Source organism: Pithys albifrons, chromosome Z (assembly GCF_047495875.1).
Source record: "Pithys albifrons albifrons isolate INPA30051 chromosome Z, PitAlb_v1, whole genome shotgun sequence".
In the NCBI taxonomy this organism is placed as follows: domain Eukaryota; kingdom Metazoa; phylum Chordata; class Aves; order Passeriformes; family Thamnophilidae; genus Pithys; species Pithys albifrons.
The window spans coordinates 36,472,797-36,597,168 of record NC_092497.1 but is presented as its reverse complement, the minus strand read 5'-3'; the positions used below and the strand labels follow the sequence as shown (position 1 = coordinate 36,597,168).

At 38.5% G+C, this 124,372-nt stretch overlaps 1 protein-coding gene across 1 annotated transcript; it reads left to right on the top strand.

The window, feature by feature from the left end:
- Positions 1 to 2,800: 2,800 nt before the first annotated feature.
- DTWD2 (DTW domain containing 2) lies at positions 2,801 to 85,888 on the top strand. The gene is made up of 6 exons (XM_071580339.1): positions 2,801 to 2,956; positions 26,013 to 26,103; positions 32,134 to 32,228; positions 53,854 to 54,043; positions 79,825 to 79,953; positions 84,666 to 85,888. Exons 1-6 carry the CDS (start codon positions 2,841 to 2,843, stop codon positions 84,834 to 84,836), a joined length of 792 nt encoding a protein of 263 aa, XP_071436440.1. The 5' UTR covers positions 2,801 to 2,840; the 3' UTR covers positions 84,837 to 85,888.
- The last annotated feature ends 38,484 nt before the right edge of the window (positions 85,889 to 124,372 follow it).

Genomic DNA, 124,372 nt, shown 5'->3' with positions numbered 1-124,372 from the left:
ACAAGTATGGTGATGGACAGGAAGCATGAAGCAGAACTGGCCTGCATTCAACCTTTGTGAGCCACCATGAAAGCACGTTCTGTATGAGAACATAGCTTTTGAAAAAAAATTATCCAGCAGGTTTTCAAATTACTTGTGCTAATATTTGAAATCGAAAGTCAAACCAGGCAATAGAAACATGCCACTTGGAATTAAACTGGCACAGAAGGGATTGGAGGCACAGATTTCCGCAAAATTCAATGGACTTTCCATACTACATTAGTCTACAGCTAGTCACTAAACATGTCACTGTTCGTGATCTCCAAAAGGGAACAGTGCAGTACATCAAATGTATTAAATGCAAGTAAGAAGCTCCCAGTCAGCCCATCACTTAGGTCTGTAAAATTGCAAATAGCAAGTGCTGGTCCAAAGAGATGCTGTGAATTCCTCAGGTTTTAATCTGATGGTGGAAATGGTAATTTGGATTCAACTAGGCACATCAAATACTCAAGGTAATCATGCATCAAAAAGATATTGTGGATATAGATACTTATTAGCCTGCAAAAGATTATGAAGATCTGCCATAAAATCTATTTCACTTTTTGCCTCAAACTTCAGGCATTTCTCTTCTTAGACTTCTTCTGTTGCTTAAACAAGACTTTTGGCCTAAAAATAATCCTTCCAATCTTTTAAAGTGAGTATTTAGTGTCATATTTTTTGGCACGAGTGAAAAAAGTTGCTGTCCTGTTAAGCTTTGGAAGAACACACATATAGCAAACATTGTAAAAAAAAAAAAATAAAAAAAATTCTAAGGATGAGCTGGCTTTTAATCCTTTCTGCTGCTTTTGGTAGTCCAGAACAACAATATCCTAGCAAGAGGAACCCTCCATCCTCAAGCCTAGCTTTTTGTCATGGTCAGTTTATCCTAACCTGATCTTGTGCTTCCATTTTCCTTCAGTTTAAGCTGATTCACTTTGCACTTCCAATGTATGCATGCAGACAAAATCATTCTCTCTGCAGATCCTCTAGGTATTCCCTGTTACATGTACTCATTCAACAAAATTACTTCAGGCCATGTTATTGTTACATTTATTTTAGGCATCTCTCTGCAGGTAATTTTCTCTTCTGCATGGTCATCACTGTTTGCAATATTTGCAATGGTTTTCTTTCCTTTGAGCTGATGACTGAAGCTGATTATTCTTATCAGACCAAACAAAAACTCTGCACACTTGTGGAACGCTGTGAAGGCATTTACAGGCTGCTGTCACTAGCCTTGCATGTGGACTCTTCTCAGTAAGGTGGAAAGTGAGTGAACAAGGTCATCAAGACTCCTTCTCCTGTCCACTACAGTTGTGTTACTTCTAATAATCAGACTAAGATCCTTATAGGTTGTAACAACTCACCTTGTGATAGGCTTTCAGCTTAGTAACAAAGTTTCAGTCCTTTCTCCCCCTTCCCCTCCCCCCCCCCCCCGCCCCGCCACTAGTTCTGCCCTAAATCTGGTGGCCTATAGTACTAACAGTACATAACCTTCTTTTTCCTTATCTCCTTTTTCTATTATTATTATTATTATTATTATTATTATTATTATTATTATTATTATTATTATTATTTTAATTTGTGGTGTGTAAATATACAGCCAGCTTCAGGATCACTGGTCTCTAATTTATTTATTTTTTAGCTTGTGAGTAAAAGCATTCTAATGGCTACACAAAAAAAGAAATAATTTGTAGCTTGAGCTACAAATACAAAACTGTGGTACAAAAATACACAGTCTTAAAGCACAACCCTGTTAATTTTGTGCATGTATGTAATGTCAAAAGTCCTGAATTACATCAAATTTCTCTGAAGACTGCAAGTATGTAAGCACAATGCAGTTTATTTTGGATGCTGAACAGAAAAGAGGAAATAACAGAACTGGCCAACTCATCTGCAGTGGTTACTTTCAGGGGAGGATCTCTGGAGTGGAGATTTATTGGTTACTGTATTTCAGTAGTTTCTAACAGAAACTGCAACAACTTTGAATGTTATTGTGCTGTGCAATAGACTCCAATACCGTCAGCTGATAAACATCTCTACCTTGTCACAGTATAAAGTGTCACTTGCATTTAGCCACGTGCTGCAGGAACTGTCCCAGAGTCGTGAGAGCCCAAGGGAGGATAAAAGGGATTTACGGGAACTCCCAAACCCCTGCTCCGCAGCACTTCCAGTAAAATACGGATTAAAGCATTCAGATAAGAACTTAACCACCGTGGTTTTGTTGTTGTTGTTGGGTTTTTTTTGGTGGTTGTTGTTGTTGCTGTTGTTTTTTGTAAAAAGAAGGCTACTAAGACTTCAATCTCCACATCCAGCGGCACTACCACCGGGAGCTGGTTATCCGTGCTGGCAGATCCAGTTTTCTCGCTGTCTCTCGCCGGCGCCAATACCGTGCAGTGAGGGCAGGGCAGGGTAGGGAACCCCCGTGCCCGATCCCTGTGCCGGATCCCCGATCCCGGTGCCCCATCTCCGATCCCTGATCCCGGTGGCCCATCTTGGTGCCCAATTTCTGATGCCGGTGCCCGATCCCCGTTCCCTGTGCCCGATCCCCGAGCCTGATCCCCGAACCCGGTGCCCGATTCCCAGTCCCCGATCCCTGTGCCCGATCCCCGATCCCGGTGCCCGATCCCGACCAGGCCCCGGCGCGCGCCAACAGCGCCCCCTGCCGGCGGCGCGTCGTGCGCGGGTCCCGTCGGAGCCTCCCCATTGGACAGGGCTCCGCGCGCCCCCATTGGACAGGCCCTGGGCACTGGCGGTGCCGCCTTCCCTCCGTGTGCGCGGGGGGCGCGCGGCCCTGGCGCCCCCTGGCGGGGCGGCGCGCGGCCATGGCGGGAAGCGGTGGGCCGGGCCCGGGCCCGGGGGAGGACGCGGAGGGCGCGGAGGGGCTGTGGCAGCTGCCGGTGGAGCGCTGCGAGAGGCGGCCCGAGTGCGGGCGCTGCAGGTGACGCGGGCGCAGCGGGGCAGCGGAGCAGCAGCGAGGCCGGCGGGCGGCGCTGAGGCCGCGGGGCGGGCGCGAGTCGGGGCGCATAGGGGCCGGAGCCGTAGCCGCCCCCGGGGACACCCGCACGGAGCGGGTCGGGATCGGAGCCGGCGGAGTGTCGGGCTACTCTGTCCGCCCTGTCTGCCCTGCAGGGCGTGTGACATCGCACAGCCACAGAAGGGGCCGGGCTGGGGGCACCACACGGGGGTGAGCTGGGCCAGCCGCCCTGCTGCGACAGGGTCATCCCAGAGCACGTGGCACGGGACTGTGTCCAGATGGTCCTTGGATATCCCCGGTGAGGGAGAATCCACAACTTCCGTAATCTGTTCCAATGCACAGTAAAAAAGTTCTTTCTAATGTTCAGGTGGCGCTTCCTCTGTATCGGTTTCTGCTGGTTGCCTCTCGTCCTGAAGGGATCATGTGCTGATGCTGGCATGTAACAATAACATGACGTGAAGTAATTTTGTTATGGAGGGAATCCCCGAGCGTGGCAGGGAATACCTAGAGGCTCAGCAGAGAGAGGACTACACCTCTTCTCTGTACGCACACATCTGAACAGTAGAAGGTGAGGTGTCGCCCCAGTGCCAGCCAGTGAGGTGCGTGAGACTCCTGTGTGTCTGGGCAGTTCTTGGTGCTCTGTCTAAAGAAAATGAGCAACTAGCCTTATCTAACGATTTTAGCAGCTAATTTTGAAATCCATTCAAGCACAAGAAAATGGAGAGGTTAACACAACTTGTGAGCACAGGTATCTTTTTAAAGCAGGCAGTGACTTCCGGTCTTAAAACCTCACAAACTGATGTTATGTTTGTGTATATACATCTTTTTAGTAGAGTGAGTGGCAGGATGTTGGATGTTCCTGAGCTGAAATGCTTGTGCATAACTGCCAAAGAAAACATTACCAGCACCTATACTGATTTCATCTGTTTGTGTTCACTGGTGAAACAAGTAGATAGGCACATAATTTTGCTAACAATGTAGTTGTAGTGTCTTTCAAGTGTTAGAGTTCAGAAGTTTATTTTTGGTGAGGTTCCCGTATATAAGTTGTCATAAAATATACATACAATACAAGTCATAACATTTGTAAGTGGTCACTGTTGAAAAAAGTAGTCATAGACAGTAGTTGAAGCCCAAAGATGAAACTCAGCCACTCCCAGGAGACTTGCTTTTTGCTGCTCTCTTTTTCTGCAGTGCCTTTTAGCTCAGAGAACTTCTTGAAGTAAATGTGGTTGCCTCAGAAGACACAGTTTTGGTTTTTTTCCTGTGTGCATTTCTCCTTGAACCCATGTAAGGTTCTTGTACCAGCAACATCTGGCTGTCAGGAGGACTACCTCATGCCTACAAGCCCCAGGGATGAGGAATTATCTTTTGGTTTATTCTGGTTGTGACTTCTACCTTCCTCTTCTCCATGTCCTATAGAAGGTGTGAGCGAGCCAGCCAGAGATTTATGCCTTGGATTATGTGTTTCTGTTTATAGGACTCTTCCTCATGCTGTGGCTGCTTGGTTTCCTAGTAACCTTTTCATAAGGGACTTCTGGAAGTCTTGGAAATGAAAAACAGAATTTCCTTTAGTAGAAGCCATGCCAAGTCTTCTCCAATTTTGTAAGGATCTACTGACCATATTTTTAATTGTAGTTTCTGCTCATATTAACAGTTTTATTTGTTGAAGCTTTTAAGTTGTTTCCTTCTTGTCATTTCTCATCCCGACATGCCAAGGAACTGCTGACTGAGAGTTAACCCACTGTCAAACAGTGGGTTTGTTAAACAGCTTACTGAGCTGTTTAACTTTTGAGCTCTTTTAAAATACCAGTAAGGTACTGCTTGTTGCTGTTGGGTTTTTTGTCATCGTGTTTCACAGCTTCTACTCTAGGTCCTTCAATTTTGGGCCAATTCTACGGAAACCTACAGAAATGGTTTCCAGAATAGACATCTCTGTTTTCTTTCATAGCAAACCTGATGAAAGGTACTTACTCAGCTCCTCATTACGATATAGTATTAAAACATCAGCTTCTTTAAGAGCTATGAATGAATGACACATGCTATGAAGAGCGTGGGTACAAAGAGCACAGACATTGAAAGAAATGTAGAGGCAGAGAAACCAAGAAGGATAATAAGACTACAGAGCTGCTTACTTTTTTTTTTTTTAAACTAAAGTTTCGATGGGGTAACTGTGCAAGAATAAATTGTATCCTCAGTGTATTTTTGCAGTGTATCCTCTCCAACCTCTTCCACAGGAATGTATCTAAATTATGCTTTGCAATGAGCATGACCTTCTGTGGCATTACTGGAGTAGAAGTGCTGAGTAGAGTAAGGCTGTGACTTTGGGTATGTCAAGGGAAGAAATATTACCCTGTACATTGTCATGTTGGCTGGGACCAGGTATGTTTAATTGATTCACTTGATTTTCTGAACTCTAGATTTTTACTGTAAAACACCTTAATGAATATGTTTCATTAGTCCTGATGGTCTGAATTCACCACAAAAGCAGGGAAGAATGGTTCTCTTTATGATTATTCCTCATAGGAACTGACTTCAAGGTCTGACTGTTTTTTAAAATATGGCTAAACAGCTGATTGACAGTCAGTCAAGATATGAGATAGAAATGTGGGAGTACAGTAGATAAGTTTTCATTTTGGATAATGTGAGTAACTTGAGTGTCCTGATGGAACAGAATGTTTTTAAGTATTACATTTTTGAGACTTTCTGTTGCCAGTGGTGGTTGTGGAGAAAATACTATAATTTGCAATAGCTTTTGGTGGAGATTTTACATTTTGAAGGTGTTTGTATGTGTAAGTGCTGGTTTAAAAAAATGTAAAATGTAAGTGTAAAATGACACTGTTCATAATTGGTATTTGAAATGGCAAGCAGCTGATGCAAGTGAATTATGTGTGGTTTGACTTCATGCTGTTTTATCCTTGAGGCTACAGTTTAATACATACTCTGCCAAAACCAAAAGGTCAGTGGCAATAAACTTTTTATTGTTAACTTCTTAAGACTTTCATAGTGGATTTAAGTGTTCTACTTGCTTTCAGAAATTAAAGCCCTGCACTGAAACATTTAAATATGAGAATAAGCTTAATACAGAATTTCCAAGTTGCTGCTAGCTTGAAAACCAAAATGAGGCAGGCCCACAACTGAAGTCATGTAGGACAATTTGATTTTGTGGTGTGACACTGAGAGTAATATAAAATTTCAAAATTGTGTCACTCTGTGGGTCAGATTTCACTGCTCTCTATATATGGTATACAGTTAAGGAAAATGCCTTTTGGTAGTACAAGAACCATAAATCCACAATGACTTCTTGCCAAAGATCTTGACTGTGCATATATGGAATTTTATTGCAGTAGGAGAACTTCTGAGAAATGTTCTCAGGAGAAATTAAGATTTTTAAACTGTGACTGTCACTTATGATCTCAGGGGTTTCCTAGGTCTCTTGTAGGCCATCACAAAGCCCCACTGGATACAGTTCTTCTTTGCAGGACTGAGTTAGGTGGTACAGTTAAGATAACAAAAATTGGTGTTTTCTCATGTTCTCCTGTATTTGTATTTCAAGAGGAGGGAAAGAGAAGGAATAACATAAATACTTTAATAGAAATGCTCCCTTTTCCTCTATCTAAAATACTACAGATACTCTACTGAATCCGACTGCTGTGTGAGGGCTCTCAGTAGCATTGATAAATCATTAATACATGAGATGACACAGTGCTGCTTCCTAATTTGAGAAAAAATGTAATGTTCTTACATAAGTGTCATGTATGTGTTGATTCTGTTAAATCATATAAAGGCTGAGTCTGAAGCAATGTGGGCTTTTGTCAGCACAGTAAATAAATGCGGTTGCTTTATAGCACACTGGTATGGTATTTAGGTGCAAACATGAGTTTAAAAGTTGACTCAGATATCAGAGAAAGTGAAATAAGCGTGCATTAAGTCTTCTAGCAATGCCTCTTGTGAGAAAATAGCTTCATATTGTCTAATTTCCTTTATGTTCTTAGGAATTTTAGGCATTTATTTTCACTGCTATACATTTATTGCACTTTTTCACTCTTTCAAAGTATTTTAATCAATACTTGAGTGAAGTATTCATTTTTCATCAATGCTTTAATAAATACTTAAATAAGTATTGATTTTTAATCAAACTTTTGTAACTGAAACTAAATTTCCTCATGGTTCCTTGACTTATTACAGGTGACTTATATGTCTGTAGATATTTTTCTAAAAGGTTTCATGCATTTCCTATTCTGTTTGTATTGAAAAAAGGAAAAAAAATGCATATGGTTATGGGACAGCCATCAGATGAGTGAGTTTTATTATTCCATGTTCTTAAGTGGTGTATCAAAAGCAATTTTTAAAAAATGTGATTAGCACTTTTAAAGACTCCTAAATCAGAGCAATATTTTTTTCTGAATTTACTAATTTCCAGTATGGTTACATGCATATAGTGAGTTTACAACTGTATATGAGAACCTACATGTCAAAGTTACGTGGATAAATAAGGTGATTCTGCACAGTTTAGAAGGAGCTAAACTTGTGCATCACTGGCAGACAGAAAGGATAGGGTGGGTTAGATGAAGCAAAAATGAGATCCATTCACATCTTGAATTTGGCAGCAATTAAACCTAAGGTTATGTCAGTAATTAGTTTCCTTCATGGAGAAAGGTGGGCTCACTGTGTGGCTGGAAGGAATATTGCAGGATTTCTGGAGGGAGTGGCTATCTCGTAATTTGGTATTTAGTGTGTGTATTTAGAGCACTACTGTGAAGCAGAGTAAGTATCATCAAGTCCATGGGCATCTCAATTATTTGTGATTAGTGAAGAAGAGATGATGTGATGCTAGTAATACAGCTCTTTCTCCAAATGGTGGTGAAAGGAAAAGTGCTTCCATCTCGTACCTCACAGTCATGTTATTCCAGTTTATGTGTTTTCTCTTGCTGTGTGAAGAGGAATAGGCGTTATGTCCTTCCCATCAGGACATAATTGTCAATGACCACCCTCACAGTCTGACATACTCAGCTGTGACTGATGGAGACTCTACAACCACTCTATGAACCTCTTCCAGTGTTTGGCCAGTAAAAAAGTGTTTTCCTGTGTTTAGATGGAGTTAGATATTTCACTTGTACATGTTGACTCTTGCCCTGATAGCATGTGTTGTTGAGAAGAGTCTGGGTCCTTTAGCTTTGTTCCCTTCCATCAGCCATTTTTACACAGGGACAAGATCCTCCTGAGCCTTCTCTTTTGCAGCCCAAAGAGTCTGGGGTAGTTTTGGCTTTACGCCTCAGGCCTAAATTTAGCAGACCCAAAGGATATGACATAGATCAAAAGGGACAAGGATCACCTGACTTAAGCAACCAAAGAGGCATTTCATTTCATCTGACATTATCAAGAAGCATCAACAGGTATAAAAAGAGAGAGGGGAGGATACCCTTTCTCTCTGTGGTGGGCAGTTGGCATTTTGCCAGCTCAACTTAACAAAGAGTCTCAGCTCACAGCCTCTCCTTGTACAAGAAGTGCTCTGGTCCCTTAGTCCTCTTTGACTGCATGCTGGACATACTCAAGTTTGTCTTCTGGGAAGCCCAGGTTTGGACACAGCCCTCCAGTCATGGCCATAGTAGTGCTAAGTACAGAGGAAGGATCACCTGCCTTGACCTCCAGGCAGTGTTATTAAGTGCAGCCCACCTTTGTGGGGTGACCACCTTTGTGTCAAAAGCAAGAACACTTTGCTGGCTCATAATTAACTGTCATATGCCAGTTCTGTCCCTACAGAGCTGTTTTCCAGCCAGCCTTTTGGTTCCAAAGGGTGTATTGGTACCTGCAGTTGTTCTTCCTCACAGGCAGGACTTTACATTTGTCTTCATTGAAATTTCATGAAGTTCCTTCCAGCCCATTTCTCCATTTCTCCTGTCTGTCCTGCCAGAGGCCAGTATTCCCTGATAAGGTTCTTGTGGATGTTTCACATGGGAAAAGATTGAAAGTTTAGTAGCAGTTTAACAGCAGTGTACTGAAATTGCAACAGAGTCACAATATAGCAGTTGCAATCTGCAGAGAGTATTGGATCGTGATAGAAATGTGATTGCTGGTGTCTATATGCTAGCTATCAATGTGTATTGTGAGTTATGAGAAGGAGTGCATGGGTTGAATCCAGCTCAAGCCTATTGCTCTTTTCAGAACTCATTTGGCATTTGTTCAGCTTTTTTACTGTGCTGAGACACAGAAATGCTTTCTCCATGTTGCTCTAGCTGGGTCAGGGAGATTATAGGGGAGAAATCTCTCTTAGAGGAGACCATTTGCACAAACAGTTGACGCATGGAGCATCTTATCTAAAGGAAAGGTCCCACTTCAGTCCCCTTTGTGTTGAAATAAGTTCAGCTTCCTTTGTGATAGCAGTTGTGACTTCCTACATTGCTTCCATAACCTTCTTTTTGTGAAGGGTTCATTTATCATCAGTCAGAACTTGGATGGCAGCACAGCCATGTACTCTTCGCTGTCTGCTGTGCTCCTGCCAAGGGTGCACTCTGTCACAGCATCCAGGTCAGTAAGGAAGATGTTAAACAGTGTCTGTTCCTGGAATGCTCCACTAGCAACTTACCTCCAGCTGGACTTTGTCCCACTGGTCATGCCCTCAGCACCTGGCTGTTGATCCAGTTCTCCTCACTGCCAGTTTATCCAAGTGGTACTTGTTCTGCTTATCTTAGTAGGGTGTTATGGGAGGCTGAGACACTGTCAGAAGGATTGAATGACATGCACTGCTGCCCCTCACCCACCAAGGCAGTAACCTCACTGTAGTGGGCCATCAGGTTGGTCAAGTGTGACTTCCCCCTTGTAGATCCATTTGACTACTCTCAGTACCCTTTTTGCTTCCATGTGTTTGGAAGTGGTTTCCCTGAGGGTTTTCATTATTACTTTTCCAGGGACTGATGTGAGGCTGACTGCCCTGTTGTTTTCTGGCTCTTCTTGCAGATAGGAGTGACATTTGCTTTGTTTCAGACTTCATTAACCTCTCTTATTACCTGGAGATAATCAAAATTGGCCTCACAAATAGCATCTACCAACTCCCCTAACATGCATGAATGCTGCAAGAGGGATGAGGTTGAGCCCATCAACAATGGTGATAGCTTTGTAAGTAGCACAACTCCAGTCTGAGGGTAGAGGGAAGAGGGGAGTGCCTAGAAGGGAAAGACAGGGAAGAAGAATTATGTTTTTTAAAAGGTTTGTCTTCAGCTGTTGCTGTTAATATCAAACTAGGTAAATATTTATGTGTCTTGCAGTATAGCTGAAGGAATCTGAAATTATTTATCTCATAACAGATTTTTGGCCAATGGAACTGAATGTTATTTCTCATAACTTTTTAGTTTATTACTTTTCAAAAAAACCGGTGCATTTGCAATTCTATTGTAACCTTGTGTAAACCCAGTAATTGCATGCATGGGTTTTCCAGAGTGTCATCCTGACCTGGGGACAGAATTCCTGTAACTGGAATGAGTTTATGTAAAAGCTAATTTCCACACAGATTAACCTGATACAGTTTTTTTCACCTGTAGGTTGTATTTCTTTAAAAAATAACTAGAAGTATTTGACAAAGACTTTTCATCTTCTTACTGTGTATGTAAAATAAGCATTTATTCCTGACATTGCATGATTTTCGTATAAATAAGTTAATACCTAAGAGTAAAGCTGTAAATACATTTCCATTTTCATTAGCGTAGGTGTATAGGCAGCTGAGAAGGTAAGAGAGAGCTTTGTGTAGAGCAGGTGTCTGACTCTCCTCTGGGGCTTTGTTATAGCAAATGTGAACAGTGAGAGGGGCTCTGTTGCCATGACCGTATTCTTTTTGATACTTGCTTTATGCATTCTTAGCCAGCTTGGGGAAGTGTGTGTTCACATAGAGAGATCTGAAGTATTCATTTAGAAGGTGAGTTAAGTTCTTAAGCAAGAAGGTGCTGGTGGCCTGCCTGCCCCCAGGTTTGGAGTTGGTTGTACATCGCTGGCTAGCAGAGAATCCAGCCACAAGACCACAGAACAAATTACGGTTTATAGTTTTGAGTTTGAACACATTAAGAGAAAAACATTCCTGAGTAATTTTACAGGATGATAATGCAGAATTCTTGAACATGAAATGCTTATTTTTGCAGCAGCAAAATGTTATTTTACAAACTGTGGAAGTTTATTTCAGCATTAGGTGGTTATGTAACTTTTCCTGCCACAAGAAGTAACAATGTTTATGCAGTAATATGTCAGATCTCCTGAAGTGTGAAAAGCAAAGTACACAATCTGAAAATTTCTTCCATTCAAGAGTTACTTTTTTCCCTTTGTAGACCCTTATATGTGTTTTAAGTTTATAATTTATTTTCAACAGAAGATTCTCATGGGGCTTTGAGAAATGTTGAGTGTCTTGCAATTGTATTCTAAGATGCAGAATTTACCAACAGATTAAGCTGTAACTTGTTTGAAATTGGTGAACAAGATAGAGGTAATCAGTATCACATTTTAAGAAGAGAAGATAAAGGTAAGTAGAAAACTTGCCAAGCATTAGTTTTGAAATTTGGTGCCTTTTATAATCTTAACATGCTTTTCTTAATGCTGCTCTACATGACTGTTGATTGTGCATTGAATTCTGTGTCCTCTCTTGGTTAGAATTATAAGTACCAAGCTACACATCATTCAGTTTTGGTCTACATGTGGAAGTTATTGCATACACAGTTGTTTCTCATGCTGCTCTTTCTTTGTCCTGTGTTAGCAGTAATGAGAGGTGCCAGAAGTGTTGGTGAATTAAACATTTTGTGAGTTCAATGTTACTTATTTCTGCTGGGCTAAATTTCAAAGGCATTTATTAATTTCTTATTATATAGTGTTCAGATTAATGAGTAGAGACCTTTTTAGGTGATTTATTTTGTGCCTTAGCTGCTTTGTTTAGCATACATTTTGATCTGGCTTTAAAAAAAGGAAAAAGAATATGACTGGCCATATAGTTTTGACTAAGGACAATTATATGATAACAGGAGCACAACCAGAGACAAGAACTGCAGCAGAGAATAATTGTGTTAATTAAAGCTACTCCAGTACCTTTGATTGTCTTCTTTTCTGTAATTATACCAAGTGCAGCTTTACCTTGGAGGTGGTAGTGTATTTTAAGGGAAGCTGAAGAGGTCTGAGCACTGATCAAGCATTCTCAATCTAATCATAAAGAATACTAAAAATACCAATTGTTCCTTTACAAGAATTGCTGTTGATTTTTATAAACATAACACAAAGGAAAAACCTCAAAACCTCAAGAAAAGAACTTTACTTTTCATTCTGTGGGTGTTACAAATTTAGACAAAGCTGAAAACTGTTATCAATATGCCCAAATAAGTGTTGGTTCAAGTGCAGCAAATCCTGTTATTTTTTGTGTATTTTTTGAGGCTAGCATCTGATACTGGCATAGGTGAATTTCAACTGCAGTGGTATTTCCTTTCGAGAAGGGCCAAGTCTGATATATCTTAGAATTGTTTATGATGTAAAAGTACTGCAGAGCTTGTGTGAATATTCTGTGACTAATGTGGTCTTACTTCAGTTAGATTCTTTTCAGTTACACTGGCTTTTTTTCTTATTCTTTTGTATTTCTCTCAAAAAAATAAAAAGCAACAAAACCCCCAAGTTTTCCTGTCACTTCAGGTGCACCACTCAAGCCTCCTTCCCTTCTTGAAACTGAATGTCTAGAACTTCTTATGTTTATTTATTTTTGTTTTCTTTTTTTTCTGATTAACCTGAGAATTAATTACTGGTGTCATCTGGCTGTTTCCACCTGTTTTTTTGGTTGCCTTTCACTTAGGAATTTTAGTTTTTTTCCTTTGCTATTTCAGCTGTTGAAAGTGGTTGCTGGGGTTTTCTCTCTTCCTTTTAGTGACTGTATTTCATTCCACCATCTGATCTCCCATCCAGACTTATCCTTTGCAATGCTGCACCTGTGTGTCACTTTCTTATGTTTTAAAAGTCAAATAGTGTTCTGAGCACAGGATGCAGTTTTCATTTGGCACTTTTATAGTGATGCCGTGAATGACCCTTCCCCCCAAAAACAGGACTTCAAGCCACGTTAGTGTAGGGTAAGATAAAAAGTAAAGGTCCTTTAATAACACAGGGCCTACAGCCCACAGGAATAAAAGATGACATGCCTGTGCCTCAGTTCTTGTTTCCATGGCTTTTATAATAAGATCCCTCCAATCATTGCTTTACACATTTCTCAGTCCAGCCCCGGTCCCACCCCTGGACCAACCCCTGGAATTGCGTCTGGGGTCGTCAAGACCCTCTGTCTTCATCAACTCTTCTTCCTCAGGCACACAAAGGTCTCTTGGAGTTCATCGAGTTCTGGCTTTTGGGTCACTCTGACCTATGTTTATGTTTCATTCTGTAGGCCTTCTGATATCCTTCAGCTCTTTACCTTGGAAAGGAGTCTAAACAAGATTAATTAACTAAAGGAATTTGAGCTCCCTGTTCTGGGACAGGGGTAGTGATAGAAAGGCATTAAACTTAAACTGTTAGAAATATTAACCCTCTAAAAATCTACAACTACTGTGTTCCTAAAATCTACAAAATGTGAAAATCAGAACAAAAACTCCTTTGGCATCAATAGCTTTACCGGAGTCGTACTTTTCCTTTGCAAGCTCCACTGAAATGTTTTTCTTCAAAGTCTGTAATGCTTTTTCCTTGGAGTAAATAATCCAATTTCAGACTCCTGGATATGTCAGCCTTGTATTTGCCTGTGTTGTTACTGAAAGCATCTCCTTTGGCTTCCAAGATACAGTCCTCAGCTTTTTTTTTTTTTTTTTTTTTTTTGTAGGAAAGAAGGATTCTCAAAAAAGGGTGATCTGGATGTTCTTATGGTTTGTTTATGTGTATGGAACAACAGTTGTGGTCCACTTCAGTTTTATAATGTATGGAGCATGATTTTTCTGATAGTTCTGAAATGAATATTGCACTTAAACAATTTGGGAATAAGCAGGCCCTTTAATTTTTTTCCTCAGTGTTTATTAGGATTTGATTCAGAAACTTTAGAAACTCTCTTTGTTAGTGTTTATAAATTGATTTTGAGCCTGTAAAATCATTGGAGTTTGAATGTGTTTTGCTATCTTTTAACAGAAGTGCTTGCTAATTGTACCCTCTAATAAGGAATTTCTTAATTAAAATACCGAATGTGCTGATTTTTTTGAGAGCTATATTACATTTTCCATGGACATCTAAGTTCTTTTAAAAACCCTAATGTGTGAAAAAGCAGGCAGCTAATTCAGTGTATTAAATTGATTTTAAATGCCTTTTAGAATGTGTTATCTGCAAGTAGATGAAAAGAAAACCCATAATCTACAAGAAGCCTACTTATATGTATAGTCGCTTCATGCCTTACAAAACTAAAGCAGGGATCCGGGTGAATATGCACTTGTTTTAAACTGAAGTAGTTGTAAAGAGATCTAGGCACCAAAGTGTCTTAGAGCTTCAGTCTTTAGAACTGGCTTAGTGATATTTTTGATGTTTATAATGGTACAGGGGACATAATCTGTCAAACGCTGTTTAATTAATTATCCTTTAATATAATTCTGTAATGAGCCACTGCTTTGGTTTTGTATTCTGTTCATGTTTGCAAGGGAAGATTATGTAACTGTTCGGAGAGGGACTGGGAAGAAATTTAATAAGAGCACTATCAGAGGACTAATATGAAGTTATGTACCACTAAAACAAGTGGACATGGGGCACAGAAGGAATGCCCACCTTTTTGACAGACTTGTTAATGGATTTAACAAATCTAATCATGATGATGTGTTTTGGAGTAGGAATGGTTACGTTTGTCAGAATGGATAAAATTGCTAAGGGATTATTGCACAGTTTTCTGCAATATCCTGGTAGTCAAGCTGTGAAGATACAGACTAGATGAATGGGTCTATAAAACTGACAGAATGCTGCCTGAGCTGTTGACCTCAAAACAGTTCAAAGCAGAAGAGCTTCTCTTGGGAGTTTTTGCTGCACAGAAAGTAGTTGAAAATGCTCCTAGTAGTGCCCAGGTTTGAGGGGTGGAAGACTTGCACAGCCAGCAGGTGACAATCAGGTGGACGGAGCAGCTGCTGAACCGCTACAGGTTAGAGCTGCCCTTCAGAGAGACACTGACAGCTGTCTAGTCGTGAGGAACCTCAGGAAATTCAGCGCATTCAAGGCTCTGTGCCCAGGGCTGAAGGAGCTCAGGCAACACTTTCAGTGAGGGAACCACTCTGCAGGAAAGGCGGACTGAGGGGGGTCCAGCAGCATCCCCTCACGGGAGAACAGGTTCAGTGTATCCTGTCTGTTTCAACGAGAGTGTAGCTGTGTTCCAGTTTCCAAAAAACATATCCCGCTTCCTGAGAGTGGATAAATGCTAGAGCTTGTCACCTGGTGAGACTGTACTCATGCAAGGCTTAGATCAGGTTGCTCAAGGCCTTTGAAATTGTTCCTGCCTTGAGTCTGAAGCTGTCCAATTCTGAATTATTTTGTGAGTCTGTTTGTCTTTGTACTGCTGTGCTCTGCTTAAGTTAATGCCAGTGTCCTCTCAGACCAAGGAATGCTGTTTTCCTCAGTGCAAAGTCTTAACTGTTGTGATCCATCTTATACCTGTCAGTCTCTTAATGAGGTACTTGGGTGCAGTCTGACCTTGTTTTTATTAACTTTCACAAGCATACTTGCTAAATGTACTATGTTAGTTGTAAAACAGTGTTTCCAAGTTACACAAGAGAACTTCATCTATGCAATGTACTTTTAGCTTTCTTATTTAAAAGCAAGCATTATTGTAAGGTATTTTTCTCAAGACCTGCAGCCTGCAAAGTGCCTTGAGTGCCACAAATCAATATAGTTCTGAGGTTTGATGAGGTGACTGCTACATTCAGCATTTAAAAAGCACTTTTCTTAGTGGATTATCTACCTTAAAAACAGTGTCTTCCAGTATCCCCACAAAGTATTTTAGAATGGCTTAATGAAATTGATGCCTGGTTAAATAAGTTAAATAGTCTGTACTCAATAAAAATCAACAGGTTTTAACCAAATACAATAAATTTTAAATGTTAAATGGTGGGTGTACAGTTTTAAAATACATTATTGTATTCCTTTATCCAGGAAATTGATGCTTTTAGTAGTATTGGTGCAGCAGAAGTGCTGCTATTCAGAAAAAGGACACTAGAGTGTAGTGTAGCATTTATAATGCTTTCACAGCGAAGACGCAGCGTGAAGCCTTCCGAATAGGACAGTTTACAAACTCCTTTTTTTCATAGGGTTGAGTTATACTCAAGTTTTCCAAATGTATAAACACAACTCCATTCTTCTACCATATGTGGCAGAAGTTGATGGTACACTAGAATACTTTAATTGAGGATTCTATTTAATATTTAACAATTTTTCTAATACTGGTTATTCATCATATGAAGCTCAGCTAATGGCCTTTCTGCTTACATTTATTTGAAGATAAACTACAGGGAATCTTTCTTTTAAGAGGAGTATGTGCTCTTTAAAGAAGTTTTTTCTAATAGAAGGCTTTTACGTTAATGCTACTTACAATTTGGAATGAGCATTCTGTTGTGTATTCTGCTTTACCATAATAAATTATAGTAATGCCTTAATGTAACTCATTTTTGAAATGATATTTTATTTTTGAAAGGAACAAAGCTTAAATTCATAGCTGTAAGTGACAGCATATGGCATTATTGCATGTATTGTGAGACACAAGAACTTGCCTTGTCTTTTAGCTTCTGAAAGATGTCTGGGTACTGACCCTGCTTTCATTAAAAATCAATTGCAGAATTTACTTGACTTCATTTGGTGCAGAACTGACCTTTTTTTTCTTTTAATTCACTTATCTGCTTGCTTCAAACTGGAATTCAGACTTGTTATTAACAAATAAAGTATACATGTCAATAGGCTCTGCCTTTAAAGTACTATATTAAATAAGGTGAAGTTGCATAGGGAGATCTAAATTGCAAATTTTAAAAGGCCTATTGCTGTTGTGGAGATGGAAAGGCTTGCTTTATTGAAATTTGGACAGTGTTTTTAGAACAAGATAATGCTAGGCATGTAATTTAAATAAACTTAAAATCAGAACTAAAAAAATTACAAACTGGAACATGGAAATTTAGTGTTAGAAGGTTTTTTTTTTGCATAGATTCTTGCAGAGTTACCTTTATTGACAAGTGGTAATAATATTTTTTTAATCAAGAAACCGGTAATAACAAAACAATAATATAGGAAGCTTTTAGGAAATTGAACTTTAGATTTGTACCTGCATTTGCGTGGCTTCAGTTGCTGTTTGAACCCCTGAGTGCAACTGAAATGTACTGTCAGTGTCTCCTGCTAGCAGTGTCTTAATCCCTCAGCTTCTCAAGCTGCCTTTCCCCGCTCTCACTGCAGGGTTCACTGTGACTCTTTATTACACAGGTGTTGTTAAGAGCCTGCCTTCCCTCACCCCAAGGGACCAGACTGAGAAGGAGGGGGGAGAAGGGCTGGTTAGCCACAGTTTCTGAGTGTCTTCCATGGAGAGGCTCCTGGGGCAGGCATGCAAGGAGCGAGCAAGCCTACCAGACCCAAGAGGCCAATTCTGTATTGTTCAAAATTTTTCTTTTTGTTCTTTCTTGGATTGCTGCATTGCTCTCTCCCATGGGAAATTCTGAACTTTTCCAAAAGACATTTTGCTTGCAGAATTTTCCTGCTTTGTCTTTTCTTCTGATAGCCTCTAAATTTCTGAAACAGATTGGGAATTATAAAGCTGACAATGCGAGACTTCAGTTTAACTTCTTAATGTCTCAATGGCTCACTTTAAATGCCATTAGTGCTTCACGTTCTTCAACAAATTTAAAGCGCTGTTAACTGTCTGCCATCAGGCTTGTCGGGGTGCCAGGTATTTTGCCAGACTGTAGAGCCAAGATGCATGAAAATGTCAACAATCTCAGGCTCATTAGTTTTTGTCTTTCCTGGCCTCTCTGTAATGACTGCAGTGCTGCATAAGCTAAATGGTATTTTTTTTATTTGCTCCTATTAGTTACAGTGGAAAGCGCAGCCAACTTTAATGGAACAGTTGAAATAGTTGAAAGAATGTTCTCCTATTGATTTGTTAATTTAAGTTGTTTGCAAGGAAACCAGCCTGCCAAAGTCTGCTTACATGTAATAAGTTCTGAAGATTATATGGGGTGAATATTTTGTTCTTCTGTGTACCTTTTCTCTTTTAAAGCACTAGATATTTGTTGTTTTGAATATATTCTGTTTAGCATTGTAAAGTTTCCAGGATATGTTCCAGGCTAAAGAAATCCTCAAACTTGCTTGTTTGTCCTTTATTTATGATTTAACTTGTCAGGCAAAAAGGTTATTTGCCTTGGGAAATGGACACATGAGAACACTGCACAGTTAAAAAGCCTTTAATAAGGTCTATTCTGCCTTTATCCACATTTCTGAAATATATTGATTTGTTTAGGTCTGTTTACCTTCAGCATGAAAATACATCAAAGAACAGTCACTGAAGATTGCTTGCACTTGACACATTCACACAGAAGTTGTACTAATGAGTGTACTAATTTTGTTGGGTAACCTATTGCTTTCCGTTGTAGTGTCAGTCTCTAAAGGAAACATCCAAACTAATTTAAAATACTCCTAAATATAATTGCCTGTCACTGTAGTGCTATAAACTTCTCCATAAAAGCCACTTCAACCTGCAGTGGTAATTCTCTAAAGTAAAGCTATGTCTTCAATATGTGCTGCTGCTTCTGCTGCTACCAATATTACTGATGATGATGATAAAATCTGTTGCACTATTTACTTAGTGTTCCAAACCACTGTGAAAAATATGGTAATGTAAAATAGAAGGGAAGTTTTGAATGATGCATAAACTACCAAATACTTGCAAGGAAAGATTTTTTCCTTTACTAATTGCAGATATTTTTACAAATACACATTTTCTGAATATCTATCTATCTATCTATCTATCTATCTATCTATCTATCTATCTATCTATCTATCTATCTATCTATCTATCTATCAGAACTGCATTAACATGTATTTTTCCAAAAGATAGAAATGTTGTCTTTAATGAGAATTCAGAGCTTGTCATGGACTAAGTGACTGTTTCCATCTCTTACCTTTGGAAACTTTTTGTTCAGGGTTAGTCTTAAATCTAGGAAGAATGCAATCTTTGTAAGTAAGGCTTTTCAAATATTTTACCACAGTTACTTAAAACCAGACCAGCTGAACTTTGACTGAAAATCATTACAAACTGATCTTTGCTTGATGCTGAAAAAGAAATGAATTGTCATGGAAATCCATTTCCAGTGGCTGAATGTCAACAATAGAAAACTCCAAGCTGAAAATCACCAGTAACATGTCTTCTTTTAAGGCTTACATTGTAGATACTTCTTGTGATTCTGCTTTTTGAGATAGATTTGTCACTTTTTCCTTAGTAAAAGCTCAGGACATAATCCCTGAAAGGTATTGGGTTGCTTTGAAAGTAAATGTTAAAATGGGACCACATATAGTCTGTGCTCTTGTTTTGAACACTTATTTTGCCGAACTTTATTTTCTCCTGCTGAGTGTAGGAGCTGGGTAATGGTCTATTGCTTCTTTTTTTTTTATTTGATTTTTTGGTGGTGGTGGTTTTTTTGATTGGTTTTTTGGTGTGTTTTTGTTTTTTGTTTTCAGATCTGTGGCTCAGTGAAGTGTTTGTATTATTGCTCTCATGCTTAGTGTGCCAAGGAAGACTGAAAGACCTGAGTGCTGCTTGTGCCTGGCCTTGACAGCTTGTATTCTTTTAAATAGTGATTGTGCCAGTAAACCGTGCTCAGAACAAATGGGTCAAACCCACAGTTTTTGTGATGGAGAGCTGAGCAGTCAATAATAAGTGCTCGGGAATCAGCTCCTGTAGAGTGAATGATAGGGATAATGGTTCTGTCATTTTCTCAACTAAAAAGCATATCTTGGTGCTTTAATAATTTTTGATGATGGATGCCTTTTTTATTGCTGTGATTTTCTCCCTCCCTCCCCTCCGTTATGTGATACATGTTCATCTGTTCATGGAACAGATGTAAATAGGTGTTTCTCTTTGAACTTACTGTCTGCTGGAATTGCGTGATACCTCCATCAATTAACTATCTTATTGTTTGGGTTTTCTGAAGACCACTGCTCTGGGCAGAGTCCCAGGATTGTTTCAAATTTACCAGAAATCAGCAGTTTTCAAATTGATGGAGAAATCTTGATTGAATATGATGGAAAACATAATTGAGATTGTGGCCAGGAGGCCATAATGCTGAGAGTAGAGTAGAAATCAGAAAGAAGGGCAAGGGATGTATCTTCTTGCCATAGCAAGTAGGAGCAGAACTGCTGAGAGGTGGTGCCAAGGGACTCCAATTGCCAGGAAATAGTTTTGTGATCACTTAGCTGCTCATTAGTCGTGCATGCCTTGTTGGGAGGCAGTTAGATGTCTCTGCCTTCCTCTTCCCTTTCAGAACATCTTGCTGCACCTCTTCTGTACTTCCTCCCTAGAGTGTCTCTAACCTCTCCCATTGCTTCTCCATTTGGTGCATGACTTGCCCCTGATAGCTCCAGTGGAATAATAAGTTGGTTTAAAGGCAGTTTTTGTTTAAAAGTACTGTATTGCTTTGTGGATGCCTCTGTTGTATATCGTGCCTCTATAGTGTGACCAGGCTTGCTGGGTTGACGGTGCCTTGTGGCAAGAAGAACTGTTGCTTTGTTATGTCAGCTCTACAACTACCAGGAAAATCCCTTGGAAATGATCTTGTTGACTATAGTGGTAACCTGTATTTAATTGGTCAATTTTATGGTCATGTTGGTTTGGAAATTTGTGGTACTGCCTTGATTGTCTTCACATACAAAATGCTAAATGTAAACTGGCACATTTTAAGGAATTTAATCTATAGTGCTGCAATGGCTTTTCCTGGAACTAGAAAGAAAAATTGTGGACCCTGTAACAGAATACATTGCAGGTTTGAATTGTAAAAGAGTTGATGTTAAATTGAAAGAGAGTATGTTAAAATGAGATATTAAGAAGTAGATTTATATTAGATATTTAGGAAGAAATTCTTTGCTGTAAGAGTGGTAAGGCACTGGAACAGTTGTCACAGAGAAGCTGTGGATGACCCCATCCGTGGATGCATTCAAGGCCAGGATGGAGCTTTGAGCAACCTGATCTACAGGACGGTATCCTTGTCCATGGCAAGGGGTTTGGAATGAGGTGATCTTGAAAATCCCTTCCAACTCAGGCCCTTCTGCTGTTGATCCAGTCTGATAATGCCCTAAACTGTGTTTCTAGGAGGAGGCTTTTTGCTTCTGCCTGGCACTCAGGAGCAATGAAAGGAGGAAGCTGTATTGATACAATGTTACATAGAGTCCTGACATTGAAACTCTGTGCCTGTAGCTCATTAGCACAGTTCACATTCCCTGTGCCTTGGACAATGATCAGCAAAGTGCAGATACCAAATGAGTCCACAGTTCTCTCATGCTACCCTGAGAGCTGGGATAGAACTTCTTCCATAAATCAGAACAGCATTGGAGATTTCTGATCAGTTGGATTACTTCCTTTTGTGTGTGTGTGGCTTGGCTTCGCGAACGAAGATTTGGGAAGGGCTGTCCCCACGTCGGTGTGCCCTTCCAGCCTGAGCAGTGGATTTTAGGTGAGGCACAGCGTGTGCGGAACTGGCCCCACCGTTTAAGTCCTGAGGTTCATCTGCCACGGCCGAGTGAGCTTGGACAGTGACATTGAAGTCCTCAGGACTAGAACCTACAGCACCAGGCAATTCCCAGGAGGTCTCCCATCCAAGTAACTAATCCGGGGCTGACCCTGCTTAGCTTCCGAGATCTGACGGGATCGGATGTCAGGGAGGCATTTAACTGCCTTCTTCCTTTTGCATTAGATTGCTTAAAGCTGCTGTCCCTAACTGTGTTGAAAAGATGACAAAAGTTTTTGTGGAGGATAACTGTAAAATTTCTTTAAATAGTTACCTCTTTACACCTAAAGGCAGTTTCTTTGCAAAGTAGTTGATTCGTATTGTTGGGTAACATGGAAACAAGTTTTTTCCTATTATGTGTGATCTTCTCTTTGAACAGAAAATATTCACTGTGACTTGTATTAGGTGCTTCTCCATTTAAATGTGCTTTTTTACTCAAGGAACTGGGATATGTTCTGTTAAATTCACTGACTGAACCATGAACAAAATGAAAACAACAAAATGAAACAAACCCATCCACCTGTTTTATTTATAACTTCTTGAAGGAAGCAAAACTTGAGCCATATGCCTTCTTTTTTCCTTTGGCAGGAAGGTGGTGCTGTACAGAATACCAAGTGCAAAAGGAAGTGCTCTATTGATGGTTCTTGGTACTCTCTCCACCTGTGTTTCTAGTATTATGTTTTTATGTGACTGTTGCCTCTTTACGAATGTTGTAAGAATCTAAATTTACATTTTTATGCCTCATGATCAGTAAGTTCCAAAGTCTGTTGAAAGAGTCTGGAGAAAAGAACGGAAACTGGAACATGATGATGTCAGAATAATTCTTCTATGCCTGATTTTTCTCAGGAAATCATTGTTAAAACTAAGGCTTTAAAATTTGGCTTGAATGAAAAATTTTCAAAATAAGCCTAGAAGAGACCTTAACATTGATGATGGCACGAGAAATTACTCCTCGTATTTTTGACCTGGCTTCTCTAGCACTCAGAGTACAAACTAGAGTAGTGTCATAATAATGTTCCATGTTTAATTACTTCATCCTTTCCTAGTAACTCTTAACATCTCATCTGCATTTTTGAGAGCTGCCAGGCATTATACTGCTGTTTTCCCAGAATTTATCGTTAAGTTCATACTATTGAATGTTACATCATGTAAACCTTAGACCCTGTTTTTTTTTCCTAAATGTTAGGTTAGGATTTTTTCTTCCTAAATGCCTAACTTTGTTTATCTATGTTTAACTTAATCCATTCATTCATTTATGTTCCTTCTATAGCTGTAATGGTTAAAGTGGGAGATGCAAAATGTAATCCTAGTTTGTGTTTGTCCTCTAACATAAAATGAGCAAATACAACATTTGTTCTCAAATGTTATAAAATATATGGGCTTCTCTTTTTAAACTTCCCATACAGCTTTGTAAATTCCTGAATGTTATTTTAATGTATGTGTGATGGATTTGTGTCAGTATAAAACACATAGTAAAGCATTAGTATAAAGCAAACATATGGTAACTTTGCAGCTTTTCTCCAGTTTCTCCAGACTTCTCAGGTGGGCTTTGACCTTGAAACCCTTGGTGTTTTTACAAAAACAGTAGAGAAATCTAATTTACTTGAAACAGCCGTTTCTGTTTTGGCAGGCATGTATTTTTGAAAATATGGAGTCTGGGGCCTGACCTTGGCAATATGTGTTGGAACATGAGGATGTTGCTACAAGTGTTAGTAGTTTAAAAATACCAGCTTCTTCTTTATTTTAATATTGGCGTCATTGTTTCTAGAACATCGCTTTGGCACACTCAGCCTCCTAATGTGTTTCTGTAGAGATGTGTACAAGTCCTGAGCATAAAATTGTAATTTGGTTAGTCTTCCCTTACTCTGGTTTTAAATCCTTGAAGTAACTACTGGATTTTTTCTGACTGGGTTGTAAGACTACACTGGTTTGCATTCACAGAATGATGCCAGTTTTCAGAAGCCCTTTAGGCATCTAACAAGGTAGAACTTAATTCTGAAGCAAGTGGGGATGTATTTACAAGAAAATAGTAGAGACTTGGAAAGAGTTCCAAGTTTTACAGACTACTACATATTCGCTTGCAGAGTATCTCTGCCCAGAAACTAGTAATCACACTAAACCTGACACCACAGCACAGTCCACTATCCAGATTCTGTTCTCCTGGGAAGATAAATTAAATATTATTCCAAACATCATTAATTTAGACATGAATAAATATGAAAGCTATGAGAAGTCAGTGCATATGCATGGCTCTCTTTTGCATATGGAACACTTGGTATGACCTGGAATGATTTTTTTTTTCAGTCAAGCCACTGTAACAGATTACTCTGTCATAACTTCTTAAACTAGAAATGCTGTATTGAAAAAACAACTAAGAACCCAGTGGGTAGCTTTGAGCTGTACTGAAATTGCATACAGGTGAATAATACTGTAAAAATTACCCTACTTCAAATCCTAATCCCCACTCACAATCCTTAATATTCTGAACGCTGCTCTTCCTGCCTAGAGCTGATTGCTACTTTGATTTCCAGAAACAGGAGAAAACTGATGTTCACTGCTAAGTAAGTTTCTGGTGCTTCCCCTGCTCTTCTGTAAAATCAGATGTGTATGTAGGGCAAGAATGTAACAGAATCTTTAAACAAAAGAAAAAGATAAAAAGCATTTTCTGCCTAGGTGGCCTTTCTCAGAGCAAAGGCACTTTTGTGGTGGTGGAACAGAACTTCTTTTGTTCTGCAGTGCTTCCTGTCTGACAGATGTAGGCTGGTAATGTCAGCCTCATGTAGGAATAATGTTTTCTTTTTGTCTCGGCACAATAACCATTAGGTTCTGAAGTAAAATTACAGAAATGAGTCTTGTGCCCCCAGGATGGGGTTGTAAAAGTATGTATTAAACATAATTAGGAATCTAATTGGGTGCCTAAAGTTAAGTGATGTATATGCATATGTAAGTAATTAGATTATATTGGAAAGTATTTTATTTGTCCAGATCTGTGCTCTGCTCCCTAGATTATAGGCACAATTTATTCTGCTACTGGTTGAAAATGCTTGCTTTCCACGTAATTTCCTTATTTTTATTTTGTGTGAGGTTTGTTTTGTTTTTTTGGTTGGTTGATTGGTTGGTTGATTGGTTAGTTGTTTGGGTTTTTTTTTGCTTGCGTTTTTTTTTCTTCTTTTTATTGTGAGGTTAAGAAAGCTTAAAAAACTAGCTGTGAAAAATCCAAACCAGTGTGGAAAATACCAAAAGTGCATGTCAAGGGGAAACTTGAACCTGACTTATACCTAGTGAAATTTGTTACAGTTAAACAGCCTGAGGTCAGAAATCAATGGAAGTTATCTTTGTCTGCTTACAAGAGCTAATGAGCTGTGCAACTCATTGGATTGAAGTCACTAATTAACTGATTTGAAGCAGCCTTGTGTAGTAGATTTTCATGCCTTAATCTCTCCTCAGCAGAAAATGCCACGATCTGATGAACTTTAAAAGCTTCTCTTGTTAGTACAACCAGCTGTTGGGGAGAAACCAAGGAATCACACTTGGTATAAAATGGCGTTCCCAATTGATCTGATGATCAAAAAGAGGATGAACTTCTACTTAACAGTCAGGGTGCAGGCAGCAAACAGCCTCCACAGTATTTCCTACTTCCTGGTTGTTAACCAAACTGTTTTCAGAAATTTCTGTTTAAATTGCCTACACATGAGAAAATTTGGGGGAAAGGCAGTGGTACGGGACTGCAGAACAGCATACCAGATGTGGGAATGAGGTTGGTTTCAGTTCATTCGTGGTGAAAGTCCCTTGAATAGTCCACTGAATAGTAAAATTATCAAGTGCTTAATTCTAGGCCCAAAGCCTGGCCTTGCACAACAGAATGTGTCAAATTTTTGCAGATTTAGCAACAGGAAATGTTTGGATACTTCTAAAATGTTATATTTTAATCTATTATATCAATTATAAACATTGTCCTATTATAGCAGTATATCAAATTGTTGAAACCTACTTGTTAGGAAAGCAGTAACAGACTTCTCTGATATAGGTATGGATACTAGTAGGCTACTCATGTTAAACATGACAGAAGGATTCTTGGAGTCATTCAACCATAACCAACCCACAGGACACTGTTCTCAAAGTGCTGTTTCAATGAAAGCCTTCCTTCTTTATTTTTAGAAATGGAAGGAATTTCAAACAGAAAATCACATCGTGTTTAGTACAGTGCTGTAAGGGGAAGTTCTTAGTGTACTTCTTGGGATGCAGTGTGTATTTGTGTAATGTATTTACATCATCTTTCATAAATAGCTGATTGCTTTTGTTGTTCTTTCACTGTGTAGCCGCCCTCAGAAGGTGTGTCTGTGTCCATTCCTGCCCGTACATCCGTTAAAGGTCTCCACCTGCTTGTATATAATTCAGCATCCAGCAGAGGTGAGTAAGGCTGTGGTAATTGTTGGGAGTTCAACTGGAATCTTAATGCAGCACATGATAGGCAAGGGGAGACATCTGTGTCATTAACATCATTACCAGGCTTCCAACCCCAGCCATCAGCTAAGTACCACACAGCACTTGCTTACTTTCCCCTGTGCCAGCTGGGATGGGGAGAAGAATCAGGGAAAAAAGGGTAAAAACTCATGGGTTCTTACATAAGAACAGTTTACTAATTGAGACAAAGTAAAATATAATAGCATTAATAATACTAATGATAATAATAACAATTGCAGTAAAAAGCAGAGAGAGAGATAAAACCCAAGAAAGGCAAGTGATGCACAATACAATGCTCACACCCCACACACCGACCAATCAGCACATCCCTGGGCAGCAATTTTGTGGCTCCTGGCTATCCCCAGTTTATATACTGGGCATGACATTCGGAGGTATGAAATATCTCTTTGGCCAGTTCAAGTCATATGCCTTGGAGATGCTCTCTCAGAATTTCTCATGCACCTCCTCAGTGACAGAGGGCGAGACACTGAGAAGTCCTTGGCTTAGGGTAAGTGCTGCTTTACACACTAGTGTTTTAGTTGTTGCTATCAACCTGATTTCAAACCAAAGCACTGTACTAGCTACTGGGGATGACATGAATTCTATCCCAGCCAAAACCACTGCAGTCATATAATGATTTTTCCTTTTTAAATTTGATGACTGAGTGCCAGTTCAGCTGAGTTATTGTATTTTTGGTTCAGTTCTTCTGAATTATTGTGTCTTCTGAAATCACATCTTATTTCTGCAATTTCATGCATACAAGACATCTCATCTTATCTGAATAGTCCTACTAGAATCTGAAATCAACTTGCTTTGGTACAAATTGTAAAAATTAATTACATTATTTAACATTAAGTAATATTTTTGTTAAATAACATTAAATAACATAAAGGCACGGGGTGTGTTTCTTGGGGTGTCCTGTGCATGGCCAGGAGTTTGATGCTGATGGGTCCCTTCCAACTCAGCATATTTTAGTGTCTCACAGAGGTGCTTAAGGGCTGATCCAGGAAGAAATATGTTTTGATTGTAGCAGTGGTCTTTTATAGATATTAGTGATGTGTTGAAAATATGAATTAAACAATGCATCTTAGTGATGTCCTTAGCTACTTACCCAGTGGAAAACTATTAGCTTCAGAATAGTATATTTTGGTTTACCAAGTGGAGAATATATATTAATGTTTTTCTTGTCTGTTGACAGTGGACTATGGAGGTGGATTATAAGGGTTTTAGAAACTGGTGTGCAGCTACACAGATTTGGGTAGATGGTGGGCCTTCAAATTAGTTTGTGAAGTTCAGAAACCTGTACTGTTTACTTGACATTATACAGTAGCACAATCAACATACACAGTCTTTCCCTCAAGGAACTTAAGCAGAATGCAAAAAAGCAAGTTTAAAACGTCTTCTGTCACCAGGAAACAAAATGGAAGCCATAGCATATTTGGGCCCTAAGTGGGAAAACTGTAATTTTAATTGACTACTTGTAATAGGAATACTCTTGTTATTTTAAGAGTACTTGCATAAATGTTGACGTCACTTGCCAGGAAAAAGAGGTTTAAAAGAGTGCCAGAGTCTTAGAACTGGCACTTAAATGATGTTGAATTTCCTGTTCGTGGTGGAAGGTATTAGTAAATGGTGGCAGATTCTTTATTAGATTTCATATGCGATACCTGTGACAGTCTGAATGGCTATCTACAATTTTTATTAATCAGCAATCACAACAGTTGCCTGATACAGTGGGATGCAAATTTTCCATTAGTATGTATTACATAATGATAATTCACACCGTAAACAAGTATGGAGGACCATTATCTGACTATATGAGGCCACTTGGCTTATCAGAGATAAATCCAGTCAAATGGTAGGAAGCTGAGAATATCTTAAAATGGTCTTTGAAAGTGTTTTCTTAGATGATCACAGGTAATGCTTTTGATTCCATAACATCAGAGGCATACCTGACGAAAGGTAAATTCCCTTTGCTTGTAGCCACTCCTAGTCAAAACAACTGGTCTTGAAGGCAGATAAGCTTTCTGGACTGCATCTGATCCTTCAGTCTGCCATTTCAATATAGATACACTCTCAAGAGTCCATTTCAAAAATATCTTGTTGAACTAACCGGATACTGTATGTCAGTCCCACCTGTCATCCTTAATGTGCTTCGTTACTTACTGGCTTTGGAAGTCTGCAGTGCAGTGAAGCAAGCCAGCAAGTATGGTTAAATGTTGCTATTCTAATTTATGTTTAGGTAAGATAGTAATGTAAAAAGCAGGAGCAGCATTCCCTGTGCTCAGATTACTGTGACTAGGCCTCTACATTCATACTTTCCAGAGGCAATGCTGCCAGATAGACTTGTGCAGGTATCAGGTATCCTGAAAGAGAGAAGAATCTACTTACTGTAGGGCAGTGAATCACAAGTGAGGAATTATTTTCATAATAGGTACATATTTTTATTTGTGAAGGAATCCAAAGAGAATTTGGCATTCCATATCAAGGGGTAAATACTTGTTTGCAGATCACTATTACTGTACCATTGTTCATCAAGAGAGTAGTTTAAAAATGAAATATATAGGAACCCAGCATCAGGACTGATGCAAAGCTGAAGGACTTATTTGCCTAATCTAATTTGTTTTTCTTCTTGACATATAGATAAATGTGTATGTAAATATGTGTGTGTGTGTGTGTGTGTGTATGTAGAAGTAAATAAAATGATTTTGTTATTTTTCTTGTTTCATGCCTGCTCTTATGATCCATAGGACTGGTCAGTGGCATAGCTAGGTCTACAAACCCCTGCAGACTTTTGTCTTATTTTTGCCTTCCATCATTCTTGGAGTGGTTACCAGTACAGTGTAAGCCATTAATGTATTTTTCAAAACCTGAGCAATAGATATAAGTCAAGATAGAACTCTTAAAGCATAGCAGAGGGCATTTGTTTAAGTTGTTTTTGTTCCCTGCCTCCTTTCTTTCTGTGGGTGTGAGACTTTTCCATGTTAAGTGTCTGAGAATAAAATTTAAATTGTGTGTATTTAATGATTTTATATATTGATCTAATGCCAGTAATTAGCTTTGCCTTGCTCATTATAGTACTTCTGCTGTGTAGTATTCCTTATTGAACAGCAAGAATCAAATGTAAGGGAAAAAATTCTTGCTGTTTGTCCTAACCAGCCAGAAACAAAAATGGAGGAAATACATATCTCCTGGCTTTGATAAATATTTTTATTAGTTTGAACTGTCCCATTTATTGTGGATGGATAATGCTGTGGTAACCAAAATTACCACAAGATTCCAGAAAAGAAAGAGCACACACAAGCAAGTTCTTTTTAGTCTGGCTGGAGTGGAGTTAACTTTTCTTAAGGCAGCCCCCACTGTACCGTGGCAGCAGTTTGTACTACTGCTGAGCAGCGCTCACACAACATCAAGGCTGTCCCTCCAAAACTGCCACAGAGGCCAGCAGCCTGGGAGTGGGCAAGAGAGACTGGGAGGGGACATAGCCAGAAGAGCTGACCCAAGCTGATCAGAGGGATATTCCATACCATATGACACAGTGAAACCAGGGAGTGGGAGGGTGGAGAATGGCATCTGTTACTAAAGCATTTGTCTTCTCTGGGAACTGCTGTACGTGCTGAGGCCCTGCTTCCCAGAAAGTGGCTGGACGTGGCCTGCTGATGGGAAATGGAGAATAAAGTACTTTTATTTTCCTTTGCTTCCACCCGTGGCCTTTTCAACCCATGAGCTCATTTTCGTCTTATTTTCTCTCCCCTGTCCTGCTGAGGAGGAGTAACAGATCAGCTGGGTGGGCATCTGGGAGCCAGCAAAGGTCAGCACCCCACATAAGTCCTCCAGTCCTATTCCTGTTTATGTACTCAAATAGTCAAATAGCAAATAAGAGAAGAGTTACAAATCACTATTAGAACACTGAGAAAAACATTTTCAAACCAGTAAATGAAAAATTGCTGGTATGATGACAAACAGGTTATATATATTCTAGTTAAATACAAATTCTTTAATGAAGAAAATTATGAACAAATGAAACCTTTTTTAATGTTAGACTTAGCTGTTCTTAAGTTATTGTTCTCAATTCCTTTCATCTTTGCATTTTGTGTTTTATCTTCCTATAAGCATATATTGGTTTTAAATTGGAAAACTCCAATTTCTGTGTAAGTAAGAGAATGTATTTATTTGATATGAAAGGTAATTCTGAAGCTATTATAGGACATTGGAGGGAACAATTGAATAACTTCTCCTGACTGATGACAGCTCTTTTGGTTTTACTTACCAGAGACAAATAATTGATTTTCTTCCAGTTCCTTTATTGACATATTTTACATTCTTATGAAGAAGAGAGACTTCTCACTAGTGAATTGAATGTTATTTAATTATGATGAAATAAAGACAAATTACACTGTATCACTGTCAATGGCTTCTTCTGCTTTTCTGAGGTAGAAGAAATTGATGACAGTTTAAAGGATATTTGTCTCTTTGCTGGCACTTTTCTCCCAAGGTACTTTGGTCTTTATTTGTCCCTAGAAGACATTATACTGCTGCTGTCATGAGAAATATCCTATGTAGCAGGACAACTTATTCCTTCAACTCCATGATGTTTTATTTATAGAGGATCAGTAGATAAGGATCAGAAAAAGCAAAATTAATAAACATTTTAGGCAACAGTAATAAAAGTTTTCACAAAACTATTTTAGCAGCATTTTGGTAGCAAGACAATGTGAGAGTGTGGGCAGCTGCACATTGATACTGGTGGAAAGTAACATCTGTCCAGAGGAAGTTAATCAGAGCCTCACATCTTCACAAATACTGTGTTGCTGAGATACGGCTCTTAAATCAAAAGGCAGACCAAAACCCTCCTGGGTTTTCATTAATTAGGACCATAATTTAGGGACTGATGTTTGAATTTTCATTGTCTGAATCATGAGACTTTCAGGTTGAAAATATTGTAAGAACTCATTTCTTATACTGGTTTTAGGGCTTTCATATTCCTCACCTGACATCTAATGTCTTGCCTCCTGCTAAATTCAGCTAATAACTTTCCTCAGTTCATCTTATGATAAATAAAGTAACTGAAACTCTCATTCAATTTTTATGTTGGCTTGCTGTCTTCATTAAATGCAAGATAAAACTATGCTTCTACTTCCTTGATGGGAAAAGAAAAAAACTAACATCCCACAAACTGAAGTTCAGTTTGCTCTAATTCTTGTCTAGATGAGAAGTTTGTTCCCAGCTGTGTTAAATAAAGCACAGAAATAAATTGCTCTGTTTGAGGAGTGGATAGCTTTGCTTCAGCTGTTATTACTTCTCTCTTTCTCCGCTTTCTGAAGTCTTGCTTCCACACAGCTCTCTTTAATGTGCTTTGAGATCTGAAGAGCCCCTGCTCCTCACTCAGGCATGGTGGTCACCTTCCTCATCTGTGGCACAAACATATAGGCAAAGACCTGGTCAACACAACCTGAATGGCATGAGTTGGAGGATTGGTGGCAGTGTACGTGTCGTTATCCTGGTTACTGTGAAATGAAGTGACAACAGAGTGGATTTGTTTGCATTTCACACTGCCTGGCCTGATACATCCAGTGCCTTTATTTTTAGCATCTGTTTGTGGGAATTAAGTCCTCTGCTCATTTTGTGATATAGAGACATTAGCTTCCCAAACTGTTACATTAATGCTAATGCTGGTTTTTTTGCTGTATCTTTATTTTTCTGTTAAATTTTGTTACTATTTCTGATACTGCCAGGCTAGTTAAAATGTAAGCTGATGACCATAGGTTAGTTAAGACTAAGTTCAATACTCTCCATCAAAACAATACAATTTGAAGCATCAAGATTTCTTTTTCTTCTAGATTTTTTTTCTGCTATGTGTTAAGGTTTTTTTCTGTATCTGTAGTCAAAAGAATTTGATGGAAAATGGAAACTTAAACAATCCATAGAAGCCTTTCTTGATTTTATTCAAAAGTAACTTCCTTTTTTTTTTAACAGGAAAGTCGAGTGTTAAGGACGGTACCTTTGCTAGCAGCTTGTCTCCCTCCAGACAAATGTAAAATTTTGGTTGGTCGACGTTTTAGTGAAGACAGGTGAGCAGGATTGCCTGTGCAATTTCTGTTTCTGTGTAAACTATAGAGGCTTTTTTCAGTGTCTTTATTAACAGCCAAGAGTGTTCTTAATTTTTATTTCAAGTGTGCATGTTTACTTTTGATACAACCTTCTGATTTCCAAAGGTAGTCAGAAACATCTGATAATCTTCTGCTAGGTTGTAGTATTTACTGTCTCAGTTTTGTGTTCTTGAAAGTTTCAGGTTGTTACTCTCAAACTCTTACCTGTTTGCCTTTCTGTTCTCACCTGGTACTAGGTTTTTCTTGCTATTTTGTTTGGGTTTTTCTTTTATTTGGTTTCTCTGACTAACCCTTTGGTGTCACTGAAGTAAAATTGAGTTTAATCCTTGGAGAAAACTTTCTGTGGGATTCAGTGAACAAAAATATTGGAAGGTAATTCAGAATGACACTTCCACATGTTTGTGCTGCTTGTTTATTATTTAGAAAACATTAGAAATACATTGCTGTTCTTTTAATTTTCTATGATAATGACTGTAATAATTATCTAAAGTTCCAGACTACAGGGAAATTATACTGTGTTCCTGTTAAATGTGGAAATGAAGCAGCTTTTCAAACTGATATGCACAGGGTGAAATCAGGACTGTCTATACAGTCTGCTTCTAGTAAATCTCCTTCAATTTTTTTTTAGAAGTGGTGATTACAGTGTTAAAGCTTTTCCAAGTTTGAATTCAGGGATATTTCTTTAACCTAAAGGGTGCTTTTTAGGCCAAAACCACTTGTGGAACGCCTAAAAATTGTTTAAATAGATTCATAATTATGTAGTTCCTGTTAGGTATTTTTTGCCATAAAACATACTGAAGGTGGTAAAAGAAACAAAACTTTTCCTTGGGTAATTTGAATTTTGGTGATCTGTCTCACCCAGATGCAGGGCTAGGACTAATTCAGTGGTTGTCATGGCTCCACTTTAAGCATCTGCATTATACCTACTTTGTACTGTGGATGTGAGACTGCAGAAATTGGAAGTGCTCAGTCATTGAGTTTGTGCTCACCTTCTTGGGAAGAGGACAAATGAGAAGAGGAGATTATTATTATTTTCCAGCTTTGTAATGTGTTACTTTTACATTTTTTTCTTAGCTTATAAGTGTGTTCTATCAATGTTTTAATCAATATGCCTTTTTTGTAACAACAAAAGAACAGGCATCTGCAGATGGGTAGAAGCATCTCAGTGTTTACTGTAAATGGGAAGGGCTGTACTGGTCCATGCTCTTTGAGGGTGAAAATCTCTACTAGTGGGACTTTTAAAGTCTCGCAAATTGCAGTGGTTCAGCTTATGTTTTATGACATGTTAAACTAAACAGGACTTAAGTTTGTTTTCTGAATTTCTTGAAAGCCATGCTGTCGGTAAGTAATTTGGTAGCTGCTGTACAAATGGCTTAATCAACCTTGTCCCCTGTTGGAGCATGACTTCTGTCTATGTTACTTTGAAGCAATAAATTGTTAGTGAATGCTTGCTGATAACGTTTTAGGAGTATCATTGTTTTGAGCACATTAAGGCCGTACCTTTGCTATGTTTTTGACATCATCTGATACTGTTTATGTCCTTTGCTGTTTTCACCAGAAGTGTGTGGTTTGGAAGGGAATAAACCTGTATAACTCAAAATCTCTGCTTGTGCTGATCTGGGGATAATGTGGTGCACACATTCATTCTTTGCATATATGCAAGAGCCCTACCATGCAGCAGACCTGGGAAAATGATGCCTTGATCATTGCCCATACTTTTGTAAATTGCCCACATAGGATGGTAGTGGACATATTTGTATTATCACAGAATCCAGCCTCTCTTGGCAGCACCTCTGAAAGCTTAGAACACTTTGAGCCAGCTTTGTGAGCATAATTATCATTATGGATTTGAGTGGAAACTAAGCCATACACAGGAGCTGATTTTGTTTAAAGTCTCCCTCACAGCAGCTGCAGCAGTGGCATTCCAATTGGCAAACTGATGGTTGTGAATCTGTAGCTGTCAGAGGAGGTTGCTTTCATCTGGAAGTTTCATCTCAACTGGACAGCACTTTAGTCTTCAGTGCTCTTCTCTTGAAGAGGAAGGGAAGTTTGTTATCCAAGTATATCTTGGTTATTTTGCCTATGCTTTGTAATCAGCATCCAAAATGTATAAGGAATGCAGAGGGACTTTATGAAGAGGTCCTCACAGAATTGCATCCTTCAGAATCATGATTTGAATCAAAGTTTAGCATTTAGACCTTGTGATGTTTATGAAAGTAAGACTGAAAATATTAGTGGCTTTTTTTTTAACATGTTTGGGTAAAAGGCTAAATATAAAGCCCTTTTTTATCTTTTTTTTTTTTAATCATTTCCTCTGCTCAGTTCCTTCTTGGTACATATTTTCTTGTGGCTGAAAACTGATACACAAATTATATAGATTAAATTTACCTTATTCTTGATTGAGCTATATTGCAGAAAAGCTAAAGAATCAACTCTTGGAAGTCTTTCCAGAAGTTGATATCTTCAACATATAATAGACAAAGAAATGGTAAAGATGAGAAGAAAGTAATTTTTTAAGAGCTAATATGTAGTTTTTCCTTGTCGTGTTCATTCTTTCTGCAATCTATCAATTTAATTCTACTGAAAATATGCAGTGTTTGCATGGTGACTTGGCTTGTGAGATGGCATTTCTGAATTAAAAGACCAGTTGTGTTGGTTATCGGGTTTTTTTCCCCAAAGTACTCAAAAGACTGATTTTTTTTTTTTGTATTGATTACATTATTAGTATCAGATACTGGGATTAATCCTTGGTGTCCTAAAATGATTAAGCTAAACCTGAACATTTTGATATTTTTTGTTGTTGTTTCACCCCAGCCAGCCGCCAAGCCCCACATAGCAGCTCACTCGCTCCCGGATCAGTGGGATGCGGGAGAGGATCGAAAGGGTGAGAGCCAGAAAACTCATCAGTTGAGATAAAGGCAGTTTAATAGGGAAAGGAAAGGCCATGCACACAAGCAAAGAAAAAGAAAGAATTAATTCACTGGTTCCCACAGGCAGGCAGGTGTTCAGCCTCTGCAGGGGAGCAGGGCACCATTACATCTGATGATGATTTGGGAAGACAAACACCGTTACTCAAAATGTCTCTCTCTTCCTCCTTCTCCCCATTTTATATACTGAGCATGGTATCATATAGTCTGGAATATCCCTTTGGTCAGTTTGGGTCACCTGTCCCAGCAGCGTCTCCTCCCAACCTCCCAACTTCCTTGCAGTACAAAAAGCATAAAAAGGCCTTTGCTCTGTGTAAGCTCTGCCCAGCAATAACAAGAACATCTCTGTGTTATCAAACCTATGTTCAGCACAAATCCAAAACACAGCCCCATAGCAGCCACTGGGAAGGAAATTAATGCTACCCCAGCCAGAACCAGCACATACTTACAGAATGGTGATGTTGCAAAAACAGCACTTTTGTGACTTGTTAATACTTGCCTTTTTCTTTCCTTCCTTCACTGAAAATGGAATGTTATTGTTAATACACGTGAGCAGGGGTGGTTAATACAAAGGTTTGGGGAAGGAAGCGGGGTAGCTAGGGTATTTGTTGTCTCCGTTTTTCTGGGTAATTATTCTTTTCTGTATACAGAGTTAAGGTGTAATTTGTATAGCTGGATAGACACTGTTCAGTGTGGTTTTCTGGAACTGCAATTGCAGAAGCATTTACAATTGAAGGATATCTTTTTAGATTCTTTCTATAAAGAGATGAAACTTCAAAAAAGTGGAATGCAGCAGGGGAGGGATAAAAGTGTGCTAATGTCTTCTCCTAGCATTGTTCATAGGATCATATGTAACAATTGCAGTATATTTGAACAGTAGGTTTGCTATTGACTATGGAAATGTTTAGGCATAGTCTCATATTTGTATATAAAATATAATTTATTGGAATTGTGTTCTTTCTAGTCTACTAATAAAATTTTTTAGGCAACCAGTTTTGAATAATAATACTGTTCCATTCAACAGGAATTTTTAGCGCATACTGAAGAGAGATGACAACTACTAACATGTCAAAAATTTGTATTATTATATCATAGTTTTATAAACAACCTTGTTACTATTGCTTTTGAGTTTCATTTTATACTTTATGACACTTTGGGAGGAGTGGTTTTGCCTTTTTAATTTTATTTTTCTGAATAGGTAATTATTCTCAAACCTTCCCTCCTTGCAAATATTCACGTTTTGGTAATTCTGGATGTTTTGATAAAATTATGTACTCTAATCTGCACTGCTGTGTGGAACCAAGCTACACAAAGTACTGGATTCTGCACGTGGGTGAGGGCAGAGCTGGTTGTGTGCATAGACTTGAGAATGAGATGGTGGAAGGCAGTGCTCTGGTAAAGAACCTGGGGGTCCTGATCAAGGGCAACTTGAATATGAGTCAGCAGTGTCCTGACAGCCAGGAGGGCCAACTGTGTGCTGGGGGGCACCAGCCAAAGCATCGCCAGTCAGTCAAGGGAGTTGAAAGTCATTTACCTAAGGGTTGAACTCAGTGATCCTTGTGGGTCCCTTCCGACTCAGAATATTCTGTGACTCTGATTGTCCCAGTCTGCGGCCTCGCCTTGAGTACTGTGTGTGGTTTTTGGTGTCACAATACAAAAAAGACATTAAGCTGGTAGAGTGTCCAAGGGAGGGCAAAGAAGATGGTGAAGGGCTTTGAGGGGAAGCCATATGAGGAGAAGTTGAGGTCACTTGGTGTGTTCAGCCTGGAGAAGATGAGACTAGGGGAGACCTCATCATGGTCTTCAGCATCCTCATAAGGGGAGGCATAGGGAAAGCTACCAATCTCTTCACTCTTGTGACTAGTAACAGACTTGAAAATGGCATGAAGCTGAGTTAGAGGAGATCTAGGCTGGATATCGGGAGAAAGTTTTTCACCCAAATGGTGGTTGAGCACTGGAAGAGACTCCCCAAGAAGTGGTCACAGCACCAAGCCTGTCTGAGTTCAAGAAGCATTTGGACAAGGCTTCTCAGGCACATGGTGTGATTCTTGGGGTGTCCTGCACAGGAGTTGGACTTGATGGTCCGATGGGTCCTTTCCAACTCAAAATATCCTGGGAGTCTATGATATCTCAGTATACTTGTGAGCCCTGCTATAATTCAGTAGTTTAGGTCAGAAATAAGCTAGAGCTCTTGAAAAAAAATTTGTAACTTCACTTTTGAAGTAATAAAATGCAACCTATTTCTGTTGATTTTATAAATTGTTTTATGGTAATTATATACAGTAGGTATGATGCATCCTAGTGCTTGTTCACAAAGAAATTCTTACTGTATCAACTAAATGAGTCTTGACACCAAATAATTTAAGTCTATTTTGTCAGGTAGCTTTCTTCTAAGTTTTTTTTGTGCATACATCAGTGTCATTATGTTATTAAACTAAATTTGTACATTTTTTTCTCCTTAATCAACAATGACCAGATGACAGCAGAGATCATGAGCCTGTCACAGCTTCTGTTGGTTCTGTGGACAACAGTAATTACCCCTGTCTAACTGAACATGTGTTATTTTACATCTGAAACTGTGCTTTACCATATCAAATTTCAGATTCCTCAGTATACTATTGGATAACATTCTCTCTGGCTATTTTTTCTTTCAATACTACAGCCTTCAGCTTTACAGTCAGATCATAGCAATTCCTCTCTGCTTTGCCTTTCTCCTCATGCTTTTCCTCTGCCTCACTATGTGTGGAGCTTGGGGGATGTGGTTTAGTGGTGGACTGTCCAGTTGGACTTGATTGTCTTTGAGGTCCTCTCAAATGCAACCAATTCTATGATCCTGTTATTCTGTGGTCCTTCTAAAAGTGTTTCTATTCTTAAAGATCGTGCTTCACAGTGGTAAAAGAGAAAGGTTTGATATTATCGGCTTTCTGTTTTCAAACACTTCGTGCAGGGAAAGAAGTGTACAAGGGAATGTAGTGACCAGTGGCTGTGTGAGAACAATTTGGAGGTCTGAATTTGCCATGGCAAGATGATGCCCCTGGGCTTATTTCAGCAAGAGCTTCTTGAATTAGTGCCAAAATTTGCACTGATTTTTTTTCTTGAATTAGTGCTAAAATTTGCACTGAATTGGTTTTTTTCTATCTTCACACTGGTTGCTTGGTGTTAGTATTTTATTCTCTTTGTTTCTCTTGGAAATAATTTGCTGTGAGTACTTTATGTTAATAGGGAAATTATTTATATTAGTCCATTGCAGATAAGAAACAGGTGCATTACTTGCTTGAAGAACAACATGCAACTTTTTGAGAGAAACAGTAATGGATGTCATTTATGTTAAAGTAATGTAGCATTTCTAGATATAATAATTGCTGCTGCTATTTCAAATCTTTTTTACAACTACTTTATTTCCTGGGCTTCAGTTTCTAATTTGCTTGGGTATTTTGGCTGTACTTAGAAGTTTTGTTCTGAAGTCTCTTCTGTGTACAATTCTCTGCTTTGTGTTTTTGTTATACCTTGAGCTGGAATTAAGGCATAATATGACTATTTCCTACTTGGACTGTAAGTTTAGCAATTCCTTCTCCTCCTCCTGTTTCACTTGGGCTTAGGGCGTGTTTGGAGAATTTTTTCTCTACTAGATGGAGTGAAAGATTATTTTTGTTACTGGTGGTGACATTTAAGAATTCTTCATCAGTTTCCTGGCTTCTATTTCAATTCTGTTCCACTTCTCTTCAAAACAAACACTTGGAAGTACTGTCTTTTTAAAGTACATGTTGTAACATCCTAAATTACAGCAAGTAAGTTACAAATAAACCAATACAGATATTACAGAAAACAGGTTTAATTGATGTTTTACAGAACTAAAGGGGAAAGAAATCTTGTTATTGGAGTTAAAGTTTAAGATGTTTAGAAATGTTAATGAGTGGCTAGTTTATTTTACAAAAAAAGTAATCTAAGACTGATAAAAGGTCTCTAAAACTAGGTTAGAATTACTGCAGTTTCTCTGGATGCCTTTCTGTACAAGTCCTGCATGCTGCTTGAGAGAGGATTAGACTGGGTGTATTTGATACATCGACAAGAAGTGATTTAGCATATGATTACAGCTTCTCTAGGTATTGCCAAGCACTGCTAAGTATCTCTAGTTACTTGCTCAATGAAGCTGATGATTGATTATGTTCTTTTGTAGAAAGAATTATTATTTTTTGAAAGAAAATGGTATATTGATTTTCTTAATTATTTTTCCCATGCTAGATAAGCCACAAAGTGGTTTTGCTAAGCTTTATGTTGTATGAGCAGTAGGTAGGAAGAGGTTACTGAATGGAGTGTAAAGCAAAAAAAGGACCTTCGGTACAATGTGGAGACTTCTGTTTTAGTGTAGAAGAATCTGTTGTTGCATCATTTTTTTAAGTTTTACTGATTTTTTATGGCAGAGGAGTGAGAAGATGTTTGCTTTTCATTGAGAAAGACATTAAACATTAGAAGGCATTGGTACTGAGCCCAACTAACAAAGCAAAAACTTGCCAAGATAATAGCTCTGCTTTTTGTTCCTTAACAGGTCTTGACTTTTGCTTGCCATTGCATTAATTTCCAAAACTAATCTGCTAGTGTTAGCAAATATGACTGTGGACATACTGTTTAGAAGAATCAAGTTTGCATATGTTGCAGTTGGTTGAAAATCACTTTTCTAGAAAAAAAATTTACTATTACTTTGTTAGTACAGACAGGAAGTAGTTTTCCTTTTATTACTAGCTTACGTGCCTTAAGCATCGTATGTGAGAAAGGAGAAGTAAATTGAAATTGCAATAAGAGAAGACACAATAACAACAACGCATTATTACTTGTTATTCCTTTTTATTGTAGTTTATTAAATATTGCAGGCCAGCTCCACTTGTGACAGTAATGTCAAGCCCTAGGGTACCAGTACAAACTCACCTCTGTTTTATTTCCATGTTTATGCTGTAAAATCTAATGTTATTTGGAGGCAGTAGTAATGATGTTTTTTTACTGGGGAACTCAGTAGAGTTTTTGCTGGCAAAGTATTTTTATATAAATGTTTTCATAGAATAAAAAGGATTATTTAATAAACTGTAATTATGACCTTTTTTCCCAGTAAATGTTAAAACATTTATTTATAAAAGTACAAGTTTCAAAACCTTACTAATTTTGTTGTTATTTGCTCTTTCGACCAAGGATGATTCGTTTATACAACTGACTTGTTTAATTTAACAGTGAAGAAAAACATTCAAGAACTTATTAGAGACTAAATGTCATTTATCATTTAAAACATTTATCACAAAAAAGTAGAATGATAAAATGGTAGATAAAAAAGAGGTACTCCTCCTGGGTATCCCTTATGCTTCAGTCATGATCTTAAGGGCCTCTTTCTGAAAGTGGAAATGACAGAGGATTGTTGCCTGTGTTCTTATTAATTTTCTTATCTGATGGGAATTGCTATGTTATGGGAATTACGGCAATCAGCATTCCTACAGTCTCCCAGGAACGGCAGTATTGAGAGAGGCAAAGGAACCTCCTTATGACTAAGATGAAATAGTAAAAGTGATCACAAAACCTGAGAAGTTCCCATTAACCTGGTAGTTTTCCACAGATAATAAGTTGGGATCTGTTCTTTAACATTAGTATTTGCTACTAAGTGGCAGTGTCAAATTTTTAAAATTTTAATATTTGCCTTCCACACTGGCAAAGTTTAATACATCCCTGTTGAATTAAAACCACTTAGTTTGAGAGCAACCAAGTGTAGATCTGTAGTAAAAATGTTTTGATACAAAAACGGGATTATGAGATAAAATAGTGTTTAAATTACAGATCTCAGGAATATGGGTCCCTGAAAAAATTAAATGTTCCTTGTCATAAGTACGATCATGAGAATGTATAAATCTGCTATGAAAAAATCGTTGGCTATAATTGAGGCATGAATGAAACATCTGAATAGTTCTGCTGCAGCAGCGATTGTTGTCAGACTACAAGGGTTATAAAGGTGTGCAGTGCCTGCTGCATTCCAAAACTAAAGCTGAGCAGTGGTTAGTGTAAGAAGCAAGTATTTTAAGTATTTCTCTTAAGAATTTAAGTCAGTAGTTGCACCTTACAGCATATCTTTTAAATTCTATCATCTTCTTGAGCTTTACATTAGCTGTTGGTCACGGAAAGGTGGCTAACAGATGAGAAATTTTGTAGTGCTGTATTTATAGAAAGTGGTTGTCTTCAGACAAATCTTATTTTTCATTCTTGCAATAAAATCTAAGCTGGATTGAAGTGGATTGCTACATCATTTGTAAATGATACAAAATGTTTTCTCTTGAGAATTTCAGCATTTTCTAGAGTCTGCAAACTGATAATGAAAATACGGGAAATATCATGATGTCTGTACAGAGGATATATCTTCGGTGTAGTGTGTATAAGGCATATTCCTTAAATTACTTGAAATCGTTGTAGTTTAAGAATAAGATCAGGACCAACACTGGCCATTGATATTCATGCATATGTACTATAGAATGATAGAATACTAGAGTGGAAGGGGATCTCAAGGATCATCTGGTCCAGTCTTTCTTGACAAAAGCAGTCTAGACAAAATGACTCAGCACCTTGTTCAGCTAAATCTTAAGTGTCCAACACTGAGGAATCCACCACTCCCAGGGGAGATTATTCCAATGTCTGATTATTTTCATTTTTTCTCTTTTGTCCAGCTGGAATCTCTCCAGGTGTAACTTGTACCTATTATCCTTAATCTTTTCTGTGTGACTCCTTGTAAAAAGGGAACCTTCATCTTTTTTATATCCACCCTTTAAATACTGGAACACAGTCATTAGGTCTCCCCTAGGCCTTCTTGCTCAAGGCAGAACAAACCCAGTTCTCTCACCCTTTTTCCATCTGACAGGCTTCCTGCTTCTTTGTGTCCCTTCTCAGGATGCCTGTCCACATCTTTTTAGTATAGCTGGGACCAAAACTGAACACTGTATTCCAGGTGTAGCCTGACAAGTGCTGAGTAGAGTGAGATAATGACTTCTCCATCTCTCCTGTTGGTGTCCTTGTTGATACAGCCCAGGATCCCACTGGCTTTCCTCCCACAGCAGGACAGTTCACTCAGACTGAGCTTGTTGTCCACCAGGACCTCCAGGTCCCATTCCACAGAGCTGCTCCCCTGCTGGATAGATCCCAGCCCGTACTGCACTCATGGATTATGATTCCCTAAGTGCAAGACCTTACACTTGTTTTTCTTGAACTTCATAAGGTTCTTGTTAGACCACTCTTCCAGCCTGTCCATGTTTTACTGCAAGATGACACTCTTTTTCAAAGTGGTCACTTCCCCACTCAGTTTAGTACCATCAAACAGCTACCATGCGTCTTTGATGTATATATACATCAAGTCCTGCTCTGTGTAGCAGCATAGTTGGAGAAGTAGGGATAAAAAGATAATCAAGATGCCATAGTTACTCTCCTGCAAAAGTGAGATCAGCTGCAAGTAAGCCTGGTATTAATACCACATAGAGGAGTCTGCAGAATTCTCTGTGGATCTGTTTTAATATGTGAACTTAACTTATTACCATTATAAAGCCTAAGAGGTACTGTTCCTGTTTAGTTTGCTTTTTTATTGCTGCAGTTATTATTTCTTTTCTCTCTGGACATGGAGAATTAGTTATTTTCTTCCTCCCGTGGTTTTGAAGACTATTAACTAGGTTCCCTTTGGCTTTCTTTTACCTAAAACTTAGCACCTCAGTTTATTCAGTTTCTCTGTGTAGACCTTTATTCCTCTTGTTGTTCTTTTCAATGGACTTTCTGCAGACTTTTGGGGTTTTTTTTTGTTTGTTTGGTTGGTTGGTGGGTTTAGTTATTGGGGGGGGGGTTGGTTTTTTGCATAAGGAAAGAATACTGCATTTTAATTAAGCATAGAACTTTTTGAGGTGGTCTGTATTCTAATTTAGGAGCTGATTCGTACATTGATGCTGTTGGTGTTGCCGCATTGTTTCATTGAGAAGGTCAACTGTGAAATACAGTCTTTAAGGTTCTCATTATTGCTAATTTTATTTATTACTAGTTCTTTCTCTGGATTACAGATCAGTGTGATGGTTCTTGCAGTACTTGTTCAGTTTTATGCTATGCTTTTGTAACCATTCTTAGTGTCTGTTGTGTTTCTGTTCATGTTTGCTTATATTTTCTGTATTTCATATGGTTTATGACATCAGTGAAGTGTTCAGGATTTGGTAAAAATTCTCATTGTATTGGCTTGTATTTGTTTTTTTGTTTTGTTTTGTCCTTTCATACTTAGTATTGCCCACCAATTCTGTGAATAATTTTTGTTTTTAAAATTCTATTATCTTTGTTTAGAAAGCTTGTTAGAGAGTCTCTGCTAGTTTTTAGAAAAGAAAAATCCAAGTCATCTGATCTTCATACGCCTCTGCTTTAATATTTTGTTCCTTAGTTTTTACTTAGAGACCTACAGAGAAAAGAACAGATCTTGCTCTGCCATGCAGGCTTCAGAGAAAGTAAGGCTTCTTTTTCTCTGAGTGCATTTTTCAAGCAAGCTCTTTTTCTTTTAAACATACAGCACATACAATTTCAAGTCCCTTTAATTCCCACCAAGTGTCACTTCCATCACTTAAATCACATTTCAGTAATTACTTTTCACATAATTACAGAATATTCTGAGGTGAAAGGGACCCACAAGGACCATCAAGTTGAACTCATAAGTGAATGGCCCCTATGGGGATCAAATCCAGAATATTGGCATTATTAGCACTGTGCTTTAATCAACTAAGCTAATTTCAGGGTTTATATTGCCTGATACTCATAGTGATTGGCAGGTAAATGACACCCCGACACCCAATCCCGTCAGATCTCAGAAGATAATCAGGGTCAGGCCTGGTTAGTACTTGGATGGGAGATCTCCTGGCAATACCGGGGTCTGTAGGTTCTAGTCCTGAGGACTTCATTGTCACCGTCCAAACTTGCTCGACCATGGCAGATGAACCTCAGGAGTTAAAGCGTGGGGCCAATTCTGTGCACGCTGTGCCTCACCTAAAAAATCCACTCTGCAGGCTCGAAGGGCACACCCTTCCCAAATCTTCATTCCTGAAGCCCCTAGCCATGATGATCATGATACACACACACACACACATACATAGATAGATATACACATTTTTAAATAGAGAGTAATATTTCTGAAGGAAAACGCAAGCTGTATTCTGCTTCCCCCTCCCACTCACAGTTAAGAGCTCAGTAAAATGATTGCCTTGGCTAGGGTGGAATGTTACAGAGCTGCACATACTTTTTCCTTGTTACGTATGTGGGAGTGAATTTTGTGTATTCTTAACTTCATCAGAGATTTGCCATATTCTTTTGAGGCTTTTACTTACGAATTGAGATCTATGACTTCTAAGTCCTAATCATAGCAAATCTACATGAAGCTTTGGTAAGTGTTGTTAATAGTGCATGAATATGTGTAACATAAAATAAATGAAGGCTATGCTTAGTTTATTGTCTTCCTGGCTTTGAAGTTAACATAGGACAATTTTTAAAATTCTTCATGTGATTCACTCTTTTAATGTAGAAAGTTGTTTGTGAAGTAGCTTGAAAACAAAGGAATTCTAAAGCCTACAAAGTACACTAAAGTAGAGTACTTAAATTAAGAAGTAAATTCTCACTGTCACTCAGATGGAACAGACTGTTGAAGACTTTTTTTCAATATGTGACAATATTTTCTTTTTTTTTTTCCCTGACTGATAACAGAGTTGTGAATTCTTTAAAAGTCAATCTCTGATCTGTAGGAAGAAAAGTACTTTTTTAGTAATTCAGCTTCTCAGTCAGCTCTTGAAATATGATGGCTTCAAAGAGTTTGCCATGAGCATGCCTGTTCTTACTGAAATGGAAGCTAAGACTGAAGTCCCTGATAATTCTCTGACGTTAGTAATGCTTTTCACACTAAGAAAGACTTCTGCAAAAGTAGTATGTAAAGATTTAGACTAAGATGTGGAGTAAGATTTAACTTATAGTAGTGTCCCACACTGACGAGCAACCACACTGCTCTTCTGTCTCTTCTCCAGCCCCCAGTTCAGCCCTCTGGGTTTTCTGCTCTGCCCCTTTACTATGCCCAGCCTTGACAATGCCCTGGACTGGTCTGCTGCTGTTGGGCCACAGTCATGTTCAAGCATTTACACTTGAGGCTGAGATTTCAAAGGTGGCAGGAAATGTCAATGTTCAGAACACAGGTGAGAAGAGATAAAAATAAAGGAGGAACTTTTTTCATTGAAATGTTCTTGAATCCAGTTTGCCATAAACTAGTGGGCAAACTCAATTGCAGAGATGCTCTGTATCTGTATCATTCCTTACTGGCATTGCCAAAGCTACATGTCTTGGTGACAGGCTTGCTATATTTTGTCATGTTTGAAGTCACAAATGTTATGAAACTGTGCATGACTGTATGTCATAAGGTGGCAAGAAATGCAGAAAACCACATTTTTGACTGGGCAGCTGCTGTGCAAAATGTATCTTTTATTTACCTGATACAAATTCAGTCTTTTACTGAGAGTTGCCATTTCTTTCACAGATCAAATTAAATGCAACTTAAGAATGAACATAAAAACTGTTCAGGGGAAAAATTCTTACTGGTGGTACTATATGAAAAGAAAAAGTCTAGTTGCACTACACAACAGGAAGCAAAGCTTTAAAACCCAGCAAATGCTTAACCTACAGTGGAATTAACAGGATATATCTACATCGAAATACATAGATATGTAAACATTTTTTTAACTTCTTTTGTATGAACAAGTATTTTTGAACAACTAATTAGATGTTTATGTTTAACTCATTCCTTGTGTGCTGTACCAATGAGGGAAGAACAAGCATGTTTTTTGAATGCAAGACACATGCTTTAATAATGCTACTACTGTCAGTGTGAACCACAACCTAAAAGGAGTTGCACAGCAATGTATTTCTGAGAACCTTGTCCTGTGAAAGGAAAGAGCGCTATATAGCTCTTTATGTGCTGAATGTCACTTTAGGATTAAGTCTGTGGATAGTAAACTCTCTGAAGACAGCAGCAACTCCTATTAATTGTAAAGTGTCCTAAGTTCTCACAGCATCATCAGCCCTCAAACCCTAGGTTAAATTTGTGTGACAACTTTGCAAAATTTGCTTGAACTAGCTCCCTGCCTTTGCTTTTGTGTATGAACTGTTGTAAATTGAAAGGATTGGGTCACCAAGATGAACATAGAGAAAGAAAAGAAAGACTAGGAGAAATGCGATTGTTCAGCCTGGAAAAAAGAAGACTTTGGGGTGACCTACTTACAGCCTTCCCGTGCCTGAAAGGAACCTACAGGAAGGATGGAGAGAGACTATTTACAGGACAGGACAAGGGAGAATGTCTTAAAACTGAAAGAGGGTAGGTTTAGGTTAGATATTAGGAAGAAACCCTTCACTATGAGGGTGGTGAGGCACTGGCAAAGGTTGCCCAGAGAAGTTATGGATGCCCCATCACTGGACGTGTTCAAGGCCAGGTTGCATGGGGTGTGTCAGAGGGGTGGGACTAGGTGATCTTTAAGGTCCCTTCCAACCCAAGCCATTCTGTGATTCTGTGATGATTCTATGATTTGTGGATGAGTTGAGTTATGCCTTGGACACCATTTTTTTTAACTGAATTGTATTTTGAATGCTGAAACTTCAGTTGTGTTTGTAATACAAACTTTTAGTGCTTCATAGTCAATACAGACTTTCAAGAAATCATTATTTTAAAGTTTTTTTTTAATCCTCTAAGAGTGTTAATGATTTAAAAATCTTTCTTTCTCAGAATTAGGAGATTTTGCTCTTTGAGCATTGGGTTCTTGACAAACTTGTGAAAATAATGAGCAGTTTTATAGATTTAAGTCTTAAGTGCTAGATAGCCTGTAATGCTTGTGTAGCAAGTTTCTTGGTTAAAGTGATACCAAATTAGTATAGTGTAAGTAAGGTCTCAAAATCTAGTGGGTACAGATATTTCCACATACTTGTTTGCCCCAGATTTACCTTACAGATTTTCTGTCTCTATTTATAGTTCTTTTCCCATTCATTTTGGAAGGAAAGATTTTTTTTTTTTAGCGAATTAAGTGGACAGTAATGAGCCACAGTATTGAATCAGTCTGGACTGATGTTGAAGGGAGTGAGCTGGCAGTGAGGATGATCAGGTAGTGGAATACTTATGGGTATAATACTTATATATAATACTTACTCTGGGCTTATGGGTACACTGAATTCAATGATGCTTTCATTTGAGATACATCCTTTATGGTTCTATATGAGTCTTAATCTCAGGATCTCAGTGTCTGAGCCACTGCAACACTGCCTGAATCTAACACTCATAAAATTGTGGTTTCAAATATATTCCCAGAGAGTGATATTGGAGTGAAGATTTAAAGTACACCTAGTATATATCAACTCAAAATCCATTATTAACCATTTTTCTTTCTTACCTAACCTTCCCCCTACCTGTCCAAGAATAGAGGTTCTTGCTTGACTTTTGGAGAAGTGGTGTAGTTGTCCAGCTCCTGGAACTTAAAAGCTCTGGAGACACAGTGACATTAGGAATTTCTCTATGTGGACTTACGTATTTGCAGCATGTCTCTGTCTATGATCTTGCACCTAGTGGTTCGTGGTAGGTAGCATGAAGAACCCATTTTGTACGAATAGTGACATGGTATTTCAGTTGTTTTTCTCTTCCTGCCAATCAGTTACTCTTTGTAACCTCTGAGGAACTGAGAATTTATTTCTTTTTCTATGACACATGCTTGAGACAGTCCAACCTTGCCTTGTATTTCTTCATGGTTTCTGACTGAGGTGATTTTGAAGACTCTGATGATATGGCTGAAATGAATTCAAGACAAGCAGTTCAGTCTTTGTTACAAGGCCAGATTTTCTCAGATTCTCCCTTACAAGTCTGCTAGACTACTCCAATCTGGTGAGACACCTCCTGGGGTACTGCATCCAGCACTGGAGCCGTTTAGCACATTAAAAACATGGACCAGTTGGAAAGAGTCAGAGGAAGGCTGTGAAGATGATCAGGGGGCTTGAGCCACATCTCTTGAGGAAAAGCTGAGAGGGTTGGAGTTCTTCAGCGAGGAGAAGGCTCAAGGAAGACTTTATAGGAGCTTTCCAATACCTGAAGGGGGTTTCAAGAAAGCTGAAGAGAGACATTTACAAGGGCTTGTGATAATAGGACAAGGGGAAATGGCCTTAAACTGGGAGAGAGTAGGTTTAGATTAGATATTAGGAAGAAAGTCTTTACCATGTCTCCTAGTTGAGCAGAAGGGACCAGTTGACACTGTGTGGGGGTGATCAAAGTTGTGTATTCTACCCCCTCTATTCGTTCCCCAAGGACAATGGGCCATTAGCAGCAGCTGCCCAGGGAGTCATTATCACCTTCACACCCAGCCTGAGGGGGCGGAGCTGCTAATTGGCCATCAACAGTTCAATACCCCCTGGCTCCCAGAGTTAATCACCCATTGTGTGAGTCCCCGCCCAGGGGGAGGGACTGGGTGCTCCCTGAGGGTACATAAGTGGTGGGTAAGAAGACTTTGGTAACTTCTCGTCGGATCCAGAGCAGCAGCAGGACCTTGACAGGAGGAGATCACCGCTCTCACCCAGATCACAGCCCTCGCCTGCACCAACAGGTTTTTCATTTCCCTTTGCTCTGGACTTGGGGGAGCCACAGGGGTCTCAGCACAAGGGCAAACAAACCCCCTTGGGTTTGTGCCCCAGGACACTGGGTTATATTGCTGGGTTTTTGTGAGTTGAAAGCAATTTCCCTTTTATGTCAGTGTATTTATTGTAATATTATTATTAAATTTTAGGTCTGACTTATAATCTCTCTCTTGTGGTGAGTTCATTTCCCCTGCTGGTTCGCCTTTAAACCAGCACATCTTTTGGCGCCCAACATGGGGCCACGAGAGAGGTCAGAATTACAATTTTATTTTGTGTATTTGGATACAGAAACTCCCTGACTACCATGTTGCTTGATGTATTCATGTGGATGGTGTATCTGGGCCTGTTCATATTTTGACACATGGGGAACCATTTGCCTATTTTGATGCTCTCTTTAATACCAGGGAGAAGGATCAAAATTGCTTTATTAATATACTATGTTTATGTTGTCATAACATCAGAAGCAATGAATTTCATTGTGAATGTATATTCAGTCTGGTGTGCCTGTCCTGGTTTGGGTTGTTACCTCTGGGGTCTCATTAAAAATAGCACCCAGCCTGTGGGGAAAACAGGCGGAGATGGTTACTTCCACCTTTTCCCCTCGGCTACAACAATCATTGAAAATATTGAGCTTCCTTTTGATGTTAGGGACAGCATAATCCTACTGTTAGTGCTGTTAGTGTTGCTTTGTCTCCTCTGTACTGTATACACCATGTTTAGGGTCAGAACTGGGCTTTCTAAGGAGACTTGCTGGAGACCTGCCCTGAGAGCGGATGATGTTGAGTGGCACGGGAAGTGGGAAGATATGGGCCAGTATTTGGAGATCTTCTCTCCTCAAATGATCTGGAAATTCACCCCGGAATAACTGTAGGACCCTGCCAAAATGCTAAGCTATGTGAAAGGAAGATGCTCTGGTAGTCCCAGAGATGTGCACAGCAACCTGCTGGGCCCTGGCCACTGCCTACCGCACACTGGTTGGTGTGGTACAGCATCATCAGGAGGAGGAGAAAAGGAGCAAATCCAGAGACACCATGTCTACCCAAACCACAGCTGAGCCAGAGAGGAAAAGAGATACATCAACCAGCACCATGTCCACCCAAACCACGGCTGAGCCAGGGAGGAGAAGAGATACAGCAACCAGCACCATGTCCACCCAAACCACGGCTGAGCCAGGGAGGAGAAGAGATACAGCAACCAGCACCATGTCCACCCAAACCACGGCTGAGCCAGGGAGGAGAAGAGATACAGCAACCAGCACCATGTCCACCCAAACCACGGCTGAGCCAGGGAGGAGAAGAGATACAGCAACCAGCACCATGTCCACCCAAACCACGGCTGAGCCAGGGAGGAGAAGAGATACAGCAACCAGCACCATGTCCACCCAAACCACGGCTGAGCCAGGGAGGACAACAGAAACCAATAGCAGTCGCCCCTGTCCAGAAAAGAAAATCAAAGACCAAATCAGTTTGTATAGTGAATGATGAGGAAGAGTCAGGACCTTCACCTCAAGCAGAAGAAATGGAGCCAGAAATAATCACCCGGTTCCTATCCTTGGGAGAGTTGCGTGAGCTCTGGAGAGAGTTCACACGACAGGCAAATGAGTCCGTCTTGACCTGGCTGCTTCGAATATGGGATGCGGCGGCCAATGATAGAATTCTAGACGGGAGTGAGGCAAGGCAGCTGGGATCCCTTTCTTGAGATGTGGTCATTGATCAGGGCATTGGAAAGACACAGGAAACTCTCAGCCTCTGACGGCGACTGTTGTCAAGCGTGAGGGAGAGATATCTTTGTAAGGAGGACCTCCACGTACAGCAAGGACAGTGGAACACAATGGAACAAGGTATCCGGTGCTTAAGGGAATTAGCCGTACTGGAGATAATCTTTTCAGAGGATGAGAGATTCCCTAAAAGTCCAGATGGTGTCCAGTGCACATCCTAGATGTGGTTAAAATTTGCACGACTTGGGCCAGAAATGTATTCTCACTACCTTGCAACATTGCAGTGGAGAGATGGAGAGGACAAGGTGGGCGCACTGGTCAGCAAACTCAGGATTTATGAAGACACTGTCACTGCTCCATTACGAGCCCACGTCTCAGCTGTGGAAACAAAACTGGCTGAACTGGAAGAGAAGATTAAGGAAGGACTCTTTCATATCTCTCCAGAGCAAACAAGAGTCTCTGCCATCAGAAGCAGTCGTCTTCCAGCTAAGGAGAAAGGGTACACTCCACGTAGCAATCTGTAGTTTTACCTCCATGAGCATGGAGAAGATATGAGGAAGTGGGATGGGAAACCTACCTCTTCCTTAGCAGCTCGGGTACGTGAATTGCAAAGAGGCACAACTAACACAGGGAATTCTTCAAGGCTGAAGGCTGCTCCAGTCTCTTGTGGGCAAGGCTCCAGACAGTATAGGAATGATGATGTTATGCCCGATCCTCTTGAAGGAACCTCCTGGTCATATTCACAGGGAGAGCGCAGTGAATACCATGACCAGGGCTAGGGGGGCCCTGCCTCTAGCCAGGTAGAGGAGAGGGACAATCGGGTTTATTGGACTCTGTGGATTCGGTGGCCTGGCACATCAGACCCACAGAAATACACTTTAGTGGACACTGGTGCACAAGGCACATTGATGCCATCAGGATACCTCAGGGCAGAATCCATCTCTTTTTCTGGGGTAACAGGGATCCCAACAGCTGACTGTACTGGAAGCTGAAGTCAGCTTGACTGGGAAGGAATGGCATAGACACCCCATTGTGACTGGTCCAGAAGCCCCATGTATCCTTGGCATAGACTACCTGAGAAATGGGTATTTCAAAGACCCAAAGGGACTGCGTTGGGCCTTTGGCATAGCTGCTGTGGAGACAGAGGAAATCAGACAGCTGAGCACCTTGCCTGGCCTCTCAGAGGACCCTACTGCTGTGGGACTGCTGAAAGTTGAAGAACAATTGGTACCGCTGGCCACAGCCACAGTGCACTGTCGGCAATACTGCACTGACCGAGACTCTGTGACCCCCATACACAAGATGATCTGTGAGCTGGAGAGCCAAGGGGTGGTCAGCAAGACTCACTCACCCTTTAATAGCCCCATATAGCCAGTATGAAAGTCCAGTGGAGAGTGGAGGCTGACGGTGGATTACCGTGGCCTCAATCAAGTCACATCCCCTCTGAGCGCCGCTGTGCTGGACATGCTGGAGCTTCAGTATGAGCTGGAGTCCAAGGCAGCCAAGTGGTATGCCGCCATCGACATTGCCAATGCCTTTTTCTCCATTCCGTTGGCAGCAGAGTGCAGGCCACGGTTCGCTTTCACCTGGAAGGGAGTGCAGTACACCTGGAATTGACTGCCCCAGGGGTGGAAACACAGTCCCACCATTTGCCATGGACTGATCCTGACTGCATTGGAAAAGGATGAGGCTCCAGAACATCTACAGTACATCGATGACATCATTGTATGGGGGAACACAGCAGGGGAAGTTTTTGAGAAAGGAAAGAAGATAATCCAGATTCTCCTAAGAGCTGTTTTTGCCATTAAACGAAGTAAGGTCAAGGGACCTGCTCAGGAAATTCAGTTCCTAGGAGTGAAGTGGCAAGACGGGCGTCGCCGGATTCCAACAGAGGTGATCAACAAAATAGCAGCTATGTCCCCACCGACCAGCAAGAAGGAAACTCAGGCTTTCCTAGGTGCCGTGGGCTTTTGGAGGATGCATATCCCTGAGTACAGTCAGATTGTAAGCCCTCTCTACCTTGTGACATGGAAGAAAATGATTTCCAGTGGGGCCCTGAACAACAACAAGCCTTTGAGCAGATTAAACAGGAGATTACCCATGCAGTAGCCCTTGGGCCAGTCAGGACAGGACAGGATGTGAAGAATATGCTCTACACTGCAGCCGGGGAGAACAGGCCCATCCTGGAGCCTCTGGCAGAAAGTACCTGGGGAGACTCAAGGACGACCGCTGGGATTCTAGAGTCAGGGATACAAAGGTTCTGAAGCCAGCTACACCCCAACCGAGAAAGAGATCCTGGCAGCTTATGAAGGAGTTCGAGCTGCCTCAGAAGTGATTGGCACTGAGGCACAGGTCATCCTGGCACCCCGACTAGCAGTGTTGGGCTGGATGTTCAAAGGAAAAGCTCCTTCTACCCATCATGCCACTGATGCCACATGGAGGAAGTGGATCGCTCTGATCACGCAGCGAACCCGGATAGGGAATCCTAATCGCCCTGGGATTTTGGAAATCATCACCAGCTGGCCGGAAGGTGAGAGTTTCAGATTGTCCTCTGAAGAAGAAGAGGAGCAGGTGACACGAGCTGAGGAGGCCCCACCATATAACCAGCTACCAGAAGAGGAGAAGCGGTATGCTCTTCACAGATGGCTCCTGCCGCATTGTAGGGACAGACCGGAAATGGAAAGCAGCTGTATGGAGTCCTACCATTGCCAAATATAGAAAACAAGAGGAAGGAAGAAAATAATATAAAAGTTTGGGAAGTATAACTGCAGTAGTTAGTAGAAGAGATAATTAAAAAAAGGATTAATTGAGATGATAGAATTTTCAAAAATGTAGACATGGATAATGAATTGCTACTCTATATATAGAAGGTTCAAAATGGGATGATTGCAGTAATTTTGTGCCAAGTGCTTGAACGAATTTTCTTAGAATACATATTAAATTTTGGTAAACAATTCAAAACTTCTTTGGTTCTAATAGGCATTAGATTTGGTGATTAAAACATTGGCAAATACTTTTAATGTATTGCTTTATTAAGCTTTCATAGATTGCTTTTGTGGGTGTTTTTTTTCCTGCCCCAACTTAGAAGGTGAGAGAGAACCAACAACTTAAGAGGTGTTGGAAAGAGAAAGTGGTAGCTGAGAAAGGTACATTTTAAGTAAAAATTAGAGAAAAATAAGTGGCAGCTAGTAACTTACAGTATTTGGAAGCATGTGTTTGTCATGGAAACTTTGAATAATTATTTCAATTTTGTTTCTATGCATTGAAGGTATCCTGAATTAGCAACCATATGCAGAAATCCCAATACTTTAATTTTATATCCTGGAGCTGAAGCAACAAATTTGGAAGAAGTTGCAGTGATGTCTTCAAGTCCATCTGTTATGATCATCATCGATGGAACATGGAGCCAGGCTAAAGATATATTTTACAAAAATTCTCTCTTCCGTCTTCCCAGGCAGGTGAGTTATGGTATGTAAAATAAAAATTTTAATTTTGCCTAAAAATGCTTTCTTCTGATCAGCCACAAGTGAGTGGTTTTGTGAGGCTGTAACCAGCTGGCAAGAGAAGCTTGAATAATTGTATAGAGCACTCTGTAAGATTGTAAGAAAGGCGATTGTAAATATTGAGTCTTTTGACTTTCTCACTTGAAATTTATTTTTATTTAGTGCGTCTAACTTCATAGTCAATCATTGTTTTGAAAATTGAAAACTGATTTGTGCAGAAAATTTTAGTGTTGTCTAAGATGCTAGAACATGCACATTGAAATAAGCATTTCTTGATTGAAATAAATATTTCTTTTCCCCTGCATAACTATTTTCCATTACAGTAATAGGAAAGCTGGAAGTAGAATTTTGTAGCTTCTTATGAAAATGTCACACTCTTTCCTCATGTTTGGTCTCCATAATAATAAAAACTTTCTGTCTTGGCAAACGTTTGGCAAATACTGCCCCCCTGGGTTGTAGGAACAACAATTTTGTATTTATTTCTTAATTTTTTCCATAACAGTAGGATTGTTTGTCCACATGTAATTTTTTAACAAAACTGCCATTTTCATTCAGGGACATTATTGAAAGTCTATCTTAAAAGTGGTAACAATACCAAATGCTTTACTAATGGAAAAAAGAATCACCTCATAATTGGATCATAATTTTTCAAAGCAGAGGTTCAAAGATGCTCTGAAAACCAACAGGTCTCTAATGCTCAGCCCTTGCCATACATTTGAGAATTTGCTATTATCCTTTCAGACTTTTTCTTATGTTTTGTTACTAACTACTTATGTTCTCCATATAGCACCATGTAGCACCATATGTTTTTTGTCTTTGACATGGGACTTCCAGGACCAGAATTGCAGAAACATAGAATGGACCAGTTTGGAAGTGACATTGAAAGATCATTTGCTCCACCCTTTTGTGGGAAGGGAAGCCTGAATGAGATTATACAGCACCTTGTCCAGTGATGGGTGGTGCTTCCATCACCTCTCTGAGGAGGTTGTTCCAATGTTTGATTGTTCTCACTGTTAAAAGTAATTCAGGTTGAGATGAAACTCCTATCAGTGCAGCTTGTGCCTGCAGCCACTTGTCCTTTTTATGGGGGGGCTCCTTGTGAAGTGAGAATTTCTCTATGCTCTTTGTAGATCCCCTTTATATACTGGAATAGTGTGATAAAATCCCTTTGAGCCTTCTCTTCACTGTGGAGAAAAGACAAGAAGTATTGCAGAGCTAGAAGAGATAGTAGTCAAATACTGAAGGTGATGCACCTGTCAAGTTTGGAGAGACTCCAGTGTTTAATTCCATTTTTAAGTGTTGACATTTTGAATCCTAAAATTATAGCTGTGTTACTCTTGAGAGGGCTATTTGCCTGATAATGCATATGTCCTTGAGACAGTTTTGAAACAATTGGATTAAACTAGTCTCTTACATGAATCTCAGAAGCAATCTTAGCACAACAGTTGTGGTAACAGCATGTGGTGTGTATGTGTGCTTATGATCCTGGTAGAACAGTTGCTTAAACCAGTGCTGTTAAGTACTGTTTAAATGAATCTAGCTATATATAAATGTTCATGTGGTCTGAACATTTGCTGAAAAGCAAAAGGATGTGGTCTGACACCATCAGTGTTTTGGCATTTTACCTGCCTGAAATAGTTTTAGGCATTGTAGTGGAGCATAAAAAGTAATTAGTTCCTTGAGGCTGTTAAAATGTTTATTTTATTTAAAATAATGAACAGTAAAATTGTAGATCATTTTATACAAAAATGATGCTTTTAAAATTATTAATCCTGTCTAATGCAAAATGGAATAGAAAAAGACTTTGAAGTGATAGAACAAGTAAAAATAAAGTATTGAAAGTAAGATACTACCCCAAAAAACTCTTGGAAAATGAGCAGAAGTATTGACTATGGTGCATGAATCCTTATTTAATACAGCTATTAAATATATAAATAATAAATATTTTAAAGATCCCATAAACCCCAGTTTATTACTTTACTTTAGGTTTGCTTTACTATTATGTCAGATATTAAAATGTGTTTGTGCACTACAGGAAATGGAAAAGCATTTCCTGTTTATAAACAAATGTATTTCTACCATAGATTATCACACCAGAAAGACATGTGACTTTATAAGTACTTAATTTGCCCATAACTGTTTTCTGCATTTTAAAATGTCCTGTTTTGTATAAAATTTCTTAGCTGTAGGAGCAAAGGAGGTGTAGCTATGTTAATCTGTAACCGTCTGTGCATGAACCTGGGTAAAACCATGTAACTATGTGGCAGCCCTGAGAATCTGTCTCACGGATGGGAAGTATTACCAGAGTACCACATGCCTTCCTTCCATACAGTGTGCAGCACAATAGAAGATTTAAGACTTTGCAGAGGCATTTATTTATGAAAGAGTGATGAAAAGGGTGATACGTAAAACTCTTTTGGAAAACATAGGCAGACAGCAGGAATATCAAAAAACATTGTTAGGAGATGTGCTTCTTTCTGCATACTTGAATTCTCTATTTCTTATCTTATTAACACTGTAGTTTTTATCTGGGTTTTGTTTTGATTTTTTTTAAGGAGAAGAATATTCTGCTCTCCCTAGTCTTCTTCTTATTGGAATTTTTATTTGAATTGTGTTGAAAATCTCATTTTAAAGTGTTTAAATTCTTAACAAAAATGAAAAATACATTGACTCTTGAAGTATTAAGTATTTTAAACTATGGTGGATGATTTGGTTGTTACTAAATATACCAGAGCCAAAATCAGTATTTGATTTGATTTTTATTTTATATGCTAGTTGATAATTACTATTATTCAAATCACATGGAGCTCTTTTAATGACACTGTTGGTGTTCCCAAATGCAGATATAGCTTTCTGCAGAAAAAAAAAAAGTTTTCCCATGATGAAGTGTGACCTGGCTGGCTTCAGTCTCTTAGATCAAGTTTAAAGGTTATATTTAGTGGTTTGACTGTAATTTCAACTTTATTTGTGCTGTCCGGTGCTAAGTCAGAACTTGTGCTGTAACTGCAGTCCATCACCCGTGGGACATGTAATGCTTAGTGGAGATGCCAGCTGAGCCTGTAGCAGTTCAAAGGCTACGTTTAAGCACTGTGTGCACAACTGTGGATTGCACCAAGTCTGGTCATTTTGTCTGATGTGAACTAGATGTACTTCTGCAATCCACTGTAATTTCTAAATAGTTATTAACAGTCAGGTGGCAGAAGTTTATAACAAAATTGCCTGCAAGCAAACACCAGCACACTTACAGACTGAATTTTGTTCAAGCTGTGACAGCGTTTAGCCATTCTCAGTGAGCTAGACACTGTGGCTAGTGTTGTAGGGTTTTTCTGGCTTTTTATTGTTTCTTGTTTTCTACATTTCAGTTCATATTTAAATACTTAGTAAATGATTCTCTATTTGAATAGAGTTTTTGTTGATCATGTCTTAAAACTTTGGGTTGATAGTGCGTTTTTGTGAGATGAAAATGAGTAGAACATCATTATATTTGAAATTTAAGAAGGCAGGCTTTGGTCCCAGAAAGAGCAAAAGATAGGTACGACAATAGCTAAATAGAGGGGATATTAAAGGAAATGAGGACTGATTCCTGCAGATATTATTTGTGAATTAAAAAGAAACTAAAATTATTCAATAAATGGTGATTTCAGCTTTTAATCAATATTCCAGAGGTAGAAAAAAATTATTTTAGTAATGAAGAGATTAGCAATTCTTAATTGCAAGATATACTAGAAAGACACACTAGATTGGAGGCATTGAAAGATAAGTGATTGTGTTTCTTCACAGCTTTACTGATTTTGGGTAATACAATTGCTAATGAATGATTTTAAAGATACCATAGGATATTTTAAACTTTGTTTTAAACTAGTATTAAAATCTTAAGATCTTCAATAAAAGCTCTTTTAATTACAGATCAGTCAGCAGAGCATTTTTCTTTGAAAAAATATTTGGAGAAATTTTAACTGAGCTTTTCCAGAAAGCCCCAGGGGAAATATATTCACGAATCTACAATATTTAATAGAGGTGACACAGAGAAAGTGTTCCGTTAACTGAGAGGAGTTGATGCAATTAGTTTGAGGGAAGAGCTGTCTGGTTTGCACAGCAGGCATGGTTGGCACTGTTATTGTGGTGGTGTATTGTATGAAGCAATCACAGACCTCTGTGGGTGAAGCTGTGTCTGGTTGTGAGGAGATAAGCAGAGTATAGTGGAAACAGATGGCTAAAAACCCCACTTTTGACCTTTTACTCCTTCAGCACCAAAAAAAGACAAAAAATTAACCTACTGACAACCACATATATAAAAGTAGGAAATCTATCCCAGGTACTTACTCTTTTATCAGAAATAGATAATACATATATCAGTTTGATTTAGGTTTGTTTCTGGACCACTGTTGTAAATCCAGTAATCTGCTATTCCATCAATAGCAATAGATTATAGCAATCTGCTGTCATATGATGTAATTTTCCTTTTTGTAAGAGCCAATGAAAATCTTCTTGAGATCATCATGCCTATGCTGGGTAGTTGTAGAAAATAAATATCCATCCCTTAAAAATATTAGAAAGTGCTGTAGAGTTGTCTGTGGTCTCCAGGACAGCACTGGCCCCAGGGAGGGGTCAGAAATGGACAATAAGAGAGATGAAGTTTTTCAGGCACCTTCTGGCCAGTGTTGTGATTTCTTTCTTCTTACTTTTTTCCCCCCCTTCCTGTTTATATGGCTGCCCAAGGTGCAGCTAGACCAAGGGAGGAGAGTCCCTACTTGGTCTGCAGGTTCTTCCTTCCCCACTCTTGGGCTGGTTTGGGGTTAAGTGGCTGTGGCATTGAGGCAAAGCAGGGTTTCAGGGCTCAGCATAGTGGGACCTGAGGAAGGATGTGATTGTTCTGAGCCTTTGAAGGGCTTTGCCTGAGCCCTGTGACTACTGGAGGGGAGGCCGTTCATCTTCAAAAAGAAGGCTTTGCAGCCCTTGCTTATTTGAGTGTGTTTGTCCCCCACTCTGGACCCCCAAGGTCTGTCCTTTGCCCCAGGGATACTGTACTGCTTTCTGCACGAGGCCATGTCTGTGAGTCCTGTGGGTACTCAACTGTCTTGGCTCACAATCCTGAAGTGAGAATCAGGTCTAGGAATTTCCTGAAGGTTGTGGGAGAAACTTGTTGCAGCTACTGAGGGAACTGGATAGGAAGTGTGCCCTCCTAGACTTGTTCATTTGGAATGGAGGAGGGTTGGTGGGAGAGTATAGGATCATGGAATCATTAAGATCAGAAACTAACTCCAAGGTCATCAAGTCCACTATTTGACTGAATACGACTGTGCCCAGTAAACCATATCATGAAGTGCCATATCTCGTTGCTTTTTGAACACTTCCAGACATGGTGACCCTACCACCTCCCACACTCTTTCAATGAATAAATTTTTTTTAATATCCAGCCTGAACCTCCCATGATATAACTTGGGGCTGTTTCCCCTTGAGCTGTCCCAATTGCCTGGGAGAAGAGGCCATACAAGTTGCCAGCTGTGAGCTGGGTGGGTTCATGGTGTGCTGGGTGAAGTGCTGGATGGCAGGACTCTGAGGGTTCTAGTGAATGGGCCATGTCTGGCTGGTGAGTGTGCTCAGGGCTCGTTATTTGGTTTCAGGAATTGAATGCCACTTTAGCATGTCTGCTAATGATACTGAACTGAAAGATGTTGTTGACTCTTTTGAGGGACAAGAGGCCTTGCAGAGGGATCTAGATAGATTGGAGCATTGGGCAGGCATCAGTGGCATGAAATGGAAGCAGTGCAGCTGAGAGGAACTGATGCCTGGCACAGGTCTTAACTGGGAGAGGAGTGGCTGCAGAAGGGGCCTGGGCACTGTGGTCAGCAGCAGGCTCAGGGGCATTCGAGCGGGCAAAATGCATCCTGGGGCACATCAAAAACAGCTTCGCCAGGTGGGCGAGAGAGGGGATTGTCCTGCTGTGTTCAGTATTGGTGCGGCCTCAGCTGGAGAGCTGTGCTCAGTGCTGGGCCCCACCACTGGGGGAGGATATGAAGGTCCTTGCACACCTCCAGAAGAGGAGAGTAACCAAGCTGGTAAGAGTGATGGAAGTTGTATCTTTTGAAGAGAGGCTGAGACTTTGGGCTTGTCTAATATGAACAGGAGGCTTGAGGGGTGACCTTATCACTCTCTGCAGCTTCCTGGGGACCAGGATGTGCAGAGAGGAAGGTACTGATTTCTTCTCCCTGGGATCTACTGACATGTAGAATGGCTCAAAACTGCATCGGGGGGGTCAGACCAGACGTCAGGAAGGATTTCTTCACTGAGAGGGTGGTCAGACAGTAGGATAAGGCTTCCTTGAGAGGTGGTTGATAACCCACAGCTTTGTGTGTTTGAGGCATTTGGACTGTGTGCTTAACATTAATGTGTGGTCAAGCCTGAAGTCTGCGTTCTGTTTTTTTTTTTCTTCTTTGTTTTCTTCCCTCTCTCAAACAGAATAATTCTCTGTTCCCCTGAGAGCCACAGTTGGTGATGGTGCAGCTCCAGAGCAGAGTAGTTTAGGGTCAAGAGCGATGCTTGGGGTGTGTTAGTGTATCAGGCAAGACTCTGAGCAGCAGTGGCAACAGGCATGGTGACATGACATGGTGACACCAAAGGGACCGTGTCCACCCAGATTCTGGGGCAGCTACCATCACTCCAGTCAAATCACATTTGATTTTGAGAATTTGGGGATGGGGCAGAATTCATATTCAAATATCAATGAATAGTTCTAAGTGAATGTAGAATGATGTATGAAAACTCTATTTCCCTCCTTTTTTTAAGCTGATACCAGTTCAGCTCACACTGAAGAAAAACTGGGTTTTAGAAAGTAAGGAATGGGGAATGAAATGTTAATTATTTTCCTTTTTCTACTGTTATGCATAACATTTATACCTAAAAATCTGTAATTCCTTGACATTTTGCGGTGACAAAGTACTTTGTAAACATCTTGAAAGACTACAGAATGTTTCCATGAAGTAATAGTATTCCAGTTGTCATGTTACCATGTGCGCAGATCCTGTGGCTTTCTGTTTTCAGCTTAATTCACTGTTGATCTGAGTACCGTGCCCTTTTGTGGATGAGTGGGTTCAGTTTGAGGCTAGAGGTAGTTCCATATTCATTGTGACTCTGTAATTCTTTGTTGAAGCACTCCTCTGCTACTTGTTGGGCATAATAGTGTAAGCAGCATTGTGCCAACAAATCATCGTATTTATGCTTTCACGACAGCATTGCTGTTATTCATGTATTCAACACCTCATTTTCTTGTCCCAATTTGCCTTCACAATTTCTGACACATCTATTTTGTTTCCCTTATACTTTCTTTGTTATATGAAAATTGGTATTATCAACTAAAATCTGGTTTCTTACTGCAAAATTTTGACCTTCGAAGTTTTACTGTTCAATTCCACTTGCACTGTATCCTTACATCTGCTTGACTAGCAGTGAGCACTTTTGAGTGTATTATGTTTGTATTGTCTCAAGCACTAGTCCTCAAATCAGTTGATATTTTGATACGCAACTTAAGGTTACACTTGTGATTTCTCTTACTCCTTCTCTCTCTCCCTCCTCACTCTTCCATCACTGAGGCGGAATTTATTTTCCTAACCAGCTTCCTTACAGCCCAAGATGTGACTTTTAAAGACTTTAACAGAACTGCCTGCAGTCTTGCTAGACTTTTTGAAAAATAAGAGGTAGCTTTGAGATCAGGGAATCATCTGTCAATCTGACTTACTGTTGCTAGTACTTTTAGAGTTGAATATGATTTGTTAATTTCTTCAGCAAGAGAAGTGGGAGTTCCAAATACCATCTTGAGAATACATGGCAGAAGCACCCAGAAATTACAGGAATGTGTGTGTATGGGCTTTGAGTATTATTCAGAGATTTTGACAAAACTGTCTGTACAGTGTTTTTAGTGAACATTTAGAGAGTTTGGAGGCTGGAGTTTTTTATCAATATTGAAAGCATCTATTTGCAGTAACTCTTGAGAAAAACAACCTTTAAACATCAAGAATTATGTCAACTGATACAAGGCAGGCTCTGTATATGAGTATTTTTAATGAGGGCCATGTAATTTAAAATTGTAATTGCAATTTTGTTGGTCTATACACCTATCAGTACTTGGTAGACAAAATACCTGTATCTGGACGGGGTCTTATCTCCTGTGTATTAGACTGCATGATGTATATGTAGGGACTTGCATCCTGTTCTCAGGAAGCAAAGTAATTCCAACCAGTGCTTTAAACTTCCAGGACACTTGATGCAAAGGCGTTTCTTGAAATAAGGATAAAGTATCCCAGAATGATCTTTTGGCCACAAAGTTTATGTTCAGCTTTAAATCTGTCAGTTTTCTGTGGGCAGTCATGCCTCATGGCCAGTCAACATGGAGAGTGTGGGCAAGTTGTGGGCACCAGGAGGTCTTGAGTATCTCCACAGACCAAGATTATCACAGTCCATGATTATTCCTCAAGTACTGCATGTTATTGACTGTGTTTCTGCTTATCTTTCCATGTGTCTAGGAAGATTGCATTAATACCTGTAGCAAATAACTAATGGAAAATCTGATGAAGAGTAGAAATAGAAGATTCAGGGGTATATATGCAGTGCTGGGCTACCTCAGGGCATCTGTTGAAAACAGGAGACACATTGCACAAGTTTACTGGAGGTCTTTACCCACCTGCTTCATAGTTCCTTCAGAAACAATCTTACTGAAGCAGTGTTGTCTCAGTGTAAAAGAAAAGATGTCTATCTGGACTAAGAAGGGGACCTCTTCCTAAAACCCACCACAACCTTTGAAATCAAGAGACTTTAATCAGAAAATGTATAGAAAAGGATAACAGTTCTTAACTGCCAATATATATATAACCAAAACCAGAACTGAACAAACAGCAACACCATAACCAAAACTTTTAAACGAGTGAAGTCCTCTCCCTGCCCCATCGGTGCAGTTATAGTTACGGAAAGCAGGAGGCGATGCTGTGCCTCAAGAGGCAATGTCGCAAAAGTCACTCCCAAACTCCACTGAGGGATAAATGGCGACCAGGGAGAGGTGGTGGTTCTGAAAAACTCACATGGAATATGGCAGTCACAGGGGGTGGTTTGAAACCTTTCCCATGGGCAGTGTAGAGACTCTTTGCTTGCCCTGTTGTCCGAAAGTGTTGTGGGGGGAGAGTTGGGTGTTTTAGCACTAATGGCACTGGCTGTCAGGGAGTCTGTAGCAGCGACTGCTCTGTCTCTCTCTGTCTTTGAAGAACAGCATAGGGTGCGTGGAGCTGGCGGGGGGGGCTGAACCAGGGCACCTCCTTCCAGGGGCTCCCACCAGCCCAGCACACGGTGGCTCACCCCACACCGCAGTCGGAGATGAGGAAGTGTGGCAAAAAAACTCGGGACAAACTTTTCTTCGCTTTCCCCCATTCAATTCAGCCATTACGTTGGAATGCAAAGCTGTTGACCATCCTTTTGTTATCTGGTTACAGGACAGGGAGTGGGGGTTGAACTCAGCTCCCAAACCTCTGTGTTCGCAAGGGAGAGAAAAATTACATGAAATATTTTGAAACTGTAATAGATGTGCAGAGGTCGCTTTAGGTGGGTGCCCTTACCAAATATCCACAATGAAACTATGTGTCATGAGAAGAAACAGTGTCTTATATAAAAATGCTAAATAAGACAGCAGTAACTGTTCTGTTTTCATAGTGATTGTAATTTTATTTTATGGTTTGTAGCGAAAAACCAGTGGAACGTGCAGTGAGTGCATGCTGTTCAGCATATTCTGAAGTAATACTGAAAGCTTACTAGTTAAGTGAAAAAATTTCATCATAACATTATTTAGTGTGGTAATGAGAAGGACCTGCTGTGAAGGGTTTTATAACGGCTGTGAAGCTCAGTAACTGGACATTAACATAGCACAGATAATTCACTGTAGATAAGTGTCAATGAAAGCATATAAAAAGAATTATCCTAATTTTTGGGGGGGGTGGGGGTGTGTTTTGGTTTTGGTTTTGTTTTTTTTTTAAAGGAGAAAGCTCTAAACTGAGCACTTTACTCATCAGCAATGAGATTTTTGTGTTATAACAAGTTCCATGAAAACCTCAATTCAGTGTCCAAGAGCATTGAAAAATGGTTTCATGTTAGTTGTACCTTTCCTTGACTGCATGTATGTGTACTTTTGCTTTGAGGCCCAAAGCCCTCCTATTAAAAAAAATGCACAAAAATTCACAAACAATGAGAAGAGGTTCAAATAAATCCAGCAAATGATCAAAATATTAGATGGGTTGCATAGAAGAAACCCCAACGTGGGCCATTCTGTAGCTGGAAAGATGGCTGGTCCAGCACAGTTAAGATCTATAAATGCAGGAGGGACACACAGAGGCTAAATGTCGACCAATTGTTGACTGTACTTATCAATACATGAAATAAAAGACATCAGAGCAAATAAGTAGTGAGAAATTTCAGATGAAAAAATGGTAGTTCTTTACACATATATCAAAGATCTGGAATTTTTTACAGTTGGGATTTGTGTATTTTCAAAGTCTGAAAAGTAACTGAGCAAAACCATGGAAGAAAAATCTACATAGCATTAAATTATTGTTAAATGCTAAGGGCTCACTTCAATCTGTGAAATCCCTGGGTTCTTGGAGGTTAGAAAAACATTCAGAGGAAGTATTTATTTGTGTACTTTTTTATCATCTTCTGCTGTTAATGTTGGGGTTTGTTTTTGTTTTTCCCATTAAGGACAGATTAAACTGATACAGAAAATAAATATTCTGTTGCCCCATCTCTCTGTCCTTACCGCAAAAGAGGAAGTAGAAAAACCAAGCTGAGTAAAAAGATGAAATAATGTAGAGGACAGTGAGCCAGGAGGAGATAGATGCCCAGGCCCTGACATTTGATGGGGTCTTAAGTGGATGGTGGCAGTGTAAACAAGTAGCAACTAATGGTGAGAACAGTACAACCCAATCCTCAAGAGAGACAAGAAGCAATTTTTCCAAGAGACTCCAATCACAAAATTTTAACATGCTTATACAAGTACCATTACCTTCTGCAGTATTAAAATCTGTTAAAATTGACAGCTTGTTGCCTATTTTTGTTTGTTTTCTTGCAGTATTTTCTACATAGTAGTGTTCCCTTCTCTTCTGAAGAATCACTAATTTACTTTCAAATTCTTTCTTCTTTATGCCATAGTCTTTATACATTTTTGGTATAAACTACTTCAAACAGAAATGCGTCTTTCCTTATTTGATTCCTATCTCTGCAGCTACTTCTGACTTTTCTAAATCAGCTTTCTTTTTGTTTAACCTTTTTAAAGGTCATTTGTGTTACTTGGCCTGTCTATTTTTTTCCCCAGATACTGAACTGTTTGACTTCAAAAGTCACTTCTGTGATTTTCCAGATTCTCTAATTTATCACATTCCTCTTTATTTTAGCTTTCCACTCCAGTACAGGCAGTTTCATTAGCTCTCCCAGTATCAATTTATTTTTAGAATAACTATTTTATTAAAGTCTTTCATCTTCCGCTTATGAGAAAGTTGAACTTTTTTTGACCTCACCACCTGAAAATTTGTAAGGCCAAAATCTTTTAGAGAAACTATTTTGTTTCAGATACTTTTCTTGAAAATTTCTGCTGTTGATAAAGACACTTTTCAGCCATTCTGAAGGAGTGATAGTTCTTCAGGGTTTATTATGAATCCAGGGGACAATTAGATGTGTTTTATATTTAAAAGTGAAATTTTGGAGTTACTTCTCACTATTTAAGAAGAAAAACTAGAAACAGAATTTGCTTTTCTTACTCATATGACAAATCAGTTATATTTATTTCAGTTGAATTTACTTACTATTTTACCATGCCAAAAGAGGATAGCAGAATTTTGTCCTGAGTTTTAAAAGTTCATTCCACAGTCTGTTAATACCACTGAGCAAATTACTAAATATTCATGGAAGAAAATACTTAGTAGTGTCAGTAGTGGCTTTTTTGAAGTCCTTATGCTGGTGAACTTGTGCATTTGATAGTAATTCTTGCATTTGCTTTAAAAGATAGAATTCAAGCATCTAACTACATGATCTATGTATATTCTGGACTTTACAAACCCAAATTCAGGATCAGATTTGGAGTTGTTAAATTGAAATGTCATTAGGCAGTACTGTTGTCAGTGAGATATTTTCTGCTTTGAAATCTTTTCACTAAATACACCTGAAAGATTTGTTTACTTCACATTAAAAAAACATTTGTCAGTCCAGTGCAGACTTTCTTTTGAAGTTAATTGGAAATGAGATTTCATTAGTTGGCCTTCTATTTAGTAATAGTAATCAAATATGATGATTAACTTCATACAAGACTCTCAACGTGCAGTCTTTGTAGACTTCCATGACATTCTAACTGAGTGGTCTCTTTATCTTACACAACTGTAAAGCTTTCCTTGTTTGTGTTTTACTGCCTTCATGATTCATTCAAAATCTTCTCTAGCATATACAAAAGTTTCTTCTGCAAATTGTAGAACCAAAGGATGGTTTGGGTTGGAATGGACCTTAAAAATGATCTAGTTTCAACCCCTTCTGCAGTGGAGGGGCTACATCTGTGGACAAGAGAAGGACTACAGACAAGCATCTGTCTGGACTTCTGTAAAGCTTTTAACAGGGTCTAAATTGGAAAGAGATTGATTTGGTGGGTGGACTGTTTGATGGGTGAGGAATTGGTTGGACAGTCACATCCAGAGGCTAGTGGTTGATAGCTCAGTATTCCAGTAGAGATCAGTGACAAGTGGTGTGCTCAGGTCCATATGTGCTGACCAGTGTTATTTAATATCTTAGTTAATGACATATACAAAGGGGTCAAGTGCACCCTTACCAACCTGAGTGGCGCAGTTGACACTCCTGAAGGATGGGATGCTATCCAGAGGTATTTAAACAAGCTTGAGAAGTGGATCTGTGAGAACCTTACAACATTCATCAAGGCCAAGCAGAAGGGTTGGACTAAATGACTCATAAAAAGCCCCTTCTAACTTTTCTATGATTCTATGAAAATAAATAAATTTTTTAAAAAACTGAGGTTTTTGTCTTCCCGTGTGTGATGGGCTTTTAGCTCAGGTATCCTAGCCAAATTTTCCCCAGAATAGTTAAACATTTTCTTAAATTCAGTTTTCCTCATTTTTCTAGTTGAATTTAAACATTCTTTGTTACACAGTTTGACGGGCTTGAGATGAACTAGAAGAAAAATGTGACCTGCCAGTAGGTGAGGTAAATGCTGTCATAGTTTTATTTCTTAAACCTTTTTTTTACAGCCAGATGTTCATATTATATGAGATCTTAGGAGTCCTATAGTAAAATGCATCATAATAAAGCTGCTAAAATAGGTTCTACATTCACAGGTAAACTTAATGATTTTGAGCCAAGGCCTTCAGGGTGATTTATGAACTTGTTTGTGGCAATAAAGTGCAAAGTTTCAAGGTGCCAATTGAGTATTTTTACTCAGCACTGTATTTATCAGAGGATTATTTCTGCTGAGTTTATTTACTCCCTTCTTTCTGACCTTTTTGTAACATTCTCACTCCATGCATAAGACTGTTTAGCACAGTCTGCTAAACATGCTTCAGTTTGTAAACAATGTAATCAAGTTGTTCAGAACATTTATTTATTGGTATATTAAAATTACATAGTACTCAAAAAATCCCCTCAAAATACTTAATTGTTTTCAGTCAAAAGGAAAGGCTTAGCAAAGGTTCTGCTGAAGACAAGAAGCTGTGGCCTCTGACCTCATAGATTGGTTAATTGAAAGCATTGTTGCCAGTTTATATAGTTGATGTGCTGCCTTCTAAAAAAGGCCCTAGAAATTTTAAATGTCAATGATATATGCTATCTAGAACTCCAGTCAGTGAAAGAGAACTTTGGCAATATGTCAGGCAGGGAGAGCTTTTCTTCTTGTCAGCTTTTGTGAAACATGGCCCAAGTCTGTTTGTTGCAGTTTGGGAGGTAGTGTGATTAAATATTTATGAAACACTTAGGGATTTCTCTTTCTTTTCAATTGTTCACTGACCATCTTGTAATATGCCTGAGGAGTTGTCAACACAAACTGCTCTCTGAGTTTCCGGAGTTTTGCTCTTTCACCTAAGTCAGTCACATCAACATCTGCTTTAAGAATTCTTTGCCAATTTACAGTGTTGCTCATGTCGAAACTTCATGCTGTGCAAAGTGAGTAGCACTTCCTGGATTGTTTTTGATTTCTCTGCTGCCTCTGCTGGGTGAGCATGGGTTCATAGATGGCATGGGATGCCTGAGACTAAATCTTATCAGGCAACTGCCTTGAAATGCTGTTGTCCTAGGGACTCTTTGGGAGGGCATTCTCATCCTTTGTCTGTAGGGCTTGGTGACAGGATTTTCAAAGTATTCTGAGCACCTCACTGAGCACTGTGGCAGTAGTAAGAAAGGGAGGAACTGCTCTTGGAGTATGGAAAGCAAGGTAAGGAGTCTTTGTTCAAACAAGCCTGCTCATAACACTTTTGCCATTCTTTTTGTTCAAAAGAAAAGAAAAACAAAGTTAAAAATCTTCTTCTTTTAGAGATCCTCCTGCTGTTCAATTCAAGTGGTGCCCCTGGGCTTCTTCTGAAGGATTAATGTTAGACAGGAAGTCACAAAATGCCATCTGGTTTAAGGCAAACTCTCTGGCAGATGGGGTAAAATGCAAAAGTGTCAAAAGGTGTAGGACATTGAACTGTAGTTGGCTGTAAGATCTTCTGTCAGCAATTCAACCTGCAGCAATACCAGAATTAACCAATATAAAATTGGCAGCATGTATAATTGACCCACAGCTGAATTTAATCTTGTTATTTTTCTTGTAATGGTAGGTAAAGTCATGAATGAGTTGGTAGACAAACTGTAGGAGTTCAAGGTGTGTGAATAGTTATATTGTGCTTTTTAACAGAAAGTAGAGTTTGTGATACAGTCCTCTGGTATGTTTAGGTTATAAAACTTTATCTGGGGATTTGCCATTTTCAAGCCTAGATGATTCAAGAATGAGTAGCAATTTGTTTCTGAAAGCATGTCCAGAAATCTGAAGCACTTTGTTACTGGAGCAGTGTAATCTGCCATTTAGATAAATTCCTTCTAGAGGAGGTTAAAACTTCCTTCTAATGTAATTAGTGCTCACAGACATGACTGTAATACGGTTTAAGTTGTATAGCCAACTGTCTGAACACTTTGAGAGACGATTGCAATTATTATAAAAGTAGAAATATAAAAACATCCACTTGTCTGCACACAAAAAACACCCAGAACAGATGAAAAAGCAAAATAGTGAGTCATTACTGTTGTCTGGCTGTATCTTAGTTTATTTTTTTTCTGATGTTTGCTTTCTGCATTAATTTTATTGAATCTCCTATTCAATGTGATCTAGAGATGCAAAGAAAAATATGCTCTTTTTCATCAGCTACAGTTATGAGACTTGGGCAAGTGATTATATGAGGACCAAATAATAAATTCTGACAAGTTGTAAATGCATTTTTACTGTCTCCTTTTATCCTCGCCTTTATTTTATTCTGTTCTTTCCTATCTCTCTTTTCTTTTTTTTACAATTTCCGATTTGCCCGAGACAGAGAGTTTGAGTGCCAGATTTTGCCACAGAGCTTTAATAAAAGGGCAACTCCCTGTTTAATTGTACAGGGGAAAGAAGTATGGGTGTGTATAAGGAGTGCAGGTGGGCAGGAGGCCAATCAGAATGCAAGGCAGCAAAGGCCAGCCACAATGGTTGCAGCAGGTAAAACTGTACTAAAGTTGGTCCCAGAAAGTGTTACGCATTCAGCTGTGCATCCTTACACTAATGGAACAAAAATATTCTGTTTACATTGACTTGTTCTCAGCATGTTTTTTATCTATATCTGTGTGACTCTGGTGATTTCACTAATAGTCCCACAGGACAGCTCAGTTATCTTTAGAGTGGAGCAGTCTTTGTGAGCTTTGATAGTAATTTTTTTTGTGAGTTACATTGGTTTTTTTTCCAATTGTTTAATTTTTGATGTAGCAAGAAAACTTGTATTCATTGAGTAAGTAGATCACATACTCTCCTGTGTATGATGACTGGTAAAAAACCCACAATCATTAAAAGCTGTTGCATATTGTGAAATGTTTAATGTGTTCAGTTTTTAGCTGCTGTCTCATTACAACCGAAACATTAAAAAAAATATTTCAAACCCCAGAGAACAAGGGACTTGCATAAATTGCTGTTTATGAAGGCTGAGATCAGAGGGAGAGAACTGGGAATTATTTTAGGTCAAGATTGCACACAGAGTTGAGATATGATGCTGAGCAACCAAAAGCAGTCTGTGTGTTTGGCATTTAGGTTAATTTGAATGCCATTGGTCCATTTTGACATTTTTCTGGTCATAAGTATGTATTTATTACCTTTCAATACAGTGACATTTTCTGTGTAACTGAAGAGTAATTTGCCAGATGTCCAAAGTGTGTGCTTTTTTCACACTTGGGCAGAAATTTTGCTTTTATTTTTTGCCATTTCTTTCATAATTGCTGTCAAACTCTTTGACAAGTATCTGAATATCCAGCTGTTAGAACAACTCAGGATCAGTTGGAGATTTTGTATCATTGTACCCATGTTGAAATTCTCATAGAATATGAACCTTTTGTAAAAAGTGAACTAGAAATATGTTTCATTTTGATTGACCTTGCTTTAAAATAGCAGGATTAATTGAAGGGTTTTTCCTCCTTTAAGACTTTCTTTTCATGTTCCATTGTGCCTTTGCCAAAATTCTTTTCAGGAGCTTCTTCCGCTGCTTTTCCCCTGTCCAAGGAAGTGCTTGAAACTATCCACATATGGTAAGAAAAAAAGAAATCAGAGAAAGCAAGAGTAATAAGTAGATTCCAAAGAACAATGTCATTGCATTAATGCTACATTTTGACACTGAGGTATTTAATTTTCCTATTCAATTTTCTGATATTTGCAGGTAATTAAAGTTAAATGGCTGTGACAATGCACATAATTAATTTTTCTGCCTTCATTTCTTGACCCCATTCTCTAGATCCTTACTCTGTTCACTGACTGAATTTACTTACAGCACTTTTGTGTTTTATTAATTATTAAAAGAACAGTGCTGCAGAAAATATTGAGATGTTGGCTGACATTAATCTTTTAGATGTAAGCAGAGCAAGAGAGGTATTATCAGAAATAACTTCTGGATTTTTCCTTTTTTAAGTACAAAAAAATTGCAATGCATGGAAATGAACATGTAAATGCACAGTCAGTTTACAAAGTGCCAGATATGCCCTATAGGACTTGCACTTAAATGTAATTATTTTTATGTAACATAGTGGCAATATTCAGTTATTTTATTCCTTAGTTATAGGTAAAAACATGCATTTTCAGAAATGGAGACCATAACCAGATAAGATAGTATTTCATTGTGTTTTGCAAAATATATAGTCTAGCCTTTACCAGGTCAGTCCTGTTTTCTGTAATGTCTTCCTGTGAGAACTTTCCCTCTCCTTACAGTTTCATTGTTTGCTAGCTGTTAATTTTTAGGACATTAGAGTCAGCCTAATGCTACCTCCTTTTACAGGAATTAGAACTATTACGTTTAGATTAGAACTACAACTTGTCTTCAAAGCTGGACTTTATTTCAGTTATCTATTTTAACTGAAGACTAATCTATTTTGCTGTAGGGATAATAGGGCCTCCTGGTTTATTTTTTTGTTCTTCTTTTGCTTGTAAATATACAAGAAACAACGGGGATATATGTGTCCCTCAGAGGGTGGTACTGGGGCCAGTACTGCTCAACACCTTTGTCAGTGACATGGACAGTGGGATCGAGGGCACCCTCAGCAAGTTCAGTGATAATGCCAAGCTGTTTGGTGCAGTCAACATGTTGGGGGAAAAAGGGATCCCATCCACAAGGACCTGGACAGGCTTGAGGCAGGGCTGTGAGGCCCTTGTGAGGTTCAACAAAGCAAAGCACAGGGTTCTACAACTGAGTCAGGGCACAGACACACCTACACCACAGACACACCTACAGACTGGTTGAAGAAGTGATTGAGAGCAGCCCTACGGAGAAAGACTTAGGGGTGACAGTGGAGGAAAAAACTCAACATGATCTGGCAGTGTGTGCTCACAGCCCAGAAAGGCCTTGAGCAACCCAGTCTAGTGGAAGGTGTCCCATGGCAGGGAGGGTTGAAACTAGATGATTAGTTGATCTTTTAAGGTCCCTTCCAGCCTTTAACGTTCCATGATTCTGTGGTTGAGGATTCAAAGTATGCAGATGGGCATAAGCCTCTGATGTAACTTTCAGAAGCATTGTTTACTTTAGTGATATTTCTAAACTACTGAAGTTTGTAGGTGTTTCTGCTACCTTATTTAACAATCAAGAGAAGACATCTAAATTTGACTTTGCAAGGTGTTACAAGTGCTAAACTTCTGAGTTCACTTAGCACCCATGAAAAGATGACAAAAATTTGAATTCCTACAAAAACTGTAATGTGGGATTCCTGGTAAAAACACTTCAGAAATTATTGTATAAGCAGAAAGAAGAAGGGCCTGTTGTAAACAGTCTTATAAAAGAAAAGAACTACTAAAGAGGCCACTAATAACTATCTTGTGGTTTTTCATTAGACTACAGATATATTTGGAAAAATGAGGTGTCTACTTTGGTTGCTATTTTTTAACTTTAATAAGTGTTTAGCCTGCAGTTCTTTCAAATATTTAATAAATAGAAGTTTCATGTTTATGTATCAAATTCTGCAGTCTTTACACAGGATAAATTACAAAGCTTGCTAGGTGAGAAACTTGTCTTCCTTAGATAACTGATACTATTAGTAATGGGATTTTTTTAATAGTGTTTTTTCTGTGGTTCATTCACCACAATGTTTTACATGTAGAAAATGTAATGTGATCATGTATGATCATAGAAGCTTTGTGTTTATCCTTATTTACTTTTTAAAGATATTGTTGCCTTTTTATGTTCATTCCTTCCTTGGCCAGGCCAACAAATTTGGCTGAAGCACTGCAGGAGCAATCTGTCTGGCAAGACTGGAGTTGGTAAAGTGCATGTACTTGGGTTTATCTCCCCCCTCCCTCCCTCCCCCTCAATTTCTCCATTTGTTTGCTTTGTTTTGTTTTTTAAAAAAAATCAAGGTTTTATAGGAATGTGGTGTAAGACTCTCTGTCTGTGAAGGACATATTCCTTTTCCAATTTACTTTATCTCTTCTCAGTCAACTACATCTAAGAGCAAAAGCAAGAAACACAGTAGAAAAACACTGTGCAATCTGAGTTATTGAGAAAGATATTTTAAAAGAAAGTTCAGAATATCTGGAAACATTAAAACCTATTTTTCCCTTGATTTACCTGTGGCATTCTCAAATATTTTTCCATATGTCAAATTACAGGATACTTATTTTATTTTGAACTTGTTTACACAGGAAAGAGGCGTAATGAAATACCAGAAGTGATGTTTTTAAAAATGATTGTCATTTGACATAATCATGGAACAAAGAGACATTGTGTAGTACTATATTCAGATTATTAGCAGTAAGTCGTTCAGTGAGGAGCTGTACTGATTTCTTCTGGACCATTTATCTTTATCATATAATAGCCCACAGCAATGAATTATGGTTCTTAAATTGTTTTCATTCCAGAAGCAAAGAAAGGGCATTCTTGAAAGCATGTAGAGATTTAATGTATTTTCATACATGAATGCCATACTTGATGAAAGAAAATCTGTGCACTGCTCTCATACAGTGTTGGGGAACATATGCCTTTTCAAGCTAGTGAACGAAGGATGAATTTGCAGGTGCCAGCTTCTGAGATAAGAATGGAATCTATGGAGACCTTGGGCCTACACAGGAGCTGGAAACGAATCCTCCAGAAATTCCATGGAGTAACATTAAAAGAGGTCTTTTACAAAAGTTAAAATAAGTTGCATAAAGACTGTTTAGATCTAGCAATTTTTGTGACATACATATTACTAAATAATTAGCTGTGTGATGTTAGATAGTTTGCATGGTGTGTGCAGGTTCTAGAATTGTGTGTAGCACAACAGTTCTACATATGGTCCCTCCTGTAGCTTGTATTTTCCTGTGCAGGAATGGTTAAAAAGTGTTATGTAAACATAGTGTGCTCTTCTTCTTCCCTTCTTTCTGCAATTCCCTAGTAACTGTAACTCCTGACGAGGAGGACTATGAAATAAACTATCAGAAAAACCCATAAAACTAGATGCAGTCAGTGCTTTATTTAATGATAGAGGCAGAGGCCTCTTAAAGCTTTACAAAAGACTCAATTAAGAACTGTGTCTGTGGCGTTCAGGAATTGTGGTATTTTTACTTTGGACTCAGGGCACCCACATGGCACTCACCACATGTGTTTTATAAGGTTATAAGAAGGCTTCTGGTTTTGACCTGCTAAAGACCTAATCTGAGTGGCGACTCTGAATTTGGTTCTTCTGCACAGGCTGAAAGGAGTTTAAGGAGGTGGCACCTACACATGGCTGCTGTTCAGCAGAAGCAATTATGCTTCTCTTCCACACACAGAATATTATATGTTTACCACAGTTTCCCACCAAAGCAGTGAGATATCCTGAGGCTTGTGATAGTAATGAGACTCTGGAGTCTAACCTGACACCATAAACAGAGAGAAGCACCTGAAGAGGAAGGTTCCTGGGAAACGGTCAAAGGCATCACGCATAATACGTCATTTTCCGGAAATTGAACAGATTACTTCAGGTTTACCTGAAAGTCACAATATAATCTATGACTTGTTTCACCTTTTTACATGGGTATCCCTAAATATTCAATCAAAATAGAATCATAAAATCATAAAATTTTAATGGTTGGAAGAGGCCTTAATGATCACCTCGTCCCAACCTCCCTGCCATGGGCCAGGACACTTCCCACTAGAACAGGATGGCTCAAGGCCTTATCCAGTCTGGCCTTGAACACTGCCAGGGTTGGGGCATCCACAGCTTCTCTGGGGCAACCTATTCCAGTGTCTCAACACCCTCACAGTAAAGAATTTCTTCCTAATATCTAAATTAAATTTACCCTCTTTCAATTTAAACCCATTAGTCTTTGTCCTATCACTACAATTTCCTGACAAAGAGTCCTTCTCCAGCTTCCCTGTAGTTCCCCTTCAGATACAGGAAGGCTGCTGTGAGGTCTCCATGCAATCTTCCCTTCCGCAGCCTGAACTGCCCCAGTTTTCTCAACCTGTCTCCACAGCAGACATGCTCCAGTCCCCCTGCCAACCTTTTGGCCTCCTCTGGACTTGCTCCAACAGTTCCATGTCCTTCCTATGCTGGCAGCACCAGAACTAGATGCAGTACTCCAGGTTGGGTGTCACAAGACCAGAGGAGCGGAATCACCTCCTTTAACCTGCAAGCCACACTCCATTTGATGCAGTCCAGGACTCTTGGCTTTGTGGGCTGAGAGTGCACACTGCCAGCTCACTTTGCACTTTGAGTTTTCCATCAGCTGTCACCCCCAGGTCTTTCTTTGCAGGACTGTTTTCAACCCAACCAATCTGTAGGTGTGTCTGGCATTGCCCCAACTCAGGTGTAGGACCTTGTACTTTGCTTTGTTGAACTTTGTGAGGCTCACACAGACCAGGTCCCTCTAGTGGCATCCCTTCCCTCCAGCATGTCGACTGCACCACACAACTCAGTGTTATCACTGAACCTGCCAAGGGTGCCTTCAATCCCACTGTCCATGTCTCATACCAGTACCACTCGTCACTGGTCTCCACATGTACAAAGAACTGTTGACCACAACTCTTTTCATGCAGCCACACTGACAGTTCTTTATCCACCATGTGGTCCATCCATCAAATCATTGGCTCTCCAATTTGGAGACAAGGATATCCTGGGACAGTGTCAATGCTCTGCATAAGCTCAGGTGATGATGTCAGTTGCTCTACCCACATCCACCAGTGCTGTAGCACTGTCATAGAAGGTCACCAGATTTGTCACACATGGTTTCCCCTTTGTAAAGCCATGTTGGCTGTTACTAAGCACTTCATTGTTTTCCATGTGCCTTAGCACAGTTTCCAGGAGAATCTGCTCCTTGATCTTACCTGGAACAGGAGTGAGACTGAGAGGTCTGCACATCCCCGGGTCTTCTGCTTTCCCTATTTTAATAATGAGGGTTATATTTCCCTTTCTCCATTCATTAAAGTAATGCAAGGTGCACAGAGGGTTTTGTAACAGCTACATACTTTTTCTGGCTGCCCATTTGTGACAGTTGCATGGCAGTTATTCCCTCCAGTATTTTAGAAACAGAGTGCTCTTAGGATGTCACTTTAAATTAAAGCCAAGATTTTGAACAAAATAACTTATTTATATTCTTGATTTAAATTTCAGTAGCATGCTGAGACTAAATTTACTCAGGCTATCTTCTCTAGCAGAAAGGTAATTTTATTTAACAGCATGAAATTTCTATATGATACAGAAAATAGTTTTGGCTTACAGGTAAAAGGTGCTTGTGCCAACTGGATATTGAGTGAAAAATCTTTCCATGCCTGACACCCATCAGCTGTCTGAGGTTGTGTGTGCCTTAGAACACAGAGTGCTCTTTCTCCTCAGCACCTTAAAAGCTATTTTTTCTTTATTTCTACAGGGATGGGCAAGATGCAAGATGTGACTGTACTCTCTCGGGGATTTTTTGTGCCTTTTTAGTTTTTAAAAAATTCTGAAAGATATTTATTAAAGTAATAGAACATGCGAAGAATAACTACTGCTTATGTTAAGCAGGAGGATAGATGGTACTTCCTTATGTCATTCTTGGAGAGTTGAGCAAATTAATTCCCAAATAGAAGCTCATATTTTTGAAATGACACTATCTACATAAAAACCTAAGTACTAGGTGTTTCACAGAAGCCACATAAGACTATTTTGCACCTCTGCCTGTTTTGAGATGCCTGTAGTGCTGTTACAGAAAGCAAGACAGGCAAGAATTGTTCAGTGTGCCCTGCGAGACCAATGTACTAATTTTGTAGCCTTTTTGAGTTCTTGTTGATGCACTGTTTTCCAAATATAATTTTGCATAATGCTGGATTCTATTTGGAGAGTAAAGCTAGTAAGAGTAATAATGAAGAAATTGGCATAAGAAAAGGTAGAAAGATAAGTATATTGATATTAAAGAGGGGGCTGAAGAGAGCACTTAGGGCTTTCTGCAAGAGCTCAAGTTTTGTTATTTAAAATAAAAGCAGAAATTGGTTTCCTGTTTTTACTGACTTAAATTTTTTAAAATTTCAGACAGCAGGTCTTTGACCCCATCAAGGCAACAGATTTTCTTCCATCAGTTCTGAACAGCTGAACAGGCTCAGCTGGGTTGTTACTTGCCTGGGGCATGTCCAGAGAAGCCTCTGGAAGGAAAACTCAGCCCTGAGAAACACTGAAGTGTCACTGTTTTTACTGTGGTTCAAGTCCTTTGTAAATGCTCAAAGGCTGTTGCATTTGCTGAGTAGTGTGCTGGCAGATAAGCCAGTGTTTATTACATTAATGTAACAGTTTGTGAGAATTGCTGAAATTCAGGCTTTTGGGAAACCCAGTTACAGTAGAAATGAGATTTGATTTTATATGTTGCTTCATACTTCTGATGGCCTGGAAACTAAGTCCCAAAACTTGCTTGCACTCATAGAGAATAGATGTACCAATTTCAATGTCTTGGCTAAATTTCAGTGAGTAATTGCATTCAATTTATCTAAATTCCCCTCTAGTTTGAATTGGTTGAGATAGTTTTCATCTTCTGTCTAATTTTGTTGTTTATTTTGGTGGGTGGTGTTAAATGGACTGCTGTTTTTTCAACTTGACATAGTTGTATTTTGTTAGCAACTGATCTTATTCCAAAGTGTACATATGATTTGCAAATTACTTTGAAGCAAAAAAAAAAAGTAAATTGTTGTGTTGTGATATCTGTCATATTTTGGAGTAGTGCTTGTAAAGTATCATGATTTTTGTTTTGAAATGTACTTAAATCGGGTATTTATGTGTAATCTCTCTGAGTTTTTAAAGTCTAATGTAAGAGATAAACAATGTGGTTTTGTTGAAATTAACTGTGGATGAACATTTCTGTAAATCTGAATTAAACTTGTTCTCCTGTATTTGAGATACGCAGGTGACAGATAAGGAATCTGTATGTTCCTTGCATGATACTGTTGCAATACCCTACCTGAAATTATTAACGCCACAAAAGGCAAGGCAAGTTTTAGACCTGTTGGCTGAAAATGGCAGAAGTCATCCTCCTACCCAATCAAGTTTGAGAATAATAAATATTTCATATATTTAGGCAAATTTTAAGAAGATAATCTTCACATGTCTGAAATATATTAACTGTACTAAATTGTCTGGGTTTCTGTATTGTTTTGGCTTTGTCTCATCACTCAGTTTATGCTCTGAGTTGGTAGAGCATTGTGTGTTTTATTGATTCAGTGAATGTACCTAGTTTCAGATAGAAGCTTTGGTGAGTCTGTCCAATTTGTGATAGGGAAAGGCTACCCTGTTTTTCAGGTGACTATCACTTCTTTAGTTACTGGGCTGCTCTGGAGTAAAGACTAGTGTACAGGGTATACTGAAAGAAGCCAAAGAGACAAACTGTAGCAGACTGTTGTCCTGATCAGGGATGCTTCCTCTGAGCTCCACCACTGTCTGTGATATTTTAATCTTACCCTAGGAAATACGTAATTTTTCAGAAGAATGGGTGGGCATCCCTTGTTTCCATCCCTTCTCTTTCTTCCTGGGAAAGAAGGAATGTGGTTGCTGCTGCTGCTGCTATTACAACTGGAAAGTTGTCATTCTGCATATTGTCAGTTGTTTGAGAGCTGCACATCCAGACTTTTTGGCTCTACAGTGTGCAGCAGAGTGCAGGCAGCTTTTCTTCTCTATAGAAGTTGTCTTGCAGTCTGAATATTTTTTATTTTTCTGGAATGCTGATTATCTTAACTGTTTTTCAGCATGAGATCCAAGAAATGAAGTATAGAAACCAGCAGACAGAACTATTCCCAACTTCTACCAAAAAACGCCTTGAGGCGGTGCCCCAGGAGGCACAGAGTGCCAGAGTGCCTGCAGATAGTCCATCAGGTGGTTTCAACCTCCATAGAGATACTCTATGAAGAATGTGGCTGTCAGCTGTTGAGAAAAAGTGTGGGTATATGTTTGCTTTGCTGCTCAGGACATGTGTTGGAGAAATGATGGACTGAGTTTACTCTGGTTTTTCATACCTGTCTGACAGTTTTTAAGTAGGCACTTCCTGCAGCATAGCTTTCTGTATACTTAAAAAAACTAGCCTCTGTTATGATGAAGTCCACACATGGTCCCAGGAAAGGAATAATATTTAGCTAAGGTATATAGAGTAGTGACTATATGGCCGTTGTGCCTTGCATGGGATTATGTGTGTGATTAAAGTGTGCAATAAAACAAGCATGAGTGAATAATTTTATTTTTGTTATACCATATCTGTGGCAACTGAATTTGGTTGCTAAAATTTCACTTAATGTTTCTCTAGCAAACAACTGTATTTACTTCAAATGTTTGTACAGTAACAAATGTGCAGTTTTTGTTTCTGATGGTCATTCACATCTATTACACTATTACACTTAACAGTAGCATAAGGTCATTGTCTACTTGGAGGCAAAACAGCAAAAAGGAAAGAAGACAACTGACCACAGAGGGAAAGGGAGTGTGTTTTGCTTTGAGTAGAGAATAGGTATCTTTTTTGCTATCCTGACCTGTTTATTTTACTAGAGTTTGCTATTTTTCAGGTGCAGTTAAAAACCAGTTATTCAAGTCAATATGTAATTCGTACACAGCCAACAAACACCTGTCTGTCTACACTTGAATGTGCAGCTGTTGCTCTTAGTATCATGGAAAAGAATAAGAGTATACAGGAGGTACGTAACTTCAGACACCTGGGATTTTCTTTTATGAATAGTAGAGGAGTAGCAAAGGTACTTTGCTGGTAATGTAACATTTGGCAATTAAAATCGTAATGACATTGTAATGGTTTTGTTGTATAGGAAAGTAAAACAAGAATGTACCAATGGAAACCATTTTTCTTCAGATATTTATTAACCTTAGAGGTAACTCTAGATGTTTCTCAACTTTTAAGTGTTCAGATTACTGTCTCTTTCATGTTGTGTTCAAAATCTCTATAGTTTTCCTACTTTTACCCAGCATTGCTGTAAGATTGCTAAGGGAACTTGTTAGATAAAATGATCATATGATTATTAGCTTTGTAGCTCCACGGGCTAATCAGACAGCACCCAACACAGCCAGAGCTAATTGGAGCAGCCCAACCTGCTCCACAAATAAAGAAATTGACAACTAGTTCTACCAAGAAAAGGCAGTGGGTGGTAGTAGCGGGTGACTCTAAGAGGCACAGAGCCACCCATCTGTCAGTGTGATCACTCTCAAAGGGAAGTGTGTTGCCTTCAGGGAGCCTGGATCAGGGATGTCACTGAGAAGCTGCCAAACCTAGTTAAACCCACTGATTATTTATTCCCTGACAGTGTTCCATGTGGGAGCTGGTATGGCTGGCAGCAGTCTGGAGGGACTGCAGAGTCCTGGGAGAGATGGTAGAGGTCTCTGGAGCTCAGGTAGTTTTTGCATCAGTCCTTCAGGTCAAAGTAGAGGGGCTTCAAATAACCAGCTAAATCTGACAGGTTAACAAATGGTTAATATAATGGTACTGTAGTCAGGGTTTTGTACTCAGTCTGTGGACTTGTTTTGCTAGGCTTAGTTTACTGGAGGGTGATGGGATCCATCTGACTTGCCAGACGGGGGAAGGGGGTTTTAAACTATATTTCTCAGGGGAAGACACCTATTCATCCCAACCCTGCTGGCTGAGGAGGTGTAGCCCTCAGTGTCAATGACCAGCTGGGAAGCGTGGAACTCTGTCTGGGGGAGGACAAACGGCCAGCTGAGAACTTGTGGGTGAAGATTTAGGAGAGGGCAGGTGCCCAGGAATGCTGGCTGAATTTCAAGGATTACCTCCTCCAAGTTCAAGAAGTGATGCATTGCAACAAGGTGGAAACTTGGAAAAATTGCTAGAAGGCTCCTGTGAATGGATAAGGAGCTGCTGATCAAACTCAGAGCAAAAAGAGAAGCTTTCAGACAGTGGAAATGAGGACAGGTGGCCTGGAAGGAATACAGGGAGATTGTATGGGAAGCTAGAGACAAAGTGGGGGGAGCCCAAGCCCAGTTGGAATTGATTCTGGCCAATGATAGCAAGGATAACAGGAAGGACTTCTGTAGATACATTGCAAGGAAAAGAAAGACTAGGGAAAATGTGGGCCCTCTCCAGAAGGAAATGGGAGATCTGGCTACCCTGGACAAGTGCTCCTGCCATGCTACCCAAGCCAGGAAAGGTAAATGCAGGGACTAGAAGAATGACACTCTGGGTGGTGTCTTCTGGTTCTTTCTTTCCTTCTACCTCATTCTTCTTTCCCATCACATACTTTATCTCTTTTGCACACTTCTTCCTATAATTCTAAATATGAGAAAGTTGGGTTATAAAGATCCAAATACATGCTATGCTTGCTACAATACAGAATAAAAACCTGTAGAGAGGACAACTGGAGACTTAGCTCCAAACAAATGGAAGAACTACTGTGTATATTGCAAGGAAAGTCATGTGGAGATGCAGTGTTGTAGTTACCTCTTCCTATGATTTTCTAAGTTCACTTGACACTTTTTAGTGCAAAACTTCAAAACATAGACTGTTTTGGGGTGTACCAGGCACATGTATTATATGAAATTGTACAAATGTAATGTGCTAGACTGATTTTTTTCTAGACTGATTTTTTTAAAAAGAGTTTTCTTTTGAGTATTTCTTAGTGTATTGAAAATTGCTTTGTGTATTGTGTTACGTATCTGTTAACAACTAACATATCTGTTAACTGTACTAACATACACATTGAACTCTTCTGTTACCCAAGTTATGCTTACTCTAAAGTATGATTAGTATTTTAGCAAAGGAAGTTGTCAGAGGTTGTAGTCTAAAATTACTCTGATGTCTTACTTTTCATGAAGTCAGAAAGCGTGATGATTATTTACTTGATTTGTGATTCATTGGTACTGAACAGTATGGCAAGCAGTGTCTTTGACTTTCTTCTTTGATTTTTTCGTAGTGGTAGTTAAAACGTGAAGCTACTTAGAGTCAGTAGAGTTTATTAATTTCAAGTTGGACATCCTATCATAGGTGTTGGGGTATGGTATGTATGTGTACACACCTTAAAATGTTTATTTACTTCAGTTGAGAACAAGATTGTCATAGAAACATTCACATATTTTCACCAATCTCCTCATATTCTATTGTATTGCTTCAGGTAGTACCAGTTGAGTCTCTTGGGAATTTGTAAAATAACCTTTGGATACAACTTGTTAAAAAGAGGAAATATTTCCAAAAAGAGAAACTTGAGAAAACTTGTAGATTAGTATCAGTAATTTTTTTGTCTCCCATCCACAGGTTATTAATGTATGTAACTACCCTAAATTTATGGTTGACTTCACTTAACCAAATTCAAAATTACCAAGCTGACAAGTGTTGTTGAGAGTAGCTGGTGCTGGACTCTAAAAAGTTTCATTTAGTTAGCAGTCCGATAGGATTAATTTCCTTTTTAACATGTGTTGGTTGGTCTCAGAATATTTACTGGAGTCAAATAACCATTATTTTTTTTTAATAGATTGGTAATTTTTAATTATCCTTCAAAGTCAAAGCACAGCAAGGTGACCTTTGTCTCTCAAAAACCTGATAAGAGTTTATGACAGGATTGAGTATATTACTGCATGGAAGGTAGTAAGGTTTTTTCTGCAAAACCTAGACAGCAGAGATAGTCTGAATACCTCCTCACAGCTATCTTGAAGATTAAATGCTCTTGTAAGCCAGGCCCACTGACCTTCAGGAGTTCTGCAGTCATGGAATGCAACCCACTGGATGACATCTTCCTACCAGCCAGCTCACAACTCTTGTATGTCATTGAAGGAATTTGGGACTTGATAGTTCTTGAATTTAAGTTTATCCCCGGTCAAAGCATACTAATTGGACCTTAGCCTTTCCTTGTAAGTTGTGATCCCACTAGTCTGTGATGGAAGAAGTCATTAAGATAATGTCCTTCTTTATCTTTTGCTGCTGACATTAGTAATGTCAATTTAAAAAAGCCTTCTAAAAAACATCTTTGTGTAGTTTTGCACTACAGACCCAGGTCTGCAAACTGATTGTGTGCCAGAATGTATTACAGCAGGGTTTGTGAAAAGGGACTAAAAGCTCATCCATGTACCCAGTACTTGTTGCTGTTCACCCTGAGTTGCTCATACCCCTTTCCATTAGCTAATTAATATCTTCGTACTCAACCTCTCCCTACTAAAAAAGGTTCTCAGGTCAAAAATTGCTCCTACAATTGACACAGTGTGTAGTGTGCCACCTCTGTATCTGCTTCTGACAAAAAAAAAGTCACTTTAACATTAAATCAATTGCATTTAAAACCAGACTTGTACAAAGTATGTAGACACACAAGAAAATATGGCTCAGAAATTGGAACTCCGTGTAAAGTTTCTTTTCAAGAAACTTGTGTGTATATGGGATATTTTATATTTATCTTTTTTTTTTATTGTACTAAACCAACATATTTTTACTTCATTAGGACTTCGGTCTTACTCAGGGTGCATTTTTGTTAATGTTTACAGTTATTCTTCTGGTACCTGTATTCCTTCATCCCTATCTCTGAGAATTGGCCCAGACTACTTTTTAATGACAAAATTCCCTGCTACATTCATGCACGTTTTTATATGCTGTCTGAATTAGGTGAATGCTATTCCTAGCATGTAAGATGGTGAATTGAATTTGAGAGCTGTGGGAGCCATGGTTTGATGCCCAGTATAAGTCACTTGATTTTCCTGTGTGCTTGTAAGAGTCATATTTTTCTCAATAGAGTCTCAGCTCCTGCTGACTGCAGTTACATTTGTGATTGCTTTATACATCTGCACGTGAGGCCACACGATACTGAGTCAGGCAACCAGAAAATAAGAATCTATAATTAGGAACCACTTGACTTAAATTTTATGTGGCTTTTATGGCATCAGTAGTCCTACATAATATTACTGGACAAAGGCATTTGTACATTCCAGTCTCCAGGATAGCAGTCCAGCTGCCTTGACCATGAGTCCTTCCTCTCTTCTAAAATTCTACCATAAGGGATTTTTGTGCAAACACAAACAGCTTAGTTACTATGATTTATTTTCTTAGAGCTTCTTGACTGAGCCACAGTAATTGATTGTAGTCCATTGCTAAGGTCAAGTCAAAGCCATAACTTGCAGTAATATAGCTGGGGGTGAATTCAGAACTAAGTGGGTCCAAGGAAGGATTGAGGGATGTCAGCAGGCAGGTGGATATATGATTGCCGTGTGGTTCTTTTCAGCACATCTCTTATTTAACTGTGCCCTCTGTGTCTCCAAAGGTTATATTTTACCAACATTTATCATCCAAATTGTATTTTATCAGCATTTTTAAGTAGTCATTGAATAAAAACCTGGAATAATGGATGTCTTGAAAACATCTTACTAATAGGCTGGGGGTTTTGTCCCCCACCCCTTGATCTTTCTGCAGACTATACTCCATCCACTTCAAGCCTTATGCTCTTTCCAGCTTCAGCATGGTGCCCAGATCCATCACAGCAAGGAGCATCTTCTCAAAAATGGCTTATATGATAAGCCAATGCCAAAGAATAAACGCAAACTCAGAAGAATGGAGCTTTTGGTGAATAATGTTAAAATATAAGAAAACTGTACTGGCTGTACAGTGGGATTTATTTGCAGCTAGAAAGTGAATATGAATCTAGATTTGATCCAAATGGTTGACTGTACTGCAGTAAAACAACTTCTGGGCTCTTCATAGGAAAGAGTTTATCTGTCAATGTGACAAACAGTAATGGACAAGTTTTCCATTTTTGTATTAGGCCAGGCACCCTTGTTCAAATGATGGAAGATCATTCTCATTTCCTGGAGAGAAAAGAAAGAAAACTGAACATAACTTAGAGTTAAGATATCGCTTGGGTGTCAAATATGATCCTCAATATGACTGGATAAATTTATTTTGGAGAGGCTTTTAGCAGTACAAAGAGACAAGAAACATGGATATGAATGTGATGGAACAGTAAGGCCTCAGCATTTAAAATGATATTGAATTTCTGCTGAGCTGTTTAGCTTCAATATCTAATTATAGTAGGCTTTAAAACTGATTCCTTATATTACTTGGTTCAAATTAACATAAGGCATGCTATTTGAATAATTCTTTTAACTTTGAGATTTTTATTTCTTGTATTATTAAAACTCCTTTTTGTAAATTTACATGTATTTTACAGTGCAGTGTGGTTTAATTTCTCTCAGACTGCATATGTTTTTAGCAGAAACTGGGCAATTCTGACTTAAAAAAAAGAAATGTAGAACAATGATTTTTGGAATTATAACTCTCACTTGAGCAAAAATTGTCTTCTGCAGATGTGGGGATTTTATGGATATGAATACATCATACCCATATCTTATCTTGACATAAAGTGGTTGTGCTACTAAAGAAATTAAAAAGAATAAAGCCCAGTGTAAACAGCTCTGTAAGAAGTATGATTCAGTGACAAATGATTATGTCTGGTCACAGCTTGCTAACATGATTACCGATCTATTTGATTTCCATGTATTCTTTGGTTTTTAATTTTTAACAGTGTTATAATTGTACCTCTTTCTAATAGGAACTGCTGGAAGCAGGAGAACTGGGTATTTCTACAAGCTTCTTAAATAATATTCTATGATCTGGAAATAAAAATCAAATAAAGTGAACTAGAGGTTCTGGTGATCCTTTGTTCTTGTACATAAATGCCTTCTTCCTGTAACAGATTAAAATGCTAAAAGTTTTTAGGGTCAGTTCCCCTCTAGGTAACAACATAGAGCTATTTGGCTACTAATTAGCCCTAGGAAAAGATATTTCGTCTTTAATTTATGACATGCAAGGGAAAAAACTACAGAAGTGGGAGATGTGTAAACACAACTAATCAATATGTTAACTGAAAGCTTTTCTGAAATTAACAAGAGAGGTCAAAATTAGGTCAGAGATTAGCTAAGGAGTTTTAGTTAACCCTTAGCTAATAATGACCTTTTGTTTAGGCATGAATAAACAATATAATTTGTCAGGTTGTGTTAGCAAAGTTTATATAACCTTTTTCTCTTCTCCCAGTCTAGATAAATCTGGTACCTGTTGCTAACTTCAGCAAAGCTGAATTAGTTTTGACAAATCTGAAGCAAACTGGTCTCATATGATTAATGATAGTGTAGATGCACTGTTGTTCACATTGGAACAGAGAAAAGGCATGTTTGTTCCTGTAGTGCACCAATCTCTAGGCTAACTTGAGTCTGAAGTTGCAATCTCGTGCAATTTGCTTTGTGCAGCCTTGTGTGTGACAGTGCCTCCAGTTCTGGGGGTGGCATGACTCATGCTGGGCTGGGAATCTTTTTCCCTTGTGCTGTGGTACATGGCTAATAATTCCTTAAGGAAACAAGGCTATCAGTTAAGCTTTATTGTTAATGCCATATTTACATATATGGATGATGTTCACATTTAGTGTTGTGTATGTTAATTTAATTTACCTTATTTTAGATTCATCTAGAACAGTAGTGTATCTTTTGACCTACATTGTGAAGATTACTTTACTAAACAGAAGATTAAATGTGTCTTTACATAATATGTGAGTTTATATTACAGAGAACAGAAAGAAATTTGTTTTACAGCCTGGGATTCACAGCCATCTGCAAAATGCCTTAGAATTACAGGATCAGAGAAATAGTTCCCTTAATTGAGTTATAATCCTACATTAAATACTCCTGTGCGTGCAATCTGTGCAGAGTTTTCATGTTTTTCAGCAAAGGACAAATTCCACACAGCTTACCATATGCACTTTTTAGCTTTGTTGATTCCTCTTACTCTTTTAATTTTGCTCCTGTGGATAACAGGATTTATAGGCTCTCATGCTGTATGCATGGAAGCCTTTAATTGCTAATTTCCTGTGTTGTACAATACTAGATCAATCACTATGCAGCAATTGCTGAAGAAATTCATTGCAGGTCTCCAGGCATTTTATTTTTAGAGTTTTTTTGTATGTCCTGGGTCAGCTATAATATAGTAAACATTTGGATGCAACGGACCGGTAACGTGAAGTTCAATTTCAGATTTGTTCAAAGCTGTCAAACAAAAGACACATTTCAAACTTCTCTTGGTGGAACTTTCAAGATTTTAAAAATATGGTCAGTGTAAGAGGAAGAGTTTAGAAAGTTTGTTTTCAGATCTTTTGGATTCAGAATTTGCCTATTTGCCATTATCTCAAAGAAATGAGTGCTCTGAAGTCCAAGCTATTTTGACTAAATGTGTATGATGTAAGCAATTCCAGTAGAATGAATTTAATTTGCAGTTTTATTTTTGCTGTAATGGTAGATCTTATTCATTTTTCACTTACTGAAAGATTAATGAGTGAAACTCACCAGTCTAACAAGGTATTGATTAAAAAAATGAAGGAATGTGTTGGCTTCTAATGTTTGGTCCTTTGTCCTTGTCCACTCTGTGCTTCCAAATACTGCTGCTGAAATGAAATCTTCCTTCTGTGTGCCCTAATGTCATGTTTCAAGAAACTGCTGACATGGATAGTCAGCTTTTGAACAGGTACAAATATTTTTAAAGGTGGGTGATGTTAAATCACCATATTTTCGTAGTCTGTAAGACACAGTCTAAGAAAAGAGACAAAGCTGGAAATCTTTAGATGTAAGAACAGACACCACACCTCCCTGTTGCTTTAGAAAGCTATCATATTAAAGATAAAGTGACACACAGGACAAACATAAATGTATTTTTCTTCAAGATTTTTCTTTCATTGCCTCGTAATTCCGTATTACAAATATATTACTTTTAGTTTTTCTTGGAATAAAAAGAAAATTTTTCAACTGGCTTCAAAAGAGGCAAAATTTATATTAAGACTAAAGGTTGTTTTATCAACTGCTACATTAGATTAAAAAATGCTTATGCTGCATTATTTTCTACAACTTCCCTGCTTGTTTTGAAATTTACTTAAAACCTGAACTTTTTTCAAAGAGATAGTGGTTCATAATTTTCTCTTGGTTTTTTGTGCATTTTATGTCTATGCACATGAATGCACATAAATTATTTATTTGTTTGTTCCTCAAAGCAATAAAAGATACAATTTACTGTGATCATGTGCCACTACATCACTACAAAACCGAATTTGTTTGCATGTACTGGTATTACAAAGCCTAGACCTTATTTTTGTGTCTTTTTAACACCATTCAGTTGAAGAGATGTGGCTTTGCCTATGCTGTTCAAAGAAAAAGGATTCCTTTGCTGTGGCAATTTCTCAAGCATTTCAGTTTCAGAGCTCTCATCTTTCTACAGAGGTGGCTGACTTCTGTTTGCTACCCCACCAACATGCACATCTCCCCACACTCTGCATCTCCAGCTCAGTGTCTTAGTAGGAGCAATCTGCTGAACACTCTGTACCTCACACACAATTTTTTCTTCCCCAAATTGTTATACTCAGTTAAAAAAAAATCCTGGTTCTGTTCTTACACAGCCATTCCTCATCTTCCTGCTACAAAACCTGCACTTTAGGGACTTCCATACTGCCTTGGACACCAGGCTTGTTCTTTGTATCCCATTTCACAGTCCCTCCAAAGTCCTGTCCCTGAGAGCTGCTGCTTTTTTGGCAGAGGGATAGATGACAGATGGAAGTAAAGAGGAGAGAAAAAGGGAAAGGTCTGTGTTTTAGGAAGCTGAGTAAGAGACTGTTGCTGTTTAACCCCGGCCTACACCAAGCCCCATGCAGCCACTCGCTCACTCCCCCACCAGCAGGATCAGGGTGAAAGCCAGAAAGGTGAAAGCCAGAAAACTCATAGGTTGAGATAAATGGAGTTTGATAGGGAAAGCAAAAGCCAAATGTGCAAGTAAAGTGAAACAAAGAATTAATTCACTGCTTCCTATGGGCAGGCAGGTGTTCAGCCTCTCCAGGAGAGCAGGACCCCACCACGAATAACAGTGATTTGAGAAGACAAATGCCATCATTCTGAACATCCCTCTCTTCCTTCTTCCACCAGCTTTATATGTTGAGCATGATGCCATATGGTCTGGAATATCCCTTTGGTCAGTTGAGATCACCTGTACTGGCTATGTCTCCTCCCAAATTCCCACATACCCCCAGATCCTTCACTAGCCTGGCAGTATGAAAAACAGAAAAGGCATTGGTTCTGTGTAAGTTCTGCTCAGCAATAATAAAACAATCTATACTATCAAGCCTGTGTTCAGCACCAATCCAAAACACAGCCCCATAGCAGCCACTGTGAAGAAAATTAACTTGCCCCAGCCAAAACAAGTAGAGAGACTTAGATAAAAGTTGTTGCCGTTGGTAGGGTATGTCTGCTGTAGAGCATCAGTGTGACTTGGTGGTCACTTAATGCAGGATTGTCCCAACAGTTTGACTTTTTTGCAGAGTGTATGCTAGGGCAGTTGCATTGTTTTACTGTTTTAAGATTCACTTTGGATCCCTTTATATTTGCTGAAAGATGCTATGTAGTTTTCTGCGTAAGAAGATACTTTATCACTAAGCAACAGAAGAATTGCTATACCTATGGGACAGCAGTGCTTGCAGCACAGTTATGGCTTAAGTTAATGTTTATACAGCACTTGTTCTGGTTGGACATGCATACTGCTCTTCTGTCCTGAATGCAACAGGCAGCAGATGCTCAGTTGGAAGAACCCTTGAACTGTTCTCTCTGCCTGTGAAAACAGTAATCAAAAACTTCAGTAGCTGTAGCAGACCATATACTATGGCATGGCCTTCTGTGTCTGTAAGGACAGGTAACATATTTTAGCTTTATAGCTTTTTTTTTTAGCTGAACTGAAACTCTATCTAGCATATGAAAGATTATTTCGGGCTTGAATACTAGGATTTACTCTTATTAAGGAGATGTATCAAAGAATATATATAAAATAGTTAAAGCACATTAAGACATACCTACTTTATGTGTTAGTGTAAGAAAGCAACAGAATATTTTGAAATTGAGTAACATAAATCATTTACTGCTTATATACATGCATGAAAATATAGATGATGTGTTTACAAAATACATAAGTTACTAGAAGTTATCACCATTTCAAAAAGAGGTTTAAAACGAAAATTAAATTTTAGTGAAACAAAAGTCAGTGCTTTTCATTACCTGTTTTCCTTTTGTTGCTGAGTGACTCATATATATGCATATAGTATATTTATATAAAAATAATAAATTTCTACTGGAATTTTTATGTACTCTTTTTTTTAAAATACATTTTTAGGTGGATGTATTGAGAAATGGGTCATATACTGATTGTGATTAAGCACTTGCAGAATTTAGGTCATGTACATTTGATTTTTTTCCATAGTTACCAGCAGAAGGCAATGATGAAAAAATAATACTGTACTGCATTAATGTGTCAGCTTATTGTGCTATATTATACTTGAAACAGTCCGCTAAGGGATTTTAACTTTACCGAAAATCAAGCTCCCTGTTCTTTTCAGAGATTAGATGGGATGTCTTCAGTCGGTGCTATATGTGCTGATGTATGCTAAATGTGGAGTCAGTATTATGGTAAATAGTAAGTTTAGATAAGATTATTCATATAGTTTTCCCTAGAAAAATGATGTTGATTTTCTTTTTCACTGAAAATTGAAGTCCATGGAGTAGTGTCTATATCTGGTTGATTTTTTTTTCCCTATCAGAGTATAATGGAGTTGCACATAATTGGAATCTTGCCTGTCATTCTTTTTCATTCTGAAATGTATCAATAATGGATTTGGTAATGGAAAGTGCTGGTAGTCAGATATTTGTCAAAATAACACTGAACAGTTGTAGCTTGTGACCTTTACCTTACTCAAAGACATTTTCTTTCTGCTCTTCTTTGAGCAGGTGTTTGTATTAATACATACTTCAGGTGATCTTGAAGCAGTTCTGCTGAGATTTTGTTCTGCTTGGCTTTATTCTGCTGTCTCCCCACAGACATACAGCAGTTCTCGCCGCTGGAATTTGTGGCACTTACTCTGTTGTGATCACTAATAGTTTTACATTCTTTAGCCAAGCAGATTGATCCTACACCTCTGCCTACAAAACTAAATCCTCCCCGCCTCTCTGTTCTGACAACAGTCATGTCTCCTTCTGACCCCATTGTCACTGTGGAGCTGTAGATGATGTTTTGCAGAGCTGTTCTGGCACTGTTGGGGCATTATGTTCCTTAGATATGAGAAAAGAGAACACATCAGTTTCTTTTGCAGTTACTGTTTACTAGAAGTTTATCTGAAATGGAAAAAATAAAATGTCAGTGTTGTCCAATCATAAAGGACAAAATAAAAAAGCAAACTTTTAAGGACCAGATTTTACACTTTACTTAGGAACTTGTAGCAGGAGGTCCTTGTTTGAGTGCCCTTCACAAGACGCAAGGAAAATCACAGCCCTTTTATTCAAGGGAATAGAAGAACAGTTCCGTCTTTCTGTGGTTAGAGGCATGTGTCACTTCAAAGACAGAGGCAAAGAGGGACATGACTACTGTGTAGTTCAAAACTGTAATAATGTTGCTGCTATAAAGGTGGATTTGTGGATGGATGCAGCCCCTTCTTTAGGATATATCCTCTTTTAATTTTTTAAGGACTTTATATCAAGAGAAATTTAAGTGTATTTAAAAATCAAATGAAAAGTGTTCACTTACCTGTCAGCATTGTTGACCTCAGACATTAACTGCTCTGAATTACTGTTGTTTTCATGGTGTGTATAAGAGGACATGATACTAATTCAAAGTGCTCCCAAAGTCTGGGGACAGGGAACTAGATGTTTGTAGTTTTGGTTTGTTTTTAAAGGTAGCTCTAAAAGAAGAAATTGTTGTAGAAGTTGAATTGCTTGTGGAGATCAGAATTACAGAATCAGAGAGTTTTTAATCCTGTAATTTACATCTGATCTGACTTCCTAGCACTTTGATTTCAGAAAAATTGTAATTCAATAACCTGTGAGAGAACTAACTCAAATCTTCATCTTATATTCTGTTGAAATATTTTTTTAAAAAGGTCCTGTTCTGCCCTTTCCAGAGGTATGAACTTCGCCTTTGTGAAGATTTCTGACTAAATTTCAGTGATTTGGATTAAATTCACTACAAGTTTTACAGTTAGCTTTGATTTTTTCCCTGTAAAATACTGAATATATTCTGCCTCAAAATTACTGAAGCAGCTGTAGAAGATCGAAATCTAGTTGCATTCTGTATATGTTTTCAGCTTTCATAGTGAAATACCAACCTCCTGAAATAGTTCTATGAATTGTGTCTATTCAATGTCAACAGGTGATTTTCATTTCCTTTTTAAGTTCATCTAAATATACAGTTATTCATGCCTTTGTTTTGAGACAATTACGAGTTCCTAGAAGGAAATGTTTGGCAAGTAGTTACTTATTCTAAATTTTATTTATATCAAAATATTTTTCATATCTACCTCTTTGTATTCATTCAATAATTTTTTTCTAACTTTGCCATCTGCACAACAGATTTCTCACCTTTCAGTCCAAAGTGCTATTTCTGATGTGTAGCAGGTAATAGATGATTGTGAATAAGTGCTTCATACACTGTTCCTGTCTGGAGGGGGAGAATGCAATGCTTTTGATAACAATGGAACTTAATAAAGAGGAAAAAATAAAATATGACAGGAGTGTTCTGTTGAGTGATTCTTCCAGTTCAGTTGAGGATTCTACAGGGGAATGCCCCATGAATAATTCAGGTAAGATGGAAGCAAATGGCTTGCTGGCCAGTGATTCAATGAAGAAATTATGTTGGAACCAAAGCATCCTGTGTAAAATGCATGATGGTCTTAATGCTGATGTTTAAGTATTAACATGTTTTATTCTGTAGGATAACCAGGGTGCAATAGGGTTGATCCCCAAACAGGATTCATGTATATCACTTCTGAAGCTGTGACAAATGCCATTTTAAAATGGAACCAAATGGATGGTCCCTGTTGTCTAATGTTGCTCCATTTCTCAGACAAGCTGAACTGTTTTTAAAAGAGAGTGTGGTGATAAAATTTTACAGATGGCCGTGGAAACTATAGCAAAAGAAACAGGTACTCCACTCTACGTTTCTGTGCTTCCTAAACAGTTAAATTTCCATGAGTAAATAATCTGAGCAGCAACACAAGCAAGCTTTAATAGAAATGTCTTTTTAAAATGAACTATAGTAGCTCGTGTAAGAAATGCGTAGTAAGTACTAACTATTGTGTTTTAATGTCCATATTTATTAAACAAATACATTTGTTGTGCAAAGATGCCCTGTTGTGAATGCAGCCTTTAGGTGCTTGAATTATACAGAGGATAATGACTTTTATCTGAGAATCTTTGAGGAGTTTCTTATTTTCTGCATTTTCACTGTGGTGCCAAAACGTGCTAACACACTTGCTTCATTCTTAAAACAAGTTTTTGAAAAGTTAATGGATTGATTGTGCCATTCCCCTTTATTTGCTAGACTAGAGTTTGTGCTGCAGTGACTGTGACTATTGAAGGCCTATCTGTGGCTGGAGACTGTTCCTTTTGCTTCTGCCTTACCATAATTGTGGCATTGTGCACTGGCATAAGAACTTCACTGCAGCATGTAAAATTTGTTTCAGCATTCCAGTGCTGAGAATGTGTTCTAATGTGCAGTGGCATTCAAAAGCTCATTGCAGTATCTGGGTAGCTTTGCAGACTTTTTTTCCCTTCTTAGCTGTGTTATCCCAGAGGTCCTACCGACATCACTGACAGGCTCAGCCTTGGAGCTGGCTAGAATTGATGCTATCTGACATGGGCGAAGCATCTGGCACCTTCCCAAAGAAGCCACTCCTGCAGCCTCTCCCCTCCCCAAACTTGCGACACACACAAGCCCAGTACTCTCTTCATGCACTGCTCACAGCACAGCTGCAGGACACATTTCCCAGGCCCAAACCAGCACACTCATGACATGAACAACAGATCCAGGACAAAACTGCACCTTTATTGAGTGCAGGGTCAGCTGAAAAGTGGCATCTCTTGTGAGATTCAGGGTGTCTGTGGTGTTTTTGTGCTGGAAGAACAGCAGGCAGACCCTTACCCAAAACAGCTCAGAGCTGCTTTGGCAAAGGTCTGTGCTTCATCCTGCACAGGAAGCAAAAAACCCCCAACCAATGTCAATCTGACCCAAGGGAAAAAACCTTTCTGACTGTAGACGGGACTTCAGGAAAAGGTTCTTCACTGAGAAGGTGATTGGTTTCTGGAACATGTTCCCCAGGGAAGTGGTCAGAGTTCGTGGGGTGTCTGGATGACAATCTTGAGTTATGTGGTTTAATTTTAGGTAGTCCTCTGAGGAGCAGGGATTTGGACCTGATGATCCTTAGGGTCCCTTCCAACTTGAGCTATTCTATAATTCAATTATTCTACTACACAGCTGAGGTAATTGGTTGAAATACCACCATACACTATTACTTGAAGACTTAACAGCTTTCTGTTTTTAAACAAGGTGACTATTTCTACTTGGCAACATTTGTTAGAACTGATTTTGTTTAGTCTTGCATGCTATCCTTGTCTTTTGTAGTGTACTTCCTAAAGTATAATAGGTTTTAATTAAACCTATGCAATTTGACCAGGCATATTTTAATGATGTTCTTTAATGCCAGAGATTGTATGTTTCATGACATTCAGAGCATATTGACACACAAAACGGCTGTGACATGTTTAAATTTCAGTGTTACTTGAAGCAAAAGTCTGTTTTAATAAAACATGACACAGTATTTGTTATGCTGCGCTGCACAGGTCCTTGATTCTTAAGGAACACTATGACATTTCAGGAAAGTAGATGTGATCCCACTGAAATGTAATGACAGTTTTAACAAAAGTATCAGTACTTCAGGCTCCCTGTGGATTTTGATTTTCTTTTCAGATAATTAACTTCAAAAATATTAATTTCAGATAACAGGTTAGAGTCAACTTTTGCAAATAAAACCCAGGAAATATGGGCTAAACCAAAATAGGTCACTATATTTTAGTCCTTAAATCTCAAATTGTACATTTTTAGTTAATGATATGAATATGAGTATTTCAGGTAATATTGTAGAGTCATCATATTTCTTGATGGATGAGAGGTGGTCATGTGTGTAAAAGCTGCAATGTAGAGCAGTTAATTTTAAACACGATTACAGTGTTAGCATCTTGTGTTTTTCAAGTCAATAAGCTATCCAGTTAGCCTCAAATGTTCAGTGGAGCAGCCTGCAAAAGTAAAACAAGCTAATTTCAGAAGCATGAAGAAATGTAATAGACTTTTGTCTCTGTGAAACAGAAATCAAGTCTTCAGCCTTCACAGAGGTTTCTCACTCAAGCTGCAATTTATGCATCACAAAATAGTCATTCTCATAAATCGCAAACATAATTTGCGCTTTACAAAAACATGAGATACTGCAGATACTCCTTCAGGACTGCTTGGGTTTTCCAAGCCTTTCAAATTCCTTTGTTGTCTTTTCCTTGACATTCAACATCTCCTTTATGCTAGGAATACCATTCTAACCTCCTTGGTGTCTTTCTTGAAATGTCTACTTCCCAATGTAGAGCATGCACCAACCCACCTCTCTGAAAGGCTGTGTTTAAATATATTTCTTTTGGCCCTTTTCTGACAAATTACCAAAAGAGTACTGGTTTTCTCCAACTAATAAATTAACAGCATTTCTTCTCTTATTTTTATATATCTAGTTTTGATTGGCCAGACTTCAGAATTACTTCTCTGAGTCTGGGGAGTTTAATTGCACGAAGTTAGTTCTTGCATGTGCCTTTGTGTGCTAACCATTTTCTATTAACATTGCTTTCAGAGATCTATTTTATTTGCTCCAAAGGCCTCAGATCTCAGTATAAATTTACAACATTTTCTGGTTCATAAGACTGTATCTTAAACTAAAGCTGCAACATAGAATTGGTGCTTTCCTGGCATTTGTTTTGTATAACCTGTTATGTTTTAGATTTGCTCTTCAGGAAGTTCTCACTCGTTTTCCCATTTGGGACTTCTTTGGCCTTCATGTATGTAAACTGACACTTTATCAGATCCTAACTTTCTATAAAACACTTACTGTGCTATAAAATACAAGAGCCAGCTCAAAATTTGTGAAGTATATTATAAGAGAGGCCTATGGGCGAGTTTGTAAGGTCATGTAGGTGCTCTTTTGTGTTCTCATGTAAACTTTGTCCTTTGGTAATCTGTATATTGGTACCCCATAGGCCTTGGCTTTGGTTCGTGTCTGCTTCCCTTTGTGATGAACCTCTAGCTTTGGAAACAAGCTCTACATAGTCTGGAAACAAGCCTTTCCTTTTTCATTATGACACAAACTGGTGCATTCTAAAGGGGTCCAAGTCTACCATAGTGGAGATGGAACTGGTGTGCACAGAGCTCAGTGAATTTAGGCATGGAGGTGTAGATATTTATCAAAGTCTTTTCAGATGTTTTTATATCTGGTCAGTGTAGTCATAGAAAGCCTAAGTCCTCCCAATGTCACTTTTCTGAGCTTCATGAGATCCACATGCAGAGCACACCGAGAATGGGAGGCAATGTATTTGATCCTGCTGACATGTGTGGCAAGACCCAGGTACCATGAGGCACAAACGATGTGTGAGAACACTAATTTTTCCTATCCCCTTATTTTTGCTCTTGTATCTTTTGTAAAGCCTCTTCAGATGATGAGACCAAAGACTGTGATGGCCAGAGAAAAGATATGCTAAGGCATTTTTTCAAACATAGTGTTTTTTGAAATAAAATTTTTCTACATTGAAAGTGACTGTAATCTCACCAAACCAATGTTATTCCTTCCTTGATAAGGAGTTTAAACACAGTTTAGTAATGAATGAAGCTGTGGATTTTTTTATTTTTATTTTGCCTTAATGTTTGCTAACTTGGTTTAGTACAAAACATCATCTTTCATTAAAAGGAAACTTTGGCCTCTGATTTCTGAAAGATCTCAAGGGAATCTCATATTCTTGAGCACTAATCCTGCTAAAAGTAATTTACTAGTAATTTGTTTTAATTTGTAGCTGTGGGTATGAGACGTGCAGGCTTCTGATGTTTGCTGGTTTTTTTATGTTATCGTCTAAGCAATTTTTCAGTGGAAGGGAAATATTTATGTAAAATTGACTATTCATGACAATGCTAATATCAGTGCCTGTTGTTAACGCCCTTAAACTACATAAGAGTTAGTTCAAGAAAAGCTCTAAAACCTCTGAAAAGTGTACAAGACCGGTCAGTGGAACTGTCTAAATCTGAATTGACCTGCAGAATGTACTAAATCTGATCAACAGGAGATGTAAAATCTACTTATTTTCTCTTTATTGTCTTCTGAAAAGTTTCTCTTTGTGGCAGTTCAAGAATGTAATAGGCTTCTCACAGTGACTAAATAGATTCCATTTTCCCTGGCCTTTTGCTATAGATCTAGATAGCCTTATGTAGCAACATGAAGTATTGTTTTAATACTCTTTGGAAGCCATGCCTGCTCACTTCTGAATGTATGTTAGCACTTGAAGTATTGTTAAAAACACTTGAGTCTATGCTGTGCCTTTTAAGTGTGCTGCTCTTGGGAATGTTGAAAACAGATTTTGATTTTTCAAATGAGTAGCCCCTTGGTAAAAGGAATGAGAAATAGCAAATAAACTGATTTGCCTCTTAGGGAATAACGCTTGTGTGGTGATAGAATGCATTGTTTAGTCCAGAAATAGCAGTATGACACTGGGGAACATAGAGATGGTTGAGAAGCAAAATTGGTTCAACGGAAATGTGTTAGTGAGGTAACAGTAAATGTGCAGCTGGGAGGGATGGAAAATAGCTAGTAAACTTCCCAGGAAAAAGGCAAGAACTATTGAAGAAGTGTGGTTAGATGTTTTGAGAGAGAAATTACTAACATAACAATGGGGAACTGAATTTGAAAGGTGATTTTCTGAATTTGTATATTTTATTTGCATATGTAAAAATTTATAAACAGTTTGGTGTTTATGTGAAATATTGTCTGTGATTAAAGAGAGAGAGGTGGAGAATACGTGTAAATTGTTCGTAAATGAAGGCTAAAATTTTGCTTTGAGTTTTCATTAAGGTTCTTTTCAGCACCTTGGTGTGTAGCTTTTGGTGTCAGAAAAATGCCTTTGCAGGGGCTGTGATCTCTGGTGCACTGTTGGATGAACTTTATTCTTAATATATTTTCAAACAGAATTTGTTTTTGGAAACCCTAGGCAATTACTTTGTCCAAAGTAAAAACTCCCTGATATTGTAAATGCACAGGGAGTTGTACACAGAAAGTGCAATTTTGGAGTATGTTGCAATTTTTATTCTCTTTTTAATAATTATTTTTAATGATGTCTGTCCTCTCCTACTGAAAATGATGTAACAGTAGAGTTTAACAGCTACTTTCCAAATTAGAACTTTAATGGTAGGGAAATAGGGAGAGAAATGGAGGGAAAGAACCCTGAGTAAAAGTAAACCTACTGTGCCTTTCATGTCCTATTACTTTTTCACTCAGGCATGGCCTCCGTGAGATATCTTCTGGGTTGGGTTCAGATTTTGTTAGACACCAACTCACAGTGAGATTTGTGTACTGGCTTCCTTTGAAAATCAAAGCGTCAAATAGTACTTGCAACCAGTGTCCAATTTAGTTTCATTTAAAGCTCAGCAGTGGTGTCTAAGCTAAAATACACAAGTATCTTGGCCAAAGGAGGAACCATGAATCAGCAACAGCAGTTGCATCTACTTATTAGTAGGGAGCAAGCTCTGAGACATTTCTTCTGAAGGCTGTTTTAAATTAAGCTAAAAATTTATAGAAAGTATGTGGAACCTCCCTCCCCTTTAAGATCTTGAAGCTATATATAGCTCTTTAAAGTGTCGGAATAGTTACGTAGATAATGCACAAAGCTAATGGGGAAAGCCAGATCTGTAAGTCTATTTAGGATTTTGGTTTACTTATTCTGGAGAACGAATCAGAAAAATTCTATGCTTTGCTATTTCAAGAAAACCAACTCCATGATTTTCCCAGTCTCTGAAAGAAAGAACATGTCTGATCTGAGGAAAGTGTTAAGCTTTTTTGTGTGTGTGTACATTTTTTTCGTTTTGTTGTTGGTTGGTTGTGTGGTTTGTTTTTTGGTTTTTTTTTGTTGTTGTTGTGGGGGGTTTTTTTGTACTTCTGTTTATAATTCAATCCTTGTTCTTCACACAAGAACTGTTTTGCTATAGCAACTTTACTAGCACCCAGTAGAGTTCATACATAGCTTGTAAATAATTTTTCTTGTCTTTCTAAACACCTTCAAAGCAAAGATTTTGTCATGGTTGAACAGAACTGCACATTGCGGGATCAGGCATTAGACCTGAAGACAGACTAATTAGATGTCTGCCTTTTGCTGCATGATATTAAGACTAAAATTCTAGCACACCTAAAGTTCATGCAATTCTAGGCATCCGTAAATTAGACAAAGGAAAAACAGGTCAATTTTATTAGACCTCATGACTCAGGCAGTTGATTATACTGAGGAAACACAGGACTTTCTACTTTAGCAGGAGGTTTGCTTTTGTAATTGACTTAACTGCTGCCTCCTGCTCTGTTGACCTTCACTAATTTGTAGTATTGTCTGTCATTCCTTATCTGCAGTCCAGTGGGGAGGTTCATATGTAAACATCAACATTGTTAAGGTCAGGGAGGACTACATCTATCTTTGTACCCTGTTCATTTTAATTGTGTGTACACCAGGCTGTAGGTTTTATGCCACTTAGTTCTGCAGATCTGTCTAAAAACATGCAGTTTTTGTCAGACTGTCACTGATTTAGCAGTAATGAAAGGAATAACGTAAATAGCTATGGATCATTTAGAAAAACCTCAAAAGTATTTTCTGGTACGGTCCCCGATCTGCTACAGCACTGCAGGGGGTTGGCATCTCCTGGGAAGTGGCTCTGTTTCAACATGTAGGATACACTGGTTTGCTCTGTGTGGTGTGGTGGTGTAAGCCAGAGGATCCTGTTGTGGTTCCTGTGGGACTCTCCCTTTGGCGTATCAGTGTAGGGGCTGAAATATGAAAAACTACCCAAAACTGTTACTCCCAAAGGTTGCATAAATACTCTCACATTGTATTTCCCATTGGTTTGAATATGTCTACATGAAGTGGAAAAATGTGTCAATGATTATAGTGACCTGACGAGGTTCGAACTTTTTTAGAAAAATGTTTATTTAGTCTTATTACCAATGCAGCACTCGAACGCTTGAAGTTTTTGAACACGCTGGCAGTCCTGTTATTTAGAAACCTGGTGACAGAAGGGCTGTAAGATGACTGTTGTTGGTATTTTCTATAACATCACATTTCTGCTGCAGAATTCGTGTATATAAAAGTATTTTTTTTCCTTCCTCTAAACAGTTATGAAGTTTCTGTTCTGTTTATGATGTATCCTATATCCTGAATGTATTTTAGCACAAGCTATTTTTCATAATAACCATATTAAATGTCCTTATTTTAATTTCATCTCTTTGTTCAACATAGCAAGCATTGTATTTCAGCAAATGATTCTTCTTCCTATGATGTTTTTTTCCCTTCAGATATTTGCATTAACTTAGTTTCTTTTTGCCTTATTTTACCTTGGCTAAGCTGGTGTATATGATAGTCTTTAAAGAGTATTTCCAAAATTTCATTCATCCCCAAATTCACCCTCTAGCCTCTTATGTGGACACTGCCTAGGCTAAAGATTTTCTTTTTTGTTGTCTACCTAAGTACCAGAAGACTTGGTGCTATTACTTTCCTAGCAAATGACTGTTCCTTCTTCACCCTGTAATGAAATGGATGCCAAAACATAATTTTTTTACTTCCTTGCTCTGTATCCTAGTGAGCTGTCCCATCACGAGCTTCATTCAAGTATTAGTATTCTGAATTAATTTGTATGCAGAGGTTTTAGTTTGACTTTTTTAGGTTGATTTGCAATGTAGTTTGTTTTTATCCCAGAGCTGCCTTGTTTTTTAAACAGTATATGCAGACATTTATAACCCCTATTGACATGGTATCAGTCAGGAATAAAATTGATATTCTTCCTAGTAAATATTATGAATGAGAATACTAAATAAATTTTTTTGTCTAACCGTTTTCAGCAAGCACTACAAAAACAAGGGCTATAGATGCTTCAAGGTCTGGTTATGAATCAGTCTTGAATGTATGGGAAGAAGAAGAGTACATTAATGGACAATGAAGAGTTTCACTTTCCCAAAATTCAGTGCAAGTGTTTTTAATGACAATGACCTACCTGATCTTCCCTCCAGCATTGCTGCTTTGAAATTACCTTCAGAAAACAGTGCTAACATGTATAGAATGCTGAGGAGCATTAAAACCCATTCTGCATGTCACAATGACTAATTGAAAGAAACAGCCTGATGAATTTTCCTGTTCAGTAGTCCAGATTTTGCAGAGAAACCACATTTCTGAAAGGCAAGTTGAGACCAAAAAGTTAGTGCCTCTAGCAGTGAATCTTTGATCTGGCTCTGACTGATGTTGCATAGCTGTGAATTCCTCAAGGTGATGAAACATCAATTCTGAACTGTATTACTTGCAGATCTGGATGATGAAGCAGAAAAATAATCTGTGTACATGTTTAACCCTGCAGCTGTCTTATGCTGCATTTCCTTGAGCACAAACTCATGTTTATTCCTTGCATTTCTTTCTTCAGAACAGTGCTGTTTTTATATTTGCAAGCCCTAATGGTGATATTCTTCAGTGTGACCAAGCATCATTCCTGCCTACCAAGGAAGTGTAGATGAAAGGGAACTAATTGGTGCCCTTGGGAAACTGCAGTAAAATACTGTCCTCCTGCGTCAGTTTTGTACATTGTAAGAGTGCTAAAAGAGAGCAAGCATTCCACAGTTCTCTGTGAGCTGAGGTGGTGGTAAAATCAGCAATGGAGTGTGTTGTACATTCCTCGTACAGCTAGTGGAGAGAAGGAAAATCCTCAAAAAGTTTATGACCTAACAGTTGTGTATAAATTGCTTGTACTTTCTCGGATGTTATTTTCCTACAGTAGCCAGATGATATTTATCTCCCAGCCTTAGTAACATTGCTGTAGTAATGTGCAGATTAAGAGTGAAAGGAAATGAAAGCAATGTCAGCCCCTAAATGAAAAAACATTCTGTTTCAACTAGCCCTTTGTTCCCAGACAGAACTGAAAGCTTTTTTTCCTTTAAACTATGCTTCATCTTAGTGACAAGAGGGTGAAACAGAGAGAGAGATGGGTAATGGGGTTAGTTCAATTTGGCCTGTATTTCCAATATTTGATCAAAAACTGACTAAATAATTTGAGAGGAATCAGTTGTTTTGTTTCATTTTTTTTCCATTTTTAACAAATAGTAATTACAATTTATAAGAACCTTGTCACAACTACAACTACACAATATTGTGTGATATCTGGGTACAGCATTTGTAGAGATTGTAAATAAATAATATATTATTTATACAGTTCATATTACCCAGAATTGTTTCAAAGTGTTTTGCAAACGACTTTGGTTTATGTATAAACCAAAACAGTGAGTGGCAGAGGCCAAAGGAGTGTAATGTCATCTTTGAAAATTACTGAAATTGCTGATAAACAAAATTGCCTTTATTAGATCACAGGGCAAAAGCTGTCGGTGGCTAGGGGAAGAGCTCAGCTGGAATTGGAGAGTCAGGAGATTCTTGAGAGACTGACATCTGAACTAGGAGGGAGGACTGTATGATTGCAGACTAATGGGGAAGAAATGCTGGATGGGAATGAAGGAGTGGTATTTAGTGTTATAAACCTCAAAGCATGTGCTGTTAGTGGAAGTGACTGAACTTTGCTCAGATAAACCTCCTAAGCCCACTTTTCTGATTCTTAATATGTTGGTTTGTTAATTTCCCCTTCTGATACTAATTGTTGGATGCTGATTTCCCCATTTTATTGTCTAAGTTACTAGGAATTTCAGGAGGGAATATTAGTGTTTTAACACTCTATGCTTTTAGGCCAGAAATCCCTAGCCTCTTTTACAGAGACAAACACTGATGCAGAGCACTGGATAAGTCAGTATCATAATTCAGACAAGAACAAAAACACAGCAACTGAAAATTTTGCAGGGAGATTGTGAGAGTAAAAGGGAAATTTCAAATGTACAAGGGATTTTTGTTGTAGTATTCTGTTTTTATGGAAGCCTTGTCTTGCTTGGCTGCAAGTACATGTGATGGTACAATGAAATAGTGCTGCTTCTTTATAAACCCAGGGATTAAGTCTACTGCTCTGCTTCTCTGGCCTTCTCCGCCATGAACAGGGGTTTTGAATCAAGGATGCAGGCATGGCTTTGAGCCATTCAAATTTCCCAAGTGTGTAATATTTTAGTTTCACAGTGTCAGAGTACCCCAAGTGGCTGAAGACTTGTATTGAGGAGATTCTATGTACTACTGATGGCTGTAGTTATTATTGGTAGTTACCTGTGACTTTCCACTCTCTATGAGCCTGTTTTTAACTAAGTGGGACACTTTCTTTAGGTCAAGTGTTCAGCTATGACTCAAGCCTTGTCCTAGAGAGTCAAACAGGGCTAATACGTAGGGAGATCTGTTGTCATGTTCTATTGACATTTGCAGTACAAGGTTGCCTTGAGACATAATAGCTCACATGTCCAGGGTGGGTTTTTTTCTATTTATTTCAGTTTTATGAATAGAATCCTGCAATTATTAGTTTTAGTCTGAATCACCAGTGTTGGAATACCTGTATTTATCATAAACATTTTCTGTGTGGTTCAGTTTGGGCATTGCAGCCGATAGATAGGTAGATGCAGCCACCTTACAAATTCCTATTCAAAGAGGCCCAAAATACTATTCCTTTCCATTGACTTTAAGGGCATAGCCCCATGTAAACAAGAGGCAGAATTTCAAAGGCTCTAGCTTCTGTGCAGTAATGCACTGGTCATCCAAAGACATTCACTTTGTTCTTACCATTGTTAAGATATCACCCATCACTAACTTACACTGTTTTATCTGGAAGTTGATGTTATTTAAAAATACATATGTAAATATTCTTCTCTTCCTCAGCACAAACCTGTATTTAACCCGTTATTTAATGACCGTTTTTACCTCATCATGTTGGTAAAATCGTCAAGAATTTCTCCTTTTATCTTCCTTATGAAGGCTAGACTTCATAGGACTTGGGAGAACTTGCTAGAACAGAGATTCCCCTAGTTCAGAGCTGTCATCTTATTGGGGTTCTACAGTACCTGTCCCATCCTCCGCTGGACCCATTACTTTCCTTCTATATTGCATCCAAATTCCTAGTTTTTTCTGGTCTCCTGCATTCAAACTTGAGATCAAGGCTGAAAATAGTGTTGTTTGTCAGTCTTTTCTACTGCTCAAAAATACAGGAAGAAAAGTACCTGTTTGGATTAGGGTAAGAGTACAGTTAAAGGAGAACCTGTTTCGTCTGTATTTAGAAGACTGAGGAAGGCAGATGGGGAAGTCTGATGCAGTGCAGTAGACTTGATTATCCAGGAGATGGCAGCTGAAGTACTTCTTTGCAACTAGAGAGAAAACCAGCAGTCAGAGCGAAAACCAGCCTGTAATCAGCACAAATCCTGCCTGTCTGCAAAGGAAAAGGCTACTGTATTTCATTAATACTGCACTAAACAGAAAAATTGTAATGGACGTGTGCTTTTATCCTATCATCGCAATCACGCCTTCCAGCTTTTGCATTAATTCTGGGTATTGTACAGTGACGTTCAGAATTCAAAACTTGGAAAAAAGTGCTTGTTTGACATTTCATGGCTGTGCCTTTATTTTTTTGGCTGACTTAAAAATCACTAGATAAATTTTGAGCTTTGAAGAAGGGGGTGACATGATTTTAGTTTCTTTGGTACATTTTGAGTTGTGTTCTTTCCAGAGGCTAATGTCCAGATTTGTTGCACTTGGAGTGCCATGTGAAGTCATAATATAATATTCCTCATGTCAATGATTTTAATGTTGCCAGTTAGGTTTAAGTGATGTGAACACAGCTTCCACATGACTACCAATCTAGTTTCTATATAAATATACAGACCTGAAATGTCTATTAAATTTACAAGGTAACTGGAGTAAAGAGAAATCAAAAGAGAACCTAGGGGTAGTCCTGCCTGTGGCATCTCTTGCTGAGCAGAAGCTTTATATTAGAGGGCATTGTTGACTGGCCAGTTAATCTTACAGAGAAGATGGGTCTTTCAGACACTTGTGTTAAGTGGTTAGCAAATAGCAAGCTACAGCTGGCCTGCTTCTCCTTATGAAAAAAAATTACACAGGCAGCTAGAATTATAGGTGTTTAAAACAATTTCACTCTTAATAAGCTGGAACAGCTTGCTGGGGATTCCTAGTTTTGCTTAAATTTTTGGAGCAGCCAGCCCTTCAACTTTGCAATTTCCAAACTTGCAGGTGTTACTGCAAGTGAAAATACAATTGTATTCACTATTAAACTCCAACTGACCCAAACCAACCAACCAACCAACCAACCGACAAATAAACAAACAAACAAAGAAAAAACCCCTGGAAAAGTTGAAGGATTTTATTTTCCGCACTACTTCCTTGTCAGCTCTGCTCAAGAATAGACGCATTTGGCTTTAAGTAGTGGAGGCAGAAATGTTGTGTATGACTCCAGCCCTAGATGAAACCCTTATCTGGGCCAAAAGAGAGGTCTGAGTCTTCCCCAGTTAATGCAAGATGTCAGAATAAAGGCCAAGAAATACCTGTTCAATTACTGAATGGTTCTTCAGCTGAATGGCCTGGTTTGTCTTGCTCACTTGCAAATTCCCTTTTGCTTCTGAGCATAGTTTTTTAAAGTATGTTTCTCCTTGGCAAATACTGGTAGCAGAATAAATTCTTTTATGTGAAACATCTGTTGAAGATGTACAGAACAGCACGTGTCTAATACTGTTGCAAATGCCTGAAACTTACTGTCAGTACATCTTTCTTTGAAGTGTCCTACTCTCCACTAAGCTTGTTTTCTTCACTCTCCTGTCTAATGGGAAAAAAGCCTCCTCCTAAAGCACCCTCCTTGTCCCTTAGTCTGGTTGAGAATGTCCTGATGTCCCAGCAGGATGAAGCTTCAGTGCAGCATCCATTGGCTGTGCTTTGCTCAGAAGCTGATTGCTTTGCTGTCAAGGCCTGGTCAAGGACTGGGTGAGAGAAAAATCTGGACCAACCCTCACACAACCTAAAGTCAGCTCTTTTCTATACTCAAATGGATATTGTATGTGCATTAAAACTTTCAGGGGATGAACGGCAGCTACAAAGCACTAGCCCTAAACATCTTGACACAGTTTCTTTCCGTGCTGTCACAGCAATAGTGCACATGAAAGTGATTGAAACAAGGACATCACCTGGGGCACTACTGTAGCCAGATACTCGTATCTTGTGTCATTTGCATTTGAAAGTTTATAGCAGCAGAATATATTTCTGGTAAAGCTGCTCCTTATCAGAAGATTTCTTTGAGCTCAGCTACTGGTTATACTTTTAAATGATTTGTGCCACTGAGTGGAGAAACAACAGCAAAAAAATACTAATAAAGAAACTTAATTTCCTAGGTTGCTTTCTGTTGAAATTTAGTTTACTTTTTTTTTTTGATGAGCCAAACCTTATTTTATCTCTAAAAATTTCCTACAAAACAGTAGTAATTTCCCTGTGAGTTCTGCCAAAGCAAATATTCACATCATTTTATCTTGTGAGATAAGCTGATGTTCCATATACTTTGTTTCTAAATATGCTTTCTATGGCAAAAAGATAGACTGTATCCAAGATGAGTTTCCAATATCCAGGCCTTGTTGGAAGAGACAAAAAAACCCCAAACAAAACCAAACCCCCAAACCAACCTCCCCAAAACCCTCTAGAGCATTTATTGCATGCATCTGGAGTTAACCCTTACATGTATATCTCTGGTTTTATTTTGTAGTACGTAAGGAGAAATAACAGAGAAGAAAAACAGTTTCAGTTGTGTCTGTGATGTTGCATGTGCTGCAATAGGGTTGCAATGAAATAATAGATAGATGAAAAGGGTTGATAAACAAAATTCATGTTATTTGTGATATTCCAAAGCTGAGAATACTGTGACAGTCTCTGGAAATTGTGTCACTGATACCTCATAAAGATCTTATTTTTTGAAAAGCCAGGTAATTATAATGCTAAAATGGACTTGTGCAAAGTCACATCCTCTTTTCTTCTACAGTTTTAAAAGACCCAACTCAATGAGGAAAATATACCAAATGCACCACAGTTGCAGACTTGAAAGTGGAAGGTACTGAAAGTGTTAGCTAGACAGGGCATCCCCTGTTCCTGCAAACAATTTTGCCCTTCTGCAAGAGTTTTAAGATCAGTGAGTAAATTTTTCCTGCATGACTTATTTACTAGTGGCCTTTAGCAACTGCTGCATGACATGACCTTTTCAGTATATTTATCAGTCTTAGCCTCATGGATGATGCAGAGTTATGAATGTAGTTACTGGGTAAGGAATGACCAATTTAGGGAGACTATTCCAAAATCAGGATTTTATAGGGGTGCTTTGAAACTCATTTGATAATTTAGCAGTTATTTTACTTGAGGGATATGGTGATTTATTAAATTGGTTTTCTGATACATCCCTGGGGCATTTCTTGCATGCATCTGTGAAGCTTCAGATATTACAATATACCTTCATATCACAGAAGTCAGTGAGAAGACTTCTGTTAATTTGGATGGTGCAGGATGAAGACCTGGGTACCCGGGTGAATTTCTGTACAAATTCAGCATTCTGCATTTTACCCTTGAAAGATCACACACACACACACATATACACAGAGGCACATGCAAAATCATTCTGCAATAATTCATTTACAGAAAAACTAATAATATGTCTATGTGAGTTTGTGTGTTCAAGTGCTACATTCCTGGTACTGTTCAGTGGATTTTACATTCCCAGACTGTACGCTCTCTCCCAAAACTTTCTCATGTTTCAGTGGCAGATATGAATAATCAAAGAAAGATTGTGACATAAATGCAGATTAGGGTGAGACAGGAGAATGCCATGACCCACTGTTTGTGATATTGGAATAAGGAAGAATAAGATGCTTAATCAATCACCTCATTTTAACCTCTAATTTCCAGTAGAACAAGTTGTATATGGTGTCAGTGACCTAAGTGTTGCTATTTGAACCTGTTGTAAGCAGTTTTTCTGATAAAGTTTGTAAGGTTCTGATTAATTATATACTTTCTTAGTGTATTATTTTTGTTTTGTTTTCTCATTTTCTGTTTTGTGATTACCCTGCAAGACCTAAGATTTCCACTGTGACTCAGTTACTGCCATTAGCACCTGTTTTAGAGCCTGGAGCCTATCCAGAGCAGTATCTTATTTCATAGCAGGTGCTTCATTACATGGCTGTGAAATCTGGGATGTGAACAGTAAAGAAATTCTCTTTGTGTGTGTTCTTAAAGCTTTGATTTTAACATTTTTGTAGATAAATAACACTCTTCACTCATTCACTTTGAATCACACAACTTGCCTCAGAGATTTTTTAGGGTTTCTTCTGACCAAGAAGATGATCCCTGACCTGCTAGGACTTGTTCTTTTGGGAAATAAAACACTCTAACATATGAAGTGGGGTACATTTGAGGTGCACAGATTAAGGAATCCAGTGACTGAGTTCTACGCTGGGTCTGACATTGCTGAGTCTGGTGTCAACCGTGACTGACTCATTGCTTACAGAAGGGAATTCCCAGTTATTGTTAGTTCCTTCCACACTGTGTTCTGTAAATGAATGTAAAAATGAGCAAACCTACTTTTGCTTTGTTTGTTTATATATTCTGCCAGCAATGTGAAAAGGGAGCAGACCTCTGATGAATTTGTGTTCTGCTGTCCAAAATGCCTGAGACTCCCCAGTCCCAGTTTACAAGAGAAGATCAAGTGCAAAAAGATTTATGAAGACCTGACAAATTTCTGGCCTCATGAGGCAAGGCCCACAGAGAAGAAGCTGTGCATTACTGTAAATGTACAAAATGATCAAGTATGGCATAGGATGTGTTTAAACAATGACTTCTTGTAAACTTTATAGACAATTCCTCTGCTTGTCCAGAACTGCTCTCTGAGGTGATATTTAGAAGTCTTGCCAGTAGTAACAGATTTGAACAGCAGACACCTGATTCAAACATTTTGCAGCTCATAAACAGAAATATCTCCTTAAGAAGCAAATCATTTCCATAAAGACCTGCCATAGCTTGTGACATTATTTTAATCATGTCAATACTGAAATTCTCGATAGTTTGAGGCTCTCACAAGTTCAAGTTATACATATAGAGAAATTCATTCTAGAACAATCATCAACACTTTCATCGTCACTTGAGTAAGCAGTGAGTGACATGTACCAGAAGACTAGAAGGTTACACCAAAGTGAAATCCCCAAATTACAAACTTTTTAAGAACCTGTACTCTAGTTTATCTTGTGGCAAGGTTATTTCTTGCCCCTTTTCTCCACCTTTTGTTGTGCTGTGATGAGTTCTTCTGGCAGATGCTGGTCTGGAGCAGGGACAGAAACACTGCTGGAGTCCAGCAAAAAAGGGTGGGCATGCTCAGGAAGAACTAGAGGAAAAGTGGGAATGGGTTGTATGGTGTCACCTCTACATTACAGAAATGAATTTGAGGAGAAAGTCTACATAGCAACATTCAAGACACAAAAACAGCTAAAAGAAGTTGATCTGTGAACTTCCAATAAGTTCCATGGGTGGCAAGACTGTATTCAAATGGGTCTATTTAAATAAAAAACCCAAACAACAAACAACTCTTCCATTTTTAAAATTTATTTCCCCACCTAGTTTTCCTTTTTTTTCATAGTTTTTCATTCAATTCGGTTCAGAACTATGTATCCTCAAGTTTTAGATTTTAAGATTCTAATACTGCACATCCATGTCTCAGCTAAGATTTAAATATTCAATAACTATCTTTAAAGAAATGCACAAAGGTATACAGGACTGTAAAAAAAATCTCCAGAAAAAAAAATTCAATGGGATAAAATGTTCTACCCTCTCGATCATGTTATACAGAAAAGAAAATTAACCCTGTGGACAAATTCAGAATTTATATTGAATTTATGTACTTTCAAATGCTGTTAGTAATTTGTTATGAGTTTTCCATTTTTTTTTCCTTACATGTTACACACCAAAGAATAGAATCAGAATATCCTGAGTTGGAAGGGACCCACAGGGATCACTGAGTCCATCTCCTGGTGCCCCACACAGGACAGCCCTGAGTCACACCATGTGCCTGAGAGTGTTGTCCAGATGCTTCTTGAACTCTGTCAGGCTTGGGGCTGTGACCTCTTGTGTGGGGAGCCTGTTTTAGTGCCCAACCACACTCTGTTCTAATATCCAACCCAACCCTCCCCTGACACAATTTCAGGCCATTTCCTTGGGTCCTGTCACTGGTCGCCACAGAGAAGAGATCAACTTCCTCCCTCATGAGGAAGTTGCAGACTGCAATGAGGTCTCCCATCAGTCTACTCTTCTCCAGGCTGAACAAAGCAGAGGAGCTCATCCTCTCCTCCTGCAGCTTCCCCTCCATACTCTTCACTATCTTCTTAGCTCTCCTTTGCACACTTTCTAATAACTTTATACTCTTCTTATATTGTGCTGCCCAATCCTGCACACCATATCCAAGGTGAGGCTGCCCCAGTGCAGAGCAGAGCGGGAAAATCCCCTCTTTTGCCCAGCTAGCGATGCTTTGCCTGATGTCCCCCAGGACATGGTTGGCTCTCCTGGCTACCAGGGTGCTGCTGACTCAGATTCAGCTTGCCATTTGCCAGGACCCACAGGTTCTCCATATAGTTTCAAATCTTTTAAAATATAGAGAGGCATTGCTTTAGGTAATGGGAAAACTAATGTTGCACTTTTTCAATAACGAGAAAAGATTGTTGTTCTTGTTTGCAAAACCTGTCTGAGAGCAGCTGTCAGAGTGGTCAGATGTAAATTTTCAAGTAGCATTTTTTCCTCTCTCATGAGACCGAGAAAGAGGAAGGGAAATGAATATAAATTGTAACATGTTCAGCTGAAAACAAATGGCCTAACTTGGAAAAAATACCAGTCAAAAAACCTCATGCTTTTTCCATACCCTAAGGCTTCAAAGGAAAATGTACACCTGGAACTTCTGTAAATATGGATGAAGATGAAAATGTGATAAATGAAAGTAAAGAAATTAGTCTATCATATTCTAGTACATCTAGTGTCTATATGGCCCACAGAATTTTTATTGAAATTTTTTTGAATTTTTCTAGTTTCAGTCCATTGCTGGTAATAAATAAATTTTAGGGTGTATATTTTTTTAAAGACAGTACAGAGGATAGAAAAGGAATGTAACTGAATTTGAGATGCTTGTGGATATGGTTGCTGAATCCTTATGACAGTTAGAGAAGATTACATACATTCTTTTATTTAGAAACAGGGAGAAGCCACAGCGTAAAGGCTTCAGTCATTTTTTGCTGGTATTTTGAGGAACGTGTGAAACTGAATAGCTCTTAGTCTTGACTTTATAGTGTGTTCCAGTGAGCTCCAGTGGAACTCAGTCCAACTTCAGGAATGAGGCAATAGAATTCAATTTAATTGAGCAGTTGAGTGACTTTCTATTTGAAAAAGGGTTTTCCAGCATCACTGTCTTTGATCTAAGACAACATCCAATCCTAACTGTTTTGAAGTACTTGAGGATTCCCTTTTATGTAATAGAACTATTAGTGGCTGAATTACAAAGTAACTCTGGCTGCTTTATTTCTTCACTTAAAATACAGGAATTCACAAAGACTAAGTGAACAAGGTCTTCATTGCCCAGTCACAGATATTATAGGAATGCATTTACTTGTACATTGGTAGCAGCCATCCTTTTCCTACAGGAAAAGTGGTACCAGACTGATGTGAATGATCCTCATCAAAGTGTGTGGTACCAAGTCTGGCTCACAAAATTATGAATTTTGTCTTCCTGCTATTACTCACTCTTTGGTAGCGCTGGGGATGTCACCTAAAATTGTGATGTTCAGTGTTACTTCCACCTGAAGTCAGTATGTGCTGCAGAATCCCTGCAGACTTCTACACCTAAGTTGCAACAAGCACAGACAGTCAAGCTTAGCACAAGCCAGTGATTGCTGCTTGCTCACGCAGAGACGAGAAAGATTCTGGACATAGAAGAACTAATTGATGGAATGCTTTGCTGATCATGATACAAGTTCTGTCGCATGGGTAGCATTGAATTTTTAGCAGTAGTATCTGAAATTTGTCTGGAAAATTTCACAGGAAAATGCTTTTGGAGCAGTAACATTTAAAATGGTATATCCGAGCAAAGTTGTTTAATTCCTGACATCTACCTGTGGGAATTGCTATGAACGCAGCTCATTATACTGAGCTAATTTTTCCTGCTCCTGTTGAGCTTCTTTGGTAGTTTGTGTTTAATTGCATTGTGAATACTCTCTCTACCCATATTTCTTTTCAGTTTTCATGCACATTTCTTTTCATATTTCCTCTTTACACTGCTCTTTATTGTCTTTTTAGGCTTGATAACCTTTTTCTTTCTTACTGCAACCTGGATAGAAAGAATAATCTCTGGCTCTGAGCCACTAGAAAACAATTTCTGATCTTGAATGTGAGTAAGTGGAACCAAAGAATATGGAACCCTTTATGGGATAGATCTTCACAGACAGTGTTATCTTTCAGAAAGAAATGAGTATGCTTACTATGCTTGCTGCCGAATGTGCTGCTGTTTCTGCCCTAAATTCTATTTTTATTTCTGTTCTCCTTAGCAGAACTGAACAATAACAAAACATTTATTTTACTCTTTTTATTTTTTAAATTATTTTCTAGCCTAACTCCAAAGAGCACACTACAAGTAGAGATGAGGTCTTTGTAGATGCACCTGCTGATCCTCCAAGAGGCAGGCTTATCTGACCTGAGTCTCTTGTTGACTGGCCTAAGTCTTTCTTTCATTAAGTCTTCAGTTTTCTTGGTTAAACTTGACTCAGAAATGATTTTTTTTGAAACTGAATGAGAGTTGAATTTTCCTAGACAAAGCATTCAAGAGATTGCATCTGGCTGGGCCATGGCTATGGTGGAGATGAGAGCAGAACACATGGGGGCAGTCCTGCTGCTTCCAGACTGGAAAGGAAAACAAGAGTAACAGAGAATGTCATTCCACAAATGTGGCACTGCTCATTGTGTTGGTGTCTACCCTGTCACAGCTGGCTGCTTTGCTTGTGCGGGATACCTGGCTCTATTGTCAACAAGCCAAATAGTGATTATTGTTAACTTTTTTTTCCTTTCACTGGAGTGAAAATGTTTGGAATGGTAAAAGACATCTTTCCATATATAGATCATGTGTAGGTCACATACACATCTACACTCACAGCCTTTGCAGAATCACAGGATGGGTCAGGTTGGAAGGCACCACAGTGGGACATCTGATCCAACCTCCCTGCTCAAGCAGGATCACCCCAGAGCACATGGTACAGGATTGCATCCAGACAGTTCTTGAATATCTCAGGTGAGACTCCACAAGTTCTCTGGGCAATCTGTTCCAGTGTTTGGTCACCCTCACAGTACAGCCCTTGAACTCTTTAGTAAGGTTCTGAGAACTAATGGGCTAAACTCCACTAAAATTCTACTCAGTTAAGCAAAGTTGATATCTTTGCACAAATGGTGTAGGCTTCTTGGCCTACCTAACTTACAGAAATCATAATGTTATTTTTATACAAAATGAAAACCATGAGGAAAATAGGTAGAAAATGGAAGCAATTTTGTACAAAAGCACATATGTAGAGACAAATTTCTGTTGAAAGCTGTTCTACTTTTTATTCACAAGAGAATGATTTGGATAAATTGCATTTAAAAGGTTTTTTTCTGTAAGGCTAATCATTGACTTTCAGAATTAGGTAACTCCACATTATATACGTTAAAGAAAACTTTTGTTTCAATACCAAAGTAATGATTTAATTAGAATTGCATTCTAATGGAGAATTCATTAGTTCATTATCAGGTAATTTTTTCCTGGTTTTTGTATCCTAAAAGCACTGTTACTCTAAAGAGTTTTTTTTCAGAAAGCTTTGTTCTAAATGTGATCTCTTTTACTACTTTAATTTATCCCTATTTGTGTTCTCTAGATAGCAGCCTTGATTGAGGGGGCCACAGTGTGCAGTGGGATCTCTTATTGTCAAATACGTGGAGTCCAGTAGTGATAAATCTAGAAAAGGAACAGAAAGTTGTTGAGGTTTTTTGTGGTGTGAGTTTGTTGGTTTGGTTGTTTTTGTCTTTTTTTTTTCCAATTAGGAAATGATAAATAGTTAGTCTAAGAGTAGTAAAGGTAGGCAGAATAGAATAAGAATTTTGTTGGTTATGGCAAAAGAAGCAGGAGGCTTTGGAATGGTTCCATGATCAGTGGATGCAATTGCATTAAGGAAGGACTTCACAGGAAGATGTAATGTGGGGATAACAGATATGTGAGAAAAGCAGAGCTAAATGCACTGAGACTTATCTTTAACTGAACTTCTACTACTTGTACTTCTTAACTAAGATGGTTATGATATTTACCAGCTCTGCATCTTAAATAAAACCCTATGAATTTCAGCTGTTGTTGTTCTTCATGTCCTACTATTTGGCCTCAAATTTGAGAATGGAGTCTGTTGATTTGTCCATACATTCATCTGCAATTTGCTTTTTATCACTGAAGTTTTGCCAGTCAGTGTATCAACTGCAGGATATCTGCAAGTGAATTAAAAATACTACAGTGCATCAACTGTTAAGGATCTTTAACAGCTAGTTATGCCAAAGTGTGATCAGCAAAAGTAACTGACTTAGTTTACAGGCAAAGGTAGTGAAGAAGAGAGAAAATAAGTATTTAGCGTGAATTTTATATGTCTATATATAAATCGCATGATATGCAAGATATGTACATATCTTGCAAAGTTTTGCCCAGCTCAGGATATTGCTCAGAGTAATGAAGGCACTATTCTTTAGTCATTCATCCAATTAAACAGTGGTTGCTGTGGAGCAGGGATGATTTTCCCCCAAAATTGTGTTAGAAAATAATCTTGCATCCAAAATACTACATTTACTTGTACCAAATGTCTTTCATTGGGTTCAATTTAAAAGCTGTTTAATATCTTGACTGATCTTCTTACTGTAGTTTTGATTCCTTCTTATTTAGACTTCTTATTTCGCTTTTTTCCAGGTCATTAGCCTATTTTCTTTCCATTTGCTCTGTGAAGATTAAAACAAAAAAAAAAAAGGGGGGGGGAGGAAGAAAGAAGAGCCTGTCACTGGTTTGGACCTCATAGCTTTACTGAGAGCAGGAGATATTAGTGTTAATTAGTGTTGCCAGTGGAAAAAGAGTGCTCATCTACAAATCCTGTCAGTTTCAAGCAAGAACCTGTGGTACAGTGAACATATATCCTCATTTAGAGATAAATACACCCCTGCCTTTCCTGCCCTGACTAAGGTCACAGGATCAGTCTGTGTGGAAAAGAACCTGTTAATCTCTGACATGATGTGTGGGTGTTCTGAGTCTGAAATGAAATAAAATGGTTTCAAGGGAAAAGAAACTATAATAATTAGCCCCATTGAAGATTTTAGATCAGCCCTGGGGCACTGTTACTCCTTTTGTTTATAGAGAAAGAAAGGGTAGTATTGTCTGGAGAGCGGTGTTGTTCACCTCTGAAGGATCTGATCTCACGATCTGAAAGATGAAAATCCTGTGGTTTGCTTGGCCCTAAAGACTCTTCCTTCCTGCCTCTGATTTTCTGACAGCTGAAGGTACAGGGGAGTAAAGCTTTCTGAAGAAGGCTGTTCTCTTCAAGAGAGAAACTTCTAAGGATCTTAAAAGCTTATATCATTAGGGGACTACAGAATGGTTCTATTATTCTCTGGTGTTTTCCTTGCCTTTCCCCAGCTTTTTCTGGTGTGTTAAGCTATTGAAAGGCTGTTCCTTTACAAACATCTGATTTTTTTTTTAATCATCATTATCATCATGGCTAGGATTCACAAACGAAGACTTGATATATTCTTTTTATTTGGCTCATCTGGCAAACTTCAGATAGTGTGACCTCTCTAAGGAGGAACAGGGAAAGGAGTATTTACTCCTTTGCTCACAGGTCATTGCTTTCTTTTAAAATAGTTATGTAGAAACACAGGAGAAGGACTTCAGGAATTTCTGCCTTCAGAGAGAGATGGGTGAGGACAGAGGAGCAACCTTTTTGAGACGAGTATTGCTGAGGAGTAATTATTAGCAGCATGCCCATAAAACTGAAACAGGTGCTGGGATTTCATGTCCAATATAAACTGCTATTGCTATCTAGATAGTATAGACTGGGTATATCTAATAATATGTTGGTGTTATTTCATGACCGTCAAAGAAAAATTTTCAGACAGACATTCTCTTTGGGGAAAAGACAGAGGATGAGTTATATTTTACTCAGCAGATAAAATCTTTGATTTCCTCTAAGAGAAAAAGATATCTGTCTATAGCAAGAATAGAAGATAGCTTTTCTTTTCCCTCTGTCAAGTGACTGTAGAGCAAGCAGAAACAAGCCTGTTCAGCACAGATTGGCTTGCACACAGAAGGAAAGTAGGCTGTGGGGATTTTTGTCAAACCAAAACAAATATGCTTTTGTGAAAGAAAGAAGATATTGCCCAATGCAAACGTTCATCATTAGCCACAACTGATTTGGCACATAGCATTCTTTTAAATGAGTCTCAAATATATTTTTATTACTGTTTTATGACATAAGATGATTCCGTGGCAGTGACCACCTGTTTGCACATCTATACTGATAATATCATTCAGTATTTGGATTCTGTAATGGAGTATTTGACCTGAACAGTGATAGTAATTATGTGATAAATTTGGATCACTGCAGAAGTAAAATAATTAAAGAGCAGGCATTAGAAAGGAAATCAATTTAACATCTTCTTCAGAACTCCATTTTTTGCATTTTTTTCTAATTAAAATAACAGAAACATTAAACATGTCAGGGTAAATCCCCATCTTGAATGCTACGGTCTTAACTCCCTACTTTATATTTATGCCATTGTCTCTGATAGTAGAACTTGGCTTTGATTGAATCTTCTTGTTTATCAAGATTTATAACTTTTTGTTGGAGACATGAAAGATAATGGGTATTTCATTCTTATGTCAGCCAGAAGAGAACTTTCAGCCTGGTCACAAAGGGTTTGGTTTCCTCCCAAAATTCATGATGCTTTCCGAATTGGAATGAATCTTCACATTTCTGATAATCAACAATTATGTATTGTGTATGAAACCTGGAAGCAATAAAAATACAAGTGGATCTATGAATATGATGGTGAATTGGAGAAATCAGGACTCAAATCCCTCAATTCCAAGACTGATGATGTGAAAGTTTAGTTTAGGTTGCGTTTATTGTACAGTTTTTGGTTATAAAAGTTCTCTGTTACATCTCCCCTCATTTTCTCCCTAGTAGCCTTTTCCCAGTTTGTCCTTCATGTTGTCTTCTTCCCCCTCAGTGAGTTTTTCCACCTTCACCCTGAACCTTGTCCCCTCATTGCTCAGTTTTCCCACCTTACCCTGGCTACAGTCAGGCTCCCTCATTACCCTGGTTACGTACTCCACCCAATCTCATCCCAGTTCTGGAACCTTCCCCTCAGAGTCCTATAAATCCTCAATAAGTTGCTTTTTATGCCTTTGTCACCATCGTGTGTGGAGTGTGTTTGAAGCCATCCTGTCGATTAATGGCTGTCAATGTATTTGGGAGCCACAGTCCTCCGGACATCCAGACCTGCCATCTCTGGCTGCAAATTATGTTGTACAAAAAGAAGATATAACATTCATACACATCTAAAGTAAGACATCTTGAAAAGATAAATAATAAAAAAAAGATATAAATGATCGAGAGAAATATCTGTTTTTCCTTGGTAAAAATTTAGCATGTAATGATGAAATTAAGGTCAAAAATTAAAAATATCTGCCTGTTTCACAATGGTTTAAAGAAATAAGCTAAGCTTTTTCATGTCTTAGCTTAAAACAGCAAAAAAGACTCAAAGATTTCAGCTAGTGTTACACTTGGTTTAATAGTGAGTGTGGCTTTTTGCTGGAGAGAATACAAAATTCATCTTGAGACAATTTCAACAGGTTATTTCCCTAATTGTTCTCTGAAGTATTCTTCATACCCATGAAGATTATCATGCACCAGAAGACCAACATTTAAATTTTTTTCTGTTACTGCACCCATGAGAAAAAAATGCCATAGCAACAGGAGAATGACAGTCAGGTCATGTGCTCATACCATGCTTGGCTCTGGGCCAAGGTAGTATACCAGTATTCATGTCTAGAGCTTACTATGATTTACCTCTAGCATGTGTAGTTCCCTGAGGACTTGAAACAGAAAAAAACCCCTGCTTTTGGCAAGTAGAAAGTCTAGTCACTTCACACCTAAGATATGGTGTTAATAAAGAATTAACAATTCTTTTTAAAACTTTGTGCAAATCATTCAAATTAGATTTATTTATAAAGGACAGAAGTGAAGTTTTAATGAGCAGCTATGCTGTGCATTATCTGTGCACAAAGCAGATGTAATGACGCATTATAAATGCTGAGAAAATTTAATCAGTGTAGAAAAAATATAATGAAATGGTTGTTTAAACACTGCAAAGCTAATGTTATAGTAATTACTACCCATTGTGCAAGATATGGTGCACATTATCTAGGCTGTGTTTGATTACTGATCCTGCATATGACTTCTTGCCTTTTTTAATTTTACTTCAATATAATTTAAAAAATCTTCAATCCAAACCCCAACTAAAAATACACAAGTAAGCATAACATCAAATTTAGTTCTTCCTTTCCCTTTCTAACACAGTCTACACAAAAGTCTGCTTTGATTTACTATGGCTATATACAAGGAGGCTGAACACTTGTGTGCACGCAAAACATGGTTCTGTGGAGTTTGTGTTTTGTTTTCCCCTGCAGAGTAATACCAGCAGTATTACTTGTAATGATGCTCATATTTTTCAAGTTGTCCTTGTAGAATATGGATTGGAATATAATGAAGTTTTGCTATGCATTTTTTCTAAGTTTTTTCTTTTTTTTTTTTTTAAACAAAGACATGGATTTCACCACTGTGTTTTCTCAGTTCTTCAGAACCTGTAGGGATACTTTTTCACTAATAGCTTAGCCAGTCCCTAAAATGAAGCATATGGAAAACTCTAATGATCAGTTCTTTTTAAAATATAAAGCTTGGGATTAATAAATAAGGGATTCTTATTCATCTTGTCTACTGATAGTCGTTTTTTGGGGCATATTAGCGCTTTTGCTTTAGGAACTATCTTAAAGTCATAGACATTTTGAATCATGGCTGGTCTGTTAGTCATATTGGATCAAGATGATTGATGGAAATTGAATTATTTTTGTAACCTCCAGTTAATAAGACATAGTGCAGGTTTTAAGATGTGTTCAGCTATCAATTAACCATGTAAGGACTTAGGAAAGCTGAATTAAAAGCTGTTAATGAATGGTTCAAAACCCAGCATCACGTATTACTGAAAATCAGATAAGGAAAGAAGTGTTTTGCAAATGTGAAATAACAACAACCGGTAGGGAAAACAGATCTTGAGAAGGTAGCATGTGGGAAAACACTAAAATGAACTTCCAAGGCACTGAAGAACAGCCCAGACTGTACCAACTGCATATATGAAAGACTTTGGCTGAGGGAGTCTGGAAGTTATGCGTTTTACTGTGTGGTTCTCAGTTCAGAGTTTTACTGTTATCCCCCTGTGTGGTTCTCACCCCTCATGTTTATTTCCCATGTAGCTGTGGCCCAGTCTGTCGCCAACTCTCCTTCCCTGCATACAGCAGCCACACGTGTTCACTGGACAGTGCTATGTTCGTCCTGCCCACCTAGCCAGCCCTGCCTCTGTCCTAACCCTATTGGTTATCTCACCCATCTATCCTCAATCCCTTAGTTCCTATTGGGTTTGATCCTTATGTTTCCCCTCTTGGCTAGCTGAGTACCCAAATCACTCCCTTCCCCTGAGCCCTTACCCAGTCCTGTCCAAGTTCCAGCACCTTCCCCTCAGAATCTTATAAAAGCCTTGTGATTGCTCAATAAAATATTTTCACCCCGAGTCTTTCTGAGTGAACAGACCTCTTTCTCGCTCCCTAGCTCATAGGGACCTGCAGAACTGCCTCCTACCCCTCAATGCTGTATAAAAGAGTAGACATTTAAAAAAAAAAACAAAAATTGTACTCTTCCAGTAAATGTAATTGAGATTGGAAGTGTAAATGAACCAACTACAGCTACGTCACAAATGCTGAATGCTCTGTTCTTCACAAATACCAGAAGAGTAAATAAAAGATTTATTTTCTCACTTTCAATTTGGAGCATGCAAGCCATGGATGTCTTTTTCTTACTGAAGAAAAGAATTTAATTGTTATAAAACATGAACCTTAACTTGAATTTTAAATAGTGATTTGGGTATAAGTCCTAAATTATTATTGCCAAGGTAAAGCTTATAGATTGTTTTAGAGTCAATAAGAGCTAAATATGATTAAAAAATTAAAAAGAGGAAAAATCTTCAGTGACATATTCCAGTTTTCACTTGGATGTGGACTTGAAAATGTTAACTTTTAATTCCAGTCTTACAGAGGATTTTGGAGTCAGACCACTTCTACTTAATCTAATTACACTTTTCTGTGTTTTGTTTGATTGTGCAGTTTCTTGGAGCTGACATTATATATCATTTTGTTCCTGAGATATATTAAATGATAGTATGTGTTTGTGCATTGCATATTGCTCAGGAAAAATTTCCATTCTTTCTGATTCTGTGGCATGATTTTGTAAACATTTGATTCCATTCAAAGACATGAAGAATACATTGTTTCAGAAATGAGTGGTCCACTGACCTCAGGCTGAGGTACCAGTTGGTACAGTTATTGCTGTTGGCATAAGCCTAGAAATGAAAAATGATTTGGGGCTAATTTGAGAAAGGAACAGGTGAAGCTGAAATAATTTAGGAGCGAGGAGAAAAAGAACAAGTGTCAGATGCTCCAAGAAACATTGGCTTGTATCATGGCAGCATATGGAAGGGCAAATCATAAGCACAAGATTTCATCATCTCTGTGATGGAGGCTTTTTTTTTTTTTTTCTAATAAAGATTGGTTTGTGGGTTCTCTAGGAGAATCCTGAAGAGTCAAAAAAGAAGCCTAGAGATGGCTTCTCTCTGAAATGGTTTTTATGTTGTGAGGAGTCAAATCAATAGCCTCACAGCTAAACTGAGCTGACAGTGTATCTAACTAATTTAAAGAGAAGACAAAAACTCCTCTATATACACTTAAGAAAATCTGTATACACTTACCTAGTTAGAGTGTTTGGTTTTCCTGAAACAGTTGTCATGTTCTGTTTAAAGCTTTTTCTAAAACCTTCAAGTTGCTCGATGCCTGCTATCTTTGTAAAAGAAATGGTGTCACCGTGATGCATCCTACTTTGTTCAGAGACTACACTTTGAACTCACATCTGTAATTGCAGCCATGACATGAAGAGACAGGGCAAACCTTAAGCCTGATTTATCTTTGTCAGACGGATAGCAATGCTCAGCACTGAAATCAAGGATATATGTGACTCTAAATAGAGCAATTTGTCAAGCATTTCATTGACACACATTGAAATGAAACTAGTTCTTAGACTCTAGAGGTCACTTTGCAACAGTAAGAATTCATTATCTACGTAGACACAGTGGAAAGCTATTTCACAACTGAAGTTGATTTGTGAGAGATGGATGTACACACATAAAACTAGAAACTCATAGGTCACATTGGCAAAGTAACTAAAAGAACTTACAGACTCTAGTATTCCATGGCTAATAGCCCAACAATTCCTCTGAAAAAACAGAGCAGCTCTCATCATATTGAGATCTACTATTTCAGACCCTTTTTGCATACAGAACCATACAAATTATCTGCTTCAAATCTTAGATGAGACAATTGAGTTATCATGAAATGCATATTAGAGTACTGTAGACACACATACATGACATCCCAATGTAAGAAGAAAAATATTTTTAAAAATTACTGTGGTTTATTTCAGCTACAGACTACTTTCAAAATTTATTAGAAGTATATAAAATTTTGCATGTGCCTGTCTTTTTTGGCAGGCTAAAGTTGTCAGAATGGGTGCCACGGATCAGCAGTAACACTAGCATGGTTCCAGGGGTAGAGATCTTCCAGAGGGGAGAAACATTGCTTTCCATTGCAGATTTCCAGCAGTATCTAGGCTCTCTTTTTTTCAAAGGCTGCAAGTGTGTCTCTGCTTTCAGTTGTGTGTCCACTCTGTCCGGCTGAGGATGACAGTAGGCTTGCATCCACTTTGTACATGTGTGAAAGATCCCTGGCTGTGGCAAAGGAAGCCCAGTATGCAGAAGTTTGTTTCCTGTGGTGGCATCTCTTAAAGGCATATCTTGCCATTGAAATGGATGTTGAGGTTTGAATCTCTTATGGGATGAAAAAGAAAAAGATTAAGAAAGAAGTAGTTGTAAAACAATGAAAATGAAAGCCCAAAAATTCACACAGAAAGGTGGAAATATGTTCACTACCTTTTCCATTTACAAAGTATGTGGTTCAGGCATCTAGCAGAGAGATAACTACAGATGTGTGGTACCCAGATATTTTAGAGGAATTGAGAAACCTTAAAATACTTGAACCACTATGTAGCCTTTCTGTCTTTCTTTCTTCCCCTTCTTTCTTTCCTTCTTTATACTCACACAATTAGGCCAGACTATGAGGTCTCCAGAAAATTTTGTCAAATTGATTATGTAAATGGGAATAAATGAGATGATAGTTGCACACTGCTCTCTGTAGGTAGTTCTGAAATTACAAAGGAGAACAAGGGAGGAAGTGGTCAATTTTCTTCTCTGACAACGAGAGAAGGTAGCAAATACTGAAGAGTTTAAATATTCAATCTGATAAGTATTCTTGAAGATTTTGGATTATGGCCTGCATCCTGTAGAGTTTTGTATCTGGAGGCTACGTAAAACAGCTCTGATGGTCTCAAAGAGTGCTGGGGTGGCAAGTCTGACAGACTAAAAGGCAAACCAGTTTGTTGAATGAAAAAAAAATCACTTAGTTGAAAAAATATTGTTCATAAATTTGTAATCAATTTTGGCTAAATAAAATTAATAAAAAATATGAATATAAAAAATAGAAAAGACAATAACACAGGCAAGAGGAAGTTGTAAATCCAACTGGTGAGAAATTTTCTTCTAATACCTGATGTAACTTTTTGTCAGCACTGAGACATTACAAGCCAGACACATTTGTTGGCTAAATTCTTCTTAGGAGACTCAGAGTAGTTTAGAAATTGTTAGAGGAACATGACGTTATGATGAAATACCACTGCTTGATTTTGTGTGTTCAATATGCCAATAAAAATATAGAGTTGTAATAATTATGATTGAATTTTATAGTCTAAATTTGTGAAAGATGGAGATATTTAGCTGTTGTTGAATCAGAACAAAGAAAGAATAAATTTAATCTTTGAGCACTGTTTTGAATACATAAAAATGGACCTTGTTACTGTGAAATTTTAATTTGAAAGAGATGTCCAAGCAATCATCATATAAAGTCATTGAAGTCTCTAACAATTGCTGGTGATGTTTTTCTGTCTCTAATGACATTACATGAATATGTTTGTCACATTTAAAGCCCTAAATTGATGGATTAAGGTAATGTTATGACTGGATTGGAATTTAGTTGGTAGTTTATAAGTCAGCAATTAATTTCTCTTTATTTTTATCATACAGAAAAGAGAAGACACCAAGCAGCCAAATATTTAAGTTGTAAAATGCTTCATTTATCAAAGATAAGTATGACTGTAAATAAAACTCTGGTTTAAAAATGTGAATAAAAATTTGGATTTCAGATTATATGGGGAAATGAAAAAACTGCTATAATGTGTTTGAGGAAGATGACAATTTAAAAGGAGGCCTTCTATTTCAGTGGAGAGATAAAGTTTTCAATTGAAATAAATAATGTAATACCTAAATAAAGGGGAAAATAGAAATTACTATAAAACTTTAAAAATTAAGTTTGTATAAGACACTCAGTGGAGTCTCAAATCATTGTGCTAAAAAGGACAAAAGCAGAAAAATATTTAAAATTTCTTATATAAAATAGACAAGGAATGGTAATGTCCATTTTTAGATGGAGGTGCTTAAAAGATCATCAGGGAAGAGACAAATATT

What these genes read in the sequence shown, in the direction of transcription:
- DTWD2 (XM_071580339.1), top strand. Translation starts at nt 2,841, where the DNA reads ATGGCGGGAAGCGGTGGGCCGGGCCCGGGCCCGGGGGAGGACGCGGAG. An exon ending in CCCGAGTGCGGGCGCTGCAG is followed by an intron (nt 2,957 to 26,012) that starts GTGACGCGGGCG and finishes TTCACTGTGTAG; the next exon opens with CCGCCCTCAGAAGGTGTGTC. An exon ending in CGACGTTTTAGTGAAGACAG is followed by an intron (nt 32,229 to 53,853) that starts GTGAGCAGGATT and finishes TATGCATTGAAG; the next exon opens with GTATCCTGAATTAGCAACCA.